The sequence below is a fragment of the Glycine soja genome, chromosome 7, assembly GCF_004193775.1.
Source record: "Glycine soja cultivar W05 chromosome 7, ASM419377v2, whole genome shotgun sequence".
NCBI lineage: Eukaryota > Viridiplantae > Streptophyta > Magnoliopsida > Fabales > Fabaceae > Glycine > Glycine soja.
In genome coordinates this window covers 4,898,592-5,042,770 of record NC_041008.1, presented here as the reverse complement: position 1 = coordinate 5,042,770, position 144,179 = coordinate 4,898,592, and the positions used below count along the sequence as shown (strand labels likewise).

General features: G+C 31.6%; 11 protein-coding genes, 2 long non-coding RNA genes, 1 other non-coding gene and 1 pseudogene across 23 annotated transcripts; 7 read left to right on the top strand and 8 right to left on the bottom strand.

Annotated features, from left to right (window-relative positions):
- Nucleotides 1-6,800: 6,800 nt before the first annotated feature.
- On the top strand, nucleotides 6,801-12,883 carry LOC114418316 (cyclic nucleotide-gated ion channel 1-like). 4 transcript variants are annotated; one of them, XM_028383602.1, is made up of 9 exons: nucleotides 6,801-6,882; nucleotides 7,824-7,933; nucleotides 8,502-8,994; nucleotides 9,496-9,708; nucleotides 9,804-10,102; nucleotides 10,324-10,435; nucleotides 10,746-10,982; nucleotides 11,336-11,733; nucleotides 12,274-12,883. In XM_028383602.1, the coding sequence occupies exons 2-9, from the start codon at nucleotides 7,905-7,907 to the stop codon at nucleotides 12,560-12,562; spliced, it is 2,070 nt and encodes a 689-aa protein (XP_028239403.1). In that variant the 5' UTR covers nucleotides 6,801-6,882; nucleotides 7,824-7,904; the 3' UTR covers nucleotides 12,563-12,883. The 4 variants fall into 4 exon arrangements, with proteins under 4 accessions (XP_028239403.1, XP_028239402.1, XP_028239404.1 ...); XM_028383601.1 differs by having other exon boundaries at nucleotides 6,863-6,972; XM_028383603.1 differs by lacking the exon at nucleotides 6,801-6,882 and adding an exon at nucleotides 7,019-7,212.
- A 2,413-nt stretch (nucleotides 12,884-15,296) lies between these two features.
- Nucleotides 15,297-20,412, top strand: LOC114418315 (GDP-Man:Man(3)GlcNAc(2)-PP-Dol alpha-1,2-mannosyltransferase-like). Its single transcript, XM_028383600.1, has 7 exons — nucleotides 15,297-15,953; nucleotides 16,437-16,723; nucleotides 17,087-17,273; nucleotides 17,575-17,643; nucleotides 17,757-17,950; nucleotides 19,832-19,941; nucleotides 20,047-20,412. Exons 1-7 carry the CDS (start codon nucleotides 15,666-15,668, stop codon nucleotides 20,289-20,291), a joined length of 1,380 nt encoding a protein of 459 aa, XP_028239401.1. The 5' UTR covers nucleotides 15,297-15,665; the 3' UTR covers nucleotides 20,292-20,412.
- A 1,402-nt stretch (nucleotides 20,413-21,814) lies between these two features.
- LOC114418310 (putative RING-H2 finger protein ATL21A) lies at nucleotides 21,815-24,812 on the bottom strand. The gene is made up of 2 exons (XM_028383596.1): nucleotides 23,828-24,812; nucleotides 21,815-22,434 (listed from the first exon to the last, which is right to left on the bottom strand). Exons 1-2 carry the CDS (start codon nucleotides 24,510-24,512, stop codon nucleotides 22,001-22,003), a joined length of 1,119 nt encoding a protein of 372 aa, XP_028239397.1. The 5' UTR covers nucleotides 24,513-24,812; the 3' UTR covers nucleotides 21,815-22,000.
- LOC114419366 lies at nucleotides 23,871-28,516 on the bottom strand (annotated as a pseudogene).
- Nucleotides 28,517-29,200: 684 nt separating this feature from the next.
- On the bottom strand, nucleotides 29,201-37,540 carry LOC114418307 (histone-lysine N-methyltransferase ATX3-like). The gene is made up of 23 exons (XM_028383591.1): nucleotides 36,318-37,540; nucleotides 36,161-36,216; nucleotides 35,875-36,073; nucleotides 35,005-35,112; nucleotides 34,847-34,915; nucleotides 34,673-34,741; nucleotides 34,476-34,567; nucleotides 34,291-34,383; nucleotides 33,705-33,840; nucleotides 33,364-33,436; nucleotides 33,116-33,215; nucleotides 32,857-32,981; nucleotides 32,491-32,636; nucleotides 31,949-32,053; nucleotides 31,688-31,752; nucleotides 31,389-31,602; nucleotides 30,991-31,074; nucleotides 30,804-30,860; nucleotides 30,610-30,699; nucleotides 30,423-30,509; nucleotides 30,167-30,241; nucleotides 29,819-29,919; nucleotides 29,201-29,688 (listed from the first exon to the last, which is right to left on the bottom strand). Exons 1-23 carry the CDS (start codon nucleotides 37,050-37,052, stop codon nucleotides 29,598-29,600), a joined length of 2,970 nt encoding a protein of 989 aa, XP_028239392.1. The 5' UTR covers nucleotides 37,053-37,540; the 3' UTR covers nucleotides 29,201-29,597.
- A 5,674-nt stretch (nucleotides 37,541-43,214) lies between these two features.
- On the top strand, nucleotides 43,215-45,021 carry LOC114418313. The gene is made up of 2 exons (XR_003668001.1): nucleotides 43,215-44,546; nucleotides 44,673-45,021. It is a non-coding gene; the product is annotated as an uncharacterized LOC114418313 (long non-coding RNA).
- Nucleotides 45,022-56,334: 11,313 nt separating this feature from the next.
- On the top strand, nucleotides 56,335-72,648 carry LOC114418306 (protein TSS-like). Of its 5 annotated transcripts, none has more exons than XM_028383587.1 (26): nucleotides 56,335-56,629; nucleotides 56,799-56,897; nucleotides 57,513-57,571; nucleotides 58,320-58,412; nucleotides 59,409-59,481; nucleotides 59,647-59,910; nucleotides 60,023-60,090; nucleotides 60,183-60,314; nucleotides 62,388-62,429; nucleotides 62,573-63,097; nucleotides 63,197-63,357; nucleotides 63,898-64,414; nucleotides 64,500-64,562; nucleotides 64,656-64,757; nucleotides 65,138-65,452; nucleotides 65,793-65,885; nucleotides 65,982-66,083; nucleotides 66,204-66,308; nucleotides 66,730-66,863; nucleotides 67,174-67,357; nucleotides 67,805-67,936; nucleotides 68,221-68,333; nucleotides 68,929-69,010; nucleotides 69,803-72,078; nucleotides 72,227-72,280; nucleotides 72,452-72,648. In XM_028383587.1, the coding sequence occupies exons 2-24, from the start codon at nucleotides 56,837-56,839 to the stop codon at nucleotides 71,900-71,902; spliced, it is 5,520 nt and encodes a 1,839-aa protein (XP_028239388.1). In that variant the 5' UTR covers nucleotides 56,335-56,629; nucleotides 56,799-56,836; the 3' UTR covers nucleotides 71,903-72,078; nucleotides 72,227-72,280; nucleotides 72,452-72,648. The 5 variants fall into 5 exon arrangements, with proteins under 5 accessions (XP_028239388.1, XP_028239386.1, XP_028239390.1 ...); XM_028383585.1 differs by having other exon boundaries at nucleotides 72,445-72,648; XM_028383589.1 differs by having other exon boundaries at nucleotides 72,421-72,648.
- Nucleotides 72,649-73,249: 601 nt separating this feature from the next.
- On the bottom strand, nucleotides 73,250-76,670 carry LOC114418309 (cytochrome b561 and DOMON domain-containing protein At3g61750-like). 2 transcript variants are annotated; one of them, XM_028383594.1, is made up of 5 exons: nucleotides 76,101-76,670; nucleotides 75,281-75,674; nucleotides 74,583-74,869; nucleotides 73,902-74,193; nucleotides 73,250-73,773 (listed from the first exon to the last, which is right to left on the bottom strand). In XM_028383594.1, the coding sequence occupies exons 1-5, from the start codon at nucleotides 76,332-76,334 to the stop codon at nucleotides 73,760-73,762; spliced, it is 1,221 nt and encodes a 406-aa protein (XP_028239395.1). In that variant the 5' UTR covers nucleotides 76,335-76,670; the 3' UTR covers nucleotides 73,250-73,759. The 2 variants fall into 2 exon arrangements, with proteins under 2 accessions (XP_028239395.1, XP_028239396.1); XM_028383595.1 differs by having other exon boundaries at nucleotides 73,250-73,770; nucleotides 76,101-76,665.
- Nucleotides 76,671-78,997: 2,327 nt separating this feature from the next.
- LOC114418311 lies at nucleotides 78,998-80,806 on the bottom strand. Its single transcript, XM_028383598.1, has 2 exons — nucleotides 80,659-80,806; nucleotides 78,998-79,869 (listed from the first exon to the last, which is right to left on the bottom strand). The coding sequence occupies exons 1-2, from the start codon at nucleotides 80,710-80,712 to the stop codon at nucleotides 79,207-79,209; spliced, it is 717 nt and encodes a 238-aa protein (XP_028239399.1). The 5' UTR covers nucleotides 80,713-80,806; the 3' UTR covers nucleotides 78,998-79,206.
- Nucleotides 80,807-81,677: 871 nt separating this feature from the next.
- On the top strand, nucleotides 81,678-81,750 carry TRNAA-CGC. Its single transcript has one exon. It is a non-coding gene; the product is annotated as a tRNA-Ala (tRNA).
- A 444-nt stretch (nucleotides 81,751-82,194) lies between these two features.
- On the bottom strand, nucleotides 82,195-89,117 carry LOC114418312 (dynamin-related protein 5A-like). The gene is made up of 16 exons (XM_028383599.1): nucleotides 88,915-89,117; nucleotides 87,911-87,974; nucleotides 87,704-87,808; nucleotides 87,300-87,401; nucleotides 86,673-86,723; nucleotides 86,496-86,557; nucleotides 86,069-86,159; nucleotides 85,328-85,392; nucleotides 84,677-84,871; nucleotides 84,402-84,521; nucleotides 84,157-84,227; nucleotides 83,833-84,058; nucleotides 83,486-83,536; nucleotides 83,096-83,324; nucleotides 82,671-82,810; nucleotides 82,195-82,566 (listed from the first exon to the last, which is right to left on the bottom strand). The coding sequence occupies exons 1-16, from the start codon at nucleotides 89,041-89,043 to the stop codon at nucleotides 82,438-82,440; spliced, it is 1,830 nt and encodes a 609-aa protein (XP_028239400.1). The 5' UTR covers nucleotides 89,044-89,117; the 3' UTR covers nucleotides 82,195-82,437.
- A 4,957-nt stretch (nucleotides 89,118-94,074) lies between these two features.
- LOC114418308 (phosphatidylinositol 4-kinase gamma 4-like) lies at nucleotides 94,075-97,360 on the top strand. 2 transcript variants are annotated; one of them, XM_028383593.1, is made up of 3 exons: nucleotides 94,075-94,346; nucleotides 94,452-96,130; nucleotides 96,734-97,360. In XM_028383593.1, exons 2-3 carry the CDS (start codon nucleotides 94,733-94,735, stop codon nucleotides 97,118-97,120), a joined length of 1,785 nt encoding a protein of 594 aa, XP_028239394.1. In that variant the 5' UTR covers nucleotides 94,075-94,346; nucleotides 94,452-94,732; the 3' UTR covers nucleotides 97,121-97,360. The 2 variants fall into 2 exon arrangements, with proteins under 2 accessions (XP_028239394.1, XP_028239393.1); XM_028383592.1 differs by having other exon boundaries at nucleotides 94,075-96,130.
- Nucleotides 97,361-100,710: 3,350 nt separating this feature from the next.
- LOC114418314 lies at nucleotides 100,711-101,476 on the top strand. The gene is made up of 2 exons (XR_003668002.1): nucleotides 100,711-100,823; nucleotides 101,019-101,476. It is a non-coding gene; the product is annotated as an uncharacterized LOC114418314 (long non-coding RNA).
- A 5,386-nt stretch (nucleotides 101,477-106,862) lies between these two features.
- On the bottom strand, nucleotides 106,863-108,605 carry LOC114418305 (aspartyl protease family protein 2-like). The gene has a single exon (XM_028383584.1). It carries the CDS (start codon nucleotides 108,552-108,554, stop codon nucleotides 107,133-107,135), a length of 1,422 nt encoding a protein of 473 aa, XP_028239385.1. The 5' UTR covers nucleotides 108,555-108,605; the 3' UTR covers nucleotides 106,863-107,132.
- A 10,193-nt stretch (nucleotides 108,606-118,798) lies between these two features.
- LOC114418304 (transcription factor bHLH13-like) lies at nucleotides 118,799-121,718 on the bottom strand. Its single transcript, XM_028383583.1, has one exon. It carries the CDS (start codon nucleotides 121,187-121,189, stop codon nucleotides 119,309-119,311), a length of 1,881 nt encoding a protein of 626 aa, XP_028239384.1. The 5' UTR covers nucleotides 121,190-121,718; the 3' UTR covers nucleotides 118,799-119,308.
- Between the last annotated feature and the right edge of the window lie 22,461 nt (nucleotides 121,719-144,179).

Below are 144,179 nucleotides of genomic sequence, written 5' to 3'. Positions count from 1 at the left end.
ACTTCCAAAGATGAGAAAACTTCCAAGTTCCAAGTCAGATGTTTTTGGATATTCAACAAGTTTTGCTATCTTTACATGTCTATGTGTTGTTTCTTCTTATTTATCATTGGTTTCATGTTAGCCTTTTAGTTACTCTATATTCTTATTATTTATTTTTTATGACTTAATTATATTTTTCATAATATATGTAATATAAGTCATTTTCAGATTACTATCCAACATTTATTTTTTTTAAACAAAGTATTAGAAAAAAATTTCAATTTCATTTTACTACTTACTGTTAGTTACCTTCCGTTAAATGATGACATGACGGACGAAATGTCATGTCATCACACTTTATCACGAACACCTCATTGCCACACCAACACCTTCAATGATGTGGTAATGACGAAGTGACAAGATATGATGACATGACACTCTTTTTGTTATGCTATCACTTAATGGAAAATAATTAAAGTAGGTAGTAAAACGAAACTAAATTTTTTTAGGTAAGTATTTAACAAAATGAATTTTTAGATAATAATTTGAAAACAATCTATTTTTAAAGTATGACAAACTTATTTAATATATGACATGAAAAACTTATTTAAACCATTGATATTTTGCGGTCTATAATCAATGTACATATGTAACCTGTTATGTCTTTCAACACCCTTCTTTCACTATTTCCTGTATTATCTTTTAACTTTGTTCAAATATTAAATATATGCATCTTAATTCTTTAATTTCACCTTTAATACTATCTTTTTAATCTAGTTCAGTTGATTAAACATGATAAATTGATAGGTGAGTTATTATAAATTTTAAATAATATTTTTTTATTTTTACCAATAAAAAATATCTTATTAATTTAATGTATATTCTTATTTTGAACGAAAAATTATCTTTAAAAAAATAGGATAAAGAAAATTACAATATGTTGATCAAGTTATTTTAATTAATTTTTAATTTTTTTACAAGTTTATAAATATTTCATCAAATAAAAGTGTTTGAGAAACAATTTTTTTTTATTGACTTATAAGATTTGCTTTTAAACATAACTTAAATTTACAATTATCATTTTTATTTTTATTTTCAATAAAATAATAAAATTTATCATTTTATTTGAAATTAAATTATTTATTTTGATAAAACTTCTCCTTATCATTTGTTAACTAAAAAATTATTTTTCATATTGACTTAATTAAGTTTTTCATACTTGGAAAATAGACCATTTTCCGATTACTACCTAAAAATTTATTTTTTGTTGAATAATTATATGAAAAAAAATTTAGTTTCATTTTATTATTTGTCATTAGTCGCCTTCCATTAAGTGATGATGTGACAAACAGAGTGTTACGTTATCACTTAACGGAAGACGAATAATGATAAATAGTAAAATGAAATTGATTTTTTTCCAGGTATTTGAGTGAAAAAAAAATAAATGTTAGATAATAATCTTAATTTTAAGAAAAATGCTATTTGGTACGAATCTTATTTTGTCAAATATGCATGAACTGTGTTTTATTTTAAAACTTACTTTATATATTTAAAAAAAGTTGAACTGTTGACCTAGTTCATGGTTCAACATTTCACTTGATCAAGATTACTTAATTATTTTGTACCGTTCAATATTTTTTTTTAACTATATATCAAATTAGATGGTTTCAAAATGGATTGTAATTATAATTAATATACAAAAATGAATTTTTACAACAATTGTAATTATAACTGATATAAAAATTTATTTTTTTATTTTTATATCGGTTATAATTACAATTGATATTGAAAATCAAAATCATTCACCTTTGGTGAATTTTGAAACCACCTAGTTACCTAATTTTGTAAAAAAATATAGAATTTGCTTAAAGATATTGTTTCTTCATCTTTTTTTTTTTTACAAGATATTGCCTCCATCCTATTCTTTAGTTGTTTTGCCTTTTATTTTATTTTTTCCAAAACAATTGTTGTTGATTTAAAATTTGAAATTCTAATTAATACTTTTCTCCCTCAAATTTACCCTCATTTAATACCACTATTATTATGCAAGCATCAAAGGCCAAGGCATTAATTAAGTAATAATATTTTAGTCCAAATATAAGAATAGTATACTTCCATTAAATATTTTTAAATCTATCATTAACTTCAAACAACTAAATAAATGGGATAAAGGGAGTAAATTTCAACAAATAATAGTGTGTTGCTAGAATTTCTCAATATGTATTCGTAGTGCATACACAATAAGTTTTGTGATTTTTTAAATTTAAAAGAATAAATAATGTCAATTAAAAACTATTATTATTCATAAATGAGAAACCTTCCATATTCACAACCCAACGACATCAAACTCAGTTGGACAAAAATAACTATATCCATACATTTTAAAAAAAATAAAAGATTTGATTGAAGTTTTCAAAGAGAGGGATCTAATTAAATATTTTAAATAAACAAAGGGACCAAATTAATAATTTAGCCAAAAGTAAAAACAGAAGAATAAATAAGAAATATTTTTTTTATGGAAAATATAAGAAATAGTAAAATCATGTTATTCTTATCGATAATACAAAATTATACTGATTCATTCATGCATCGTAAAATTTAAAGTTATTTGAGATTATTTTACAATAAGAATTAATACATTTTCTTTTGGTAGAGATGATGATATGTATTTTTTCACTCGCTAAAGATCATCTTATTGAAGTTAGATAAAGTTATTGTAAGAGTAAAACTTTACATTCAATTAAATATCTAATGTAACTATCTACCAAAAACTCAAATTTCATGTAATGGTGGTTAAACTTACATCAGTTTTATCCACACCCTTGGTGATATACAAAATTAGTCAATAGGTAGCCGAGTTGCTTTCAATTATATTACGTAGTGTAGAGAAACTAACATTACGTATAATCAAAGTGATTGAGGAGAATCTTTCAAGTTTCAATCCGTTTATATATAAACAGAAAAGGGTTTCACGGGAAACACGTTGGAAGCGCATAATGGTGAACTTTATTGTTTTTCCATCTTTCTTTCTGTGCATCTTTTTCCATTTTTCTTTTCCTGTCTTCTCCTTTTTCATGTTCAATATTGTTATATCATAACACCTCACCCGGTCCATAGAGTGAGAAAAAGTTCGTAAGCAGACAAATATTAATGTTATATGCTGAAGCCCTTGATCGGGACTGCTATATATAATGCATAAGAATGATTGATGAAAATCAATGCTAATAAATATAAGTTACTCTATTCTATCCATTAAGACACAAAAGCTGTAGAAGTAGAAGATATTTTTATATGGTGGGATGATAACTTAAGGTTTTTATTGCACGCACGAATATTTAATTTAATAAAGATATGTACACAGTTTTGTCAAATGCCACTAGGTTCTTGACAAAGGCATATCAAAAGAATACTCTGATTTTTCTTGACAAAGGCATATCAAAAGCAATCATCTGATTCTTCTTTCATAGATTGTATAGTGATTTACAATTCTATTCGGGGAGAAAATTTATAGACTATAATTAATATGCACTTAAAATGTGAATGCTTTTTTTTTTTACACTATTATTTAATTTATTAATTATAAATGGTCACATATAATGAAACTACCTTTTGTAATATTTATTGATAGTATAATTTTTTTATACATAATATACCGTGATAAAAAAATTTAATTGTGTTTTAGTATGTCAACCTCTATAATTTTGATTTCACACAAATTAAAAACAATGGACAAAATATTGGCGGCCGAAATGGAGAAGTGCTTTTCTTTTACTTTTTGCATGGTTCGAGATTTTTCTTCAACTTTGGTAAGTAATATTACTTTATGTATAGTTTGTTTGGTTTGCTGAAAAAATCATGTTTCTAGCAATAAATTTCAGTTTGAAAAATACTTCAGGTTTGATTAGTAAAATAGATCAATTTAAGACAAGTAGAAAAAAGCTTTCAAATAAATAGAATGATTTTAGAATTAAATCTCACCAAATGTTAAAAAGTAATCAAATATTTTTTTATTATCTCTAAACCTTTATTTTATATTCAAACAAAATCCTTTTAAATTCAATTTTAAATATTATTTCAAAGAAAAATGTTAAACTGTGCGAAGACGAATTTTACAAAATTAATGCCACGAGAGTGACAAATACATTTGATTGGTCAATATTTTATGCTTAGTTTTTTTTAAATAATTACACATATTTTTTTATAAAAGACATGCAATTTCATTTTAGTTGGACAAAATTAATGTAATTATAATTAATGTAGTTGTCATTATATATTAAAATTTGAACTGAAATAACTTTATGTTAATTGATTTACACGTTTAGTGGTATATATATATATTTTTTGTCTAGTAACCTTGTTTTATGCCAAACACAAATTACAACTCACTACTTCTCTTAAAATTTTACAGGTGTTTCGTAAATAAAATAAAAAAAGTTTATACGTGTATTGGTATGGTTTGTGGAACTTAGGTTTTTTTTTTTTAAATGTGGAATTCAGGTTTCGTAACAAAAATAAGTTCTCTATGTCAAAACAAATTAATTTTTAACATTGATTGTTTTAACGTCAACTTTTTAAAATCAATTTTAGCATAAACGTACATAGCCTTAACTACCAAGGAATGCAGATATTGGTATGTGTGTGTGGAGAATATATATGTTCCACCACAAAAGTGTTGAAGCACAGGAGAAGATAACCAAGCTTAAATATAGCCGACAATTATTGATGCCTCAACATGATTTTTTTTAAGAGTGCATGGAAAACAGCTCGAGAAGGAGACGTACGTACGTGGTGCTTCTCTTCTCTCAACTTTGTGTCTATGATGTGCCATCATCACAAGACACAATGATCATGACTCAAGGTAAAATGATTAATCACACAATGATCATGGCTCAAGATCAATATTACTTTTGATTGACAAGGAAGGAATAATGTGTTAACAAAAGTCATTTAAATTATGATCACTTAAGGATGTGTTGAAAGTTTTATATCATAAATAATTATGAGCAAAACAAAATTGAATATATTGAATTATTTTATTGACTAAAAGATAGTACTGAAATAAAATTATATAAGTAAAAAATAATTCTTATTTTATAAACTAATAATTTTATAGGGTTGGATTAGATTTATTTTGATATGATATAAAAATTTATTTTGGATTCATTAATGAGTCTTCTTTGTTTATCACTCTACTAGTAAATAATCTTGAATGTGATAGAAAGTATTAAAAAAACCAAGTAAATTATGGTTACCCCTTAAATAGAATGATGTGTTAAAAATTTCACTTGCCTAACTTAGACAAAAGAAGGAAATGTTGAAATCCAACTTTAACTAAAGATAATGTGGATTCTCACATGTCCTATGCTAATTATTGACTCTTGTGTCTTTTAATGGTGGCTAATAAATAAATTTAAAATCCTTGCACATAGTCAAATACCTAATTAACTAAACGTGGTCTCCAATATTGTTGACGGATCGATATAACCTTATTATTTAAGAATGAGGTTAAATATCTGATTTTGTCGTGTCTGTCTATATAAAAAAATTCTGTTAAGAGAAATTATTCTTTTAAATTAATTTCAATACATTTGAAAATTAGTCATTAATTTTTTTTATTGAACAATACCTGCATTTCCATTATGAGAAAAGTAAGAATGAATAAGGACCTTGTTGTAAATGTAAGAAAGTTTGAAGGACTAAATATGGTAAAATTGAAACCTAAATACGATATTTAAGAGACTACAAATTTAATTAATCTTTTTTTATATAACATCCAAACTTATTTTCGTGAGAGAAAAAAAATAAAAAAGAAAAAAACTATATTATGCTTTAAGTTAAAATTAATTTCATATCTTAAAATTTATAAATATATTAAAATTGAGAATAATTTAAAACTAAAGTTTACAGTGATGTATTTATTTATATTTAAATTTAAATTTAATATATTTTAATAAATTAATTTAAATTCATATTTGATGTGTTTTGACAAATTAAATTTTTAAATATGCTGATAAATTCGATGAATTTATATATTAAAATTTTTAAACAATAGAACAATTCAATCTAATATGATTTAAATCAATTTATATTTACTTTTAATTTAGAGTAACTAATTAAATAATATTATAAAAATCAATTACATTTCCCTCCAATTCAATTCATTCCAAATTCACGTAAAAATACCTTTTATCTTACAATGTATCAATGTTGATTTTTTATTGTATTCCTTCTCATATTTATTAATTATTTATTTTTCTTTTTATTTCTTAAGGTGTATATACTTTTCATTAATATAATGTAAACTGATGATGGAACACAAATCATGGTTTATGATATGATCGAGAGAAGGGAGGAGATACGTACACAAGTCATTTAAATACACAGGTAAATGCTTATACAGTTAGAATGTAATTAAAAATTATTTATATTATTATTCCATCACAATAATAATTTGTTGTCTTTTTTTCTTTCTTCTTCTTTTTTTAGATAAGCATGAGTTTGTTGTCTTTTACATTAATTGTTAAGTCATATACTTAACATCGATCGTTTCTGATTCCTTCAACAGCAAAAGAAACACCATTTCTGATTTTTATTTCCTAGCTGTCCCAAAATTAAATTTTTTATACTGTTTTTCATCTTTGTTTATTGTAAAAGCGTTGTGGAAATAAAATTTCTGGAAATATAAATTATACCATTTCGTAGGTTTGTATTTAGTATATACTGTATATATCTGCATGTACTTGATTCTATGAGTCTTTTTTTAGTCTTCTTTTCGTACATCTTCAGTCATATCACTGCTTCTTCCGCTTTATTTCACTCTTTCTTTTTCTTTCTCCATCACTACCAAACACGTAAGTGCGTGACCAATGACCATGAAAATTCTTTCTCAGAAGGCTTATTAATGTAACATTTTTTTTGCTTTTAGTTTTGAATTCCTCTGCTTCCTGCTTTGGTTCTGTACACTTATCAAGCAACCTTAACATAGCTAATAAGGTTGATGTTTCTTTAACCTTCTACTCTTGCCAGTTTCCACTATTACCTTTCTGAACCACAACACACCAAGCCCAACTAACCACTTTACAGCTTTTTAACTTTGTTAGAAACAAAACACAGCCATTTTTGTTTAGCCTTGCCCTTTGAAAGTTTTGTTTTTTGTTTTTATCTTCAGAAGAGACTTTCGTAGTTTGGCTCATAGTTTCTTCCTCGGACTTCCAAAGATGAGAAAACTTTGAAGTCAGATGTTTTTGGATTGAACAAGTTTTGCTATCTTTATATGTCCATGTGTTGCTGTTATTCATTTGTTTCATATTAGCCTTATGTTACATTTTCATTGATCCAATATTCCTATAATTCATTCTTTCATTGTATATTTTTTTTAATACTAGTCAATTGTTTCACTTGGTTCCTATGGTTCAAGTCAACCCTCTTCTCCTCTTCTCTCTCTCTCTCTCTTTCTCATTACGTGTGGTGTTTTCCAAATTCATTTGACTCTGATTGTGGTAGGTTGGGGTGTTGAGTACTTCACTTTATTGTTTGGAAATTCACTTAATTGACTTGATGAATTTAAATAAATAATTGAGTCGTTGATGGTTTCTTGTTAGTGTTGTAATTTTGAATCTGTAAATTATAGAAAGTTAACAACAAAAAGAAAAGGCAAATGATTTTGTTGTAGCCTAGCAGAAAGTACTGAATCTTGGGGAGGCATTCTGAGTCTAGAATTCAAATAATTGTGGCTTGATAACAAAATAAAGTCATATATTGTTGACCTTTTCCCCCCTAGTTACATGTGTACTAATTTAGAGTTTTCGAAGTACAAGTTTTTAATTTGAAGTTGGATTTTTCAGGCCCGAATCTTCTATGGTACAAGTAAAGTTTTTTTTCTATGAAGCATTAATATTCTCACTGCATGCGGAAGTAGCTTAGTTATGGCTGCAAAGGGACAGAAATTTGTGAGGTTTGTTTGCTGAAGCCTGGTTTTGTATATTTCTACTATTTTATTTATTTAATTACTTTTGGTACATCCTTCTGTTTTAACTTTAATTTAACACTCTCTTTGCCCACTTTTAGAATAATATATTCTGCCTCGGTTATTCATTTTCCTTTTGTACCAAAAAATAAATAAAAAGTTATTCATTTTCCTCAGAAAATAATACATTTTATGGATTTTCTCAAAAAAATAAATTGTGGTATTTACCTACATTAAAAGATGTTATTCGAATGTATGACAAATTGACACTGTACTGAGCAACCAATAATTCGAATATGATCATGTCACCAAGATTATTATACTATTACAAACACTATGCTATATTCCTAATTTCCTATTCCTACCTCTGACTGCAAGTAATGGAATTTGATAGTTATTATATTACTTTTGGGGGTACTCAGTACTCAACCATTTTAGTGACCTTTTAGGAGATTTGATCTTATGATTTTTTTTAATGTTGGAAACTTTTGATGCTAACATCTACCTGATTCTTATTATTTCAAGATACCTAACTAAATATTATATTTCTATCCAGGTTTAAGGATTGGAAGTCACTTTCTTCTTCAAGCTTTGAACACAATGATTCTTCTAATGGTGGATTTCTCAAAAGAAAAGTTCAACCAAGCCTAAGTTCTGTCAGTGATGGATCAATAACAAATTTGTCTTGTCGGAACCATGTTCTTGATCCACAGGGGGCAACACTTCAGAAGTGGAACAAAATTTTTGTAATCACAAGTGTGATGGCAATCTCTGTGGACCCTCTTTTCTTTTACATCCCAATGATTGATGACAAGAAACAATGCCTTGCTTTAGATGGAACACTGAAGATTACTGCCAGTGTTCTCCGCACATTCTTTGATCTTTTCTACATTCTTCACATCATCTTTCAGTTTCGAACCGGGTTTATTGCACCTTCCTCTCGTGTGTTTGGAAGGGGTGAGCTAGTTAATGATCCTTGGGCCATCGTAATGAGATACTTAAGCTCTTACTTCATCATTGACATTCTATCAATTATTCCACTTCCTCAGGTATTTCCCTCTTCCATACTAACTCTCAACTCAGAAGACAAAAAGTGCTTTTTAATATATCATCATTAACTGTCATTGAAGTGTTAATTGCCCCATAACCATATTTTGTAGAGAACAACTAGACATATCACTTTGAACCTTCAAGTGCTGTAACCTCAAAAGTCTAAATATATAAGACTTTATTTAAAATACAATGACGTTGCAAACTTTTTTTAACAGTATCTCATCCTCTAACAGATTGAATGTATGATGAGTATGTTGACTTTGATCATAACAACTTTAAAAGTCACCATAAGGATAATTTCTGATTAGTTGACAGTGACAGTGTATGACAATTGTTAAGTCCTTGGAAATGGAATGATTTTAGTCCTTTTGGTATTTTCGTATGACAGTTCCATGGTATCCAAAATGAAGGCAACATTAATAATAATTTTAATCAAGTTCAGTTTGATGTGAAAGACATAATTTGATGTTGTTTTAACACCTGTAATGTGTTCTTAGTTGGTCATTTTAGCTATGATCCCATTCCCAAAATGCTCAGTTCCTTATGTGGGAAAGGATTTGTTGAAGTATACCATAATAGCACAGTACGTGCCAAGAATTCTGCGGATCTACCCGTTATTCAAAGAAGTAACAAGCACTTCTGGCATATTGACTGAGACAGCATGGGCTGGAGCTGCTTACAATCTTTTTCTCTATATGCTAGCAAGTCATGTGAGTTGATTTTGTCACTTTCATCATAACATCTTACCTATGTTCCTAGTTATCATGCTAAGTTTTATGACCACCAAGTACATGTGACATACTAGGTTGTTGGAGCATTCTGGTATCTGTTTTCGGTAGAATCAAGGCTGCGGTGCTGGCGCAGGCGGTTGAAGAATACTACGTTCTTGCATGAATCCTACCTTAGCTGTGGAAGTGGCAATTCTACTGTTCAATCACTTCTCAAATCTTCTTGCCCGTTAACTGATCCACAACAAATTCAACACCTGGAAACTTTCAATTTTGGAATTTTTATAGAAGCTCTAAAGGCTCGCGTTGTAGAATCAAATACAGATTTTCCTCACAAGTTCTTCTACTGCTTTTGGTGGGGTTTGCGCAGTGTAAGGTTGCCAAATAATCTTCTCTACTCTTGACTCCGTATGCAACATTCACATTTTACAAACTTTGGAACTTCTATATCCTTGTGTTCTTTTGTTCCCAACGTTTCTATGGACTTATTGCTAGTTAGTTAGTGTTTATAACATCTTATCAAGGAAAGCATAATACAACCTAAAGATGGGGGGGTAAAAGCATACCAAAAGTGATTCTTTTGTCCTTTTTTTTCAGTTCTGTTGGGCAAGGTCTCGAGACAAGTACTTATGCTGGGGAGATAATCTTTGCTATCTTCATTGCTGTCTTTGGATTGATTCTATTTGCATCACTTATTGGAAACATGCAGGTAATTCTTGGGCAGGATATGTGATGAGATCATAGACCAGGCAGTGAATTAGTGATTTTGCATATGTTAGTGTTATTAATTACACATCTCTAGTCATAGATACAGTGTAATTCACGAGTTTTTCTTCTTATTTTGCAAATCAATGGTTTTTTGATGGAGTAAAGACCAAAGAGGCAAAGGAACATATTTTAAACTTTAAATGAGAAACCAAATTTTCATCAATTGAGTGTTAAAAGTGTTAGCTTCATCCTCCCACCCCTCTCATTTGTTGAATTCATGGGTTGTGTACATGTGTTGATTATTCTTGCAGAAATATCTACAATCTACCACTGTCAGAGTTGAAGAGATGAGAATCAAAAGGAGGGATGCAGAACTGTGGATGTCCCACCGTATGCTACCTGATTTCCTGAAAGAAAGAATTAGACGTTATGAACAATACAAATGGCAAGAAAATAGGGGTGTTGAGGAGGAGACATTAATTCGCAACCTCCCTAAAGATCTCAGGAGGGACATAAAGCGTCATCTTTGCATAGACCTCCTTAAAAAAGTGTGTATCACCCATAACCATCTTTCCATTCACTTGGTTTTTTTTCTTTTGGACAAAACTTAGTAACGGTTTTTACGTGTTTTTGGTGTTATTTTTCAATCAGAATTGGAGTTCCTTAAATACATTTTTATGCATATCTTCCATCAGAATTGGAGTTTCAGTTCGATAAACTATGCTACCTTTAGCAAGTTCTTAATTATGTGAATTATCTCTGAAATTCCAATTCTAATTAGAGATATACATAAGAATTACTTAAGTAACTGTATCTAAGTTTTGTTATTTTCTTTTTCCTTCTACCTATACATACTTCTATGTGTATGTGTAATGAGAATTTTACCTTCTTCTTGCTCTAGGTGCCAATGTTTGAGAACATGGATAATCAGTTGTTGGATGCACTGTGTGATAAACTGAAGCCAGTCCTTTACACGGAGAAAAGTTACATAGTTCGTGAAGGGGATCCAGTTGATGAAATGCTGTTCATAATGCGTGGAAAACTTGCTACTGCCACAACAAATGGTGGAAGAACTGGTTTCTTCAACTCCTTTGAGATCAAGGCTGGTGACTTCTGTGGAGAAGAGCTTCTAACATGGGCCTTGGACCCCAACTCCTCCTCAAATCTACCCATTTCAACTAGAACAGTAGAAACTATATCAGAAGTTGAAGCCTTTGCTCTCATGCCTGATGACTTGAAGTGTGTTGCTTCCCAATTTAGACGTCTTATAAACAGCAAACAACTTCAACACACTTTCAGGCAAGACTTGACATGTGTTTCACTCTTTTTCTCCTTGATAATGCATCACTATATTTCAAGAAATGTCATATCCTCTATTTGTTCTCCTAATAGTCTAATACTTTGAAAGCATTACACAAAAAATATATGAATAAATAATACATGTAATAATAATGTAAAAGTCTAGACTATTAATTATCCTAAATAATACATATACCAATCATAACTTGTTATGTTTGATAAATTTACTGACTTTCATAATAATTATCTTAAAAATCACTCAAAGATGATTTTTTGTTAGCAGACAATTCAACCAATTAGAAATCTTTTGTTGATATGACTTATAAAATAATTATTACATTGTTATAAAAGTTAATAAACTTATCATATACATATCAGTTTTTGATTAAATTACAGTATAAAAACTCTTTTACATTTAATACTCTTCATATTTCATAAACATAAAGAAGTAATTTTAATACTTTCTTCCTTAGTAAGTAAGAAGATGAGTAAAAGTATATTACACAAGAATTTAGGATTATTCTACACTTTTTTGTTCAGGTTCTATTCCTTGCAATGGAAGACATGGGGTGCATGTTTCATACAAGCAGCTTGGCGCAGATACAAAAAAAAGAAGGCTGAGAGGTTGTTACGTGAAGCAGAAGAAAGGATACAAGCTTTGGAAAATGAGGAAGGGTCCTCACCTAGCTTTGCTGCTACAATATATGCATCAAGGTTTGCATCAAGTGGATTGCGCCACTTGCGAAGTGGTAAACGCACCAGAGTGCCACAGCCACAGAGATCCCTGATGCCTCAGAAGCCAGATGATTTCACTGCTCAGAAAAACTAGTTTTAAAAAAAATTATTGCAACTTTAATTTTTTATAAGACTGTGCCTGAGGATTAATTCTGCATATTTTACATATCCTTAACAATTGTGCTTGCATAAGTTACTAGTAAGTGGTGTTTTCCTACAACAACAAACTAAGCATATGTAGACACAGCAGTGTGTAAAAATATTGGTTGTGTTTGGATGAACCGTTTCAAAACAAACTTTTACGAGAAGAGCTTCTCATAGTCATATATCAGACTGATTCTACTCCACTGTGACTTGTTATCAAAGATAATATGTATTAATTAACTATTAAGCAGTTTATCTGTATTTACAAATAGATTAAAGGAGACTTTTAAATTTATAAAGAAATTATAAGTATATTATGTGGATACATTCATAATGTCATATCGGATATGCTAAGTACTCTAGTTTATCATATCTGTCATAATTTTATTGATTTTTTTTACAGGCTTTTTGAGATTCGAATTGCATATTATGCATGGAGGGGAGCCAAAGGATACCGCTTTATAAGTCACTTGACTATCGAATTTATAAGTGTCACGTCTTCTGCTATGTTTTCCCCCCTCCAACTACAGGATTTGGATTTGAAACAATTCCCAATCATGAGTTAAAAATGAGAATTTCAACAATTTCTTTATATAAAATAATAGTTTAGTAAAATGAGTAGAATAACAAAACATTCATTCTTTTGATTACTATGTTCTTTTAGTAAATTAGAGTAAAAAGGGAGGGGGAACCAAAAAAAGAAGAGAAAAGAAAGGGAAGTTAAATCCATTTTCCTTAAGAACTTTTTAAATAGATTAGTAGCACTCTAGCATCCCTAAAGAGGCGTTATTTAATTCAAGGTGTTCTAATTAAAAAAAATGATAGGAAAAATATATAGTAAAACATGATACATTTCATTTTATAATTCTATTAAGCATACAAGAGCATCTCCAAACTTGTTGTTTAATGAGTTATTTATTTTTAGACATCATTGTTTATTTTTATTTTTATTTTTATTTTTACATTTGAGAAGATTTACATGTATTTATAGATTACTTATTCAAGTTTGTTGCCCCTAACTTAGTCTCCAATGAATAATATGTGAAGTAAAAAAATGTTTCCCATCAATGTGTCCAACTAACTGCTTCCTACATGATCAACAAATTGTTGTACAACTGAAGGGGTAAACATCACGAAGATTTACATCGATGGATTATTAAGGAAACTACATAAGTGAATTTTGACACCACATTTTAACCTAAAACCTTAATGCTAAATTTTATGGATCTTCTTCTTAGTTACATGGTATTCAACTTTCCCATTCCTACTCAATGTAAAATTTCACCTAATATTCCAACAATCTCCTTCTCAAGTGTGAGTCTCTTTCACATAATAGTTTTCCCCTTAAGCTCAAGCCATTTTCAATCCTCGAGTATCCAATTGTGGCCCTTAGAGCTTGACCATGGTTGTCCTGGCTCTACCTAGCCATTACCAATTAACGACTCTGATATCAATTATTAGTCAATTGATGGGGATAGACATCCAAGATATTTACACTAATGGGTTACCGAGCAAATCACATAAGTAAACTTTGACATCACATATTAACCCAAAATCTCAAGCCTCGGGTTTTTTGGTCTTCTTTTCATTTATATGGTGCTTAAACTTTTTACTCCTACTCGGTGTGAAACTTTACCTCATACTTGTATTTCAACACAAATAAAACCCATTCTAGTTTCGAAAGCCTTTGTGTATGGCGGGAAAAAAGAATTTACTGTATTTATTGTGTCTTTTGTGTGTAAAATATATTTTCTTTTTCTTTTTTCACTCGGTATGATTAAAAAAATATTTTTTGCCTTTTGTGGGGAGTCATTTGAAAGGATTGCCTTTTGTATGAGTTGCATTTTGTGAGGGCCAACTAATCAGAGATAAAGAACTCAAAATAGATTGTTTAAATTGTACCTATAGAAGGTACTCTAAGTTTTAAACTCCAAAAAATTCTTTTTTTTTGTCATAATATTAGGATTAATTGCAATTTTTGTGATTCTCATTAAAAAAATCTTATGGTTTGAGTATTATTATTAGGATAAAATATGTTTGGGGTCCCTTTAAAATTTAAAAAATATTAATTTCATTTTCATATAATTTTTTGTATTAATTTGGTCCATGTAAAAATAAAATATTTTTATTGGTTCTCAATGATAATTCCGTTAGATGATAATTTGATGTGACTAACAAACTTACAATATAATTTGATTAAAAATAAATTAAATAATTTGTGACAGTTAAAATCTCTCAAAATGAATTAAATAATTTTTAACACTAAATACCCCCCAAAATTATAATTTTTCATCACTTCCTAAACAATTTTCTCGTACTTTATAATGAAATTAGGAGAAAAATGAATTAACAATTGATTATGGTATTTTTTGACGATACTTGAAGAGATAAAGAGAAAAAATAATTAAATTTATTAATCACATTAAAAAGTGTCTAACAGAAATACCATTAAAGATAGACCAAAAACATATTATTTTTACATAGACGAAGTTAATACAAATTTTTTTATAAAAACAAAATAAAGTACCCTTCAAAATTTACAAGAACCCAAACATCCATAAAGATTTAGCGTATATTTGGATATGCATTACAAACAAACATTGATGACAAAATAAAGTTTATAAAAGCATCCATATCCTTTCTTTTGGATGTTTAGTGTGCGGTGGACTGTTATTGATTGTAAAGTGGTTTAAAACTAGTTTTAGAAGCAAACCAGATTTAAAATCAGTTTTGAACCAGAAACTGGATCCAAAAAATCATTTTTTTTGCAAGATATGGATCTGGATTTAAATGGATCCGGATTGGATTTTCCATGTCCGCCCTTAAAAATAACCTGTAATTGGAGGTTTTTAAGCGGAAAAAGTTAAAATAACAGATAAAAAAATATCTTACATTACCGAGTGATTGACGTCAACCGCAAACCATCTCCACTTCTTATCTCCGGTCTCCGACGAACTCTCCTTGGAATTTGTACTGCAGAGGTGCTGCCTTTTACACCACCAGATTTTGCAGATTTTAGTTTTTAAGGTTATGCTTTTTGGGTTCTGCGACTAATGTTGACGATGATCATCACTGCGCTCATCACTGCCATACTTGCGGGACTTTGCATTGGCCCAATCAACGGCAGGCGGCGGAGGAAGAGGGCCGTGGCGTTCTTCCATCCGTACACCAACGACGGTGGCGGCGGGGAGAGGGTGCTGTGGTGCGCCGTCAGAGGTATCCAGGAGGAGAGCCCCGACCTTGATTGCTACGTGTACACCGGAGATCATGACGCCACCCCTCAATCGCTCATGGCTCGTGCCCTCGATCGCTTTGGGGTCGCTCTCCTCTCTCCTCCAAAGGTACCTTCTTTTCTCTTATTGGAATTGTTGGTATCCCGGCAAATTGCGGATTAATGCGGTCCCAATTGTGGTTGCAGACCCAAATCACGGTCGCGGACCATTTTTTAAAACCTTGGAGCCTAGAATACTTGTCTAGATTCATTGACGGATTTAGTTTTAGTGCATGTTAGAATACTAGTCTACCTTGATTGTTATTTTAGCTGTTAATTAGTCCCTGGCCGTTGGTTCGGTACTCAATGCACTCATAATTTCAGGAATAAAATGAGCTGTGGCTTTTGTGTTTTGTTAAAGAAAGAGTGGATTAGGACTAAAGTATTGAGTTGAGGGGATTGTATATGAATGATTATTGGCTTATATAAAGTAAACAAATAATTGTTGCAATGGTAAGTAGCAATTTGGCACCTATTGTGCTAGAATCTACTTGATTTGTTTCAAAGCTTAATAACCTGTGTGTATATATATATTGTCCTTAATAATTCTCAGGTGGTTCATTTGTACAAGAGAAAGTGGATAGAAGAAACTACTTATCCGCACTTTACAATGATTGGTCAAAGTCTGGGTTCTGTGTATCTTGCATGGGAGGCTTTGTGCAAGTTTACCCCAATATATTACTTTGACACAAGTGGATATGCTTTTACATATCCACTTGCTCGGTTGTTTGGATGCAAAGTTATTTGCTATACTCATTATCCTACTATCAGCTCAGACATGCTAGCTCGCGTTCGTCAGCGCAGCTTCATGTATAATAACGATGCCTTAATTACAAAAAGGTTTCATTTCTAACTTTTGGATTTTGTATGTTTTTGTCACTTCTAGTTTAGTCATACTTCACAAGTATTCCTCACTTGTTAATGATGTTATTGGTTCTTTCTTTTCAGTATTTCATTGATTTGAATATTATAGCCTATCCAAATTGTTTTGAGGGTGAGGGTATAGAAGGGAATTGATTTTTTAAATAGTATTTTGGTATGGAATTTGGTAAAGTTGAAGTCTTTATATATGAAAATTCACCTTCTCCATACTTCCCCTTCCCCTTCACTGCATACACGCTTCTATGCTATAATATACACTAAATTCACACTTTATTTTACCTCTTTCATATTTTAAGGAGTCTAACAGTTATTTTCTTGCAGTGTTTGGCTTTCAAGGTGCAAAATAGTCTATTATACAGTATTCAGCTGCTTGTATGGATTTGTAGGATCTTGTGCACACCTAGCTATGGTCAATTCATCTTGGACTAAATCCCATATTGAAAATCTTTGGAGATTTCCTGACCGTATTAAGCGAGTTTATCCTCCTTGTGATACTTCAGGACTCCAGGTTTGCAATTGGTTCTTTGTTGTCCTACAATCGTTGTTATGTTGTCAAGTTCCTCTTTTCCATATTTGTTTTAGTTAGAGGGATAACTTTCCTGTATTGCATGTTACTTTGTGTCATTGAATCTCTTACAGTCTGTTTCTTCTATGTTTCCTCCCGGTGTAGTATGTTTATTTACCAAATGTTTAAAACTTGAATTTAGTGTCCGCAAGTAATATGAGGGTGATACTGTGTGTGTGTGTGTGATTGTTTTACCTAGTTTGGTAATCACCAATGGATTCTAACAAGTAAGCAATATGGGCAGGTACTTCCCTTGGAACGATCAGCAGAAATTCCAGTATTAATATCTGTTGCACAATTTCGACCGGAGAAGGTGGGCATACTCTTTTCAACTCTTGTGAACAAGAGGTACAACCTTTTTATTTGGCTCATTTGAGCCTGTGTTTTGTTGATTAAACCAGTTTGATATTTTTTATTCAAATGTAGGCACACACTCTCCAACTTGAGGCTTTTTCAGCTGCCATTAAGAGATTAGATCCTAGCTTGCCAAAACCTAAGTTCCAAATTGTGGGTAGCTGTAGAAATAAATCAGATGAAGACAGACTTCAAATGTTAAAAGAGAAAGCAATCGAGCTGAATGTGAATGAACACATGGAATTTCATAAGAATGTAACATACAGGTTAGCACCAGTGGATTTCCAGACTCTTCCCCCCTCCTTCTAATGATCATAAAAAACACTTTATCTGCAGAATAAAATATTTTAAAAAGTTATATTCTGTAGAATGCATACCTTTTATTTCTTAGTTAATGGTATATGGTATTTGTCAGTCCAGCTAGCAATTAGCATTGAGTGCTAACTCAACATTGATTATTTGTTCTTATTTATTATTATACTTTTGATAATCAATTGGATTATGTACCAATCAATTAAAGAAACTTCAGTGAAACTTCAAAGTGTTTCAAATTTCTAGTCATAAATGTCTTGTGTCACTCTCAAGTTCATGTACATTAGGCTACTATTGATTAGTTTAGGTATAAGCATGTACTTCGCATTGATAGTTCAGGTATGTTAAAAACCTGAACGGATATTTTTCCTCACTCAAACTCCTAAATCTCGTAAATCTCACTGCTTAGAAAGAATATTTGTCTTTAACCGGATTATCCACCTTATTTGTTCATCTACTTCTTAGATGTATAATAACCAGCATTACTGGCATTATAATGTGTATGATTGGATTACTTTTATACAACTATTGTTTATGTAATTAGTTATGCTGGATAGACATATGGATGTGATCAATATTTTAATTTCTAAAAGCAAGTTAGAATCCTTAATCTAAATTTTTGAAGTAGGAAGGTTAAGTCTGTATAGAACGAATTCAAGTTGATGGATCCCCCTCCAGTTGGTATCCTACACTATTGCACCCTAATCTGAAATACTTCCACTCATTGTCATTTTCTCATTCAAATTATTTTATTCTCCTTGATTCTCTTGACTTTTCTCATTACTTCTTGTTACAGCATTTTTATATCTGTTAGAACTGTAACTTAGAGGAGCTTATTATTTTAACTTCTATTTGAAACTACCCCTCCCTTTAAGTGTATTTCTTCTTTCTCTAATATTACATTTCCTCACCTATTAAGCATCTTAGCATTTTCGGTTCCATCGCACCAATTTGTTGGAACTTGAAGTTGGAATCCTTAGTATTTTGACAAGTAGACTGGCATACAAAAATTATGCATAAGGGTTACTCCTTAGTCTGTTATAACTTTGAAGGGTATTTGACAATTTCAAAGAACTAATTATGTCTCTTAGACTAGATTATTCTTGTGAGATAAACTTGTCAATTTTCTTTTGTTGAACTAGCATGGCTTGCAAAGTGTAAGTGTGGTAACCTTCTCTTGCAAAGTATAAACTATAGTTTATTTGGATCTTAATTAACATTATGCTTCAGATTGTAGAATTTGTGGAAAATTTCAAACTTGGAACTATAATTGGTTTATTCATATCAATTAATCTAATATCATCTGTCAAAGTCAAACGCCGCTTACATTGTTTGGGAAATTTATTAGCAATTAACTGAGGCCTTACAATTGCTATACGGTTCATTCATCTTTTTGGTACTTTTCCTGAACTTTTAATGGTTGGGCATGGCTCATTGGCTCCTCTAAAGTGCATTAAAATTTTCAATCATAAAGATCTATAGCCAAGTTGATAGGGCTGGAAGGACTCTGCTTGTAAATCCTTTATACATGGTGTCAATTAGCCTTTGACTGGACTGAGAGTATGGGTGTTACTTGCAATGGACATTATGTAGCTCGGAGACCACCTGACCTAATAAAAAAAAGAAGTCAGTTGCATGTATTGTTAATTGGGATTTGAATTAATTACGTCTGGATAAACGACTAATAAGTCTTTCACTAAAAATATTTAATCACTTTTATCACATGAATTCCTTTTTGAATTTGTCAATCAAATAGGTTATCTTGTACTTTTAGAACCTTAATTTTAAATGCTGTTCTACTAATCATATATTTGATGATTGCATTAAACCTACAGAGATTTGGTGGGACTTTTAGGGGGTGCTGTTGCTGGCATTCATTCAATGACAGATGAGCATTTTGGCATTAGTGTGGTAGAATACATGGCTGCTGGTGCCATTCCAATTGGTGGGTTTGCTTTGCAATTTCACCCTTTAGTAATTATGCCTTTTTTTTTCCCTCTACCGTGACTGCTTTTACACATTAATTATTCTAGTAATGTTTGTTTTTCAGCTCATAATTCTGCTGGCCCAAAAATGGACATTGTATTAGATGAAGAAGGACAGCAGACAGGATTTCTTGCCTGCAGTGTTGAAGAATATGCAGATGCCATGGTGAGAATTGTATCGATGCCGGAGATGGAGAGACTTAAGATGGCTGCAGCTGCAAGGAGACGGGCAGGGAGGTTTTCCGAGCAGAGGTTTTATGATGACTTCAAAGCTGCAGTGCATCCTATCCTGTGTCATATTTCTAGGTGATGGTCTATAGGATCTAATTAGCATGATTGTAACTTCAGAATATAGATGAAGAATTTTGTTACAGAAATAGCTATACGTGTTTCATAATTGATTATTTAATTATCACCAACTACTAACTAAACTGTAAACAGCAAAGTTGACCCACATCCCACAAAAACAAAGCACCAACTTATTTACCTCACAACGGGCAGGCGGACCTGATATTTCATGGGTCCATGCCGAAAAATTAATTTGGACCATTTTATATTTAAGTAGTCAAAAATATAAATATATATTATATATAAAAAAAAGTAGACTCACAATTTTATAAAAATTACATATTTTCTTACATTAAATGAATAAGATCATTTTAATAAATCTCAAAATGATGTCACATTTTTTATTCAATTTATTCTTATATTATCATTTTTCATTCAATTTATTTTTTAAAAATTACATAACATAAATATTTATATATAAGATAGACATGATAACGAGATGAGTTGGTGTGATAAATTTGACTTTATTCTCACCTTCCAAAATACCGAATTCTCATTTAAAAAGATAGACATTTTTTAAATCTATATTTTTTCTAGTAAGTTTTAGTGTTTTACAAGTTTGTGTAAAGACCTGAGAAATTTATCACATTTAGCTTATATATTTATAAATTAATTAAATTTTATATTTTATTTCTTGGAGAAAATGGTTTATTTTGATCGTTATTGTTTTAATTTGAGTTTTTGGTTGTTTCTTATTTTATTAACAAGAAATATTTAAAGTTTATTATCATAGATCAAATATATGTTGACATGTCACACAAAACTAAATCTTGTTTGGTAATAAAAATAAACTAAATCTTGGTATGAACTTATAAAGGTAATATCCAAAAAAAAATAATTAACAATCAATATAAAAATATTTTTGAATTAGATGTCACATCTTAATTTGAAAAAAAAAGACATAAAATAAAATAATAATTATAAACATAACCTAAATAATATAAAAAAAAATATTACATGACTATAATTTTTTTAAAAAAACTTTGGATCCCTTTTAGTCGTGAATCCTGTGTTATCACACCTCCAAATAGGGTTCAGGGCTGGTCCTACAAAGGGGTAAAATCAGAAAGAAAAAAAATATTTTTAGTCTTTATATATTTAGTTAAACATGATTAAGATATCTACATTTTTATAAAAATAATTGTAAAAATAAAAATATATACACGTGTGTACATGTGTGTATATAACCCTCAATTTTTTTTTACAACTTTTAATCATGCATTAATTTTTGTCAGCGTTCTTAATTAGTTCCTTTTAAAAAAATTGTTCATTTTTTGTCTTTTGTTTATTTCTATTATTTAAAATTAGTTTCAAATATAAAATAAATAATGAACTAAAAATTAGCAAAATAAAGATTAATCTTAAACAATAAAAGTAAATGAGAAACTAAAAATAAAAAAACTAAAAATGTTGACTAGAAAGTCAATAGAAGATTAAAAATTATCAAAATAAATTTGAAGAACTAAAAATTAGAATATAAAAAAGTTAAATAACTAAACTTAATTAGTCCTTAAAATCTGAAACAAGTTCCCTTGTAATCATAATTAACCGACACATTTTTCGTTTGAAGTCTCACACATTGAATGTATATACATGTGTATATATATACAATAGTTGTTAATGCATGTTTACTTAGAATATGATTCGGCAAAGGAAATTATCCTTGATGACTTAGGGGTCAATGGACGTAACATGAAGAGGAGAAGGGGAGGGAGAGTTGCGGCAAACTGGGCATGTGGTGTTTATTCGAAGCCACTCGTCTATGCAGTCTGCATGGAAGCAGTGTTTGCATTCAGGAATCAATCTTATTGTCTCTTTGCTGTTGTACTCCGACAAGCATATCCAACAGCATCCATTGTTGTTGGGTCCAGGAACTCGTCGACTCTCTCCGACCACCATCTTCTCGTAGGACTCGATCGTGGACTCGTCGAGACCCGTGGTTGCGATTTGTGGCACCGGCGATATTGTAGCTGCAAGTGCAGACCTGTTGGTTAGTCTGTCCTTGTAGCACACACAGCATGCCATCACTATTGCAATGACTGCTGCTGGTCCAGCAATGCAAAATGTGATGATTCTGAAAACTTGGGCTCCACGTCTTGAAGTAACTGAGAATATTGAAGCTAGTATAGGTCAGATTTGAGCTAACACGGTTCACGTTAATCTATAATAATGTTGATAGAAAGAACAAGGATGCAAATTCTTAAGAAAAAGATTGGTGGGCATGCACTAAAAAACTAATTAACACTAAATAGAGATATAATAGGCAATAAAAGGTGATAAAAAAGTATAAAAGAAAAATAATAGTTAACAGAGTAGAGAAAATAGAGTTTTAATAAGAAATATAACGTGTTAAAAAAAAAGGTAAAAGAGAAATAATAAATAGTAACATAGTGTTTGATATGTATATATATATATGATCACTCAAATTCTTAAGTCACCCATCCAGCCAGCATATGTCAAAATATAAAGCTAATTTGACAGTATCTTAAGTGAAGGTTGTTCGATCAGTTTAAGAATTTTTTTATTTCTTTTTTTATAAAAAATATTAGTTTATTTTGACTTTATATTTTTTTTTATATATTGTAACTTTTAAGGTATTTTTTATACAAAACTTTGAAAATTAAAAATAAAAATAAAAATTGATCACATTATTGTGATTATTTAGATGAATACGAAATAAAAAAAATTCTCAAATTAAATAAATCCTTAAAGAGTTTTTGGTTTTTCCTACTAGTAATAAAGGGCAAAACAAATTTCCAACTAGCTAGCGCCCTCTATTGCACGTCACCTGCAATTCATGTCAACTTAAATCGGTAGCTAACTTATTAATGAATTGAGTCTTAAGAATTCATGGTTAATGTGGAAAATATTTTTTTAGGAACGGAAACTAATGTTTAGTTATATATATAAAAAAAAAAACTAAGGTTTTTGGTACTTGGTGTACGGTTTTAAAAAATTCAGGAAGTAACGTGAAATAACTAAAATAAAGTCCTCACCAAAAAAAAAAAAAAAAGTTGTTTTAATTTACTCTAAAATCTAACGAGTACCGAGTAATTGAATAAAAAGGATTGACATACCAGACATCTGCCTTATAAGTGAAGATAACTAGACCTTTGAATTAGTATGCACAAATTACAGTTCTCTACTGCCTCGCGTTGTTTTGTACTAATTTTTAATTTAATGACAACAAGCAAATCAAATCATGAAGTCAACTGGTATAAACTATAAAGTATATAAACAAACAAAATATTTTATAATGTTACTAATAATACCGACGTAAAACCATTGACCAAAATATTTCTAATAATACCCAGTAAATTCATGTGGCCACCTATGATAAACAGCTCGTGTGATAATATATCACTTGAGTTATTATAAATTTTTCTTTATTTTTTTTTGAAGTTTTTTATAATGTTAGGTCATCTAGAGTTTCTAAATACATGCCGTGGTGTATGAAGTTTATGGAAATGCATATTGAAGATGGTAGAACATATTTACCTGTTTGGTAACCAGGAAAACAGAAGAGTTGACCGTTGTTATCTGGATCAAATCCACACAATTGCTGTCCCGATTCACAATATCTGCAGTCAGGTCTATCCCAAGTTAATCGAAGATCTTCACTAAGCTCATCTCTGTGATTCTCCTCATATTGTTGCTCTGGCCCTGAAACTGGGACTGAAACCCTTGTAATAACATTGCAAGACTCAGGCAATGGATTGGTCAAGTTTAGAGTAGGGACAGCTGATACAAAATTTGTGGAATTACTGAGGCAGTCTATGGGAATGAATTGTGACCCTGCGTTCTGAAATGGGCAGCTTAAGAAGGTGTAGTCACGAGTAAAAGTGGGAATGAAAGGAGAACCTGAGACATTGAGGGTCAAAAGACGTTTGGGGAGGCAATCATCAGGGTCGTAGACTTGTATCTTTTGTGTGAGGTAGTTGATGCTGCGCACATAGAATGCACCAGAGTATGGAAGTTTTAGCACTGTTTTGCTATTATTCGTACAAGTTAAGTTGAAACCAGGATAGCCACAATAAGGATTTCGATCACCATCTAGTTGAAAGGGGAAACGAATAAGGACACTATTGTTGCCACATACGGAAAATTGACAATCATTTGAGGTAGCAACAGCATATATGACAGGAAAGACGAAGAAGGGAAAAAGGACTTCCAAGATGCCCATTGTTTTTCAGATGAACAAGTCTGAGGTAGTAAGGGATCGGACCAGGTTATAAGAAGAAACCGCATTTTAATCTCAAAGTCTATCCAATTTTAAAAGCAATTTTGAAAGTCATATTGTATTATTTATTGGTATAGTGCAATTAACTAATAGAGATATATAGAAGGTATGACTTAAAGAACATTATAATATAATTCTTGTTCTTGTCATATCAGCCTTTGAGGGGGAGAATATTCAAAACCCAAAGTTCCTCACCAGATCATTTAAGTACTATTTGGCTTTCATTAGTTTGTTTCCAGCACACTGCACAAATCATTCAATTTCACGGAAGCAGATGCATCAAGATCTATAGAATACTTTCTATACTTGCATAGAAAAAAAAATGCTTGGTCATCACCAATTTGCAACTTTTCATTCGGAAACACTACTATTATTTGTCATCGGCTTTCAATGTTTAAACTACATATAGGAAATTAATGGATTATAGAATAATTGTTTTCGAGTCCAAGAGTGTACTCTTGTATAATAATGCCAAGAAGACATTTCAAAAGTTAGGAAAGAACTACCCAACCCCTGCCCCTCTCAAAGAAAGGTTAGTAGAGTTGAATCACAGGAGCTGTTGAGTGATTCTAATAGAAACAATTTCTCCATTGGTTCCTGCCCTCATAGCCTGGTATTTCACATGGAGACCTTCATGAATCGAAGAACAAGAAGGGAAAAGCTTGGAAAAAAAATTGTATAAGAAAAATCAATTGGGACTGAACTAAAGAACTTCAATATTGAAGCATAGGCAAAGCAAAGATGTAAAAATGAGTTACTACTAAACAGGCCAGTGAAATTTCTAAGGACAAAATAAGAAGTCTGGGATTCAAGGTTGCCGAGATTCTTTCAAGTAATTGATACAGAATGCAAAAGCTGTAAAGAAGAAAGCTTCTTACCTTCATTTTCTTGTAAATTAGTGTTCACAGCTACGACATGGAAATCAATCATTGCCTTGGGTTGCCAGTCATTTGCTCTCCCAATCCATGACTTGTAATCAAATACAGCCGCCATTGAATTTAGAAATCAAAACAGATTGTTTCATGTGTTAAGGCCATGACTTAACTGTCTTCTATAAAATAGTAGGCAATAAAAAAGACTAGAACATGAAGTAATTTCCTGAAATACTCAAAACCTAGACCAATAATCATTCTGAGACATAATATTCTTATTGAAATTCATTTTTGAAATATCTATGAATTCACTCTTCGCTGGAGTTAAATCACCTATCTGTAATTGAAACTATACACAAAACACAATTTTCAAATATTTCTGATTCCATAGTGCTAAACAGAAGGTGATCTCTTTATGCACCGACACTAGACCAGTGGTTTATTCTCAAGAACACATTTGCCTGAGTTACCAAGTAAGTTGACTGGAAGTATCAAGATTTACCCGAAGTTGAAGAATCCTCTAGGTGTTTCATGTCAAAAATGGCGCCAGCAGCCCCATCTGCTCGTTTTTTTATATCATGAGATCCTACAAGCTGGTAATCCCAGTTCCCATTTTGGAAGCCTTCACAGGGGAATAGCTCTATGTGCCTTGTATCTAAAGTCTGCATTGTTCCTATATAATTAGGAGAAACCTGTCAATTTCGGTTTAATATAGCCTCACTATAAAAGGCAAATCCTTGCTGTACAACACAGTGATCAGTGATGTATATTCACGGAAGTGTTATTTGTCTTGGCCAAAATAGAAGGCAATCGCAGTACAAAGGGATTGGGGATATGCAGGGCTCTTCGGATTGTATTCAAATTACCATCGCAAGTATTGAGGTCACAAACCGGGAATCTTACAAACAAATGAGCTAATAAGTTGACATAACTCATTTCAAGGATAATCCTAGTGCAAAATACTAAAAGTTAACTTGGGAATTACCAGCTATCCAGATTCCAGTTTTAACATTGTCTAGCACGCAACAACCTTGAGACCGAAACATCTTTTTCATGGTGTCTCCATTCTGCATCTTCCCCGTAAGAGTCAGTCTCTCTGCCAGGACGGCTACAGAAGAATCAAATGAAAAGGCACCAATACGCATCCAATCTGATGGTACATAATATAAAAAAGGATACAACATTAATAACTTTCTAAATCTACGACGTTGAAGTTGGAAATTGCCTGTAACGCATTTTTATTTGAGTAGACTATGTTTTAGTTCAATAATAATATATAATGCATAATAAGAATGACTCAATCAGTGGTTGGATAAATTCTAAAAGATCTACAATTACAAAACGAATTTACATCATAGCTAAACAATCGGAAACACGGGAGAAAGAATGGGCTAGAAGTGGTTAGTGGTCACTGAACACTTCTAAGTGTCAAAAGGAGAAGTTATGCAAGGATGATGGTTCAGAACAAGTGGAAGAAGCACTCTATAGAAGTTTAATTGGTTGCTTAATGTTTCTCTCAACAACAAGACCAGATATACCAGATATCTTGTATGTTGTAAATATACTTTCAAAATTCATGAATTGTGCAAGACAATCCCATTTGAAAGCAGCAAAATGGGTGCTGAGGTATATCCCGGAGACCTTAAATTATGGCATGAAATTCAGTCAATCACAAAATTTCAAGTTGTAAGACTATTCTGATAGTGATTGGACAGGTTCTTTAGATGACATGAAAAGCACCTCAGGCTACTGTTTTAGTTTGGATCAAGGATGTTCTCTTGGTGTTCCAAAAAACAAGAAATTGTCGCACAATCAACCACTAAAACAGAATTTATAGCAGTCACAGCAGCTGTTAATCAAGTCTTATGGCTAAGGAAAATACTAACTGATTTGCACTTGGAGCAAGATACAACTACTGAAGTAATGGTGGACAATCAAGCAGCCATAGCCATCTCTAAAAATCCAGTGTTTCATGAAACATTTCAGCATCAAATTATTCTTCTTTAGAGATGTATTGAGGGATGGTGTAGTGTGCTTGAAGTACTACAAGACTGAAGACCAGCTATCATATATATTCACCAAAGCTCTTCCAGAGAGCAGGTTTGAGCTATTGACAGAAACTTGGACTTGTCAACCATTGATACAAGACAGAGTGTTGAACTTCAATTATCTGTTAATTTGTTATTTTTTACTAATTGATTGACCAAGTCTTTAGAATGAGTTGTTTTCAGCTGTTATGTTAGTGATTGGTTGGTTATTATTTAAGTCAGTTATTAGTGCTTCCCTCTGTTACAACACATATGCATTCATTAGTATCATACAATTTACTAATGTATCTCTTATTTATTAAATTTTCTTTCATGTATATTTCTTTTTTTTAGTTTTTTCACTCCACAAAAAATAATTAAGAATATAATAGAAAAAAATATTTAATACTTCATATTATAAAATAACAATCAAAATAAATAAAAAAGTCAAACGAAATAAGAATAAAAAAATAAATAATAGTCACACTCATTGTATCTTTTTTTCTTCTTTCTAATTGTTTCTTTTCCATTACATCACATTACTAACATATTAGTCACTTATTTCTTTTCTCCTATCATTTATCTTTGGTATCTCTCAAAGAAATGACTAACAATCTTTTTTCTTAGTTAGAATATGAGAGTTTAGCATCCAGTTAAGAAAATTCAAAACATGCGTGGGTAACAAAAGAACCAACTAACCAATGTGTTTCTGTTGTTGAGGGAACATGTAGGAGTGACTTCCATCTGAAATTTCATTTGAATTTCAAAAATCGAAGATAATCGGTAGCACTTGATTGATTGAACAACATTGAAAAAGGGTGAGGTCTTACCAAAGCTTGACGTGTAGAGCTTGCACCACCTGAATGCCACGCGTTCCGGGGGTGGGACCTGAAGATCACGCAGACACTAACTTCCATATGCCGTCATCCATAATAGCACAGCGGAACCATCGGCTTGTGGCTGCCACCATCACCAGAGATTTTCCATCCAGAAACTTAGCAATCTCTGTCCAAATGTCTTCTTCGAACCTTCTCGTTAAGCATTCACAATTACACGTTGTACAGACAAAATTAGAAATAATAATAATTCACCAAAGCACTAGAAATGGAAAAATAAATAAACTATTATGAATTAATATAATACATTTAGTCATTGATTTATCCAGTACATATTAATTTAATAAACTTATATAATAATATATCTATTACTTTTTACATTTAATCATTATTTTAAATAAATTATTATGAATTTTTTAATTTAAATATATATATTAAAATTATTAATTAATTATTTGTAAAAATGTTTTAAAGTAATAAAATTTAAATGCATATTAATATAATTTTAAAGTTTTCTAATACATTTCTTATTTTGTTTTTTGAATGCACGTTTTTTTTATTCATCATAGTTTAGTTTAAACATTTAATTATAATATTCTAAATTGATATACAACAAATAAATAAAAATAAATAAAACCATAACATTTTTTACAAGAACTAAAACCATACATATTATAACTTATAGGGTCTTATATATTCAATAAGTCCCAGTATTTTTTATACAATAAATAAAACAATATGATAAAAATTAACAGCATGTTTGATTGGGATTTTGTATTACAATTTGTAAAAAAAAAATAGTACGAAGTAAAAAATTTGTTACTTCGATCGAACAGCCAATTAGGCCACACAGTTAACTCAATAAAACCATAACACATTGCTTTGAGAGGAAAAAATGGTCCTGACCAATGAACACCAATCCGATTTTGGTTTAATTTTGCAAAGGCCAATTCAAATACAGCATTTGACCCGGAAAAAAAAATACAGCAGATATGGCTAAGGGTTCACATGAAAAGCCTAAAATGTATTATGTAACATGTGTGCTTCTCTATACACCTTTTGCCTTCAAGTAAATTGCCTCTAAATGTCATAATGTGAAGAACATCCTTGCAAGTTACAAAAATGCCTCCAGCTCATTTGCTCAGAAGTTTTCTATTTTATTTTATAATAATATAATGCTATACAAATTATACTAAACTATTTTTAAAAAATTTAAAAAATGGCTCAATTGACAAATGTTCACGGGTTTGGCAACTGCAATTGCTCAAAAGGAGAGAAAAAAAATGCCTAAGCCTAATTCATAAATCTCCTACAATTAGGGGCTTTGCAAAGGCAAGGAACTTTCAATTCATCCCGCTCATCTGGATCAAACAAGTAATCATACCTGTTGCAAAATGAGAGAAAAAAAAGTTCATGTCAGGCTAATCAAATTTTTCATCCCTATTGCAAGATATATCCCACTTGCATATGTGAGCATGCATTAAAAAAAATAAGCATACACAAACAAACCGTACGTTAGTTCTTCACCAGCAGAAACATTGGTCTTGGCAATAAGAACAATTCGGCTCCCCTGATCACCCAGACTCATAATCCTTGCATAGCAGTTTGGCATGCACTGAAGCAAGTCAGGGATGAACATCAGTCTCTTTTTTCATTTTTGGCCATTGGCCCATTGCAGTATAATCTTCTTATATAAAACCAAATGGCGCACGATTATGTTTGAATTATATAATGTTCAAACAATATTCATAATCTAACCACTACGTTTAGTATTGGAGCAACTCTGGTACATGTCATAAAATATAAATAAAGAAAACCAGACAAGGTCCATGAAGTTACAGCAAAGTCCACTTATAACTTACAGAATGGTTTATTAAACGTGCTATATTGCCTCTGTTCGTTGCATCAACTACCACTTCCTCACTGATCTTGAACAGCTGCATGATTTATTTTATTTAGTGTTAAGATTAGCAGTAAATGAACTTGAATATTAACAGCATCATAAACCTGCCCTAACAGGCTTTTGAACTATCAAATATGCTTCACCATGTTAACCTAGACAAAAAAAGATTGGAAGTATATACAGATATTAAAAACTATCTTAAACAAGATACTCACATAGCAATCCTTGCCTTCTGAACGGTATTTTTCTTCCCTCAGGTCAGCAACACTACGCCTTACGTGCACACCACGATACTCAACAACCTGCAAACAAACATAACAAGCATGAACTTAATGTCTTCAGAAGAAAGTGCGGTAAGGTATTTACCTTACATTTGAGTGACTCCTAAAGTAATGAAATTACCATCTCTCCTTCTTGTATATCTCTACGAGCAAAGAGACCCCATCCATGAATGCCCGATTTTCCAAAGCAAACTCTAAATTTTTCCGTTTCCTGCAAAACCAAAATATTACAATTGAAGAGAAAAGAGAGAGCGGATTTAAAATTGAAAAGAAAAAAGAAGAATTTAGAGAAGCAAATAGAGAGATATGATTTACCCATAAATGGTGAAGACGTTCCTTGAAAGAAGTGAATACTTTAGATTCATCAGCATCCTATCACAAAGGAGGATTATAAGATAACAAATTATTTTTCCAACATACTATAGTCAAAACTCAGCAAGAATAGGTTGTTCATTTTAAAAGTATAAGGTCTATCATATATCATGTTAGCCTCAGAGATTACCTTAAAAATGTTCAACTGAGTTATTGCACCTAAAGAATGAAGGCTGGGTCCCCCCAGCAAGTGAATTATTGGCACATCAGCTCTCTGGAGACACGGGAGAAAATGTGTTGTAAGAGACCAAATTGAAAATAATAGATAATGCATGTAATTAGCAAGTTTGTATTAACAGTTAGCATTAACAAAGAAATAGCATTGGGTTTTTTATTATATCCACAGGAATCGAAGACAAGTACCAGGGGGTTTACAACAAATCACTCTACTGAACCAACTGAGTTAAACCGCCTTGGTTGACTAAAAATACCAGAAATGGTTGATAAAAATAAAATGAAGCATAATAGACTAAAAGACAAGAGAGATAATATACTAGTATGCTCATGAAAGTATTTTACAATCATTACCTTATTAGGAGACCTTCGGTACACACGACACCTGGCCGCAGACAGCGGCTCTACTAAGTCATTTTCAGTGGTTGAAGATTCATTAAGCTCTATATTCTTTGATAAAATTAGCCTTGATCCCCTGAAGCATCCCTTCTGATTTTGAAGTGAAGTTCTGGGAGAGAAAATCCCCAGGGGTGTGTGTACCACCAGTACAGAATCTGGATTTGGAACCCTGAGATGGAATTAACTTATAAAACCAATTTATTAAAAAAATGTGAAATTAGCATTAGATATAATCACAACACTAGAGCTCAAACCTGTGAATTGCACAATATATTAGCTTCCTTGTTACTTGAGTCCCATTCTTCTCCATGGAATGTAACTGTAAATTTAAGCAATATCAACATAAAATTAAATTCAAACAGCCATAGAAATTATTTATTTGGGATGAAACTATAAAGAATGTCTCTGCCCTCGACAAGAAAGGCAGAAAACTAGGATCATGAAAAAAGAAATCTACAAAAAATAACAATTTCAGATCCACATATTTACACTTAAAAGACAGACGAAACTTATACCTCCATTGTATATCCTGCCCTTGATGCACACATCACATGAAAATAAGTAGAACACTTGCAACAACTTATGCAGGAACCATGGCTCTGTTTACAGATCACACAAGTCTGCAGTCATAGAACAAGAACCATACACAAGTTCATGAGTACAGCCCAGCAAAATATAGAAGTAAAACAAAAAAAGGAGAGCCAAGTGATTACATAACAACCACACCACTATCTTAGTGAACAATTAGGAAAAAAAATCAAAATTGAAGATGGAAGATTATATAGTGCATGTTTGGATTATTAGCATGGGCTTTAGTTTTTTGGAAAAAGTAATTTGGAAGAATGAAATTTCTATTTTGAGAACAGTCATCCAAAAGTAATTTGAGCATAAATATAGAGTTTAATAAAATAATCACTAGATTACACCAAAAATGAATTCAGGTTCATCTTGGTTTCCCAGTCATAAAAGTTTTAATCAATCAGGATTCATTTGAGGCAATATTATAGCTGAAACCAACTGTTTGAAAAACAAGATCACCATTTGGCCATATTTTTACCTTCACAAAGGAATTAGGAGGAATTTTAAGGATTCCCATGGCAGGTTCCATGGCCTCATGGTTTTGGAAAACAACTTGAGGTCGAAACCAAGCACATGTTACATGAACCCACAACATTTCAACATCCGTTGGCTTTAGAGCACCACCTGAAAATGGACAAACATGATAGCATTAGAGATTGATGATCTGCAAAAGCAAAACAACTCTTTTTAATATTAGAAAGCAGGTTAATTCAATATATGAATGAAAAAGGCCTCCTTTAAGAGTGCTGATTTCACCATTTACTGCTTTCCAAAAGAATTTAACATCATACGATATAGACATAAAAATAGAGTTCAGAGTTACAAAATACTAAATGTGACATGCCTTTTACTGGGCAGAGGCAACACTCTCTCTCAACATCAGGAGTTTCACATACTCTACAAACCCAAGAAGTAAAATCCTGAACATTCTTTGCCCCATAGCATTCTTGGTGGACTGCTATTTGGCATCTGCACAGTGAACAGGTGGGCATATATTAATCTATGTTACTACCTTTAAAGCCTCATAAAATTTGAAATAAAATACTAACAACTCCAAAATTCTACAACATAAGGGAAAAGACCATGAAAAAGAACGAAAAGACCTGTTACAAATAATAATTTTGTTATCTTCCCAATCTTCAACCCATCTGCAAACAGCACATCTTTCTGTTGTCCATTTTACATTAACAGGCTCATACTTCTCTGTGGCAATAAGGTAAAAGTACAATAAATTTGCTTTTAAGGATATATTCAAAAGAAAGCATGTATCTGCTATGTGCCATAAGACCTGGTCAATTAGAACTAATGGAAGGCTTCAGTATGTAAAAGTTTACATGGAATGCACATTTACCTTGCAAAAAGGCCAGCACCTGCTGTTGATCTAACTGCTCAGGTATTCCATCAAGTGGAATGTTTTCTTCCATCTGAGATAATTTATGTTAAGTAAAAAATGAGAAATAAGTACAACATAGTAACAAAATAAAAGGGGCACAATAATAGGCACACTCAAAAACACAACTTGTGTATTCAAACTCAGAATGGGGAGACGTTTGGAAATAAATTTGATGTAGGCAGTAATGAAGAAATCCATGTGATAGAACTCATACTATGACTGTTAATTCAAAACCACCCAACAGAGTTCACCAGAAATACTTGGTATAAACCTCTAATAAAGCAAGAAATATTACATACCCATTTTTCCAGTGGTAGCATTGTACTCTTCACTTTCACACTATGTTTCCATTTTTTCGATCTGCAACCTGTATGTTTTTCCCATTCACTAAGTGTCTGCTTTCTTGAACCACAAGAGCCACACTTGCACATGACCCTGCAAGAAAAGGCAATCACAAGCTGCTCAATGAAATTCTTCTGGGAAGAAATCAAGTGCATTCACCTAAGGTTCTTTTATTTTTCTCAAACCATTTTCTTTGTATAGAACTTAGTCAGGGTGATAAACAAAACTATTAGAGTATTAGGTAATTTCTTTTCTGGGATAATACTCTTTAAATGGTAACATAACCTACAAAGTCATAAATAAAATACATGCATATGCATTAGCTAGAGGGAAAAAAAGAATATACAAAAACCAACTTCCTTCGGAAATCCCTGGAGGCAAAAGAAAAGACAAAAGTAGAGAAATGGAGAGAGATCATCTCCAGGAACATGAAATAAGGACCCTATGGGGGGAGTATAAAAAAATTTCCTTCCATCATATATAGAAAGCCAAAATAATTAAATAAGATTACTCCCATAATATCCAAAAGTGCTGAAGGCTTACAGATGAAGCTTTGGGATGTAAAAGCCTTCCATGCCATTGCACACCACCAATACTTTCTCGGGTATCATAGATTTTTGGCTATTCTCTATTAATCTGTTTCAAAAAATATCACATAATAAGACTTGGAATAAAATTAAATTCTGTAAAATAGAAGAAAAAGGAAGCAACAAACTAATACTACATACTCGATATTTGACTTGTATGTTTGTGATGCTGGTAATTTACAATTGAATTTTCCCTTGCAATCTGGACAATAGTAATCTGTATTTTCCAGATCCTGTAACCACGAGTCTGACCTTTATCATAATCCACTTCATGAAAGAGAGAAATTTAAAAAATAAATAAATAAAAAGTGTCATCATGTTTAAGCATGATACAGCACCTTGAAAACTTTGCTGGATATTTTATCGCACTCAGCATGCACCCACACATTACAACCATCACAACACACCTGATACAAAGAGTTCAGTCCCAAAATATGTCAAAATTCAGTCAAATGAAACAAATTAAATTTAAAAAAAAAAAAAAACTACATTGATGAAACAGACAATCTCACCCAATTTCCACCATCTGAGTGATGCCAAATCCTTTTGCAAATGCCACAATATTGTTTTGATTTTCGTAACTGTAAAAACATTAAGAAAATTAAAATCAAATGTCTGCTATAAAATTTAGCGAAAAATTTTAAAGCATTATAAATGACCCATTCATAACCTTAGAACAATATTTGCAACAAAATTGGGGTGCACCATTTGAATCCTTAATTTTCTTCATGGTTTTGCATGGAAACATCAGACCACAGCCAGCACAACACCTTGTATCCTGCACAATATATCCACTGAATAAAAATATACTAATAACATAAATATATAAGAAACATTTTTCTCCTGTTAACTCTTATCCAAATCTGCTTTTCAGAGTAACTATCATTACAGGACAAAACATCATAGTAGCATATCTAACAAGATGAAAGCATAAGGTTCATGATCAGCAATTCACCACAGATTATTTTCATCTCTGATACAGAAGTATTAGAAAGACATTCCCAGAAAGAATTGTAAAATGTTTATTCTGAATATGAATTGAGTCAGCAATTCACCCCACTTGATTCAAACATGATTTCCTACTTGAATACAAGAGGACAGTAATGATACAAGGCTACAGCCTACAGACAGGAGCAGTGCCTCCTTGTAGTTGAGGGGGCTTTTTTGGATTCACTCAATTCTTCTTTTGAAAAACAGTAGCTTTATAATGTAGTTATAAGAAATTTAATAAATAATTTTACTAAAGCTTTTCTCAAGGCCTGAATCTTAGTTTTCTTTGTTGACCATCCTAGAATCCTTCCATTTTTTCTAGTTCCTACACTTGCTGAAGAGAATATATCATAGGCACCCTGTCCTTCCTCCACAAATAAGCAGTCATATCATAGGAACTCTTCCGCACTTCCTCCACAAATAAATGGTGACCACCGCAACCTTTGTCAATCATAACTCAACATGACTAAAACCTCTTTCCTATGTATAAAAACGTTTATAAAAGCTCTCATCCAGTCACAAAACATAAAATATAAAAAACTAATCTCACCTGATCCTGGCCGTAGCATTCCCCATCAACATAAGAAACAGTGGCCTCCATAAGTCCATCAGGATGAGCATCTACACCAGTTAATTCTTCTCTTCCCAAATGTGATTCCAGAACACCATCTTCTGCCAGCATTGCCTCCTCCAGTGCCATGCGGAAGTCACTCGGTTTGCTCTTGTACAACCGGGTCTGTCCCTGAAACCTGAACAAAGATAATCTTTCATCAATTAAACATCCAACATTCTTACAGAAACAACACAGCACACCCAAAACTCATTCAACCACACACCTGTCCATGAACTCCGAGAAGGGGAAGACCGTTCCCTGCTTCACCCAAGCGTAGTCCTGCACATATAATTCTCTCAGACCTCAACACTAAAACCCAGAACCAAAATCTCATTAAATCCATGACACCATAAACAACACTTGCAGACAACCTCACTCACCCTTTGAGTTCCATTCTTTGAATAACCGAAAAACATCACACAAAGCGCGCCCGGAACACAACAGCTGAGCACAGACTCTGGAGCCTCCAAGACAGGATCAATCACCACAGCAGGCCAAGCCGGGTACCTCTTCCCACACTTAGCCCAAACGATATCTCCCAAAGCAAAATCCTCTGGCTTGTAAACCTCTCTCCTCTTCTCACCAACGGGCTTTTGGTCCACACCCTCAAAACTAATCCCAGAAGTATTACTCTCGGCCTTAACAACAGTCCTTTTACCCACACTCGACGAATAACACACACTATCACTCTTCTCCTCTTTCACACCAATACCACCCTTTCCATCCTCCACAAAACTCTTATCATTATCTTCAAAGCTCAAGTCTCCATCCGCGGCGTCAAGGACCGAGTCATTGAACCTCGACGGAAGCTTCTGAGCGCGGCCACGCGAGGACCGCAGTAATGGCGGCAGACACGCCTCCTTCGCCGTTTTCCGATTAAACAGAACGGAATTCGAATTGGACTGAACCTCACCACCACCACCGCCACCACCCCAATACGACCCTTCGCTGCTCCATGAGCCAGAACAACTGCTGAAATATTCAGCCTCCCCTGGCACTCCCAGCGAGTAAAAACCGGTCACCCTACGCTTCTTCTGAATCGCATTCTCGGAATCCTCAATCTTACATCGTTTCAGGTTCGGCGTTTCGGTTTTCATCGTCCGCTTCACTATCATGATGCTTCAACCATCCACATCGACGATTTCGCGAACCACGAAACCCTAATTCTAAACCCGTGATAACGCCGTTGCCAAAAATCGCGCAATTCGAACCCAAACCTCACGAGGCTAAGGAAAATTCGCAATATATGAGGTTGCTGTCACATGTGTTGAATCTTGCAACGCACAAGAACGGCAGAAGGAGGTTTTGAAACCCTAAATTGAACAATGAAGTCGTAAGGGAATGAGAGAACGAAGGTATACTAGTGGGGTTGTTATTTTTTGTGTTTCCCCTTTGAGAACTCGCGGGGAAACGGAAAGGAGAGGGAATTGAACGGAGATTGAAACGCTGGTTTCGATCTCTGAAACGATTAGCGGGAACGGGGGAACGAGAAATCCCGGGAAAACGCAGCGTGAAGATTTTCCCGAGAAAGGAGGAATTTGAATTGGCAGAGAAAAAACACGAAAGAAGTTTGTGTTTTGTGACACAGGGAAGGCCCCGTCCAAGACACATAAACAAAAGGAGATGTGCTGCGGTATTTTCAATTTATATTTTTGAAGAAGACAAAATACAACAAGAAATTATTAATTATTTTATTTATATAGATATACATATACATGATAATAAATCATTTTTTTAAATAAGGTTTTTAGTAATTAATTTTATGCTTGAAATTTTTTTAGAAATAATTCAATTTTAAATCAGGTTTATTTATTTTATTTTTATGTTTTAAATTTTTATAGAAATTGTTCTGAAAGTACTAATGGTTTCAACTTGCATTTTCGGATATCAAAAGTTTTTTATCAATAAAAATAAATAAAATATATATATGTGTGTGAAATTTATTTATTTTTAGATGAAAAAAAACTAAAATTTATTAATATGAAAAATGTTAAAAATACATTATTTAACAAAATCATTCAACCGCACTCTAATTATTTAAAATTTATTAAAAATCACAAATATAAAATAAAAAGAGAATATTTGAATATAATATGGACACCACCAAAATTTATCATTTTCGATGACTTCCAACAAATTAGAGAGAATGTATTAAAAAGTGTTTTATAGAATATGTTCTTAGAGCTTCTGGTGGGCCATAAATTGTTGATTTTCTATAAATCTTATAATTGAAAATTTAGTTTTTTATGTTTGATACCTACTTTGAAAAATAACATTCTTGGGAAAAAGGTTTCTTGAAAATAAAAAACTAATTTCTCACAAAAATAACTTTTTCATTTAATGAGGTGGGAATTTAACTTTTTTAAATTAAATATTTTTTTAATTGTAGTAAAAATATCTTATTATATTATTTAATGTCATAAATAATTTAAGTAACTAGTAAAAATATCACATATCTCTTGAATTCCTAAGAAACTTACATAAATATTCTAAAAAATATTTACGACCAACCAAACGGATTTTATTTATTGATAGAAATCATAATTTTTAGACATGAAAAACTTTTAATCTATTAAACTTCTTATAATTTAATAGTTATACAATAATAATATAAAATATTTTGTATTATTTTCTAATGTAAAATCATTGTTTTATATGACTTTTAATGTAGTTATGATAAAAATCAATAAATTTAACATACATAATGATTTATTACATTTGATGCATGGTCTTTTTTTCCTTTTTTTTATTACTCTTAGTTATGTACATAATTAAATAAATTATTTACAAGAAAATTAGTTAAATATCAAGGTTTCTCATTTGGTTCAGCAGAATTCTTTAATTACCATAAATCATGTAATACATGTCTTTAATTTATACGAATAAAATAAAATCGGATACCTTGAGCTTTACGCGCGAGTATTGAATTTACAATTACAAATTATAAATTTATTTATTTATTATATTTAAGTTTAACCAAAAAATACACCGATAGTGTGAAAACTTTCCACACAGTTAATCAATTATGAATCAGTTTAGGTGTAAATTTAAAGCAACTATTATAAAAGTTAAATAGTTAATAATCGTGACAATCCAAAATTGAATGAAAATGTGAAAACATTAAATTTTATATAAATGATTAATGTATCTAATTAAGCAGGCATGTCATAACATTATATACATAAAAATTAGGGTATAAATGATTTTAATTATGTGAAAAATAATAGTTTTCATTAATATTGTATTAAACTTTTGTGCATATATATAGAGAGAGACTTTTATGTATCTAATGTGACAAATATTTTTTCAATAAATAGTTGTATGTTTAAAATTAGTTATAAAAACCAATATTAATAAACTTTAAAAAATATTCGAACTAAAAGAGTCTCAAATAAATAAATAAATAAAAAATAAAGCAATTGCAATCTCGATTGTGCATAAAATAGTTTAAAAAGCAATCTCATATTGAAAAGAAATAAAAAAAGGACACGTTCAGCCAATGAGCAATCAGTAATGGGTGTGGTATTTTTAATTTATTTTATTTTTGTTCCAGAAAATATGGAATGCGTGGGATTTGGGCGTTTGGCACTGGAATTTGGAAAAGAAGGATATGCCGATATTTTATTGTGGCTTTTGTTGAGGAATGCGTGCCAATCATTCTTTTAGGTAGCATGAATTATTTGTGCAACTATGACGTGTAAGACAATAGAGTGCCACCAGATAAGTTTTTAGGCCAAGTCTCATTTTTATCCTTTACATTTTACTGTTTTTCTATTTTTGTTCATTAAGATTATTCGGTAAGGTATTTTAATTAGATTTTAATTTTTTATTAACTAAATATTTTATTTGATTAATTAATTTTTTAAAAGTAATTTCTGATTTTTTTAAATATTCCTTCAAGGTTGTGTTTTGAAAAATTAACTAAAAGTTACAAATCTAATTTATTAAATTATAAATATTTGATAAAATTAACTATTAAAATAACTGAAAAAATAAAAGGATAAAAAATAATAAAATCATAATATTTTAAAAGGATTAAAAAAAATTGATAAATAGATAAAAAAATATAAAATAAACTTAAACTATATTTCAACTTTTTATATTTTTTAATTATTTCAATACTTAATTTTATCGAATATTTATAATTTAATAAGTTAATTTTATCGAATATTTATAATTTAATAAGTTAATTCTACTGAATATAATTTATGTTTAAAAAAATTCTATTTTGATGATTTATATATTTTAATGTTGTATGATCATTTCTTTAATTTTTCATGAACAACAGTGTTTTTAAGTTAAAAAACATCATCGTGTATAATAACATTTTGAAAATTATGAATCAATATAAAAACAATCTCAATAATGAAGAACAACTGCCAGATCAAATCACAAAACGAAAAAAAAATAAAACACATTTTACAATTTTAAATTCAAATCAAAATCTTAAACTGGATATAAGGTGCAAATCAAAATTTAATAATCAATCAAAACCCCCCAAAATTACAATCCTAATTAAGGAAGCCAAGTGCTTCGGATCTGCAGAAAGAGAAAGACAAAATGTTTAGCTGATTGAATTTTGAAGAGTAAAGATTAAGAATGCAAACTAGGATTAACAAGCTATTGATGTTAGAATGCAACGAAGAGTTACGATGAGGGACTAGTAGTAGGTTTCGTTTGTTTTGAAACTATGAGCGTGTTTGGAAGCTTTCTCGATCACCACTTGTTTGTGCGATGAAGATAGCCATGTTGAAGGTGTGTGTTTGTAACGTCCAAACGCGGTTTTGACACTGGGGCAAAAACTTCAACTGGCTCTGCTAGAATGGTGCCCAATGATTGCAGAAACTTCAACCTTTAAATTGCCAAGCAGATCGCAATGGTTGCACTGATGTTTGCGCTGATGGTTATGGGTTTGGGTTATGGTGGTGGTGATTTTTGAGAGATTAAGGTAGGGGAAGGCATTAACACCTAGATTTGCTTAGATCTAGAAGGGATGATTTATTTTTTAAAAAATAAAATGAAGATAACAATGGTTTTTAGTTTTCATTATATTGAATTAATTATTTTAAAATTAAAACGTATGAACCACGTTAAATAAAATGTTGTTAATGAAAAATCAAAGAAAAAACTCAAATGAAACATTTGAAAATCTAAAAGGCCAAAATAAAAATTTTAAAACTTAACCTTAAAAAAAAATAAAAATGACAGCACACGAAGAACCAAAAGTAAAATTTAACCAAATTTTAACAATTATGCAATATTAATCCTAATCTAACATATATTCACATAATGTAACCAAGGTTGTTATAAACTGGACCAAGGAAAGAGTTTGGGTTAGGCTATGTTTGGATTTTCAAAATGTGGTGCATGAATTTTAAGAAAAATCTAATGGTTCACAAACTAAATTTTGCAGAAGAAGTCTAGATGTTTTTACAAATCTCATTTTGTTCCAAAAGAAAGCCTGTTTTGCAACAACAAAGCAAATATACCCTTTAATATGTTATTGGGCTTTTACTTCCTTTGCTTCTTGCACCCCCAAATTTATAATATCCCTATGCTACCCTTCTCTTATTATAAGTGGGTGGGTGTAATGTCACTGTGACTTTTTGGTGACTCTCACACTGTGATATTTTATACAGTGATACATTACTTAACATCCTTATTGGTTAGAACCCTTCACCAGTTAAAATCCCCCATAAATAATTATTTTTAAGGCCTTGACAATCAACTTTGACACTGTTTAATTACTCTCAAGATCATTGATCGTCCCCACAAACCAACATGATATTTTTTTTATTGTTATGTTCTCACTTGCACACTTTATGAAAAACTTTTGAAAATGTCACTCATCTCATAACTGCTCCAAGTCAAGCACACTTAATTATGGAGTTCTTAAGTGATAGACTATCAAAAAATAGATGCATTTTGTTAATATAGGTAGTATCAGTTAATTTATTTAAGTCATTTTCAACAATACAATCTCATACATGTACATCTTCTAGATCCTTCTCATTTCGGTGTGATTCATTTGGGGTGTTACAGTGGAAAGTGATGGGTGATGTCTGTGGTGCGGTGGTTTTGGCCGCTGGGTGGGGTGGGGTGTAGTAGTGGTTGGTGGCTTGATGGCTAGGGTTGTGCACCGAGGGAAGGGGGTGCTGACCATGAAGAAGGACAATTTTGTCCTTTACTTGTTATTATGGAGGTGAGGAAGCAAAAAAAGGGAGCACAGGAAGTAATTCTATGTAATGCTGAAAATTTCGGCCCAAAACAAAAGCATGCCCTAACTTGTGTTTCGGGTCGAAAGTAACCCGAGTGCGCTGCTCCCACTTCCTTCTCTATATCAATGCGCTTTTCTTCTTCTTCTTCCTGCAATTCCTTTCTTCACAACTCCACAATTCATTCATTCATTCTTCTTCTGTCTCTAACGGCGTGGAAATGATGGGAATAGTAAAAGGTTTGAGCAGGAACAACGCACATTGGTATGGCGGCGGCGGCGGCGACAGTGGGTGGAGTCTAGGGCAAAAAAAGCGAAGAAGGCCCCTGTCCCTTGCGGAGCAATTGCACGGCGACACTCGCAACTTCTTCTACAACAAAGAGAAAGGGGTTGTATGAAAAGGCGTGGGTTGCATTCTAGTATGGAATCACAACCTAGACTTCTCCCCACATTCTGTTCTGCTTCAATCCACACTGTCTGTTCCGCCGCCACCAATGTTGTTCCTGCTTTGATTACATCCTTCACACTGATCCACGCCCCCTATTATTTCCACTTTACTTGATATTCACTAACCTATCATACATATTTATATTCACTTTGGTTTTATTGTTGATAGTTCTTGTGTGTTTGATGTTTAGACGTTGGTGCCTTGGTGGGCATTAATTAGGGTAGTAATAAGATACTTATCTATCTATTTTGATTTGTCTGCAAAAAATAAATGCTTTTGTTGTCAAATTTGTTGCTGGATGGTGTTTTTACCTCAATTTCATACAAGACCAGAGTGAGGTGCTTGCAAAATAACCTTGCTCAAGGCCCCTTTTGATAGAATATTTGTGCTAAGTAAGTAGAGATCTGATAAGTTTTTCTTAGTTGTATTAGAGCATCTTTAGTTGAAGATCTTTAGGTGAAGATCCGGTCTTGTCCACATATATTATACAGAGGCAGGAATTATAATCCGAAAAAGAGGCCTGTAATACCTGTCATGTTGTGGAAGCCCCATGAACCTGTATATCCCCGACTGATTAAGACAACAATTAATGGCTTAAGTATTAAGGAAACGAAAGAAATTTGGAAGAGAGGACTAGCTGTTCCTGCTTTAACAAAATTTGGTATGTGCATGCATCGTATTGTCTTATTTCGGTTGCCAGTATGCTTTTTGTAAACATTATTGACTCTGAAGTGAATTGCAGCAATAAACGGTTATTATGCTTTTTTGGTACCCATGGTCAGAGATGTTTGCCATGTAATTTTCTTTTGTTGCATAACTATAATGAAGAATGCCTTTTCAGCTTGCATGATTAGGTGCCTCTATAGAGGTTTTAAAATTAAGTCTGTTTGGGTATTATAAATTAGAATCACTTTTCAAATGGGATTTTACAAAGATTCTTTTTTATGGAAATTGTCTGGGTCCTACTTGTTAAAAAAATTGATTTTGAAGTGTTGATTGTAGGGATTTTTTTATATTCCTGTTGGGCCAATTAGTTTAATTTTCTAGAAAAGCGTGGAAATCCTACTACCCTCAATCAATCTTATGATATATAGATATTACAAATTTACTTTGAAAAACTACTGAAACAGATTGGATTGTTTTTCATAATCTATTCTTTTTTATGGAAATTGTCTGGGTCCTACTTGTTAAAAAAATTGATTTTGAAGTGTTGATTGTAGGGATTTTTTTTATATTCCTGTTGGGCCAATTAGTTTAATTTTCTAGAAAAGCGTGGAAATCCTACTACCCTCAGTCAATCTTATGATATATAGATATTACAAATTTACTTTGAAAAACTACTGAAACAGATTGGATTGTTTTTCATAATCTATTCTTGAGGACCAAATGTGATTGTGGACTCTTCAGAATGTAAAAGAAACTAATCCAAAATTAAAGAATGTAAAAGAAAGTGGCTAGTGCCTAAAAATGCTTGATTTGATGACTTGATGAGTCTGTAGGTTTGGCTAGACTATTTTTATTTGATTGGAAATGTGTTACTTGGTGATAATGGTTATCTATCAGTTTTTAAGTGAAATCAATGGGGTAAAGTGTAATTTTTCTTTATAATTAAATAACAATAATAGTGGTAATGGTAATACAATATTGATGGCACTCTGCTCTACCTTCCAAACATTTTATAGAGAAGACATGGTTTCTGATTTTCAAGTTTTGTTCCCCTGGGTTTTGTGATTTAAGTTGCTCCTTATTAAATTATCTCGTGTGTTAATGCAGGACATGGTGCCCTGTATTCTGGTGACTTTTGAGAATGAACAAATTGTGGTTTGGAGGGGAAAGGATTATGAGCCCCGGAAGGATGGATACTTTCTTAAAGATCGAGAATCAGTTGACGACATTGGTGGCTTGTGTGTGGGAAAAGAGCAACAGGCTATGTAACACCACAATCAGGTGTGATAATTAAATGAAATCTTTGTGCAAATTGCCGCCATGAATAAGAAGTTCCCTTGAGATTGGATTGTTGTGTTATTTGTACATTGGAGGTGTTAATTTATTGTTTTTGTCACAAATTCACAGCACAGCTAATTAGGAATCAATTCATGGTTTTGCTGACAGCCAAGCTTGGAAGAGACTTTGGTAATTCATGATGTCAGAGAATAATGGAGGAAACTCAGTTCAATAGTTCAGTACGCAAGTTTGTCACCATTACAAAATTGCCAGTTTGATATGAAGAGCTAAATGTACAAATCAGTGTTTTTTTACTGTTCATGTTTGGGTTAGTTTAGTTTTAGAATTACTTATTTGAAAACCTATTTTGTAAGGTTTTGTTAACACAATGAGTGAAGGTTACTGCTGAATCATATGAAACGAAAATGGACAAAAACAACTTAAAAGTAAAAGGCAAAATTGTACTTTTGGTCCCTCACTTTACCTCCAATTTCGCAATTGGTCTTCTAGTAATTTAATTCATAAATTTGGTTTTCCTGTTTTATAAAATCCAGCAATGTTGGTCCCGAACGTCTCAATTGGACGTTGACCGTTAAGTAGTGATGTCGACTGTCATGTTTCAGAGAGAACCTTGAATTGTGTTTTTTAACTCATCTATGGTAAAAAAAAAATTACCCTAAAATCAAGGTGCTTCTGTCATGTAAAATTAAGAAAAATGTCTCCTTTGGATACCCTTTCCACACTAACCTGCGCTTCCTCAACCTCCACAAAAATCGCTTCAACGACACCATTTCACCTCTCTTAAATTGCACAAGCCTGGAACTACTGTACCTCTCCCGCAACGATTTCAACGTCGAGATTTTGACGAAGATATCCTCGCTATGCCTTCTCCTTCGCCTTGACATCTATGACAACAACATCCGCGGCCCAATCCCCACACAACGAACGAAACAAACCCACCTCCTCACATTGAGGTTACAGAACAACGCCCTCTCTGGCCACGTCCCCGACCTTTCAGCTTCCCTCCTTAATCTCACTGTACAAAACGTCACCAACAACGAACTCCGTAGCCATGTTCCTGATTCCATGCTCACCGTACTCTTTGGAAACCACGCCCTCTCCTCTGTGGGTCCACCTTGCTACCCAAATGCTCTGAAACAGAGCCAAACACAGAGACTACCATGATAATCGTTCCTGCAAAACAGAGCTCGTTCCCACAAACCAGTAGCGTAACCGTTCCTAACAATTCGAGAAAGAAAGGGTTGAGAGTCGGTGTCATTGTGGCGATCGTTGTGGTGGCTTGCGTGGCGGTGCTGGTGGCGATGTCGTTCGCGATGGCGCATTGTTGTACCAGAGGATCCACCTCTGGTTCAGTAGTGGGGAGCGAGACTGCGAAGAGAAAAAATGGGAATAGTATTAGGAGCGAGAAGATGGTGTACGGGAACGGTGGAAACTTGGATAGAGATAGTGATGGGACGAACACTGAGATGGAACGAAGCAAGCTTGTGTTTTTCGATAGGAGGAACCAGTTTGAGTTAGAGGATCTGCTTCGAGCTTTGACGGAAATGCTCGAAAAAGGAAGCTTGGGAACGGTTTACAGAGTGGTGCTTGACGATGGTTGCACTGTGGCTGTGAAGAGACTCAAAGACGCTAACCTTTGCGAGAGGAACGAGTTTGAACAATACGTGGATGGTTGCATTGTGGATGTTGTAAGAAAAATGCCTCCTTTGCATGGATTAAAAAATGCAATTCAAGGTGTTCTAAGACGTTGACGCATGACAGGCAACGTCACTGCGCTTAACAATTAAGGCATCCGGGATCAATATTACAGGATTTTATGAAATAGAAAGACTAAATTTGTGAATTAAATTATCAAGGGACCAAATGCAAAATTGGAGCTAAAGTGAGAGACCAAAAATGTAATTTTGTCAAAGTAAAATCATAGCGATAAATAATAGTACTCTTGTATTGAGAACAAAATGTCGTATTAATTTTAAAAGGAGTTTTACATTTGTTACTTGGATGCAAGTTCCTTATAAGGTTCTATTTTTTTTATCATGTGGTTCAACTAGTAATTTATTTATTTTTCCCTGATATTGAATCCATAATTAAAACATCCACAACTAAACAAGATGTGGAATTAGATTTTGTTTTACTCCATAACTTCAGTAGTAATTACTATGTTAATTTGATTACCTAACTCATTTGCAGGTGAAGATAAATTAGGCTAAAAATTTATTGTACGGAATAGTTATGAAACTCGGCCCGAGTGGATTGCGGGCCATTGGACCATTTTGTTGGCACGTACTTCCAATTTTTGAGGAAAAAAATATTATCAATTTTAATTTCAATTCAATGTTTAAAAGATAAAACACAATTATAAGTAATATTTTCATTCCATTACATTTCTTTTCTTTTTATTGATCCAAACATTAAGATTTCTTATAACTAACTTTGAAGGTTAAAACATTCAAAGCAAAGCTGGAGAATATAAGAAGACAAAAAGAGAAAAATTTATTTCATATGATTAATAGTTATATGAAAAAAAAAATGCCAACAAGGGTTAAGTGTTTTTAGCACCAAACACCAGGAATCAAATACGAAAGGAACCGTAATTACATGTTTTCTTGCTATTTTTTTTTTGGTAATAAACTCATCCATTTACTGTTTTTTAAATAAACTTTTTCAAACATAAAGCAATATAAAGTTGTTTCACTAGTTCCTATGCAAAGTTTTGAAAATAAGACACAAGGTGGAACTAAAATTAACGTTTTGTAATTAAAAATGAAAATAAAAAAAGTTTTGTTAAACAAAGTACTCCTTAATTTGTTTAAGTTCTTTTTTGGTTCAAATATTCAATTCTTACGAGAGGCAGTGTTGCATTGATTTGATTGATAAAATTGAGAATTGTATGAGGAGTTGGGGCTTTGGACTTTGGATGTTTCATATGGTACATCATCATAATATTAGTCTTCCACTAAAATTATCCTTGGTTTTGGGTCAGATGGGAATTACTGTCCACAATATTGAAGGTGACTCGTAGAGAGACATGATATGATTGGTGTCATGGGGTGTTACACCTTGTTGGTTCACTGCATTCTGCAACCATGTTATGCTTATCTTTACCTGGGATGTATTTTGCATGACGTTAGGTTTCTGCCCTTGGTACTTTAGTTGACTGATCAATATGCATGCCAGAATGCTCTTAGTGCCCGACATGAGTGGAGACTAACAATCCAATTCATTGTAAAAATAGCCTTTGAATGAGCTAGATTTCCTTAAAGTAGGTGATGATGAAGGATATCTTTTTTACAAGAATTAAAGATAAATATTAAAAAATTTATAATAATTCATACATGTTATTCAATCAATTGAGTTAGACTCCTTTAAATTAAGTGATAAAAAATATATTATAATATAACAAATTACAAGATATTGTATAGACCTTAAAGTACTAAACAACAAATTAAAAGATTATTATAATGAGAATTCATATTTGTCGATACATAGACTCCCTTTTGTAACACACTTATGATAAACATTAGAAAAGTCCTACTAGCATTAGAAATATAATCATTTAAATGTTTTTTTTAATTGTTTAGTGATAATATAAGTCTCACCTTTTGTTAACACAAGTCCCGTATATAATTTTAAATTTATTAATAAATTTCAATATATAATAGTATGTTGAAAATAATGTATTCTTAGATGAGTTAAGTCTGAAAAACTATTTGGATTAAGATAAGTCTTACAATTCAATACAAACATATACATAAATTATCTATTAATAAAATTCTCACATCAATATTAAGATTCAAGCCTCCATTATCTATTAATAAAATTTTCACATCAATATTAAGATTCAAGCCTACGTTTTTATGCAATGAGTTTTATTCATATTAATTGAATCAACTTTTATTTTTTTGTTAACCTGATACTAGGCCGAAAGTGTCCATGTATTTCAAAATAGTGTGCTAAATGGGGCTTCCACCTTGGAAGGAATCAGCAAAAGAGTAGTGAGAAAGAGCCTGCCTGACATATAAGGAGTGGGTTTGGTTGATCATGAAAGGCTACATCCATTATTTTGCATGTTGGAGAGCAGGGGTTAGCCAATCGTTTAGGACTCTTCAAACTCATAGATTCCTCCGAAAAAAAACATTGATTTGATTGGCTTGGTTTGGCCAATCTCTACTTTGCATTCCCAAATGTTTGATACACTTTGCACCAATAGCACAACATGATTAACTACCCAAGGGCACGTGGAAGACACTTAAAAAGGTACCAACTAATAACTAGATAGTGTGAAGTAGCTTCAAAAAGAGCCATATTCTAATCTGTAATACTCTTTTTTTTTTGTGTGCAATGAAAGAAAAATTATTATCCCATAATGTTATGCCGCCCCAAACAATTAGCCTAGTGGAGTTTATAGGAATGTCTACCCTGTAGTGGCCATTGTCCTATAGTTGGCTATTTGAACCTATAGGTGTCTCTTGCCAAAAGGGCATTAAAATAGCTCAGAAGAAGGTGCAAATTTGCTGTCCAGATGTTAAAATTTTATAAGTTGCAGGTTAAAAAACAAAAATTGTCCCAAGAAGTAGGAGTACCTTGATGTTAATTTAAGCACATTATTTATTAGTTGACGGATCGTGGGTTTATATGCATTTAATTAATTAAGCTGATGACGCATTCAATGGCTTCGTTGTTTTTTACATTGCAAATTGGCAGATGACAAGATTATATTATATTATGTCTAATAAGTATCATCAAGGATACTTTAGTTGTGTAATTTAACAAAAGATTTAGTGTTTTTGTTGCAGAAGTATATTTCATGCAAATTCAATCGGATTTTAATCCATCGTTTTTTTATAGGCATATACCATCGTGATTTAAGGATAATATAAATTTATATATTGGATTGTGTTAATTCTTCTTGATTTTCGTGCTTTATACTTGTTTTGTTATAATCATACATTTTAAAAAGGTTTGAGTAGTCAAAAAGTATTGTTCAATTCACAATATATGTTAATTTAAGATGAGAGGAAGTGATTTGATTGAAGAAAAATAAAATAAAATAGAGAAGAAATATTAAAATTAAAATTAGTTGGTAGGGGAAAAAGTAAAAAAAAAAAAGAAAAATTAATATTAGACAATAAAAATTATTATTATTATTATTATTGTTATTATATTCATAAAAATTATTATTATTAATTATTTTTATTATTATGGTTTTTTATTAATAAAATTAAAAGTACTAAACATTCAAAAATAAAGAAAACTTGTATAGCCAAAACAGAAGAAAAACACGCAAGTTGTCAGTATTCTCGCTTTAGGCAAATTTACTGTAGAGGGACACATTTATAAACAATTTACGCATCAGGGTTCCTTTTGAAAGAAATTGCAGTGGGGGTCTATTTCTTATTTGATGCCACCAATTGCATGAGCGACTCCAGGGATGCCGCCAGCAGGAAAAGCGATTCCCCTTGTGAAGCCGCCAACAGGAGCAACGAGAAAGCAGTCCCGCCAGCAGCACGAGCGAGATGCTCCACGTAGGACTCATGCCGTCATTCTTCTTGGCGATACTTGCTGAGTAGGCACTGATGCCGCCAGCAACAATAGCGACATACACCTAGGGCAATCTCGTCAGTGCTAACGGCGAGATGCTCCACGTAGGAAGTTGATCCCTGTTCATGATGAGACTAAACATAAGGTCTGAAAGCAGGTTAGGTTAGGGTTCAAAGCTGTAGATGTTCACAGGTTAGGGTTCAGAGGCTACACCTTGTTCACATGCATTGCAGGTTAAGAGGAGACTATACATGTTCACATGCATACAGTTTAATGGCGTGTAAATTGACAGATAGCTTCAGCTTTGTTCTTGTAAATTTTGTTTAAATAGAGCACTTGCAAATACTCAATACTTGCAAAATTTCATACTGAAAGAGAGTAAGAAACTGAAGAGAGGAAGAAAGACTTTCGTTTGAAGTTTGAAATTTGTTGATTCTATAGTAAGTATTTTGTATTTATTTAAAGAAAGTCTTACCAGTATTTATTTAAGAAAGTCATAATATATAAATGTTATTTAAGAAAATTACTTACCAGGAATTATGGAATTATGAAAGAGAAAAACTGAGCAAAAGCAAAGGAATCAGCACCAGCACGACAGACACTCAATGAAACTAGCAAAAGCAAAGGAATTATGGAATTACGGAATTAAGTTTAAAATGCTTAAATTTCTACGCTTAGCAAATATTACAAAAACACAAAATTTACCTCTGTCCTAAAATTTACAAATATATAATTAAACCTTAAATTAACTTGTGCCTAATATTTCCTACAACTAGCTAATATTACGTATATTATGTGTGCCTAGTATTTCTAAAGCTAATAATAAGTGTGGCTGAATAAAAATATTTCTACAACTACTTAATATTACATGTGCCCGCCTAATATTAGGTATATTACCCGTGCCTAATATTTCTAAAACTAATAATATTATATCACATATATAATATCTAAAAATATATACAACAAACCAAACTAACTAACCTAACCTTCAAATATCTATTAAGAATAACCTAACCTTCAAATATCTATTAATACATAAAAATTAAAAACAACATAGTAACTAACCTAACCTTACAATATATATTAATCCTAATTAACCTAAATTTATAATACCTATTAATACTAACTAACCTATTATTTTTATAATATTAACAACAGAAATATATAAATCTTATTTTAAAAAAACACTTACCAGGAATGAATTATGGAAGACACACAGCAAAGCAAAACAATGGAAGTGCAGCGTACACACTCTCACTCACTCACAGAAACTCAATAAAGGAGAAAGAAGAAAGCTTGGAGAAGAGAAGAGTTTGCGTAAAAAATTTATGATGTTGGAGGTTAATTTTATAAAAGAAAATGTAAAGAAGCAACGGTAAAAAACCTAAGCCTACTCTACTCTGCGTTTTCACCATGCATGCAACCCTATAAAGCTGTACTGGCATCTGCAACCTGCACTGGCATCTGCAACCTGCAAAAGCAATACGATGCACCTGTATCGCCAGTAGAGGAAGCGGATCCAACGTGGAGGTGTCTCGCCAGCCTCACGGGCGGCACCTTCCACGTAGGCTGCTGTCTCGCCAGCAGCACTGGCGGTACCAGACTGTCTCGCCAGCAGAAAAAGCGGCACCAGGCTTGTCGCCATTTTCAATGGCGATACCCCTCTAAAAACAGACCCTCAGTGCAAATTCTTTTAAAAGAGACCCCATTCGATAATTAGTTTTTAAAACTAACCCAGTTTGGTAAATTTGCCTCTCGCTTTAATCTTCCACTTTTGAGAAGAAATGAACAGTGCCCCTATTCCAGCGCAACTAAATTGCACACGTTTCCCAACATCTGCTCCAATTTGTGATCTTCCACACTCTTCCCTCCAACTTAGTCCTGATCAAACACACACTAATTGGGATTGAGACCTGAATTCAAGATTAATCACATAATTCATCTAAAGAGAATGAAAGTTTGTGAAAATATCTCAAGATTTTATTAATGTCAAAAGTCTTAATTATAGTAGTTAAAAAAATTGAGTAAAATCTTTTAAGAATTTTTTTCACTATTATAAATGTATAACACAATGTTATAGAATCATAAAAATATATATATTTAATTTTTGCTAAAGAATTTAAAGTTTAAACCGTGAATTATATGAGATAGTTATTTTAGACTAGGAGAAAGATTTGTATTGGTCACTCACTACAGAGAATCCAGTCATATAACTTAATTTTATCTCTTTTTATTTAAAAATGATATTAAAGTCCAAAAAAGGTTTACGTGACGCTTGATTTGAGTGTTTATTTTTATTTTAAAAAATTTAAGATTTAAAATATATATATCAAGAATAAAATATTTTAATGTGTCACTATGTTTTCATTTTTTTAAAAAAAAAAAGATTGAAAATGTTGATGTGTTATTTTTAATTTTAGACATGTTTTGAGAATTTGTTTAGAGAAAATAAATTTTAAATAAAAAAACTCAAATCAAGCACCATCTTAGTTTGGATGATCTTTTGAGAGTTAAATCTCGACAGTTAAAAAAATTATATTTAATGATTGCTCAAAATTTTAAGTCTAAATACTACATTTTATTGGGTGAGTTCAAGTTGAGATGGTTGTGAGCTTGATACACGCAACATGTTTTTAATTTGAGCTTCTAAAATGAGACTTCAGTTAGCTCGATTTATATAGATTTTTCAGAAGTTAAGCTTAAATCAAACAATATCAAATTGGACTAAAAAGACTCAAGTTTATTTCGTTTTCCAAATTTAAAGCTTAATGACATTTTATCGAAGTTCAACTTAGGTCAGTTGTAAGCTTAATGTGAATTACAAACTATAATGAATTAGATTAAAGGATCCAAATTCAATTTGAACTTCTAAAATAAAGTTCAAACTTTGAAAGTCTAATTTATAAGTTTTTTTTGGGCTAAGCCCATATAAGAGCCTAGTCTAATTTTTATTCTTTATATAATTAGAACATACTTGTTCCTTCTTCTTTTTTTATGTTCTAATAGACGTGATAGAAAATATAAGACAGAGACTGAAAACGCAGAAAATGTAAACCAATGGAAAAATATGTATTTCTCTTTTGTAACTACCGAAAAATGCCAAAATGGACAGAAAAACACTTATACAACTAATGCAAGCAACATTATCGTGGAAGAAAGCAACACTCATAAAAACACACGATATACACACAACAAACATATGGCATATCAACTTCATTTGCATATTTATCATTTTTTTATTTTAAACAAATTAGGTGAATTGGTATTTGAGAACTTACCAACTAACTTCACAGTTTGAAAAACGTTTACAGATTACATAATAACCAAGTCTTTTTGACAACAGAATTCAAACTCACCTTATATGAAATTTATCCATAACAACTAAATCAATAATCTTTGCTAGCATTTAAATATATAATAATTGCATGAATAAATGGTATATGACGTATCCCGAAAACCCCATGAGACTTATCAACTGTGTTTTACAAAACTCCAGATAGAAACAAAAGGATCAGACTGGAAAATTTGGTTTTCTTAATTTTTAGGATCAATATATATCGATTAATTATTGCGAAAACTATGCACCAAGTAAATTATGAAAATAAAAATGATTTCGAAAATAGAAAAAAAAGACAGCGAAAGCTTGCCATTAAATTTCTTCATCCATAAAATTCTGAAGTTTATAATACTAATTTAATTGATTTGTTTTTCCTAATCAATTACATCCAAAATATACTTCTTTCCCCCCCTTTTAAAGGGAGTTGAAATTGACGAAGTTGGCCTCTTAATAATTAAAACTATTTATTTATTTTTCTTAAAAAATCTCGTTTTTTTATTTATATTCTTGATTTCGAAAATGATATATAATGTATATATGGTTAATCAAAATAGGTAAGAAAGATAATTATGCCTTGCAATTTTTTTTTGGTCATTATCTTAAACGAGAATATATACATTGGTGTGACATGATTATAAATATATTTATTTCTTAAGCATATGATTATGAATTTGATTTTTCGGACTTATGTATAAAAAAATATTTATTAAGAGAAATCAATCAGTTAAACCTTTTAAATAAATCTTAATACCTCAGTTTTCAAAAAATTATTCCTTGATTTTCAATTGAGGGATACCCGGATAAAAAAAATGTTCTCATATATTTTTAAGTATGAACTTAATTCATCTTTTAAAACTTGGTGAACAGTAGAAAATTTGAAAGAGAGTTGAAGTATCAATTAATTAAACTCTTCGCAAAATTCCCGATACTGTTATCGTTGGATTTTGCCATTTATATATATATATATATATATAGATCATAAGAAGAAATAATTAATCTTACTAAAATATGGTAGGACTACAGGATTTTGTCAAATATGTTGGCTGAATTTAGTACCTCCGAAAACTTAGGGGTGTTTAGTTTGGTTGTTTTCTGTTTTCTAAAAATATTCCTGAAAACATTTTCGATGAAAATGAAAATGTGTTTGATTGAATTTTTGAAAACATTTTCAATGAAAATGAAAACAATATAAATTCTCGTTTTTAGTGAGTGTTTCCCATTGAGAATAAAAATTTTATTTTGAGTAAAATGAAATTGAGGTAACAATGAATATAATTTTAAGCAAATCTAAAAATACAAAAGACAAGAAATCAATATATTATAAATTTTCAGTATTTTTATTTCATGAAAACAGAAAACAAGAAGTCAAATCAAACATATTTTCAGAATTCTAATATTTTGAAAATAAAAATAATTTTCAGAAAATGAAAACATGAAATGAAAAAAGAAAATGAAAATACAAACAAAACACACCCTTATTTATTTAATATATTCAAATTTAAATAATTCATATAAAGTATTAACATATTATACCAAAATAAGTATTAACATGCAAAATTAGATTGATAGTAAAAAAAAGTGGAAGAGGATTAACCTTTTCTATTTATGTATAATTATATGATTATAATTTATTATCATATTCTAAATATGTAAATATTTTTTACTTGAGATGTCTCACACATATGTGTCTATCACTCTCTCTACGTATACGTAGGCATAAATTGAACATTTTAATCATTATAAAAAAAATGAACATTTTAATAAACTAGACCAAATCACATTACAATATCATAAACTAGACCAAATCATATATAAAAAATCAAACCATATGGTTATAAAAAATATCAAACCATAACAATATAATCGTTTCCTTTTATCTTTATTTTTTTTACATATTTAACACTCTAATTGCACTTAACAACTTACCTATTGTCATTACTTGGGATTGCAAATTTAAACTGTTCACAACGATTCTTTCCTTTACTAAACTTCTATTGCATTCAGAAGAATTTGAAACAACCAAGATATTGTGGTTGTCCATGCTAGTACATTCTATCTCTAGAATGGGTGGACTTTGATAAAAATAAAAAATAAAAAATGCGGCATATTTTCAATCTAAGCCTATGCACTAAGAGCAAAAATCCTCCAGTTTCACTACAGATTTTAATGCAAAAATGAATAAAATCTCTATTTCTGATGCAAATTTCATTTTATATACTAATATTACATATTGATAATAGGGTCTACTTCAATTAATTAAACAAAATATATAAGCTAGAGTAAATCTTGCGATCAAAAATTTCGTTTCATACTTTATAAAGTAATTTCTTACTTTCTCAAATACCAAATGTGACTTCCGTTGAACAAAACGTAACATTTTTTCAAACAAAACCAATGTTATCTTATAGAAATCAATCGTCGTAAAAAAATAGAAAACACTTTGTGTAAAAAAATCTATCTCGTGTTACCAAAAATATCTTTGGTTATCCAAGTTCTGAATTGAAATTTACAAGGCAAATTAGGTTTGCCTGTGTAGACTGTGGACCCTATCCATGCTGTGGTCCCCTCTTCACCTCCACCAAACGCCGCAGCTACTGGATTCCAAAATCCAAAATAAAACCCTTCACTAGATTATTCATGAAATTCACCTAAAAGGAAACAAAAAAAAAAAGAGAGAGATTATTATTCACTGAATAATCTTTTTAAAAAAACTTCACAGAATAAATAATTTTAAAAAAAATACCCAGACACAGAGCAAATTGATGATTAACCTGTATAAGCAAGCTGCCATAAAATGCCAATTTATCATTCTGACCGTTGAATCTCAGCCCTTCCTTTCTTATCGTACAAAACCTCCCATCTTATATCTCTGCTTTCCCTCTGCCATTATTTTTCCTCTATCAAAATTTTCCTCCTTCTAGTGGATGAAACCTACCCTCTCCCTCTCATGCTTCTTCTTTCTTATTACTACTATTATGCACACTTCACTTCATTCTCCTTCCTCTGAACTCTGAACACTCTTTCTCTGCCTCATTTTTTTTTTTCAGTTTCTACTTTAGACCTATCCATTTCATAATACTACTTTGGGTTATATATATAAACCCATTAAGGACCTTTTTCTTTTCCCTCTTATCCAATCATCCAAGTACTATAAAAACACCTATTTATATATATATATATTGCTTTGGTAATTCTCTTCCTGCTCTTGCTGAGTAGAATTGTATTGAATTGACACCTATATAGATAATGAATAATTTTGATGCATGTATTGCTGCCTTGTTTACAATTTTTTCTTTTTAATAATCTATTGTATGAGTAGCCTAACTTGTGCTTCTTCTGTGTGTACTTGGTGCCAGAAACTTTGATTGTTTTTTCAATTCCAAAGGAGTGGAAAATGGCACCAAGAAACAGTCGCGGAAAGGCCAAGGGAGAGAAGAAAAAGAAGGAAGAGAAGGGTAACGAAATTCTCCGTTTTTTAGTGTTTCTTATCGTTTTTACTGAAACTCTCTCGTTCGCCTTATCCGAAAGCTGAAGTGCATAAAATCATTTTGGTTTTATAAAAAAAACACTCAATTTGTTTTACTTTCTTATCTTCTTATCTGATAAGTGTTCATAAAAAAGTTTATCCTGTAAGTTGATTTTAGCTTATAGGATAAACTCAATGTATTTTATATCTTCTTAATTTTTTCTCCTTCTATAAGTGGCTATAGAAAAATGTTTATTCTTATACAAGAACAGGGTTAACAAAATTGTATGTCTGAATGATTCTTATAATTTTTATAGAAACTCTCTTTCTTAACTTATCCAAAAGCTGAATAGCATAAATTGATTTTAATTTATATTAGAGAAATTCAATTCAGTTTATCTTCGTATATTCTAAGTATAAGTGGAGAAGTTTATTCGGTAAGTTGATTTAAATTTATGGGATAAACTTAATTCATTTTATTTTCTTAATTTCTTTTTCTTCTGTAAGTACTTAAAGAAACTTTATCCAAACATTTTCTTAGAGCATGTTCAAATAGGACAAGTTTAGTTAACTTGATTGTTTTTCTCTTCTTCTGATTTTGCAGTTCTTCCGGTTGTCATAGACATCACTGTGAAGCTTCTCGATGAAACTCATGTTCTCAAGGTTTGTTTTGTTTATTTTGGGGGAGGGATTGAAAAAAAAAAGGCGTAATTTACTAACCATATCTCATGGCTGCTTACATTTTTTTTGCATTAACTAGTTATTGGCAACAAACTTGTCTGCATTTTGTTATTATTCTCATAAGTATCTTTTACTAGATTGTACTACTACCACCTGTTAGTGCTAAACTTTGTACCTTGTAGATTATTATTATTATTATAATTATAAGAATAAATATAATTGCCCACCATTAGCCACTTTTCCATTTAAAAATTCTTATTAGCTGTATTTAACTATTGTTTCAACTTACCATTAATTACTCTGTTGTGGGGACATAACCACAACTACCAGAAGTCCTGTTTCTAAACATGTGCTGCACGTTCATTCTCTGCCATATTTTTTCTTTTGTGTATCACATGGATGTGTGTACTTGTTGCCATAATATCCATAAATAGTAGTGTTTGGCTTCGAAATATCATTATTGCAGTATCTTTGACAAAGTATAATCGGGTCGAGCAATTTTCCTGATAACAACAAATCCAGCTTGAAAATCTAATCCTCTCACGTGTAGTTTGTATTTAAGAAAGCTTTTTTTTTTAAAATATACTTTTAAGTTGTATTTTATTTATTTATTTATTTCCATTTCTAAGTTCTAGCTCTCACGATTTTATTATTGTTTTTTATTCACATAAATTGATGTAAAATGCAAATTAAAATGGTTTATTTATTTATATTTTAAATTTTGAAGCAGGGAATATCAACGGACAGAATTATAGATGTTCGTCGGCTTTTATCGGTGAATACGGAGACGTGTTATATCACAAATTTTTCCCTGTCGCATGAGGTAAATTGCATACCATTAATTAATTAATTAATTAATAATTAATAAATTAACAACTCAAATTATTTTAATTTAAAGTCTTCAACTATTTGAATAGAGTTGCGTGGTTTCTTTACACACTTTGAATATACTAAGGAAGTTTGGGTAACAGTGCCGTATGAATGGCAAGATGTTTGATTTCTCTTTGACAAGCTTGGACATAGGTACCCAATAGAAACCAAAACATCCGTCATCTCAATAAACATGCAAACAAAAATGAAATTGGTACATTTGGTATTTGCTATTTGGTAATATTAGCTGACAAACTCAATCCAGAAATCAACAAATGAATGTACACCTCATAAAAGTATGAATAACAACTTTTTTTCCTCCTAAATTATATAACAAATAAATAATTATGCATAGATAATTTTTTCTTGAAGGAATGCATAGATGATTTTAGACAATTTCCAAAAGTTTGAATTTCAATTTTATTATAGATCGATTAAAATACAACGCGTAGTTTTTGCTTTGTAAATACTGTTGAAATTGAATCGATACTTGAATTATATACTTTTTTTTTTATAACTTAGTCGGTTTAATTATGTAACGGTTCCACAGAATTGAATGGCAACACAAGACAAGACAAACAACAATTATGTAAAATAACACAAAAATGTTAAATTATAATTTCATAATTTAATTAATATTTGACTAATCCAAGTAATTTACCTCTCAATTCAATTTTTAAAACAAACCATGGTTAAATATAATTAAAATTCAATTAAAATATAATAATATCTAATTACAAATTATCATATAGTTAAAAATTATTAATTTTATAATAATTAGTTAAAAAATTATATTTAAAATAATTTTTAAATAAAATGCAATTCTAAAATTATATGTCCAAATCATTTATTTCAATTATATTTAAACATTTAATGTGATCTAACAAAACAACAAGAATTATGTTTTAAATTTATATTTTCATAACCAAACCCTTTTTCTACCATACAGGTGAGAGGGCCACGTCTGAAGGATACGGTGGACGTGTCCGCACTGAAGCCCTGCATCCTCGATTTAGTTGAAGGTACTAGTATATTATCAATAGAATTAATATTTAATATATATATTGTTATAATTATTCTCGTTCATTTTTTATTTGTTTCAACGAAGAAGAAAAAAAACTTTTCATTACGACGTCGTTGCGTTCATCTTGTTCCTCAACTTCGTTTTCTAAATTTTTCACGCGCAGAGGATTACGATGAAGACCGAGCAGTGGCGCACGTGCGAAGACTCCTCGATATCGTCGCCTGCACCACGAGCTTCGGTCCGCCGTCGCCGAAGAACGACTCCGGTACCGTCCAGAAATCCGGCAAGTCCGAGGCGCCGCCGTCGAAGCAATCGGCGAAAGATGCGGCGGCGGCCGACCTGGACGGCGAGATAAGCCACTCGTGCCCTAAGCTGGAGAACTTCTACGAGTTTTTCTCTCTCTCACACCTCACTGCACCAATCCAATGTATACTACTACTCAGTACTTACTCGCTCTCTTTCACACTTTTCTCCGTTTAATTAATTGCATTTGTGTGTGTGGAGTGTTAATGACGGAGTGTGTGAATCGATGCATGCAGATGTGAAGAGAGGTTCGAGGCGGCACGTGGAGGAGATATCGGAGGAGGATTATCTGTTCTCGCTGGATGTGAGGATTTTCGTTTTTTTGCGTTTGGATTTTGTGGCATGGCGCGTGTGGGGAACGTAAATTGATGAGCGCGTGTGTGTGTTGTGGCGCAGGTGAAGGTGTGTAACGGGAAAGTGGTGCACGTCGAGGCTTGCAGAAAGGGGTTTTACAGCGTTGGGAAGCAGCGGATACTGTGCCATAATCTGGTTGATCTGTTGAGACAGCTTAGCAGAGCTTTTGATAATGTAAGCTCTCCTTTTCCTTCTATTTTTCTTTTCTTGTTTGAACGAGTAATTAGTAAACCACACTTTTATGGTGGGTATGCTATGCATGTAATTAGGAATAAATATTTTAATTAAAATAAGAAAAAAAGGGATCAGATTTACACATAATTAAAAAAATTTCTCTCATATTTATCTACAATCAAACGCACATTTAGTCATTTAACGATATACTAAGTCCTTATATTTAATCATTTATTATCATTTTGGTTGTTAAATGTATTTTAATATATCATTAAAGTTAGGTTTAAGTGTTAAGGGAGAAAGGGAAGCGGGGAAGAAAAGATGGTGGGTCAGATCTTCCATTAATATTTTAATAAAAATTAACAATTAACATGGACTGATTAAGTAATGTATTTTTTCTTTAATTTAAAAAAAGCTTAAGATAAAATTTGAGGTGAAGGTCTTACGTAAAAGAAAAATAATGAAAAGATCAAAATTGCTTAATTTTAAAAATAATGAGACTTAATTGACCAAAAAGTTAAAAAATCAAATTCATACATGGTCAACTTTAAAAGTATAATTAAGCTTAAAAAAATTATTTGTGTTGCTTTTATCTCTCAGTATTTTCATTTGTACAAAAGGAAATTTGTCAGTTCTCTGTAAAGCAATAAGGTAGCGTGAATGGTATTTTTTTTCCCTAATTTAAAATTTTCTAAAACAAAAATATGAAAAAACTGTTAAATCAAACATGACAGCACTTCACAGTTGCTTAATGAAGTTTTGAAAAAAGCTCTGTTTAAAGATAATATATTTATGTACATTTTTTATTTTGATTTATTTTGATTTTTTTTAGGATGGAGGAAGGAGTTTAACGTAGGAAAATGGTGAACATACCCCATTTTGGGGTGGTTGAGTGTGGAACGAAAACAGAGATAAAAAGAAGAAAATAAAGGAAGAGAGAAAAAGTGAATGCGAGAAAAATAATGTCATGAGAAATGAAAAGAGGGATAGAAACAAAAAAAAAGGTGAAATTAATTGTATAGCAAGACGATATGAAAATAATAAGTGTTAACAACATACTCTTTATTATTGGTTAAAATTTATTGGAAACTATAAAATCATGAGGGATGCTCATTAAACATGTATTTAAGTAGTGAGACCTATGAACCTTTGTGATTTCCAATAAATTTCAATCAATAAAGAAATTGTGTTCAAACAATCATATTGTTAGCATTTCTATAATAATAATCTTTTAATATATGCAGTGTCTGAAATTCTGACTGAATCTGATTGGATAATTTTGCAGCAGCTATAAGTCACCATTAGCTTATTAATATTATGTTAATATAATTAAACGATAAATAATTTCGTCTGATTTGTTAAATAGTTTATAATTTTAGTATGGTTTTTCTTAGCTGGATCTATTATTTTTACCCTGGTACATGAGCATAATATGCTACTTATAAGGGAGAGAAAATTATGCACCGACAATGTCATCCAATCACAAACCATCATGTATGATAAGTTTATTGACTTTTACAATAATTGTCTTAAAAGTCATACCAACTGTGTGAACTGTGAATTGCGATTCAATGACAATGTAAAATTATTTTACAATGTCAATGCATGACCATTAAACTCTACTTCTAATTCCTTGTCACATTACCAATTTAGAGAGAAATTTTTGGTCTATATAGGAAACTCAGTATTAGTTTAAGATGACTGTTAACAACTCATTCTTTCAAATACCCATTTTGTTATTGGTTAAGATTTATTGAAAATCATAAAATCATGAGTAGAGTTCATTAGATAAGGAATGAGGCTCACAATGTTGTGATTCTAGCTAATGATAAAAACTGTTTAAACGAATGTGTAAGAGACTATGTTACTAAAATTTCTGTTAGTTTATTATATGTTTAGAATTTGATATTCAATAAAGTATGGGAGACCAAGAAAAGGTATAGATGTGCAATAAGATGAAATTTCAAGTTTCTAGTTTCAACATTCCCATTGATGGTACTATATGTTTAATGTGCTTTACGTTAGTCATAACTTAAACTTATTAAAATTTGCAATTTTACTCTTTAATTTCAGGCTTTCGATGATCTCTTGAAGGCATTTTCAGAACGTAACAAGGTATTGGAAACTTTTAAGGCACAAAATTTGGTATAACAAAAAGAACCATAGAACATCTTTGACTTCTATTGTTCCATGTACATCTTGTTCACTGTCGTCAACATTGTATTTATTTGTGCTCTGTCCCATTTTCTTGTCTTCAGTTTGGGAATCTCCCATATGGCTTCAGAGCCAACACGTGGCTTGTTCCTCCTGTTGCTGCACAATCACCCTCATCTTTTCCTCCTCTTCCTGTGGAGGATGAAACGTGGGGAGGAAATGGGGGTGGTCTTGGAAGAGACGGAAAGTATGATTTGGTTCCTTGGGCTAATGAGTTTTCATTTATTGCATCCATGCCTTGCAATACAGCAGAAGAAAGACAAGTTCGTGATAGAAAAGCATTTCTTCTGCACAGCCTGTTTGTTGATGTTGCCATTTTCAGAGCAATAAAGGCCATCAAATATGTTATGGAAGAGCCCAAGTTTAGCTGCTCAATTGTAGAAAATAATATTATTTACACTGAGAGAGTAGGTGACTTGAATATCAACGTCTTGAAAGATGTTTCTGTTGCAAGCTATAAGATTGATACTAAAATTGACAGAGTTGAAGCTACTGGAGTAAATCAAAAGGATCTACTAGAGCGAAATATACTGAAAGGAATCACTGCTGATGAAAATACTGCTGCCCATGTATGACATTTTTATATAGATAAGATTGATTTAATAGGTCACTTAGGGCTGCTTCTTTCCTTTCATGGAAATGACAAATTCTTCACATTTTATGTGCAGGATATTACCACTTTAGGTGTAATTAATGTAAGATATTGTGGTTATGTGGTCACAGTGAAAGTTGAGCGAGGAGTTAATGAAAATGTTGACTCTCCATCTCAACAAAATATTGAATTGTTTGATCAGCCAGAGGGTGGTGCCAACGCGCTCAATATTAACAGGTTCCTGAATCCTTCCACATTACACACTTTCATTAATTTACAACTTTGCATATTATTCATATCAGCTTGTTGTGCTCTCTCCTGTGGTCCCGCCCTCTCTCACATTTTATGTAAGATTTCATTCAAAAACATTATTCTCACTCTGTCTTTTATAGTATTGCAATTTTTATTAACTTGGTCTATGACATGAGTGAGTGAGTGAGAATAATGTTTTTGAATGAAATCTTGCATAGTTTTGACATTTTTTCTTAACAAGAATTTATGCTGGAAGTTTCTTTGTTTCTTTTGATGAAGTTTTGATCTTGCATTATTTTAGATATATATTAATTGCTTTTTTCATTTTGTCAGTGTGAGTTGTACTCCTAGAAGATTTTGATCACTTATGTATTGGTTTTAGCTTTTATGGCTTTCTTTCCTAGTTATTTTTTAATTTTGAATCTGTTTCTAGATGCTCTTTCTTACTTTATAGCTGCAGTTTCAACTTCTTGTGGTTGATCAAATTCTTATTCGTCACATGACGTTGTGTCTTGTGCCTTGTAGTCTGAGATTACTTCTTCACAATACAACTCCACCAGAAAACAATAAACCAATGTCTCAGATACAAACATTTGAGAGTGAAGAGTTTGGTGCTTCCCATGCTTTTCTGGAGAAGCTGATTAAAGAAAGTCTTGCTAAGCTTGAGGAAGAAGAACCAGGTATTGACTATTTTGTAAGATGGGAACTTGGAGCTTGCTGGATACAACATTTGCAAGACCAAAATAATACAGAAAAAGATAAGAAACTATCTTTGGAGAAGGCTAAGAATGAAATGAAGGTTGAGGGTCTTGGGAAACCCCTTAAAGCCCTAAAGAATTATAAAAAGAAATCTGATTCTAGCAATACTAATTCTGCAACTGAATATTCAAAGTTTAATCGGGAGGCTGAAAGCCCTCCATTTCCCTCAATTGAATCCCAACTTGAAACTACAGAAGCTGAGAATGAGCTTGTTCTGAAAAGGATATTATCTGAGGAAGCTTTTACCCGATTAAAAGAATCGGGAACTGGACTTCACTGCAAGGTAAGCCTTCTCAGTGTAATGAAGTACTTTCAAGTTTTATAACAATTGAAAGTGTCTGAACCAAATCATCTCTTGTGATTAACAGTCTATGCATGATTTGATTAACTTATCTCGAAAATATTACACAGACGTTGCTCTCCCAAAATTGGTAAGGATAGAATTTATTTGGTTGATTGATTGCACGGCTTTTGGTTAATATGACTCTGGTGATCTTTATTGTAGTCTTAATTGTGGAATACAGGTAGCCGATTTCGGCTCATTGGAACTCTCACCAGTTGATGGACGCACTCTAACTGATTTTATGCATACTCGGGGTCTACGAATGCGTTCTCTTGGACATGTTGTCAGTGCTCTAAACTTATTCACTTTATTCAGCTGTAAACATCTTTAATAGGAACCCGTTTTTTCTGTCCTAACTGTCCTCTTTGTTGACTTTTTTGTTCCTTTCCCAAACTTCTTCCACAGTCTGAATTCATGAAATTCAATTGTTAGCGTTTCATCAATAATTCAATTGTTAGTGTTTCATCAATATATCATAGTTTTACTAGTTCTGGAATTATGATTCTTTCTAATTTGCATTGAAGTTTCTGCTTTTACACTTCAAGTCTGCCACACATCTTATGAGAAGGTTGTGAGAGGGACTTTGTGTCTTAGGTTTAGAATCATTTATTAATATTTTTCATGACGTCTGATATTTGCCTTTTACTTTTCTTGATATGATAGGTCAAGCTTTCAGAAAAGCTTTCACATGTCCAATCACTTTGTATTCATGAGATGATAGTTCGAGCTTTTAAGCACATCCTGCGGGCAGTAATTTCTGCTGTTGACAAGGAGAAAATGGCTTCATCAATTGCTGGTGCATTGAATTTGCTGCTTGGTGTTCCTGAAAATAGAGAATTAGATAAATCACGTGAAGTTCACCCATTGGTGTGGAAATGGCTAGAGTTGTTTTTGAAGAAGCGATTTGATTGGGATCCTAACAAGTTGAATTACAAGGATGTGAGGAAATTTGCAATTTTACGTGGCTTGTGTCACAAGGTAATGGAGTCATGCATTTGTATATTTTCTAATTCCTATTTTCTAGGAATTTACTTGACTAAATTTTATGAACTGGGTTTTCTGCTTGAATATTTTCACTGTTCACATCCATGGAAGTATGGGTTTCAGTTTAACCTTCTCTGTGAAGTTGAAGTAGGCTCAAGTAGCTATATGGTGCTTGAGAATTTTACATACTCATATGCTACCTAGGTGACCTTATCAACATAACTGGATTCATCTTCTCATGTGAAGTGGTTCATAAGACTCTTATGTTAAATCAGCAAACTCTTTCCTTCTCTCTCATTGACAGTTTGTTGCTTATCATCACTTTCTGTGCTAGGTGGGAATTGAGCTTGTTCCAAGGGATTTTGATATGGATTCCCCAATTCCCTTTCAAAAATCTGATATTGTCAGCTTGGTCCCTGTTCACAAGGTAACAAACAAGACATGTTGATTATAGGTTTTCTTGCATATTTTTTGAGGTTGATATCCAAACTTTATACTTAATGCTCGTGCTGATACTTTGCAGCAAGCAGCATGCTCATCTGCAGATGGAAGGCAGCTCCTAGAGTCATCCAAAACTGCTTTAGACAAGGGAAAGCTTGAGGATGCAGTTACCTATGGCACAAAGGTATCTACATCCAGAACCCTTTGTTTGGAAATCTTCAAATTGTGGACAAGGTTTTTCAACAGTCAACACATTTCATTTCAGAATTGTTGTGTGATATCTGCTATAATTCGTTGGTGACAGGCTCTTGCTAAGCTGGTAGCAGTTTGTGGTCCCTATCATCGGATGACAGCGGGAGCCTACAGCCTCCTTGCTGTAGTTTTATATCATACTGGAGATTTCAATCAGGTCTTATTTGTCTCATTTATGTTTTGGTATTGGTGGACATTGTTTCATCAGAAACCATTATTTACATAATTATATTCACCAAAAAAAAAAATTCACATTCTGTTGAAATCTTATCAAATGGAAAATAATTCAATTAAAAGTAGAGGAAGGGTATAGTCCAGAGCAAACTACCGGTAAAACCTTTAAAAAGGACCTGGCTCCATGTAATTTGGTTTTTAATAGGGCCCAATGGTCAATGACATTCTTTGGTCCATGTTATTGACACCATCCAGTGGGATAGGCTTGTTTGTTTGCTTTATGCAATAGGCATTTTAATTAAATATTTCAGCCATTGTTTATGCCAAAATATCTATTCTCTTTTTGATTTAGTAGAGTTTCAGGATTTGATTTCAATTCATCAAGTTTTTTACTTAAATCGCAGGCTACAATTTATCAACAAAAAGCTTTGGATATCAACGAGAGAGAGTTAGGTCTGGATCATCCTGATACCATGAAGAGCTATGGGGATCTTGCTGTTTTCTATTACAGACTTCAACACACCGAGCTGGCTCTGAAGTATGTTTTGCTCTTGTGCAATATAGTGATGTCTAACTTTTCATGAGTTTTTAAAGTTTAATTTAGTTTTTGAATTAATACAATACTTGCTTAATTTTTAATTTGAAAATGAAGAATTTATCCAGAGAGAAAATAAAGTTTACAAATCTGTGTTCTATGTGATGGGATAATCTAGGTTTTCTTTTTCCTCCTTAACAGAAATTTATGTATTGATGAACACAGATAGTGTAAAGATAGGTTTTGAAATATTGATTACTTCATTTTAATTTTTCTTCTGATTTAGCCTTTTATTACTTGGATCTACAATCAGGTATGTGAAGCGTGCTTTATATCTTCTGCATCTAACATGTGGCCCATCTCATCCAAACACTGCTGCTACTTACATTAATGTGGCTATGATGGAAGAAGGTCTGGGAAATGTACATGTTGCTCTCCGATATCTTCACAAAGCTTTAAAGTGCAACCAAAGATTACTTGGTGCAGATCATATTCAGGTTTTATTTTATTCATTTTTCTGATTTTGACAAATTATGAAGTTTGTTTTATATGATTCTTTATGCAAAATGTTGTATATAAATTTTCTTTTGAACATTTCTTAACAAGGAATTGTCGACAGTGGGATCTGTATGAATTAGCGTGCTATACCCCTGGCATAATAAATAAATAGTGAGGTTAAATGGTAGATAATTTTTAAAATTTGTTAGCTAGTTGGATAAAAAATGTTGATTTTGCTTTAATATTAAACGATGATATTTCCAGTACTTGTTATAATCCAGTACTTGTTATAATTATTTTATTGATTTAAATTCATAAAAAAACTGAATCAGATCATAAAGAAGTTACTAAAATAATAGGAACCTAAGGGATTGTATTGTTTGTTTAATGAAACTTCTCATCTGTGTTATAACACTTACATCTTCTTGGATGTTTTTCCTCTGCAGACAGCTGCAAGTTATCATGCAATAGCAATAGCACTTTCATTGATGGAAGCATATCCATTGAGTGTCCAGCATGAGCAAACAACTTTGCAAATTCTGCGGGCAAAACTTGGCCCTGATGACTTGCGCACACAGGTATACTGTTCTGTCACAATAGTATGTTCTTTGTGCTGAAAACACTCATTGGTTTTGAATATAAGGCTTAGACAATGACAAACACAACTTTGTAATTATAAGTAATATAGTTGGTAGTTTGAAGTCTCACATGATGTTGTAAAATAGTGTTTAAATGATTTGTATCATTGTTATGGTTATATATATTGGTGCTCCAGTCTCAATTTGTCTTTTTCTTTAAAAAAAATGAATGAGGAATTATAACTGTTTGCATAATCTATAGTTTTTTTTTTATAATTTGACAGGATGCTGCGGCTTGGCTTGAGTATTTTGAGTCCAAGGCTTTTGAACAGCAAGAAGCTGCTCGAAATGGTACTCGAAAACCTGATGCATCAATAGCTAGCAAAGGCCATCTTAGGTATGATAAAATTAACCTTGGCAATGTGGATCTGATACTTCATTGGCTAATTGTTGCATCAGGAAGTACTTCTCTCATGCATATTTTATTTGATGTCTTTTATGGAGCAACTCTCTTAAGTTATCATATTAGAAGTTGTATCATGTAATTTTTGTATGAAAGGTTGTGGTTGTTACATCCTTTGAGGTCTGCTGTTGATGTCAGTTTTCGATACAGTTGCCTGGGTGTTCTTATGGCTTGTATGAACTGCTCAATTTTGTTGACTTATAAAGAATGTTTTTCTGTACTTTTTATGCAATCATGCACATTTCATATTTCAAAGTGACAATGCTAATATGCATAAGACAAAAGACATGGACACTGTACAGACATAGAAACTGCTACAGAGCAAAATTTAATTTGTATGTGGCCCATAGAGTCATGTGCCTGAAACAGACAACTATTTTATGTGTCTGTCCATGGTTCATAGAGTGATATATTATCCTATTGACTTGTCAATGTTGATATGTTTGTTTGTACATATTGAGATATTCATATGATACAGTTACAGATACCTTTTGTAATGATTTATTTTTATCTTTATTGAATTTGCCAGTGTGTCAGATTTGCTTGACTACATTAATCCTAATACTAAAGGGAGAGATGCAGCAGCAAAGAGAAGAAGCCAGATAACAAAGGTATGCTGCTGATTTACTGGTCTTGATAAGTTCAACTCATCAGTTTGAGTCTTCAAACAGTTATAAAAAGAGTGTCTGATTATTGATTACCATTGCCAACAGTCGGTTATATTTGTCTTTTGATATAGCTACAAGGGTTTGACTAAGGCATTTTCAGGATTTTATTATGGAACTGTTGGTTGCCTTTGTTTAACTTGAACCCCTCTATAGGGTATTTTATTATGGCTTGACTATTGAGAAATATTCTTAAGCTGAAGATAAAGTGAACCTGAGAATTTGTCATCTGGGTCATAAGATCTCTTTCTCTGCTCTAAGCATTGCTTTTTTACTTTACTCTGTGAGATACTGAGATGCAGGCATCAATAATCTTTAATTGTAAATCTGGTCAGCTACCCAGTTTTTGAAAAATAAACAATGTACAGAAAAATGACATATTTCTGAGTTGACAAAGGCAAATAGTGTAGTAAAAGAATAAAGGGTGACATCGTAATTTGTAAGGTCCAACTAAATCATCTTCTCTATTTTCATATTTTCTTTGTACTCTTATAAAATGTAATTTTCAATAAATATGGAATGATCTTCAAGATTAATCCAGTCTGTTATAAGAAGGATAAGAAGTAATTGGGGGATCATATACCTAATGGAACAATTATTTCTTGTCGTGGAACTGTTAGTCTTGATATTATTGTGAGAACTGGCTACTCGTGCCACCTTTTGCCTACATTCGCATCTCCTGTAGTATAAATATACATACACACATGCATACATAATTAATATTTTAATATTGGGCAGGTGAGAGCAACGTCTTACCCAAACGTTGGGATGTCAAGTTCTGATGAATCTTCAAAAGAAATTCCAAAAGAGGCTTCAGATGAAGAGGTACAAATACCCATACTAGTAGGTAGTGCAGATTCTGAGCAGGAAAACAACTCTGGACCTGATTTGGAACAAGCTATTTTGAAACAAATATCGGACGAAAAGCCACAAATTTATGATGAAATCTTGTCTGAAGCACATGCTGAAGGAGAGGATGGATGGCAACCAGTTCAAAGACCAAGATCAGCTGGCTCATATGGCCGGAGACTGAAGCAGAGACGGGCAACACTTGGCAAAGTTTATAGTTATCAAAAGAATGTGGAAGTTGGCTCAGAATCTCCTTTTGTAAGGAGTCCTAATCCGAGTAGTAGGTATTATTTCTTGAAGAAGCGGACAATTTCACATGGGAGTTATACAGATGATCATACCGTAAACATCACCCAAGGTACTAAATTTGGAAGGAAAGTAGTCAAAGCTGTTACATACAGGGTCAAGTCTGTGCCCTCAACTTCCAAGCCTTGTGTAAATGAGAAATTAGAAAATGGGGATAAGCTGCTCAGTTCTCTTCCAGAACCTGATCCAACTGATGCTAATCCAGTTAAGAAGTCTATTGTTAGTCTTGGAAAGTCTCCTTCATACAAGGAAGTGGCCTTAGCTCCTCCAGGGACAATCTCTAAGTTTCAGGTCTATAATCCTCAAAGTGAGATTTCTGTTAGCAGTGAGCATGATGGTGGAAAACATGAAGAGGAAGATATTGAAGCTGATAGAAATGTTAATGTTGATCCAACCCCGACAGAGGTAAATGATATGGTTAAAGAGAAGAATGATGATTCTTTATCAGATTCTGTAGATGACTCACAGGATGATACTGGAGTTGCTATTGAGGGGAAAGAAGAAACTCAGTTGATTGTTGCTGTGCAAGATAATTGTATGAGTGCTGAGGGGCAATCAGGAGATGTTGAAGCTCAAGGAGCAGTTGATAACAGCATATTGATTCATGCAGTAGATGATCATGTGGATTCTTCCAAGCAAGAACTTGATGCAAGTAATTCATCTGCCAGTTTAGAACCTAGTGATAATACAAATCCCACTTCTCAGGGTGGTGAGGATTTAAAGGTCAATGTATCACCATCAAGTCAGAGTCATACTGGGGGCATCCCATATAAGAAATTGTCTGCATCTGCAGCTCCATTCAACCCATCACCTGCCATTGCACGTGCTGCACCAATTGCCATGAATATGACTCTTCCTTCTGGTCCTAGTGCAGTTCCTGCAATTGGCCCCTGGCCAGTAAACATGAATGTTCATCCTGGACCTACTACTGTGCTACCCACAGTTGCCCCAATGTGCTCCTCTCCGCACCATGCATATCCATCACCTCCAGCGACACCAAACATGATGCAACCGCTGCCATTTGTGTATCCTCCTTTTACTCAGCCTCAATCAGTAGCACCTAGCAACTATCCTGTCACTAGCAGTGCCTTTCATGCCAATCATTTTACATATTTGAACCCAACAATATCTAAGTTTGGTCCCAGTGCTGTTTGGCCTGGTTGTCATCCTGTAGAATTTCCTCTTCCAGTACCTATTGTTGAACCAATCCGTGATCCCATTTCAGAGTCACAAGTTCTGTGTCATGGCTCTGAAAGTCCAAGTTCAGCTTCAGTTCTTCCTGAGGACATTGACAGTATTGGGGATTCCAATCAAGGGGTAAAAACTTTATCATCAGAGATAAGTGAAGATGAAGCAGTGAGAGCTGGTTCAGAAAATATAAAAGAAAATGGTAATATGAATTTTCACGGGTCTGAAAATGCTGGGAACAAGCAAAATCAAAACTTTGGTTCAAATGGCAGCTCTAGCAGTAGTGAAACTAACATGGATGGTGAGAAAACCTTTAGCATTTTGATTCGGGGAAGAAGAAATCGAAAGCAGACTCTGAGAATGCCAATAAGTTTGCTTACTCGACCTAATGGCTCACAGTCATTTAAGGTTATTTATAACCGTGTGGTTAGAGGAAGTCATGCTACCAAGTCTATGAATTTGTCTTCTAGTAAAGATTGTACAGCTACTGCATAGTCCACAGTTCTTTGTTGTTACTAATGAAATGTTGCAGAATAATTGTGGGTAAAGAAGTTCTCATAATTTTGCACAACAGAGACCTGGTATTTCCATCATTTCTGGAATTGAATTACAAAGTGCCCTGTTGTATCAGCTCAAGTTTCATAGCTGCACTATCTTTTGGGAGGTTTCCGGTAGGTCTTCCACTTCCATATCTTTATATCTGCTGAAAGTTAACTTTATATATTTGAAATTTGAAGAGAAACTAGGAATCAATGGATCTTTTTGACAATGCAAATCAGATTTGACTGTCTAATCATTCAATTTCATGAAATATTCCAGATATCTGTGTCTATTTAAGATGGAGGATTGTAGGCTTTTCTTCATTAATATAAGGTATTATTTCACTGGCAAAAATTAGAGCTGTTTTATTGGTTCCTTTTCCGCAGAAATCACAGTTTTATGTTTCTGCAATGCACTGAAACCCACTTTTTTTTTTTATTATTTGCTTAAATACGAAGTTTCCTGTGCAGCAGCATTCATGCTAATCTCTTGCTCAGTCTACAGGTTCATCGCAGTCAGTTTCGGGGTTTCTGAGGTGCCTTCAAGGTGAAAATTTTGGTTCCCAATGTAGTTAGACAATTTTGATATAATGAATTACGGGACTGATGGATCGTTCTAATTATTATTTTTTTGTAACAACATTATCAATGACTTTGATAATAATTTTGTTCAATTGCATAAACTTTCTTAATTTCTTAATATGTTGTTATGTGGTAGTAGTAGTTCTTTTTTGTTGATTGAGTTAATATTTAGTTGTTACAATTGAAATGATGTGAAGGAACGTCATATTAATGAAAATCATTATTTGTTTAAATACATAAAGCCAAAATTTTAGCTCTATTCTTGAATTTAATATGCCTATCACTCAGTATCTTAATTCTCAAGGACAGTCAAGGTAACTCGTAACTTCCTAATATTATTTGAGGTGTGTCTATATGCTTCATTGTGAATATATATGTACGTGTGGGTACGTAGTGTGTACACGTCAAATTGCTTCATACTGCTGATATGTACGATAAAATTTAGAAGTATGAAATATTAAGGTTTGTTTCAAGAATCAAAGGAAAATTCGGTTCATAATTTTTTTTATAATGACATTAAATTACTTTTAATTATAAGTTTGTTTTGATTTATAATAGCTGTCAATCTTTAAACCAGGTATTTTAAACTTATTTTAGGTTTGATCTTTGTAAGTGGCTCCGACTAATTAAGCGCACAAGTTTATATCAGATTATTGATTGATTTTAAAGGTTTCACTGAATCACATTGAAAATCTTTAGCAAATTGTAAAACAGCTGGTAATGCTACGAACTTTGTATGTTCCTGTCAAATTATAGAGAGGGCTAACCGTCTTGAAGAAGGTGGTGAATGAATGTAATCTTGTCACTCAACAAAGAGAAAAGTATGATTCTTAAATTCCAATACATACATCTCCAGAAAAAAGAAAAAAGAGCTACGAATCACAAAAAATGTAGCGGTAAATGGAAGCTCATATGAATAGTAATTTACATTCTTGACCAAGCAACAGAAATCCGATGAAGAAAAAGCAAGCCAAAAGAATTCAATCTCGTGAAGTTGAGTGAGAAGGCCAAGCATGGATTGTCCAACTTGGCAAACTTCTAGCTGGCTATATACGCATTTTGCACCTATATGTACACCAGGAAAGCACACCCAGAAATGTCATCAAGGAACAATTCCAAAAAGAATTCAAATGATATGCCCACACACAGACTTGAACCAGTATGTGATTTAACATGGGCAGGTTTAATGGAACAAATGACAACGCTTGTGGAAGTGCAAAACTAGCAGCAATCACATTCCCCCTGCTTCATCAAAGTGGTATAAGATAGTTTATATCAGATAAAACTAAAGCATTTTCTTCTCAGCACCATTTTCACTAAACAGATGATATAAAGTCAGGGAATGAAAAAAAGAAAATAAAGTGCTTGATTACTTGGAAATGTAGCTCCTCCAACAGGGTCCAATTGGAAGTTAGGAGGTAGAGAACGCATCTCTGATTTTTTCAAATAAGCCAATACTTCAAGAACAATAGCTACAACAACCATAATACCAAAAACGAATCCGTAGCCTATCTTCCAATCACTGCCTGCCCCCGCAGCTTGCATCCCCAACACTATGTTAATGGCTGCAAATATAAGTGCCATCCTTCCAAACCAACTGTGGTACCAATTCCAAATTTTTCGGATCTTGGAATCCTTGTTTGGTCTCAAGAAGAGTGCCAATACCTGAATTTAGCACAAAATCAGTTCATATAGTACTCATCCGACATGGGTAAAATATATTTTTGACCCCTCAAAATATTTCGAAATATCAGTTTTGTCTCCATTAAAATTCAATACATTTTTAATCTTTACATTTACTCAGAAATACATTTTTTAATCAGCCAAAGATATAATGTATATGTAAAAGGGTACCAGAGGTACCAATACGAGATAGTATCAGTTACATGGCAGCTAACATGTATATCGCACCCTGCATGATCCCCCTACTCAGAAATACATGTTTTTAGTCCACGACCAAATACTAAAATTACATCACTTTTGGTAAATATGACGACTAAAATCGTAGTAAATTTTTACGCGGAACATATTATACATATGGGTCAGTGACAAACCTGAAGAATACTTAGTACCAGAGCAAAGATGCCTATGCCTCTGTGAGCTGGTATATGGACATGCATTTTGGAATAGAGTTGTAATCCAAGAACTACTGTACCAAGCCCAAATGTGAATCCTACAAACTGAATGATTGCATGGAGATAGAACCATAAGGGATCCTTGTGCCTGAAATATCTAGCAATAATAGCCCCTACAGGCAGGATTAGACCCCACCCTATTATAGCCAAAATTCCATGGTTCGTCCTCATCTGAATCAATTCACTGGATACAGGACCCGTAGAACCTGTCAAAGCATAGTTGATCAAGTTTCTGCACTCAAAAAGCTATACATCATAAAATGCCATGTTTCATCATGCAGTTATATATGAATAAGACGTGTGTAAATTTTATTGGATAAAAACAAGGATCAATTCTAGTTTAGACCCTTCAAACAAAAATCATTTTCTGCTTTAATTGCTAAGTAATTTTGAGTTGGAACATGGTTGTTTAAATTAATATATGATTCTATAGTAGTATAGTACCATCATGTGTTTCACTAAAGTGAAATTATGCTAAAAGGAGCCGAAGAGAATTCTGTTTCTTAAAAAGTTTGCTTGGATTTTGGAATTGAAAACAGCTTTCACTATGTGCAACAAATTATAAAATGACATATATGCTGAACTTCTGTTAGAGTCATAGAGAAATGGCATTAGACCTGCAGAAAAATCAAACACGATAGCTGTTTTGTCTTCATGCTTGGAGAGGTGGTGGTTCTGTGGATATTTGCTACCAAAAGCCAACAGAATTGGTTGTTTCTGAAATGGGGTTGTCATCTGCAACTGAAATGCTATATGAATTTCAGCTCCATTAGTCGCCACAGCCGCAGGGATATTATTGAGGAGGAGTTCACCTTTGTCTATTATGACTTCTGATTGCTTCCTACCCCTTAGGTAAAATTGCTTGATTTTTGCATGACCATGTTTACTAATCCATCCCACCATTGCACTGGAACCAACCATCATACCATCCCTAGAAAACCCAATTCCTACCCACCCTATTGTGTAGGGAGCAGATAATATGATAGTTGTGGTATCACCATTCTGGAAGTACTGCAATAAAAAATCACTAATAAGCTAATTATATTGTAAAGGGACAACCTAATCATTCACAAATTAAAAACTAATGTACTCCAATGCCAAAGGCTCTTCGCTCTGTAAAGGTACGGGAGCGAGTAATTGTAAGCAGCCTTCCCCTTCATATGTGGATTCAAGCTGACCAACCGGTCACTGACATAACTTATTGCGCCAGAGCTCACACTCCATTCACAAAACTAAAAATTTCTTGCTAGAATTTAGATTTGGTTTGGTTATCTGAGAAACAACAGTTAATGACGTACAAAAAAATTGTACTTGCATAACAAATGAGACCAACCTGAACTAGATCAAAGTGAACTAAACTAGACAATCAAGAGAGAAAAAGAATAGTTAAATGGGTATAACTAGAACCCCCACAAGACCACAACAAAATGAACTTACCCTCAATTCATAGGTGTGCCATACAGGTGTGCATATCATTTGAGATATATTCTGGTACGGTGGAGGGAGGAAGCTTTGATAATTTGTGTTCTTGCAAGTGTTTTCTGCTGTAACAGTAGGACCACTTCCACTGCCATCCCCCAATGCCGTGATTTTGAAAACCAAGACAAAATTCAGAACACATAGCTTGACAAAACATGGCCATATCTGAGTCCAAGATCTACTATTTGCCATTCATAGACACTTGGTTAAGTGAGATACAAGAATAGTAACAAATGTGGCTACAAAATTCACTAACAAGAGAAGGAAATGTGAATAGGGAATGCCTAGCAAGGAAGCAGACTTGAGAGATAATTAAATCTCTTGCATTTGAAGATTAAAGTTTGGTGGTTGTTGTGGGGTTTAGTGGTTGGTACAAATAGGTAATCATCACTCTCATATTCTTGAGAACTCAAATATCAAGCATCATTTATTTCTCTACCTCAAAACATTATTTTTTCTTCCTGTTAATACATCATTTTCCATATTTATTCATTCTCCAATGTTATACGTTCAAGTGTTAAATACTTTCAATCACGAGAATGGTAGTAATGGAACATAAAGCTGCAATAATTTGGCTTCTAAAGGAACGGGATTGCTTGTTCTGCCCAAATGATAGTCTTCTAGCAACTTGAACTGGACAAGTACGGCATAATATAAAAGTGGCCTTACCCATCAAAGTAAAAAATAAAATAAAAATGTTATTGACTTAAATGCTTATGTTTTTAATTGAAATTTCTGTTTATTAAATTAATTTTGGGGCATATGATGATTTTATTTGCAGCCAGACAAGATGAGTGGTCAATATTCAATAATGTTATTCTTACCCATCAATATTCTTCAATTATTTTTGTCTTTTTGGTTTTTTTTTATAACAACGAATTATGATATGTTTATATAAAAAAAATTGATTCAATTATTAAGAAATGAATTCATATCACAAAATAATATAAGTTTAATTTTTATTGTTAATATGAAAATTTTATTGATGAATAATTTATAAATATATTTGTAAATACTCATTGAGTCTTAAGACTTACTTTGATTTTTTAGTGATTTATTGAAATTTATCTCACGTAAATTTTTCATTATATATAAAAAAAACTTATGATATTTTTACGAGTATCCCACAAAAATGAACCCACGTGCAGTAGGTAGTTCATTTCATTCATTTTTTATTGGAGGAAGGCAAACGGTGAACATTATGAAACAGTTTTTTTTGGTGCATTATTTTCTTTGGTACATCAAGCAGTTTAAATAAACAATAAAATATTTATCTGAGAAGGAAATAAATGAATTAAATTTCGTGTATTAGTTAAAATATTTTAAAAGCTTAGTTGTCTAACTTTTCTATGACCACCTATAAGAGCTCATCATGCTTGTCTTAAAAATATATTAAGAATAACAATTGGTTCTATATTTGAAAAGTTCTAATGAGCTAGAGACTAATCTAAATTTTTTTGTTTAACTAGAGATATTTGTGATTTATATGATATTTAACTAATTCTTTTTAATTAGATCAATCTATTTTGAGATAAAATGATATTTTCAGTTATAATATTCAAGTCCGATTAACAAACCAAGTTGTTTGCTTTTTAAGATTTCTTTCTTTCTAATAAAGAGAATACAACAAGAATTTGTGTTTTGAAATACCTCTTCTTTCTTAGGACAGAAAAAGAAAGGAAAACAGAGGCTTTATACAAAAAGCAAATGTTTCTCCATGTGTTTCCTTTTACTTACATAATTTTTTTTCTTAAATATGAATTTGATTTTTGATATATATCCAAATTCTGTATTTGATTCGTCATAAATTTTTTCTTTAAGATAGGTTTCTCATAAAACTTAATATATACTTGATGTGATCATTAACTTGACATATCGACAAATTATCTGTGATACCATATTGAATTAAATGTGACATGAAAGTTGACCACGTATTGTCATGACATCATATTTTAATTGAATTAAAATTAAATTTAAATAAAAAAAGGTGAGCTTATGAAATAGTCTCAATCTCTCTCTCTATCTCTCTAGTGTAGCTTGGGTTTAGCGGTGAAAATGATTGATCTTTCTAACGACAGAAACTTCGTATAAATTTTTTAAAATATTAGGGATTCATATCAAAGAAATTTTTTTATTAGAGATTAAATGTAAAATTCAGATATATATTAGGGATAAAAAAATAATTATTTTTTCTCATTTTTCTGCTCTCCCACCTCAAATCCTTTACATCTATGAGAAGCAAATTAATTTTGAGATAAATTTTCGCTACACAAAACTTAAAGCTAAAATATTATTTTCTCTAGGAGTGCAACTTAGCTAATATTTTTTAGTAATTATTTCCATTTCATACCCATGCGTGTATAAGATTTTATGAATATTCACAGTTATCGACTAATATATATCTATAGATATATGTTAAATATAAAGAATTTAACAAGTATAAATAATAAATTTTAAAACATATATTTGTACTAAAATAAATTTAGAGACAAAATAGAAGAAAGAACAAAGACAAAAACAAAATTAGGATAACTTAATTTTTATATAATTAGATATATTTAAGTAATTTCAAATTGTATGAATTCATGGACACATGTGTCCCTTATTACACACCCCACCTAATAGGTAAAGAAAAAAAATATTTTATCCAGTTTATAACGAGTTTTACCCAAATATATTTTCGGATACAGGTTTTTTTTTTACCATTCCTAATTTGATGCATGTGAATAAATATATGGGAAACAGTTGGAAGGAAAATGGATAAATCTTGGAATGCAACACACAAACTAACCAGATTATCATCATTTAAGTATAGATGTTTAGAAATGATTATTGATTTAGATTTTAGATACACAATAATTTGCCATCCATCCTATATTTTTCAGCTATACAGGGACATGCTCTATATAGTTCCTGACTAAGGCTAATGCACTTCTTAGGCTCCGTATATTATTTCCTAGCAGCGTCTCAAATACACATGACATGAGTCATACTCATGACAGCAAATACACAAGTTTTTTTTCCTTCTTTTTTTCAATAATTGGAATCTGCTATGTTACTTAACTCAGAACCAATCAACCTGAGGCACCCTGTATATATGTTCCTCACCACTCTCCTCATCAAATTTGGCAATCCATGAGCTCTTTCTCCTTTTCTTGCTATAATCTCCTTTAACCTCAAATCTCATATTAGTGTCATCACTCTTGCTAATCCTAGTAACTTTCATGCCATTCCCTAAAGGGTGCTTTAGAGATCTTACTTCCAATTTCTCATCTTTTCCTCTTAGGCACCATCTTATTCCTTTTTTGTCACCATCACCAACCATGTTCTTTGCCACCACTATTGATCTTGTGAGGTTGACATCTACCAAGTTGAGCAACTTTGCATAGTTTTCATCCTTGTTGCAATCAACAAGAAAGAAATCGATGTTCTCATAGAAGGGTAGTAGCTTGGAGGGGTCTTCAGTTCTAAATTCAACTTGGTCTTTAAGCCCTGAGTTGTTGATAACTTCTTGTGAATCATTAAGGATTGACTCAGGTAGAATACACACCATTCTGACTCCATTTTGTCTTGCAGCAGCTGCAAGGGCTAATGTGGTTAGGGATACGTGAGATGTCACTTCCACTATGAGTTTTGCTTTCATTCCTGCTGCTAATGCTGATACAAATTCATTGCTTCCCGGATTTTGAACTCTCCAAGTGCCATATTGTCTTTTGTGATTGTTGCACTGTAAAGAAAAATGAAACATAATACTTGTAAAAAGCTTGGACTACATGCCACAAACTAGGGAATGTTATGGACATTGTACAAAATTTCACATGGCTCTTAATTATGTGAAGGTGTGAGATGTCAATAAAGTTCTTTTTGCAGCTTGATTACAAGAATTTGCTGATTGAAATTTAAAGGTTTCGTAGATCAAACTATGCAAGGCCAAAGAATAATGAAGGTCAATCCATTCCACAAAACTAAGGATTTTTAGATTAAATTCCTTAATATATGATTTAAGAAAAAAAGACAAATCATTGATCAGTTCATGCTTAGTGTAAGTTAATTTTACCACAAATTATGGATTGATATAACATCCATTTGAGTGCAATTGTTAAGACTAAATATTAGGTTGTCACAAAAATTGTGGAAGTCCTCTTCTATTCTGTGAGATCTATGATGTTTGGCCACATCAAATGAGTGATACTATACATTTCTTCTCACTTTTTCTGATAACATTATAATTTTTATTAACAGTAACAATAAAAGCAAATAATCCATGACCCCTGATAGATATATAATTGACTCGAGCCCTATCAGATACTAAAAAAAAAAAAGCTATAGAACAACATACAAGTAAAAGATGTGGAATACCATTATAATTAAGGGGCTGTTTTACACATTTTTGTGATAGAAAAATAAGGAAAAAATGTGAAGCATATACAACAGAATTTTATATCATCCTTGAATTGATTCATTAGTTAAATACCCAGATAGATAAAATGAAAGAGAGAAAGGTGAATAGATATACCAGTTGAAGGGTGTCAAAGTATGCTTTTGTGGCAGATTTTGAAGACCATTCCATCACGAAAACAAACCAAGATTATACTAATTAGCACAAAACCCAGAAAAATTATTTGTGTGCAGAAATTTATTCCACAAGTCCAAGTTGTGAATTGTGATTATTTCTTAATTGTTTTATTTTTACTAGTTGTGGAACTTATTTATATGGCAAGAGAAAACAAATGTCGTGTGTGCGCGCTGTAATGGGGCTACGCAATAAGCGTGGTCAAAGCGTGGCGGTTGGACCCGTGGCCATACAACGTAAGAGGCTGGCTAGGTTTCTGTTACGACTTCCATGCATATATTATGCTATATTTGTTAATATTCATCGTTCTCTCCTAACCAATGGATTTACACTGCTATGCATATGTCACCAACTCATCATCATCAAGTGCAAGATTGACGTTTGACTGGTTGAGTTGGTTGATTCATCGTTATGGTGCATATGCTCTAATCACATGATCACAAATGATACAAGTCTTATCACTCATGTTAACCATAATTGATCCTATATATTAATATTAATTAATGCATCAAAGAAATATTAATATAATGAATCTCTCAAAAATGTTGTTTTTTTAGACACTCTCAATATACTATTATGACATGTGTGTTTGGAATAATTTATTTTAGAGAAATAGCTTGTCTTTTTGTTAGATTTTACGAAGATTTTTTGAAAAAAATATTAAATTAAACGAATTCCAACTAAATATATAGTGTGATCCTTTTAATATATTATATATACCCATGGAGTCTTATTTTATCATTCACAATGCCTTGCTCTCATGCATGTAGGATGAAATCTTTGTGTGAAATCTTTATGTTGAGAAAATAAAAGGAAAGTACTAAAAAATATTAATATATAGATCTTTTAACCAAATTAATCATTGTAAAAAGAAAAAAGAAAAAAAACTAACCATTAGGTTAATTGATATTGTAAATATATTGTGTGAATACTAATTTAAGTCCACCAACATGATACTAGGTGGGGGTGTAGCTCATATGGTAGAGCGCTCGCTTCGCATGCGAGAGGCACGGGGTTCGATTCCCCGCACCTCCATTATGATTTTTAATATATTATTTATTAATTTTCTTTTCATACAGATCAATTCTGCGTGACGAAAAACCTTCTTTCTTTGCAAGAAAATCATTGCTAAACAACTTCTATAAGTGATCCAAAATTATACAACTTTGGTTTGAAGTAATTGCTTTGAAATTAGTACATCTATTTAATCATTCACACGAGAACAGAACACCTAAACAAATGTAGGGCTTGTTCTCATCCCCTTAATTCATCCCAGCTTTTGTTAGAGAACTTAGACCAAAACAAATTTTCAAAGAATAACACTATTAAAGTCTTAAAGATGCTAAACGATACAGTGGTGTTCCTATTTGATACTAGTTATTGAGATTGTTAACTGTCTATCTAACTATTGCTAACTGACTAATATTATTAGTATATGTTACCCAACAAATTGTTATATCCTTTTAACTCTATTCTATATCCAATTCCATCTTCTTCTTCCTTCCGAGAAAAGAATAAGCACTGATTCGTGTATTAATTCAATAACTAGGTCGAAATAAATGGATACAAGTGAATTAATTCAACAAAAACAACGAAGCTCAGTAGCATAAGCCTATCACAGAAAAGGTGAGAATGACTTCATTGATCCGTGTCAAAAAAAAAAAAAAAACTATACTCTTCATCAATGATAATTCAAATTTCCGGAACTAGCACTGGTGCTTTCTACCTTTCCCATGCAACTGCCTCAATTTCTGATTGTGCATTTCTGTATAGCTCTAGCCTCTTTGCAAGGGATGTGCGGCGCTGCATGATTGCAGGGTCCTCATTCAGCAGTGAAGCTAGTTGTTTTCCCTGCAAAAACAAAACATAGATTATGAAAAAGTAAGTTCAGAGCATTTTCATCAGACATGCCTATTAGCATTGTATTCTTCAAGGAAGACAATAACCAAGCTCACCTCCTTTTTTCCCAATTCTGTAAAGAAATGATCCAGTAAGCTGCGCTTAGCCTCACGCACTTGACAGTAAACCACGGACTTGGGAATGGTATGCCTCAGGGTCCCACATACCATGTTCACATAGGACAAGACAGTGGTAGCTGTTCATATTCAAGGAATCTCAGTAAAGGAAAAATGAAAACAATGCCTCTTGTTTCGTGAACATATGTTGGTTTATGCACTCATGCAATATATGTCTGATACAAGTACAATACGCGGCTAATGGAATGCTTTAGTTATTTTTATGGTAAAGACAACTGGTATTTTCATATAGACAATTTTGTTCGGATAATCTTTTAGTTCTATTATTTGAATTACTAGCTAGGAATAAAATATCAAAAGAAAATTGAATATCACATGTTCTTACTTAAATTCCAGTCGCTTACCAATTCGACGAAGATAAGAATCATTATATCTGTCGAAAAGTGAATGAGTTGGATTTCCACCCTTCTCTGCGTCTTGGGGAAGTTTGCGGAAAAAATCAACAGTCAAATAGCCATACTCCATGTCCACCAAAAGCAAAGTTGATTTCTTACTTTCTTCTCTCATCCTCTCCAATGAATCAACAGCTGCACTTCCGAGTTCTACCCTCAAGGTGGGATACTGCTTTAATTCCTACAATCAACAGAAAACTGCAACCGTTGAGATTTGAGACGCTACTATAAAAAATATACTAACTTTGATATTGCACTAAATTAATAAAAGTCATCTGCATGCAGGCTTAACATGTTGAGAACTATATGCGTAAAAGATAAAATAAGCAATCTGCTACTTGCCATTGTCTCACTCATAGATTTCTGAATCAAATCCTTCAAAATTCCATGAACCTGAAAACATTATAATAGTAGGCATTAAATGCATAATTCAACATAAAAAGAAATGCTTTTAATTTTCCAAAAAAGGTAACTTTCAACTTTGCCTTATGTCCAGCGGAGATTATTAACTGTGCCAAGGAAAGAAATGCAAACGTTCCTTAGGCCTAGGTAATGCCAGTAGTGTCAATCTGTTTTTTTTTTGGGGGGTTACTAGTGTCAAAATAAACATGGAAAAAGAAGTCAACTACAATTTTCTGATATAACACCTCATAGCAGCGTATTTATTATATTTGTATTAAAATATATACCGCATCAACAGCTGCTTCAGCAGGGCCCCTAATTGATACTAAGCATGATTCAATAAGACGGCGGTATCCTTGCTCAGGAGCGATGAGATGAGGTTGATACCCATCTGCTTCAGTTATTAGTTTCCGCACCTTGTCGATTGATAAATGTTTGTCAAACTGCAGCCGTTTTATAGATGCTGGAAATTGGTTATCAAATACTTGGTAAATTTTCTCACCACCTGGCCGTCTGTAGACATTCAATCATTTCCAAGGTCAAATTGGATCTGTCGGATATCAGATTTATATGTAATTATGTACCAAATAACATGGAAAAAAAGGACATACATGCCATCAAGATGATCTTTAAATATCTGATCAAAAGTTCGACAGATTTCCATTATCATGTACAACTTCCCCTGCAAATGGAAAAACAAAATTAGTTATTCATCCACTAATAAATGCAAATGGGAGAAGAGGAGAGGGAAACAAAAATAAGGATAACCTAATCATGAAGAGTAGTACTTATGAGAAGATTACAAGTTAAAAAAATTATATCAGTTGTTAGGAGTGGGGTGAACGATGTGGCTTACTCCAGTATCAGCGGCAATAGGTTTCCCAATACGGTTCAATTCTGTCTCTAGTTCAATGATAGTCTTGTTAATGAGTGATTGTAGGCCTGGGATCCGAGACTTGATGACAGATTCCAAATGCTGAAAATTTAAACATATATTTAACAAAACATAAAACAAATAAGGACAATAATCAACTCAGCAATTTGGAAACAATCAGTTGCATCCCCAGAGTCAATGCATCCATTGAATTTCAATTTTCAAGTAACACCTACTAGGATCACAATTCTGCGTACCTTAGATAGCACCTTTCCTAGATGCACGGAGCCCATTCTGGAAGCAAGATGTCTATATTCGGGGGTATTAGCAAAATACTCCATCTCTCTTTTCCGAGCAGCAATCATATCAACTTGTTTATTGATATCAGCTTGGGAGCGGTTCACAACACCAATCCAAGGGAAATTTAGCTTATATGATTTTCCTTCAAGGATCTAGAAAAGGGAAAAAGAGACAAAGGAAGCCATGTCATGAGCTTCCCAAATATGATTCCAGTAATTTAAGCTTAGGAGAAAGTTTAAAAGGAAATCTCAACTCAACTTGTGTGATTCTTAAGTTTTATACAATAGTTGAGACATGTAAAGTTAAATATAAGCAAAGCATAACAACGACACCAAATATATGCAGATTATATTCCTCTCCTCCATTCCCCTGGGTAGATATCCAGGTATGCAACATAAAGGAAACAATATCAGAATGCCTTTTTAATCACCAAGTGACGACTACTTATGTCACACTTTTCTACTACATAATTGTAATCCTACTTTTATACTGTAAACTTAGTTTTCTGAAACTACAAAATAACTCTTCCCGTGCTAAGTTCTTGGTCAAAGGACAGCATGAAGGAAAGACTTTTCCCAAGGAAAACCTTGCGGCAAGAGAATGCTTACCTCAGCTGCATCAGTACCCTTGTCCATAAGATCAATCTTTGTCAAAACTCCAAATGTCCTTTCCCCTGAAAATTAAAACAAGTTTCATAAACAAGCAACCTTCAGTCACATAGTAATCTAATCATCGAGGTTGTTGCTTGTAAAAATATTGGGTTGTCTACTTATGTAGAGGTGAAATAACATTGAGTAATTGACAAATCAAGAAGCATGAAAGAGAGAACCAAAAAGTTGAAAATTCTGATGCTCAAAGAAGTCAATGGTAGAAACTTAAAGAAACCAAGATACTATATCTCTCAAAACACATTAACCAGTCTAACCATCTGCTCAAAGTTATCGATCCAAACCATGACAAAAAATTGTGCACGCATGCATTTCAATACTTGATATATTTCTGAACAAAAAACTGCATAGAACTCAGTCACATAATTTAGTATTCAAAGAAGTTGAATTTTCCTATTCTAATGACAACCATTGCATGCCAAGGAAATTTGAAACTGACATTCTGTACAAATATGAGAATTTATTGATCTAAGAAGCCCAACACTAGAGACAAATCAGTCTACTACATACTGTGATTTGCAGCAGATGTCATGATACAAACCTTCTAGGTTCTGTATTTTCAACATCTTCCTTACTTTCAGCTTCACCTATATTTTATTAAATTACTTAATACGGCTAACTTCAAATAACGCATTCCTACCGAAAGTATTTTGTCACAAGAAACTATGTTCAGCACCTTACCTTTAGGATCTACTTCTCGGGAAATCTTAATTGCATCTGAGGTAGCAAGGTCTTGATTGGCAGGAGATATTGCCAAAATGATGCAATTAGGCTGTAACAGGTGATAAGTTTCAGTATTACATTCAATGACATGCTCAGGAAGTTTAGCTTCCACCACTGGAGCTCATACATCTAAATAAGTAAATTATGAAGAAGCATTTAACTATTATTAGAGTAAGAGAGCTCAATACAGACACTGGATCAGGAAGGATAGCTTAAATGAAATTGAGTTTATGAGTATTAATATTTAAATTGAAGTTTCAATACACACCATTAAAGATTGCATTTAAATTCTCTCACCTCAGCAAATAAATGTTCCCATAAGCATTAAAACCTTTTATGTATGCATGCACGTATTCATCATTTTATTCTATACAAAAATAATTACCTTCTCAATAAAGGCCCGAACCATATTTTCAATGTCTTGCACAATGCTATCTGGTTGACCATCTGCAATATCCCGGGCAACATTATCACATTACACTCCAGATTTATAATGTAATAGTGCTCGGAAATTTAATTTTAACTTTGATTGACAGGCAAAAAATCAATATTAGAAACTCACCAACAGCTACTTTAGTAAGCCCCGGAAGATCAACCAGAGTCAGATTGACAACTGCAAAGTCAACAAATTCAATGCATGAAATGGGTGCCTAAATAGTAATATTGAATTAAAAAAAAAAAAAAGTAACGAGACACGAGCACAAACAAGCTGTATGTAGCCAAGGCAAGTAAAATAAGCTTCTGCTCTCATAATATTGACAATTTGAAAAGTAACTCATATGAGACAGGCTGAGACTGTGAAGTAAAAGATAGTAGTTGCTATTCAACTCCAGATTTAAAAAAGAGTGGTAGTTACTAGTTAGTAGTTGCACCATCAAACTTAAGTTATTTGATAAGAAAACCAAATTGCCCAATACTTTGGGTTTGGGTCCAAAACAAAGCAAAGATAAAAATGATGCACATTAATGAAGTGCTAAAGTACAACATAACTGTCATTGTATGGTTTGTATTCTGCAAGCAAATAATCATCGATAAAAATATAGCAACAACAGCCAACAAGATGGTAATAGGAAACAGACAATCAACTGATTAGTTTAAACTTCAAAATAATTGAATTATGGATGTTCTTCATTCTGACAACCTTGATAATAAATAAAATAATATTTTATTGCTAATATTTATATCTCACCATGAGGGGAGTAGATACTCAGATGGATGGGTACAGATGAAATACCCTTGTTGCGACCTGTTTCTCTATCAGTCTCATCAGCGATCTCCTGCCTAACAGCAGCTACAGAACAGGACAAAATTAGTAACTACAAAACAGAAACATAAAGATCACAACATAACAACATAAAATAAGAAAACTAGTTAATGCAGAAGTCATCAAATGCAACATTTGAATATTTGATAACCTCCCCCCTCCCCATGAAAGAGAACAATAATTAACACCCGCTTCTGCAAATCATCATAAGCAGCATTTACTTTTAAAATATTAAGATAAGTTACATGCTAATTGCTACCACACACTGATGTTAAGTGCAATATACATTAAACCATATGTCTGTGAAAATGTTTTATGTAACAGAATACCAAAATCAGTAAATTTCTTCCTTGGAAGGTGCATAAATTCAGCGTATTCTCTCCCTTCATCAATCTTATGAAGCTGCAAAACAAGAGGACGCCGAGTAACAATCCCTGCATAAAACAGTGGTTCAATCATCCAGAAACTCATCAAAGGGAGAGAGCAAGAGAAATAATCATAAGTCTAAGTACATATACTATAACAGACTCAATTACCAGAGCCACGAGGTAAAAAGTCCTTTCCGACAACACTCTCTAACACTGAAGATTTTCCAGAGCTCTGCAAATTAAAAATAACGGATAAATTTAAATTGTATATGTTTATGACTACAAGAAATATAAAATGGAAACATTAAAATTGATCCAAAAAAAAAAAATGGTTAGCCATTATCTGTAAAGAAACATGCAATAAATGACAGAGAAAAGAACCTCGAATCTAACATTAACAAATTGAAAAATATGCTTTTAAAATAAATTTAATCCACTGCTTATTCGTGCTATTAAAATTATACCTTAAAAGATCAATCATAGAAAAATTGGTTACAGATAAAATCCAAATGTAAGTCAAGGATAAGGTTTCACTCATGATTTGTACAAACAGTCTTTTTTTTTTTTGTGTGTGTGTGTGTAAATATTTTACAAATAGTCTGCGACGTGATTTCGACAGTAGTGTCAAGGTTTTTGAACTTTCTGTGACTGCATTGCAACCACAGTTGCTGTGGTGGCATCAACTGCATTTGTCAGTAATTTCCCACAACATCAAGGATTGTGATGAAACTGCGATCACAATTTAAAGCCTTGGTTTCACTTAAACTAAAGCATCAGAATCACTACATAATCTCTATATTCACTAGTTTTTTTTTTCTTTCTTATTAAAATACATTTTCATAATAAATTAGAAATCACCAATGAGATGAGATTATCAGGTTGATACACCAAGTACAAACTCAACTGAACAAAATATGAAAAGTGGAAACAAAGATAAAAACATTTAATGAAGAGAGAACACTGAATTACACGAACAAATGTGGAGTTAAACGAATCACGAAGGAACTGAAAACGGCGGAAATTCAATCTCAATTTCTAAAACGGACAAAGTTAAACAAAAAAATTGCAGTAGAAGAACGATCGCGTAAAGTAAAAAAAAAAATCATAACAGATTAAATTAAAAAGAAAAATGATGATGAATGCGATATAGATCGCTGAGCTTTTGGAATGACCTGCCCTCCGACGACGGCGATGGAAGGAAGGGCGTCCCAGAGAGTAGGCATTGCGCCTTCCTCACCGTGATCGCCGAGGGCGGTGCATGCTTGCTGGATTTTGTTCACCAACTGTATCAGATTCTCCATTGTAGGAGAAGACTGAGTTAACTCGGAGCTTCTGAGTCAGAGAAAGATTATGATCGAAGCGCCAAAAACGAAGCAGAAACAAACTGTTGAAGAAGCAACTTTCCAAATGTTCGTTTTGAAATATTCCTCAACCGATTTCTGTTATGTGTCTATTCCCCATTTTGCCCCTGCCTTTCGTTCTACTAACAACTGGATTTCATTTCAATTAACAAAACTAACTTAGCTTCTTTTTGCTTCTTCTTCGTTTAATTTTTTTCACTATTCAACTTTGAATTTTTAAAGAGTCTTAATATATAAAGTAATAATTTCTTACATGATAATCATAATTTCTCGTGTAAAGTACGGGCAATATTGACCAATTCAAATAAACATAATTAAAAAAAGTAACTTTGCATATTATTTATTTTTTACACGTGAATAAATTAATTTTAGAAGAAATAATCAAATCGCACATTATTATATTTTAAACTGCAATAATGGTATAATTGTATTATTAAATTATTTGTTTAAAAAAAAATTACAATATTATACAACATTATCTTATAAAAAAATATCGCACGATCAATAAATTAAATGCATTATTTATTTAGAAAACAAATAACTCAAATATTTTCTAAAGTAAATTTTTTATATTAAAAAGTAGTAAAATTGAATATATTAAATTAAATATATACTAACACAATTCAAATATCAAGGATTATTCAAGATAAACAATTGATAAAAAATTAAATAAAGTACTATGCTTTGTTCATTACTACTCACTCCTCTTAAGGTAACAATCATAGGGTTAGATAACATAGAACCTATATTTAATTAAAACTAAGTTTAATTGGCAAGGTACATTCATATAATTTAGCTGGGAGAGATGGGCTTCTGGAATCATGATATTTAGTCATGGGAGTGTAAGTGGCTTAGTCATGATATCCAGTTCCAGATCAATTTAAAAAAGAAAAAAAGATGTCTGAATACTACACCGATACGACATGATGATCAAATTTAAAATACATCATTTTTTTTTAACTGGTAACACTAAAAGAAAGATAGAACCAGATTTTTATATATTTGATAAGATTATCATATAATCTTTCCTATTTCTAGCTAGACAATAAGAAGTTATTTATAATTTTTATTTATTTTTAGTGATGTTATATTCCATTAGTTTGTATATTTTTGGATCATACTTATTTGCCATTTCTATCTTATTTTTATTAATTTTTTAATAAATATATTGTTGATTTTAATTTTTTTTAAAAGGTATTTTAAACATATCATATTTTGTATTTTTGAAGAAGAGAAATGAATTAAGCAACATTAAATATGATATGTTTAGGATACCTTTTAAAAAAATTAAACACAAACACATGCTTCCACTTCTTTTTTTCCTCCATCATTCCAAGTAACATGGTTGTTTCTAAATCACTTGTTGATGTTAATTTCAGAGGCATAACTCCTAGCATTTCCCAGTTTTGTGCTGAATACAGAAATAGAAGAATCCCACTTTTTTACACCATAGCATAAGAAAGATAGTCCATTGAATCACCAAACGTTAAGTTTTGAAGACTTATATGAGTTTCCTTTTTGTTAACCTCAAATGTATAATACTTCGTTAACATGACACACATATATATATCATGTGAGGGTATTCCATGTTTCTTATCTAAATTATGTTTTATCAATGGATGCTAAATTGGGTGGATGCATTGCAATATAAACTGAGAAATTAATGAAATATATACAAATTCTTACAGTTAAACAAAATGGTAATAAAATGTAGAATTTCAAGAATATAATCAAGTCAAAATGGCATGTTTAGTATACAGATCAAGCTGAGGCTTTTAGAGAATATTATTTCACATGATTTAATTTACTTCTATTTATAACAGTGTTTGTTTTAAAAACTTGATTTTTTTTACATTATAATTGTTACACTCAATATAGTTTTTTCTTCTTCTATATTTCTCGTCCTTTCTCATTGTTTTATTCATTGCATTTATTATTTTCTTTCTATTTGCCCATGATGTATACACCTCTCAGGATGCGAAACAAAAACCTTTTTTTTATCTATTTTATTGCGCATCACAGAGTTGATAGAGTAATGTAGTAGTTTTTTTTTTCTTTTTGGTAAATAAAGGATATTATTAAGTACGTTGGAATTATATACATATTTTTAATATAAATGAAATGAAAAATATTTAAATTAGAAAGTACATATGCATAAATGTTTATCTTTATATGCATGTATATAATTGAGTATATAAACATAAGGATGATGTCTTAGTTTTTCTTTTTCTTTGTTTTCGTTCAACACAAAAAAAGGATATTTCTAACTAGTATTTCATCCCTCATACAGAATAAATTTTTATTTGTATAATTAAAATCTATAGTAAACAAATATTTTTAAATATAAGTTACACTACAATTATAATTTATAATAAATAAATATTTTTAACATATAAATTATATTTTAGATTTATGATTGATAAATTATGATACAATGTTATTTTTAATTATTGATAATTTCTTTTAAAAAATTTATAATTAAGTTAGAATATAGATGTTGAAAATGATAGATTGAAAGAGATAAAAGATTAAGAAAAATTCTTAAAAATGTACTCATTGGAAGAAAAAAAACAACTATTTAATTATATAACTAATATATTTTAATTGACAGCACATAATAGATTTGTAAAGAAGAACCATGATTTGAATTTCATAAAATATTCTCCTTGAAGAAAAACGATGAATTTTAAGTGTGATTATACTTCAAATAGAGGATTAGTCTCATAATTAATCTAAAAGAGATAAAAGCTTGTGGAAATAAGGTCTCATGAAGAAGTCAAGATGTCATAATTACATTGATTAGAAAGATGATCTCATTAATGATAACTACAAATGATTTCATTCAAGACAACTATTCTGATTTATATTGATGGAGGATGGATGGATTTTAATACAAAAAGAGTGGGATAGTTATAGATTTAAAAATGCTTTCAAGATAAAAGATAAATTTGAAAACAAGTAATTTAAAAACATAATCAATTTATATTTGGAAAGGAAAAGAAAATTTTGTACTAAACAAAATTGAAAATAATTGTCTTGAGAATATGATAAGCTGAAATTTAAAATATAAAAAATATAGATTTTTTTAAAAGTAATTAATAATTTGGTTTTAAAATATAAAAATTAATAACTAATAAAGTTAACTTTCTTAAGAAATAAAATAGGCAAAATTGTATTTTTGGTCCCCCAGTTTATCTCCAGTTTCGGATTTGGTCCCTCAGTAATTTAATTCACGAATTGAGTCCTCTTATTTTGTAAAATTGTGCAATGTTGATCTCCCATGATACAATTGAGTCTTCATATTCTGATTGGATGTTAACTTCATGAAAGATAAAATGTATTGTTGTTTTCATTGACCAACCACAACAGTTATCATCTAATAAGACACGTGACAGCCAACATTCCTTTATAACAGTGAACGTAGCTTGAGACCAACATTGCATAATTTTATAAAATAGGAGGACTCAATCTATGAATTAAATTATTGAGGGATCAAATCCAAAACTGAAAATAAATTAAGGGATCAAATTTATAATTTTGTCAAATAAAATATTAACAGGAATGATCATGATTTTCATATAAAAAGATTTTAGTATTGTGTTGATGTTTTTTTAGATGATTCTAGTATTCCAAAAAATATAGAATACCTTTACACAGTTTTAAAGTGTTGTTTTATCTCGGCAATGATGAGGTTGTTAAAGATTAAAAAAAGGATTAATTTTATTCAAGTCACCTTAAAAAAAATATTTAATCCTTCCCCTCTTACACAAAGACTACAAAATATTTTTATAAATTATAATTAATATTGGGTATATAACCAGTAATTTACTACTACATAATTAAGGCGGAGTCGTAAAATATGTTAAAAAGAGGGACCTAGTCTTTGTGTCAACCTTAATTTATCATTTGTGTCTGATGTTTTTTTTTTTTTCCCAACCTTTGTAACCCCGGCGTTTGTTTGAAAAACACGAAAGGTAGGGAAAAGAAAAAGGATTGGACGAAAAGCACTCAACATATCCTTCCTTTCCTAATTTGCCTGTGTGTTGGTAGACGTGAAATGGTGATGAATGAAAATAATAAAAATAAAAAGCTGAATTTTTGAATTAAAATAAAATACAAAGATGTGAAATTCATATTAATTTTTGGATTTTTTCACTCAAATTTATCTCAAGAGAAAATGAACCAGATCAAGAAAGATTTACCTGTATTTTTAATCTCTCTAAAATGAATGAAAATATGTGAAAAATATGACTTTTTATAAGTAAAAGATAAAACATTTATTTTTTTATCTACTTTACTTTTTTATTAAAATATTTATATTTATGTTATTTTATAAAAATAATTTCTTTTTTCCATTAAAGAACATGCAAAATAATTTCAATTTCTTTATTTTTTTTCTTTCTTTTACTTTCTTCTCTAAATCATAATATCACTACTATGGTTTCTATTTTTTTTATCTTCATATATTTTATCATTTTTTAATATGTATTATCAATGTAAAAAATTAAAAATTGATATAATCTTAATCAAATTAAATTGAATTGAGTCATCAAATTTATATAAAAAAAATAAATTCAAAATCAAATAAAATAACAAAACTACAATAATTAAATTAGATTATTTTTGTTCCTCCATAGAACAAGAACACCTCTAGCTTCATGTACTCTTGACGGTTAACGACAGAGGCGTAGTGACATGACACACGTAACATGATGAACAGTAGGAAAGTCATCATGTCACTGTCATTTGCATCATTACTAACGTGCTTTTATATTATTATCGTTGTTCAATGTTCAATAGTGGGAGAGAGAGATCACAAAAGACAAGGTCAAGGACAAAAAGCCCCCCCAAACAATAAAAAACAATTAACTCTGTACCTAGAGATACGTATACGTATACTATATACTGTATAAAGCTTTATAGTACATACTTTGTTGTTTTGTACGTCAAAAGCTTTATACAGTATTGCTACACCAGGCGGCTACGCGTCTATGGTCTGTCTTGTTGTCCAATCCATTCTTTTTCTCTCTTTCTCTCTCTCCTTCCTATTTGTGTTTCTTCCTTTCGGTCAGAGTCAACAACAGCATAACAATCCTTCCCTACTTTCCCGAGTATATTGAATTGAAAACTCTTCCCGCAACTCAAATTGAAAAAGAAAAAGGAAAAAACATAACCCCATTGCTTTGTTTTCCATTATTGGTGCCAAAGTTTCAAGCTTTTTGTGCTTCCTCTGCTTCCCCAGGGTAAGAATCTGCTTTCCCTTTCGAGTTTACAGCGATTTGATTCTGGCCCCTTTGTGATTTTATCCTAATCAGAGAACTTTTCTCTACTGGGTGGTTTGATTATAGGTTTTGGTGGGGGAAATGATGGGAAGTTAGGGCCTGGATCTGGAATTTTTCATCATTTCTATCGAAAAATTGTTCCTTTATTATGCATATTTGGTTAAAAGTTTCGTTTGAGCTTGTTTGGTCATCTGGGTAGGTGTCTGTGTGTCGTCTCACACCCAGGCAGCCGTAATTGTACAAATCCCATGGCTGTCTTGTGAAAAATTGTAGAAATTAGGGTTCTGGCTTAGGTCAAAGCCTCAAGCTTTTCTTTGTTTGTTACATTCCCTCAATCAACATTGAAAATGTCATCTGCTGGTGTCACCACTCTTAGCCCTGTTCCCAGGGAGCTATTGTTGTCCCCAGATGGATACTATACCCCATTGCACTTGTCATTGGATCGAGAGTTTATTTTCATATATCTGTCCTATTTTGGATCTTTGACTCCAATGCGAGTTCTTCCCTGCGATACCATTGAGTCCGTGAAACTCAAAATCCAGAAGTCTGAGGGGCTTCCTTCATTGACAAACAAACAAAAGTTGGTCTGTGATGGGCGGGAACTAGCACGGAGCAATTCCCTGCTGAAAGAATATGGGGTTACGGAAGGAAATGTTTTGCATTTGGTGATTAGGCTGTCGGATCTCCAGACCATCAGTGTGAGAACTTCTTCCGGGAAGGACTTTACTTTTCAGGTGGAGAGATGCAGAGATGTCGGGTACATTAAGCAACAGATTGGGAAAAAGGAGAAGTGCTTTGCTGATCCTGAACAGCAGGAAGTTATGTGTAATGGCAAGCTGCTTGAGGATCAGATGCTTATTGATGATATCTGCAGTAAATATAACGATGCAGTGATTCATCTTTTTGTTAGAGTGAAATATGCAGAAGTTAGGACGGGACAAGATGAGTTGTCCGTCGTGGCAAAGGAGTTGAATGATACAAAAGATTATGAAACTAATTGTAGGAGAAAATATGATATTAGTAAAGAAGATACAAGAAGGGAGTATGGAGTCGTTGAGCCAATTATGCCAAGGAAGGCTCTTGATAGGGATCTTCTTTTGGAGCCGGTTATTGTTAACAAAAAAATTGAATTAGCTTCTGAGATTTGGAATATGATAAACTCTACATATGAAGGGCTAGACATTGGAAATTATCCAATCAGATCTGCAGAGGGTACAGGGGGTGCTTACTTTATGCTTGATTCAACCGGGCAAAAGTATATATCTGTTTTTAAGCCCATTGATGAAGAGCCAATGGCTGTGAATAACCCTAGGGGTTTACCTTTCTCAGAAGACGGTGAAGGCTTAAAGAAGGGAACAACAGTTGGTCAGGGAGCATTCAGGGAAGTTGCAGCTTATATTTTGGATCACCCAATGAGTGGTCGCCGATCATTATTTGGTGATGAGAAGGGTTTTGCCGGGGTTCCCCCGACAGTTATGGTTAAGTGCTTGCATAAAGGATTTAACCATCCCGGGGAGTTGACTACTAAGATTGGCTCCTTGCAAATGTTCATAGAGAATAATGGAAGCTGCGAGGATATGGGCCCTGGGGCTTTCCCAGTGAAGGAAGTGCATAAAATTTCAGTAGTGGACATGCGACTCGCAAACGCAGATAGACATGCTGGGAATATTTTGATCGGCAAAGTGGAGGAAAATGGCCAGGCTGTTTTGATTCCAATTGATCATGGATACTGCTTGCCCAAAAGTGTAAGCACCTTATTTTTGTTGTTCAGTTCTCTTTGTTTTTATTGATAAATTTTTCTTTTAATGCATGTGATGATGCTTTATTGTTCTCTTGGTTGAAATGTTTAAATTTTGGTTTTCTCCTGCTTGGTTTGGGGTGGTAAATGTTCTATTTACAGATAGTAGAATTCTGCAGCTCCTGATGATAGATATTCAATCGAGTTTCATTTATAACTTACACAAAGTTTATTGGCCGGGGCACCTTTTAGAATGCTCTTGATGTTTTTCTTTTTCTTTTCTGTGGTGAAACTATGAATTGTGCTACTGTAGTTTTTTTCTAGTATGACTAAATCTCAACGAGGACATGTCTTTTCAGGTGTTACTCTTCTCGCTATTATGTTCACACAATTTATTTTGGATAGACTGCTGATATTTTGAGAAGTGGCAAACCTGATTATCCTTGAACATTATTTTCTTGGTGCAAATACCTGTTTTGAAAGACGTTATAGACAATTTTTCTTGCTTGGTTGGAGGGGAAGGGGTTTAGTGACATTTTGTATAGCTTTTCCCTTGAAACTTGTTTAAACTTCAAACCAGTCATTTGATGCGTTTTTTCTGTTCCAACAGTTTGAGGATTGTACCTTCGAATGGCTTTATTGGCCTCAAGCTCGCCAGCCATACTCTCCAGAGATCATTGACTATATAAAGTCACTGGATGCTGATGAAGATATTGCCCTTTTGAAGTTTCATGGATGGGATCTGCCAGTTGAATGCGCGCGCACTCTTCAAATCTCAACCATGCTTCTGAAGAAAGGAGTGAAGAGAGGGATGACCCCCTTTGCCATTGGAAGCCTTATGTGCAGGGAATCCTTGAACAAGGAGTCTGTGATTGAGGGAATTGTAAAGGCAGCTCTGGATTCTGTTCTTCCTTGCACAAGTGAAGCCACATTTCTGGATACTGTTTCCGAAATCATGGACCAGCACCTTGATGAGATCACGGGTTCCATTTCTTAATTTATGTCATAGAAGATGGTATATAAATGTCTGTATAATCGTGTTCCCAGTACATATTTATAGCTCAAATGGTTGTTTTTACATTATTTCACAGTAATGACTTCCTAGGTCTTGACTCTAGTGTTTTCTAGCATTTCACAAATTCTTTCATTAAGTTACCTTTACCTTTAACTCTGTAATTGAAGACAAAAACCTTTTATACCTTTTGAATTATAGCTTGATGTTTCAAGTGTTTAATTACTAATGAGTTACGCCATGTAGAAGTGAAATGAGGCACATGTGGGAAGTTGAAAAGAAATTATTACATGATCTAAGATTACTATGGTTTTAGATATTTTTACATGACACATAATTGAATTTTATTATATAAATTGAAAATTTTAGTTATGTTTTACAGAGATTAACTGGAATCATAGATATGGATATTTTGAATCATATAATTTCTAGATATTTTTACATCACACATAATTGAATTTTATTATATAAATTGAAAATTTTAGTTATGTTTTATAGAGATTAACCAGAAGTATGGGAATCATAAATATTGATGATTTTGAATCATATAATAATTTCTAGAAATTGAGAGGTGGTTATTGTGTTTGGATCCAACAAAAGAATCATCTTCTATCCTTTTACTGTTTTACCTCAAAATCCCAAAGGTTGCTTAGGATAAAAAATTCACTTTCATGGGAATGTAACAAATTATGCAAAACTTGTACAAAGCATCAATAGTTAATTTCTGTTGGGATGCTTTAACGTGTTCAATCAAGTCAAGGATAACTGATAATATAATATAAATATAGGGTAGGGTTGGTGGTGGCGTCGTGGCAGTGACAATGCAACCGGTTAGATGTGAGGAAATTGCGTGCCCCTGTGCAATTTGACTTTCCATTCAAGGAAGACAAACGAAATCTTCAAACTATGCAAAGTCCAGCTTTCAAGTTACAGCACGTGATTGGAAGATAAAATTCCACCTACACAACCAAATTTCTATGCATGTACATTGTACAGCAATGAAATATACAGTTTCTAGAAAATGATTGATCTTGACCATAGCTATTACAGTTGCTACAATCACCCAATTATTTGCTAATTTTAGGTAAGTAAATTGATGTCTTTCTTTAATACTCCTTTTAATATCAAAGCATTTAACTGAAAAAAACAATTAAATTTTTTAATTTCTATGCATTAAAAATTTATTGAACTAATAAAAAATTATTATAAATACGAAATGATTTGTAAGTAGTTTCTGTAACAGTTAACAAATTTATCATTTAAGATCATTTTTAATTAGATGATGGTGTAAGAGCTGTGACATAGACTATTTTATCTAAAAGTAAACATTTAATATTATTTTCGTTTAATTCGGATTAAATAGGACATTTATTATTTGAATAAATTAGATTCAATCTAGTTAGAGATAATGCATAACTGTGAATCGTGTGGCTTTCAAAAGAGGAATGCTATTCTACGCGAATCTGAACCGCACAAAATGCACTAATACATACGCGGATCAAAACCATTTTTTAAAAGAAGTATGAATTAAAAATTGAATAATGTAAAATACGCTTTTGACAGAAAACATCGTTGTGCAAATTTGACGGAGTCATTTGAGGCTAATTAGCACTTCTGCATTTTAAAAAAAATCTGCAGTCAGACTGATATAATTAAAAGAGTTTTATTACAAATAATAAATAATTCATGCACTAAATAGTGTATAGAATTTTTATATAGTAGTCATTCAATCATAATTGGATATATATAATAAAAATTGCTAACTTTTATAAAACAAACAACTACTTAAAAGTTATACAAAAGATAATTTCTAATTGCACACCTATTAAACTCTTATTGTAGAAAGGCTTTCCCTATTACATATCAATATGGAACCGTAACTGATTAAAAATCAAAATCCCCACTTCTTACTTTTTCTATACGTGAAGAAAAATTCACTCTCAGTAGTTACCTACGTGCTCGAATAGAAAAGGTTGATAACTATATGTTCCTCAATTATATACAAACAAATCGAGTAAGAAAAACAAAGTACAAAAATTAGAAGTTTGAAGGATGATACCGTATGCTACCATGCAGACATGACATCATTTTCTTCAACTTTACAAACTTCTGAAGACATGCTCTCTCCATGTCCTCCTGAGTCTAGGAAAATCTGGTCAAGAAGATATGTTCTGGAAGCAAGAATAAATGAATAATCCATTGCTTTGTGAAAAGTTTTATGCGCTCGTGTTCGATGTTCGGGGTAGAGGACTTTTCACTGTCTTCAACTGGTCACTTTGTTGAAAGTTTGAAAACCATCATCCCTTTCTGGGTTTCTTCAACTTCCTCTTTAACCTTAAGAAAAAAATGAAATCAGTAAATATAGTATACACAATGATGAAAGACTAACAATTGTCTAAACTTCTGTATTCCATACCACTGTTGAATTATGAAACTACAATGCAAATTATTACCTCTTGATGTTGCGGTCACTAATACCAAATACACCTTTCATTAATGTGTTTATATCGACAGACCGTTCCTTGATCATCATATCATGATACATTTTGCTGCCAATCTCTGCAATTTGTTCCTCCACTTCTTCTAGCGGATGGCATGCAAAAGTTCAGAAAACATTCATATAATCACCCCTAAAAAGGAATAAAAAAGTGTTTAATCTCTGTGTACTATCAATATAAAAAGTTTTACATTGTCAAGTGTCAACCTATAAAAGGTATGATTTTTTAGATAATTATTTTGAAAGTCAACAAATTTATCATACATGATAATTTGTGATTAGAAAAAATTCTTGTGTACAATTCAATGCACTAACAGAAAAGAAACAAATTAACTCCGTATCAATGGGCAGAAAAACAAAGCAAATCAATAATAACAATCAGAGAGGGAAATCCGAAAAGCAGAGAGAGGGTAAGTAGCTTTGATCCAGAAGAATTATCATTAACACTGATATTTCATCTGTAATTTCATGTGTGCCAGTGAACTAGTCGAAACTGGAAGCCAAGAACAATATATATAACATACCAGTATGTGTGAAAGATCTAACCACCATAAGTAATCTTCCTCTTCGTCGACTGCATATTCACGATATTTGCTAACCACTGCTTGTGGTCCAAACAACTCCATCTCTCTTTTAATCTTGTTGAGTTTCTTTTCCATGAAACTCCTATTCCTATCAGGTAGTTTTTCCATTAGTTCAGCTGCTTCCTCTATTTCTTTTTCAGTGATCCATCGATCCAAACCCTTCGCCATATCCTTCATTATGGACTTTACTTCTGGGTCTGTCTCATCATTGTAACAGTCCAAAAAACCTTGGGACCATTTCTTTGTGTGTTGCCAATATTCCTTCCCTGATTTTTTGCCAACTTTAACTGAACCATCACTTCCTTCAATAATAGTCTTTGGATTTTTCAACTTCTTAATAGGTACTGTAGGGCCATCAACCTTTTCCTGTAAAGAGGACTCAGCTGATGTTATAGCAAAGCCACTCTCATCTTTCTTCACTGGGTTCATATTTCCAGTGAAACTTGTCATTCTTCATCATTCATCAAATAAAATGGGTCCCGTCCAGACAGCTCAATCTCACGGACTCGAAAGACAATATCTCTAAGATGATCATCCTGCATCCAGTCAAGTTCTCCACCATCTTCAACACCTCCAAGTGATTCCATCTCAGTGGGTATATCTTAAGGTTTATTGACTCTCTCTTTTGCAGCCATGTAGTTATTTCTAAATCCTGCTCTAATTTGCTTAACTATAGGCTCAACTTCATGGAAAATTTTCTCCAGCCAGTTTTCTATCTTTCCAGACGCCCTTGTCTCTGTACTAATGCCATTAACTTCACTGTCTAAAGTGGTGCCTGACTTTTGATGGTTTCTTATTCCAGGTTCAACCCAAGAATCTTTGAGGTAGTCATCCTTTGTTGTGCCAAATTCCTTATTCTTCTGATCGGAATCTTCACTGGGATTTGTGGCAGACTTAGAATCTGATAATCCATTTAAAGCATCACTCTTGCTATGCTCAACTTCAATGAGGTTTTTGTCCGGCCAATTTTCTGGCTTTACAGGTAGCCTTGTCTCTGTACTAATGCCACAGACTTCATGGTCTAAAGTGGTCTCATCCTTTTGAAGCTCTTCCAATCCAGGTTCAATACCAGAATCTTTGATGTATTCATTCTTTCTTGGGCTAACATCCTTATCCTTCCGATCAGAATCATCGCTAGAATTTATGAGAGGCTTAGAATCCGTTATTCCATTTAATGTGCCACTTTTAGACACTTGTATTCTTCTCAAATTCTGGTACTTCTAGTCATTTAAATCAATAACACTTGAAGACTTCAAATCAGCAATATTTTCTTTCACAAGTTCAATTTTAGATTTTGTGCTAGTGCCAGGATCTTGTTTGTCATGTTTTTTCGAAAGATAATCCCTAGCTTCCTTAACAGACTGTATGATCCTAGGTTTCTTCTTCACAGAATTTTCATTTGTCATAGATGAGCTATTTATTAATAGGAGTATCCGAGGGCTTGTCATTTTCACAGTACGTCAGCTGCACATCATTTTCAGCAAATTCTATTTCCTGTTTCTTGATTTCCCTATCACCAGGAACTATGGCATCCAAAGAATATAAATTGCCTTTATCTGCAGAAACTTCCTCATGCAGGACCGAATTATCAATGCTCTCTGGAACATCAACAGAAACTGATTGCATAATGGTATTACTATCTGTCGTTTCCTTTGAAACTTCATTTTGATGATTACTCAAACCATTATCTTGTTCACTATCATTGGATGATATCTCAATCACAGGGTCATCCATTTCTATATCCTTGTTAACTACAACACTATCACTTCCCTCAATTTTCCGTGCCCATCTAGCCATTTCTCTTATTTATTGAACTTTATAATCCATCTCCGTGAATCTAGTTTTCACTTTATCAGACGAATCATGTACTACCGATTTATAAACAGAACCCTTAACTTTCAGAATACTATTCATAAGTTGTTCTTTATCTAACTTAGGCTTCTTAATGTCCACCGCCGGTGTCTCCCAAGGTTCAACAACAACTTCAACAGTGCCCTTCGCCAACTTCTCTTTCTCCTCTCTTGCTTTCATTTTCCTCCTCATCATTTCCTTCTCCATTGCTGTATACTCCACCTCCTTATCTCCTTCTCCAAAAGCAACAAATAACTTCTTCACCATCCACACAACAACCAACACGTACAACACTTTCCTCCCAAGCCCCGAAAGCCAGGGAAGCAATCTCGGCTTCGCAACAAAACCTTGGACAGCCTTAACAAAACCACCCTCCTCCTTACCTTCAACCATAAACTTAGCCACAGAACTATTCCTTACAATCACATTATTCCCACTCTCCATCTCCCTAGCCATGTTTACCTTGCTTCTTTTCAGAATCTGGTCTTCATCAACAACCACCCTCTTGACACCTCCAATGGAATCTTCATAAACAGTGAATATAGGACCAGATCCTACACCCCAATACTCAACATCCCTCTTGTACTGGTCAGCCCAATTCTCCAACTTATTCCACAAAACAGAGTCACGCAAAAGCTTAGACTTTGGTTTTTCAACTTCAACCACATTGTCAACCCCCTGATCACCAACACCACTCTCTTCAACGCCATTGCCCGAAACAGAGAAAGGGTCGTTGGGAATCTGATTAGGGTTTACCTTGCGATCACGGAGGAGCTTCTTGCTCAAGGAGTTGCGGCGGTTGCTGGGTCGCCCGGAATGCGCCCAAGTTTGAAACTTTATGACGGCGAAGCGTGATAGGTAGAGTGAAAATGGAGTTCTGAGAAATGGGGATGTGGGTTTGGAGTGGTTTGGTGGGAATTTTAAAGTGAGGGTTTGGGGGAGGCAAAGAGTGGGGTTTGAAATGCTGAGAATTTCCATGAATGAAAAAACAAAGCTACACAGAATGAAGTGGTGATGGCATGGTTGAATTTAATGAAGCTTTTTTGCCGAACTGTGTGTTGTGAGCAATGGAAATTTGTTTTTCGCTGAAACCTGTCTTGTTTAGCTGAGATTGCTGCAGTTAAACCCCCAAACCCCAAGCAAGACGATAACGTCCTGCACCGATCCAGCACACGTCGTCGTTTTTGGTGTCAGTGGCACAGGCTAAGTACAAAGCAATTTGCCGATTTTAAAATGCATTCATTTTTTAAATGATTTAGTGCAACTTTAAATATATTTTTTAATTGGTTTTATTCTTAGAATATTTTATTTTTTATTTTTAATAATTTCTGTGAAACTAAGTAATGGCATGCCAATATGCCATGTATTTTAATGTGACATATTTTAAAGCTATTTACTACTCTGCCTTAGTGATTTTGTCATAAACTTTTAAAGGATAAAACCTATTTAAAAAATAAAGTTTACATATTTTTCTATAAAAAAATAAAAAATTCTGACACGAAGTGGCTCGAAAGTGTATGTGTTTGCAATAATTGCGAGTAAAACTATTTTGTTAATCACTTATGTTTATTATTTTTATAATTAACTATATTAAATAAATTTTTGTTTGAATATGTTAGGTAAAAGGAAATTTTTAAGATAACTTTTCATTAGAAATGCTTTATAAAAAATAATTTCTATAAAAATCATAAAAAAAATGTATGAGGTTAATTATTTATAAATACAGTTTGTGTATAAAATATTCAAAAAGGTTAATAAAAGAATACATTAGTAGCATTTAATTTTTGTAGAGTAGGCTAAATCGCTATTTAAATATGCTGATTTGGCTTGAAATCTAGTCATATATATGAAAAAAGCTCAATTTAGAGAGAAAATTTAATTCGTATAGTATAATGTATTTTAATTATAAATAAATTCAAAATAAAATAAAGTTAAATGTTACGTAAGGAACTCAAATATAAATTTTATATTCCTGCTTTCAAATTTTTTGATTTTACAAAAGACCTTCAGTCCTTCATTCACAGTCTAACGTCTATTGTTATTTATATAAAATTTAACCTTTATTATAATATTATTTTTCTCTATCTTAAATTATTATATAATTTATTTTCTTTATATAAAAATATCGTACCAAATTAATGTTCAACTAATATTTGTCTTTTGTTTTCAACTGTTACTACATGTTATTTTACCACTAAAATTGTACTCTGACCAGCTCTACTAAAATTGAATTCCGTTTTGCACCATATTGTATACAATTTAATAAATTTCTCACTTCTTGCAAGGTGATATAGTAGGAAAAGAAGTTGCTTGCACAATGTAATTTTGAGGTTATTTAGCACTAAGTATGCGGCAATATAGGGATTTGTTTTGAATTACATTATAATATTTGTTAATTGTTTTGTTCTCTTGCACATAGAGTCAAAAGAATTAAATTAGGAAGAATAGCAATATTTTGGACGAAAGAGAGAATGAAGGTCCTGGCCCATTGTTCTTCAATACAGAGCATGTATATTTTATTGAGAATCCAAGACTTTTGTCTTGCATGCTCCATAATTGAAGTCTAAAGTCTATATTCACATGCATGGTGAAATTGCGGTGACATTTCTTCTCCAAACATTCAAAATTAAGAATGTTCATCCTTGTCTCCTATGCGTCCAATCATTCAATAAGATTATTAACGTGTGTTAGTAACACATTTTCATCTCCAAGACGTGGATCAAAAAGAAGCTACAAGTAGCTTCTTCGTCCTTTAATCCTTTTTTACTCAAAAAAGTTATTAAACGTGGATTGACGCGCCAGCCCAAACAAGCACTATGTTGGTGTGTATTTTAACTCAAGTCCTATTATGAAATATTTAAGTATGAGTTTTCAATAACTCTAGTTCCATTATAGTACATTGTTTGGGTTTTTTTAATACTAGTGTAGAGTATGTAGTAAGACCAATCACGGACATTGACCAACCTTTTACTGTCATGTTCCCGTACGTACAATTCACCAAAAGTTGGACGCGTTTTTTTTTTTTAAATGAAAGTTGTGATTTCATTCAGAAGCAATAAGAAACAAAATTGTTCCCAAGTTTGACGCGTTTTTAAAATCCTTGCTTTGGTGTTTTTTCTTATAATAAGAATAATTTCTATTTCTATTTCTATTTTTTATTTCTATATAGTACATAGTAAACGCATGCATATAGATGAGCAACACAATGACATTTATCACAATATATTGATGATTACAATTTCTAATCGTTATTGTATTCTTTTAAAAGAAACTAGTAAAATTCCAAGCTAGTTGCCAAGGCAAGACAGAGACATTAGCACGAAATTTGTATAAAAACTGAAGAAAAAAAAAAGAGAAAAAGAAAGAAGAAAACTCACTAGCTAGTCACTGCATATTGGTCAGTGTTCGTTGTTGTGCTTTTAGAAAAGTTATCTATAGACACTCCTGCAGTGTTTTGGTGCTTTCTCCACTATAATAAAAGTCTCTTTCACAGCTAGAAATAGAATCCAAAGACATGGAAAAGAGAATCGATTTGCTCTTTCCTGAGCTATCTCCTACTAACCATTTGACAACTTAATTAATTTCTCTATTAGTATGTACCTGTTAGTTAGTCTGCTATGCTATGCATGTGCTGATTGGAGCTCGCATTTTGTTACTGGTGGTCAATAACTTTTCCATGTTTGATTGAGATTATTTATATGGAAATAATTACTTTTTTAGTTAACAAATTATATAAAAAAAAGCTATAAAAAATCTTCAAATTAAATTAATTAATATAAAACTCGTATTCATTGACAGAGGGAGCCAAAAAGTAAGAGACCATGGAGTTCTTCCTTTAGCCCATATATATACGAGTGACACTACAATGTCTCTATGACTCTTTGTTTCTGGTTTGAACAAGAGACGTGAGCTTTTTGGAAACAACTAAAGCATCCAAATGAGTCTTGATAATTGCACATCCAAATATTTTAAACATTTCATTGACACGGTTGATATGTGTGTTTTTTTCTTATTCATATCAGATATTTATTACATTTATCTTTTTCATTATTTTGTTAACTTTTGAGTGTATAAATGTATATTAGCATACAAAGTGTTTATTTAATATTTTGAGCAAATTAGATTCATTTTTCTTGAACTTAGGACTTATTACCCTCACACTTATTCATGGTTTGGGTCGTAGGTGGTTGGTGGTGATTTGGTTGGTCACGATGGTGATAGAGTCTAATAAGTCTTAAATTCAGAAAAAAGTAGTCTAACTTACTCTAACATTTTCCTTCTCAAAATATAGAATTCATTCCAAAAAAATTAATAAAAATAACCTCAGTGATTGGGGATCCACGTGTCCACCTTGACATTGACATCATTCATTTCTTAAATATTCTATCAATTATTTTTTACACTTCTCCCCCACTACATTAATAAGATCTCAGATCCTAATGCCCTCTCAGACCCTTTCTACATTAGTAAGATGGTGACATAATTTAAGGTTTCATAAGAATTTGATTAAAACATAATCCCAGTGTAAAATCTTTTGACACATTCAATCAAATTCAGATAATAACATTATTAATAGTTAACTTTATGTTACCTGTGGAGTAATATTTTTTGCAAAAAAAAATAAAATAAACAAATTTGCTCAGAGCAATTGGTTCCCATTCATTCACAATGGTATGTACAACACAATGGAGCACACAAAGCATATATACTCATACAGGTGAATCATGAATGCACGCATTGCTGAAGCATAACAAAAACAAAACAAAAACATAAAGCTTAATTTATAATTCATGGATTGATATTTACTCAAACAACAATGTTTTCTCATTAATCCCTCCATTTTAAATAGCAATTTTAGAGTACATATATAAAAATAACATCAGTACATAGAAATTTGTAGCATTTTAACGAGCTAACTATTTCTTACTGTACCACTAGTAACTTGTAAGTAGCATTTCACTAGATAATACGATAAAAACATCAAGAGTAAGATACATAAATTAAAAAAAAAAGGAATAATTAAAATAAGGGGAAAGGAAAAAAGATGTGTTAAACATTTTTTCAATCACGCGCATCCTCTTGGGGCAAACCCGACCCGAGAACCCGCCAAGTCAAACACGACCCGAAACCCTTGCTGCTGAATGTTCCCGATAATAGACAACCCACTCATCGTTCCGGCGAACGCAAAGCAAAAGCTCCCGCTATTATCCACCGGAACGAGATAATTCGCCGCCGGCAACGACACGTCAGCGCCCCGAAAATGCAGAACCACGGTCGGAACCTTAACCTCCGACAGCCCCGAAAGATCATAGCACGTGTCAAAAAGCGAGAACTCAGGCGCGCGCTTCAAATGCGAAGCCCCGACCCGAAAAGCGTCTCTTAATGACACGTAAGCAGGGCGCGTGAGGCGCGTGACGGAAGTCCCCGAGTCAATAATCACCCCACCGTTCCCGGTAGAGTCGAGCCGAAAGAACGAAGCCGAAATTCCCCGAACCGGCGCGCCGCCAACGCTGATCCCAAGAAGCTCAACATAATAAAATGTATCAAGCTTAGGGTTTTTAACTAAAGGAGTGAACCGGGCGGTTCGAGAAACAGCGGAGTCACCGAACACAATGGAAGACGGTTTAGCGGAAGCGGTTCGGTCGGTTAGGCAATAAGAGAATTTGTTATTGAACCGGGTTCCGGTCTGGGTAGGAAAAGACAAGCCGCCGCGACCGAGGCCCAATAAACCTGCGGCGCCCACGAAGAGTCCCTCGTTGTCGTGGCCGCAGCCGATGGCCACGCGCGGGACTGCAGCGCGTCGGAACGTGAGAGTTTCCGTTGAGAAATCTCCGAATGTGAAGGAGCCGTCACCGTAAGAAACCTGGTACTGGCAAAGGTTGTTTTTTAGGCTGCAGCCGGGGGAGTCGAGGCGGCGGCAGAGAGGGGAGTAGCAGGGGATTCCGGCGAAGGATTTGGATTTTGATGGGTCGAAGATTTGGTCGGTTTGGGAGTAGCATTTGGTGCAGGGCTTGCATTGGAGCCAAACGACGTCGCTTCCGGTGTCGAGGACCATGTAGAGGTACTTCGGAGGAGTTCCCACGCCCAGGCGCGTAAAGTACTCGCCGCTGCCTTGGGAGAGACCCGATACCACGGAGCTGCTGAAACCCGACCCGGGGTTGGCGGGTCGGGTTTTGTTTGTGGCTGCGGCTAAGTGGGTGAGGGTTTTGACCCTTGCGGCATCGCGTTCGAGTCTCAGGTGGAAGAGTTGGGAAGGGGTTTTGTTGAAGGAGAGTGCGTCTATGTGGTGAAGGGAGAGGGATGTGGTGGGTTCCGGGTCGGGTTCTGCGGTGGCGGATTCGGGCCATGAGAGTGTGGGTGGGTCAGGGAGGGTATGGAGGAGAAGGGTTTGGGTTTGGGAGTTGTGTGGGTTAGTGGAAGTGGCGGAGATGCAGAGGAAGAGGGTTAACAAGGAAGAGAGACAGGGGTACTTTAGTTTCTCTTTCATTTTGGAGGGAAGGAAAAATGGGAATGGGATAAGAGTTCTTGGAAGGTGACAGGGAATTATATAATGAACTGTGAGGTTTTTGGAAAGGGTTCCCAGTTGCTGATTTTTTTTTTTGGGATTAACTTGGTACTTTGGTTGATAAATAGTTTTGTCTTTTAAATATTTTAAATACTGGTACTGTGTTGTTAGAGATTTAATTTACATTGTACAAAAAATTTAGTATTTATTAAGGAAAACTAATTCAATAAATGCATCTTAATTCTTTAAAGAAATTAATCTTTTAACTTCTGATTAAAGATATTCTATGTTAAAGTAAAAGTTGACTATTTTTTAGTCATCCTGAATGAATTAAATGTTGATATCTTGAAGTACTCAAATTTATTTAAAGCATTTCCATCCTACATTCTCACATATGTTTGTACCTCAAAGTAAAAGTTATTGTTTACATTTTATATTTTGGTGAAAAGCAACAAATTTTTATCATAATTTGTGAAACTATTATTATTTTCCTTGCAGCTTCTCATGTTCATGTAAAACAGGCACATTCCAAGATTCAAAAGGCAGCACAAACAGTCACATTTGGTATTTTTTTACTTCCTTTTACGGTTTCTGTTAATTTAGGTGTTGTAGTGTATAGAAAATTATTAAATTACCTGTGTAAGGAAGAAAAATTCAGAAATTGTCATGCAAGACTAATTATGGTAGTTACACCACTTTGCTTTAATGCTTGGTTGGGTGAAACTTCTTTGGCTTGTTCTGCTGAAAAGTCCCGTTAGTAAGACTGAAGAACTTTTTCTGAACGTTGAGTGGATACTAGATTTGTTTATTTTAGATAATTAAAACTAGTAACTTTTATCATGTAAAACTTAAAAAGAAAAAGTCTTAATATGTGCTAAATTCTCCATTTTAAAATAAATTAATCCACCTCAACACTCAATTCTTAACTGGGCGCAGTAATTGCCGTGGGCCACTATTGTTTCCAATTGGATTATCTTCTTGTTCTTAAAAGACGTACCGATGTGAATGTTTTGAACATTTGCATATTAATGTAAGGCTGATGATGCGGTGCAGAAAAGGAAGACATCGCGTCAACTAGGGCATGTGGAATATGCAATATATAGGAATATCTTAAGACCCTTGTGAATCCTAGGAGAAAAATTGCCTTCTGCATAAAGTGAAATGTTCCTTCGTCATAATTAATGTCATCGTTTTATTTTTTTTTATATAGTGAAGTTACTTCCTTTCCATGTAAGAAAAAAAGAAAACCCATAAACTTTCTGTAATTCTTGGTATGTTATAGAGGAAGAAGCGCTCTCAAAGTTCAATGTTGAGGAGTATTTATAAGATAATGCAATTTCAGTATTTAAAAAAAATACAGAATATTAGTACTTAACACTTTAATTATTTAAATTTGTTTCAAACGATTTTAAAGTAACATTCTTGAGCAATATTTCTAATCTTCTTTTTGCTTGTTAGATTTTGAAGAAGTTGATATTGCGTATCAATAATTAATTATTGGAATCAAATGATCTTTAACTTAGAAGTCACGGTGGCTGGAGTAATAACATATCGGCATTTGATTATGTTTTTAGTCATTGTTATGAATGATAATGTTAAATTGATATATATTTGTAAATAACTATAATGTTGTAGATTAGCTCTTTAAAAGAATCTCGGTAACTCTGAAAGATTATAGTTACTCACTTTCAGTTGGAGATATTTCAAGTTCATCCAAAAGTTTAGGTATTTTTTGGGAGAGAACTAAAAGATTGATTTGTTTAAGGAATGACTTTTCTCAACAACTATTTATTCATATACACAAATTTGATAATTGAACACTACATACTTGAGAGAAGATTATATGATATCCCTAGCATGTTTGATAAAGCATTCCCTTCTCACATTTTTGCATCAGATTCCACGTCAAAGCAAAAGCTATATATCTCTTGTGATTTCTTAATTTTTGTTGATCGAGTATAACCAAGCCAACAAATTTTGAACCTATTGAAATTTGTTATTCTTACAGCTTCTCAAATTCATGTAAAATACGCACGTTCTAAGATTAAAATGCAGACACAAACTCAATTTGATAAATTTTAGTTCCATTTTACGGTTTTTGTTAATTTAATTGCTGTAGGAAACTATGAATTTACCGGGTATAAGGGAGAAAATTTGAGAAATTGGCAAGACTAATTAATTATAATATTTACACGAGTTTGCTTTAATGTTTGGTTTAGTGACATTTTGGCTTTTACTCCTGAAAAGTGTGGATAATGAGTAGGGGAGAACTTTGTGAACGTGAGTGTGAATTTGTTTATTTAAAATAATTATAATTTTTGTCGGCAAAACTTTAAATGAAGACGACGGGCTAAAATATAGATTAAAAATAAATCATTTCCATTTTCCACACCCAATTCTTAATCTCACTGCACTAATTGGCGTTGGCCACATTCGCTTCCATATGAATTATTTTCTTGTCCTTTTTATTAATGTAAAGAGAGAATGTAAATTTTTTAACAATTAGATTTTTTTTTTAACCAGAGGTATCTCCAGAGTTTCTTATATACAGTTTTTTTTTTTTAATTTGACATTTAACTAATTCTTTTTAACTGGGTCAGTTTTAATTCTTTTTTACTTAATTAATTTTTTCTAAAACAAAGTGATACGTTTAATTGTAACTTTATATCTAAGTTAAAGATTAAATTTAAATTTTATTTAAGAAATCTAAATTTAAAGTGATATATGTGGTACACAAAAGGGAGATATTGCTTCAGTCATGGCATGTGAAGTATGGGGTATAGCATCTTTAGATTTTTGTGAATCCTAGGAGAAAACTTGGCTTATGCAAAACTTGTTAAAGTGAACACTGAAATGTTATTTCGTCATAATTAATATCATGATGATTTTTTTAAAGCGAAGTCACTTCCTTTGTGTCTAAGCAAAAAACTCATGTTAAACTTTTTGTAATACTCATTTGCCTCATTTTCTCCTCATATCAACCCTGGGTTGTTATTTTGCCTAGAAAACGAAATAACAAGATTTAGTATTGATTGAGAATATGCACCCTTTCATTTGTGACATGTGATTTTGAACTATTATACGATGTTATAGTTTCATTCCATTATATAAGAACTGAACTACGTAGCTAGGAAAGATCCTTCAAAAAAAAAACCTAGGTAGGAAAAAAGCAGAAAAAGAAAAAAAAAACAAGAAAGATAAAATTAAAAGTGGATTTTAAATGAAATTGTTTCACGGTTACTCGAAAACCAATATGACACCAGGAAGCCAACTGAAAAGCATATCTATGACTTATAACATGTCGAGATGACCCAGCTACGGTGGGAAAGTGAATTTTTGTGTATATAATGCACAAAAAATAATGACATTTAGATTGATATAATTCATAGAATGATGGTACACTCTACACACCTTATTATCACACCTTACCATAATTTTTTCAAAGCAACAAAAATTGATTTTGATTCACCTCATTGTGACTCCAATCATGCTATAAATAATAATATTTGATCTTGTAGCTACTGGCTACATATAGTAATAGTAGTTTTAACTTTTAAGCATTTTAGGGAAAGCACGCACAAGCCGCCAAAAGGTGATTCTCACTATACGAATTTATTTTGGTCATGCGCTTGCACTCAGCAGAAAGATGCGTTAAAATTAGAAAAAAGAATAAAATAAAGGTTCGACCATCATACTTCTTTTCTTTTTTTAAAATAAAATTGGCACCGCTTAATCTTTCATGATTCACCATTTCAATTTTCAGAGCATGGGTTGTGTGCTTCACAACTTTTGCAGCATGGGACTCCAAGGCTGTGCTATGAGAAAAGGATATTTAATAAAAATTACAGCATTATATATATACTGATTCACCCAATTATTATCCCATTTGGAATATACATTAATTATGAAATTACACTTAATTAAACTGTACGTATAATTAATTAAGTGCAATTTCAATCTCATGTAAAGTAATTTATTTAGGAAGTGTTCAAATATGTTAAACCTGAAATGAACACACATGAGACAGATTCGATCACCTTGGACATGCCAGGAAAAGTAATAAGATAATAAATTAAATAAAGACTGCATATAACGAAACCAAAGAGGCAAGTAATAAGATAATCTGACAGTGTCCTGACAAAAATGTGAAGCTGTGGATAAACTTAATTATTTGGTGTGTGTGAAGAAAGAGATAGTATAATGCATGAGCATGGATTTGGTGCCGCTGGTTGCAACCAATGATGATATGATCAAAGACTCTTCACCAGTTCACCTATAATGCACACATGCATTAATTATTTCAATTCAAGCAAAAATATCATATTCCTCATCACTTGTAGTTGTAGATGAGTGGAGGCAAATTAATATTTCTGCAATTGAAGAGATAGTGAAGCACTTTTTACAGAGGTTGAAGTATTGAAATTAATCATATTCCTCGTCAGAAAGGGGCAAGCCCTTCTTAATTTGGTGGGTATTTATAGCACATCAGACACCTTAGTACGGCCTAAAAGTAAAAGCAAAGGTAAAAGAAAATTACAAATCAATTATCAGTACAATTTTATTAGAGAAACTGATCTGTATCATTTTTTTCATCCTTATCAGTATTTATTACCACTAGAGATGTTGGTCTTTCGATTTGATGCGATTTTTTTGTAAAATTAATTAGAATCAAACAAAAAAAATTAAGTATTGTGAGATTTAGTTTGATTTAAATTAATTATGAAATTCAAATTAAAGTGAATCAATATTTTATAATTTAATTTAGTTTAGTTTTTGTGATTTTAAAATTATACTAGTAAATTTAAAAAAAAACAAAAATACTTAAATGATAATCATTCAAAACAATAAAACTTAAAAAAATAAAAAGTAAAACAACATATATAATAATTATGGTTATATTTGATTTTGTTTTGTTTTAGTGTGACAAACCACAAATCAAATTGCACAAATTAGAAAATAAAATAAAAAATCAATTAGGTCTGATGACAATAAATTTTTATGTAGTTTTAATTTTGATCAGTTTTTTTTTTTAATTTTATGTTCAGTTTGATTCGATTCTAAGCACCCATAATTACCATCATACCAAGCTTCTTTAAAAGTAATAAATAATTTCATATCCTATTCTACTAACTAAATAGAAAATGAAAAATCTTTTGACATATAATGTGAAGGATACTATATATAATTATTATAATATATATATATATATAAATAAAAGAAGTGATTAATTTATTCAAGAATAATTATTTAAAAATTATTCATCATAGGATTCATTTTCTTGAAATTTAATCATTATAATAAATCGTTAATATTAATTATTAGATTTCAAGATAATAAATTATTAAAATAAATAATAACTTTTAAAAGTTACTCTTCAAATAACTTTATATATATATATATATATATATATATATATATATATATATATATATATATATATATATATATTCAAGCATAATATAGTTGATAGTTAAGTTATAAGATAAATTCTTGACGTGCACAATCTATATACTCATTTAAAATTGCATTTTCAACTATTAAATAAAGTTTCGTGATACAAGTGTTTACATATAAATTTGTCTAAAATCATAGATCACGAAATTAAGTTGGCATCAACAATCAGTAATATTTTTAATATTTTATGTGATGGTTGATATCAAATTTGATTCTTTATCATGCCATTTTTCCCGTATTATATATTTTTAAAGGTACTTTTACACCTCAGCTAATGTAATCAAATTTAGATCACTCCACTCTTTCAATCTGTCTATCATTATATAAAATAAGGTACATACAAATAGAGTTAATGTTGTATGTCATTTACATTTTTACCCTCCAAATTCATACACCCTTGTTACAATTTGTTAGGAAATAAGCTAAAAGGTAATTGCTGGTGTACTAACGAAGTACCATTGGATCAAAAGCTAAAGAGAAGACAAAATACTACTCATGTATTTTTTTCATGTTCATTTTTTTTCGGTGAATTCCTTTTCATCTTCATTATGCAATACAGAACCCTACACTAAATAGCTGTCTACAAGAATAACAATCTAACATCATCTTATCTTAGGAAATTAAAAGAAAAACAAAATAATAATCTTTTGTAAAAATTCTAAGCCCATTCAATAAAAACCTTTAACTCTTGGCTATTACATCCTCCATCTCCCATTGGATTCTGAAAGTCTATTCCAAAATGCATTTAGAATGCAATGGGAGGTGAATGACACAATAGTGGGGGTGCAAGATGCAATATTAACTCTTTTCGTTTTAAAACATTTTGGACCTCATTGAGCCCACCTAATTCCGTCACATGTGCACCCATTTGCAATATGCGTTCACTATGCTCAACCAGGGAGAAACAAAAATGGCTTACGAGTCTGTATAAAATCATTAAACTTATGGATATCAGCTTATGAAGAGTTAATTTTAATTTATGAAAAAAGTTTAATTTATTCTCTTTTTTTTCTCCTATAAATATTTATAGAGAAACTTTATCCCAATGGAATTTTAGTAAGAGATCCTTTGCTTTAAGGCTGTCTTGGACTTGTGGGCTAATTCCACTTGACAAATCAAGGTTTAAATTTTTCCCAAGAAAAGTGCCTCAAGCACTGTTGTTTCCAAAGAAGATACCTGTGAAAAATAAAAATAAAAACAAACTACTACTTCATTTACTGTTAGTATATAAGAGACACAGCTCAGCTACTCTGTTGAAATCAGTTTTGTTAATACACAATTTTCTATTTAATGAATCACGAGAGTGCACAATGCATCTCTAATATTCTCTTTCGGCTTACCCAGTGAATTTTGGATTACCCTTTTCCTTGTTTATTATTACAAATAAATAAATAAAGTTGGGAATTCTTAATTTTCTCATTGATTTAGTAGAATAAAATTTTAAAGCATATTATTGATCTAGAGTTGTCAGTGAAGCTCTATCTTGTTCTTCTTCTCTATTCAGAGAAAACTAAAGTTGGGGATTGAAAGTTAGGAGGGTCAAAAAATAGACAAAGAATTAATAGAAAGAGTTCATCAGATGTTCATTTGCCACGAAGAAACCATGAAACATACCCAATAGAAGTTAAGCAGAGAAACGAAAACAAATTATTATCAAAGTTTTTTCTGCTTAACTTTGATATTAAGCAAATAAACGTTTTTGGTAGCATCATGAAAACCATCGTGAAGACTGAAGACCATCAATGCCTCCAACAAAATTAAATGTTGATAATTGCTATACAATATTGTTCAACTAACTTTTCAGGCTTGACTTGTGAAATTTCCCTTTTTATAATCTAATAAGTGTAACTCTCTTTTTATATGAGCAACAAATTTAGCTTCCTAGCGCTTTATATTTTGCTTGAATATAAATGGGCAGTGACTACATCAGATTCTTAAGGCTCTGAGAAAATTTAAATCAACTAAAAACACTAAATGGTCATAATCTATGACGGGTCTAAAAAATTCATGTTAAGGGAACAATATAATAAGCACACGCAAGCACACATGTAGATTTTTAAATTTTAGCCCCAAAATGTGTGTGTTAAATCAAATATTTTTAAAAACCTCTAAATTAAAATGCATGTAGTCTGCTCTAGTAAGACTGGATCGGCCTCTAACATATCGTATTCCACTGCCTTACAAGTTGGCCATAGACATTCTCACACTTCATACTGGTGACACATTTAGCCTAAGTCTCGAATGATATCAAATCGAAGCTTTGGTTGACCTTAAAGACCGACATGCATCTACCAAGGAACCAAAGCTACACATTTTGCATGTACCCACCCTAACTACCATGCCACGTGACCCGTAATTTGTACGCAGTAACAATTAATGACATTTCTTGGAAATTCGTCAGGTATATAAGGCATCTTACGCCATTCATATCAATTAGTGGCTATTAGGACTGAATACAAGTCAAATTTTAGAATAATAAATGCCTAAACCAAATAATTAGACACAATTAAAAGGTGATGTGTATGAATAAGGTTAATTATCATCATTAATGGGTAATAGCATGTGTCCATTCCTTCAATCATATCGATTTGGAATATTGGCGCTTGATTTTGCTCATGGATCTCAGAATTTGCAATTTTTGGATTTAAACATATTGTGGATATGCACTTCAACCACACACACACCCCAAAAAGATACAAAGGTCACATCTACAGTTTTGCTTGACCACCACACCACATGGCATTATTCATTCTTGACCCTTGTGTTGCATCAGACGAGCGAGTCCCCACATCTCATCCCCTTGTGATGGACTTTCACTACCACCTAAGGGCAAGTTTCTTTAACCTTTTTTTTATTATTATTTGTATGGAATATCAAAACTATGTGTCTTGATCATCTAGATAGAATAGAATATGGATCTTACACTATGAATAGAGGATTTTCACCAAAGGAAAATACAAGGGTATTTGGGCAGGGAAAGCTGAAAACTTGAAACATGATGTTCTATGTCATGCTTTTTTCGTCACCTAATATTGATCACATTTTATCAGTTTTTGCGGTACATGAAAATTATTTACTTGTTCCCGGGACCAATTTCTAATTCTCTTTTTCTTTTTGGGCCTCTGCCCCTATAATCTCCCAAAAATACTTTAATAAAGCCTAAACTATAACACCACCTAAAAATTGTAATTATAAATCGTAGGAAAATTGCTTTTCTTGACGAAGCAAAATCAACAATCCACTGCGCCATCTCTAGAAATAACCGTTTGCCATGGAGAAAAAAAATAAAAAAATAACTATCTACTACCTTTAAAAACTCTAGCCACAAAGTTGGAGATTATTATTCATACAAAAAACTTTCCTGATTCAAGTTCAAATGTTCAATATGTGATAACATGCATTAAGAATCATATCATTATAATATTATTATTGGGCCTTACATGAATCGTGCTGTTGAACACTAATAATTTTGACAATGATTATTATAGCTTTACAATTTTTTAGAAGTCGCATTCGGGTTAAGACTTTGAAGGTAGCATTATTCCATGTTCAAATTCTACCCAGTAATAATTGTCACCGACCCAAAAAAATGATAAACTATGAAAGTAAAAAAAATACAAATATTGGTGGGCAATCTATATCATTCAACTATAGGCAAAGAATCATACGCAAGAATTTCATGTAAAAATTGACACGACCTTGTTAGGGCTTCTCTCAGCACTATGTCAGATATATATAACTTTAGTCAATAGTCACACACACTTTCTTTCTTTCCCGCATCGTTTTCTTTCCTTTTGCCTTTATTTTTCCCTTTCCAAAGTCCTAACTTTCATTCTCTTCCATAAGCAAACACATGCACCACATGATCCTTGTCATCGCAAAACTCATTGGATGAAAAGAACTTGGGCACGTGAACCATTTTATAATAATTCAATTAATGAAAATATCAAATGGGACACGAGTCACACGATGCTACACAGTGAAGGACAAAGGAAAAGAATGAATATTATATTATTTCATGTGAACTTTGCACAGTGGTACTTATATATGTATTTAATTTTGTTGCATAATGAGACGTGTATTTTCATTTTATTTTATTTGTTGCCTAAGCTATGTTTGGCTTTAGCCTCCTTTTCCAGCTCCGTTTACTTTTCAACCACAGGATCTTTTCTTCTGCATGAGATACCTCAAACTCAAACTTGTTATGGAAATAACAAAGGAACTGACTACAATTTGAGGGCAGTACCCCTTTTCTTCCTTTTCATGCACAACAAGAAGTACCCTAGAATGAGAATCCATTCACACTACCGTGTGGTTGGTCAGATAAAATAAAACCAAGGATCTAACTATGCAAAAGTTTGTTGGCCCCTTTATTTCCATTCATTTTCTAACTTCTTGAAAAGCCAGCCAATGAAATGCACAAAACAAACCATTCCTTTATATGCAAGCAGAAAGAAAAAATAAAGACCAAGTTCAATAAATTCATTCAATTGCCCATGTGTGTATTAAAAATAAGAAACTGATATTCCTATTTAAGGAAACTCTTCATTACACCAGCTGATGCATTTTGACAAGAAACATGCATTTCTAGTAGGAAATTGAAGATGAGTACACTGATTGTCATCTAACCATAGACTGTCATATACAGTAAGATAGTTAACTTTTGTAATAAATACCTTAAAAGCCATGCCTAATTTGATTTTTAATGGATCAACAATATAAAATCTGACAATCCATAAAAATTAAACTCATAAAAGATACTGTTGAGATAGGAAAGAAGTATTCTGACATTAACAAAGAAGGCATCCTATAGAAGAAAGGATTACAAATATGAAATTATCCTATTACTAATAACATAATATTCTAAAGAAGGGAGAGGATATCCCTAGAAATGAGAAAATGATCAAATCAGTAGACAATTAACTAATATTTTGCTGCACAAAACTTAGGTAGAATACAAGAAACAAGCAAAGAAAAGCAAAAGACAGAAATTCTATGAGGCTATGAGCCTATGATCAAGGTAAAATGATAGAATGGTTAAACTAAACAAAATAATTGACATAGCAGGAATAATACTTCTTATGATAAACTGTGTATATTATAGACAAACATAAACTGGCTGCCCTAGAGGGTTAATAGAAGCTATTATTCTACGTCTCTAAATGCCCACTACTTTACTTTTAGATTCTCTATGGTATAACAAAATTTCTGAAGATGAAATAGATATTTGGCTCTTCTATATGTATCATGCTTAAGGGCTGTGTTAATTGCAATTCTCCATATCATAATGTCTTTATGGTGCTGGATTCTTTGGAAAACAACGCAATCAACTTATCCTTTGTCAGCTGATCAGGTCCTTGGGATTTAACTACAAATGTATGGAAAACAGAAACATTTGTAGCAGTAACTTTTGATTCAACAACACCAATTTCTGCATCTTTAAAGGTTTGAATGACTTTTGAAACTGGGTGAACATCAATAGGACAGCTCACCTTTACAATGACCCCATCTTGTGCAACTTGAACATCCACATCAGGAGTTCCATTATGATGATTTTCTACTCTTGCATTGGCCTCCAATTCTGGTCCATCCATAGAGGTGCTTCCAAACCTCTCTCTCTCAGATTCTATGGTCTTGAGTTTTGCTTGAAGTTCATTGATGTAAGCAATAGCATCTCCCAACAGTGATGCCTTGTCCATCTTAGAGATATTTGGAACAACAGCTCGCAATGCATAGAACCGCTGGTTCAGCTTCTCCCGCCTTTGCCTCTCTGCCTCCACATGATTGAGGGGTTCCTCCCTTCCATTAGCCGGCTTCCTCCCCCGCTTCCTCGGCCTCCTGTCATCGGCAACACTAACTCTCTCCTCCTTGCACGTCGCCTCAACATCAGAAATCTCAGACTCGGCAATTATTGATCTCCCAGAAGCTGCCCTCGAAGTGGCTCCTGAGAAATCAATTTGCATCTGTACCGGCCGTTGCTGCTCAAAGTTGTTATGCACAAAGTCATGCCTCGCACCATTGGCCAGCTTTGGCAATGTGCCGGAGCTGGCCAACCTAGGAGCAAGCATTTCAGGAGGACCAAGATGCCTCACAACTTGACCAGCCCCCCAACTAGAACCCTGAACACCGTTCGGAAAGCCAATACTATTCACATTGGGGGGATGGCCTCCCCATGGCCTCGGCCTCTCCTCCATTTTCCTCACAGCAAGTTTCTCCCTAAATTGAGTCACACAATTCAAATCCTGCCCAAAAATCTTCGGAACTCCAATTCCCTCTACTCTACTATTGTTATTAATATTCTTATTCTTATCCCCAATTGCCAAACCAGATAAAAGAGCATTTGCACTCTCACTCCCATCTCTCTTTTCCCTCACCAAATCCAACGGTGCAATTGGCTTAACCATGTGGGGGACTAATAATGATGATGCCTGTGCAGAAAACACAGATTTCACAGCCTGCAACAACTCAAAACTCTCACCAACCATCCTCACAGACCCCATCTCCACCACCCCAAAATCAGTAGGCACTAAAACAACAGTCTGAATCCCAGCAGATTTGGCCAAGAAAGACCTCACACAGTAATCAAAACTAGATTTCAACACATCCGAAACCCACAAATGCTTCCCAGAAGCAAAACACTTACCTGGACCCCCAAGCCCCCGGGGAAAAGAGAAGTACATGGAAGCAAGAAAGAACATCTCTGTGTCGGTCACGCGGTCCAACCCAAAAGCATAATTGTCCTCATCAGAACCCCCAAAAGTCATGTGCAGCTTCTGCAACACCCCCTTCCTCATCCTCTGCACCTTCTCATCATCATCATCAAAAACAACCCTAACCCTTCTCACTTCTCCACCACCCTCTTCTCCCTCTCTTGGCTCCCTACAACACCCATCTCCCCACCCCAAAACCCAATCCCCATACTTGGACTGCGAAATTTGCCAGAAGATGGCGTAGTTCCAACTGAAGTTCGACGAGTTGGGTCGCTCCACGAGATCCGAGAGCTTGTTCTGCATATTCTCGCCACACCCGAACGCCATTAACAGATTCTCGTTCGAAACCGAATTCGCCACCAAGTAATCGAACGCTCCACGTCCCAGAACCTCCATCACCGTCGCTTTCTCTTCCTCATCCCACACCCCTCCCAACCCCACCTCAATCTTCATCCCCAAACCACAGCAAAATCTCAACTTTCGCAACACCCAAATCCAGAAAACCCTCAGATCTCGCGAATTCCAACCTGGGTCTCCGGAAAATCACCGAAACCTAAAAAGGGGCCAAGAGGGTAGCAACTGAACACGAACAAGGAACATTACGAGCAAACCATATGTTCAAGTAATCGAAAGGATGCCTGTGTCTCCGAGGAAAAACACGTTTATGTCTCAGTTTCACCAAATAAATAAAAAAGGTTTTTTTTTTCAGGTTCTTCGTCCCACCAAAGTGGAGGTGTTAGAACGAAACAACAACAAAGAAAAAGGTTTCAGGGTTTGAGAGTTTGCGAGAAAGAGAGAATAGTGTATGTGAATGAACAATGAACAAAGAAGGAACAACGCCGCTTACGTTCTCTCACTCCGAACTTCTTTCTTTCTTTGTTGTAACTTGTAACTGCAAAGTGCGAATGAAAAACTATGGTTTTGTCAAACTATGGTTAAATTTTTACCAGGGTTACTTGGTTGGAAGTTGAGAGGTAGTGCTTTTGGTTGTTTGCTTCTATCCATCTACTAGTCTTGTACTCAAGCCTGCAAAACATTAAAATATAGTTTTTTAAAATAAACTGCTAGTAGTAATTAACTTTTTTCTATATAAGTATAAAATATGAATTTAAATTAGCATATGTGTACAACTTCCTATATATAAAATAAACAAATGGGAACATTTTTTTTCCTAAATTTAAGAAATATATAATCATCTATTTATTGTAAAAATTATTAATGAGATAAGTGACGCTCATTGTTGAAAAAAGTTATCTCTTAAAAAATTATTAATATTATTAAATTTAATTATCACTTAAATCAGTTAATTCAATGAATTTTTTGAAATAAAATGTGGTAATAAATAAGCAAAACAAAGCAGTGGTGTTTGTATTACTTAGTGTGTAAGTAGATAAGGACAAGCTAACCTTCGAGTTTAAGGGATCATTATATGAAATTCGTGATACTCGTGCAGAACAGTGACACGCAATAACTCACATGTGACTCACAGTTATGAATATCTGAGTGGCTGCATTGGTTTGGTTGGTTGTCAATTAGCACCACTTTCTTACCAAAAACATAGCAGGAGTTTATTTCGTTTTGCTAAATGAAAACATCAGAACACTGGGTTTTTAAATACTGGCAAAAAATGCATATCCAACTTCTGCAAAAAAAAATTGTCTTTTATTTACCTTTTTCCAAAGTAAAATTAGTAAGTGTGTCATAAGATTCAGGGAAAATGACTTGACGGCTCTACTAAAGATCTGCGACTGGATTTTGTCTTTGTAAAATGTTGGGAGATTGACATGCAAAGTAAATTTCAAATTTAAATTAAGTTTTCTTTTTTATACTATATATATATATATATAATTAAGTTTTCTTGTGAGTTGTAACATTGTTCTTCTAAATCTCTTGCTAATTGGAAAACATTAAATATATTTTTAAGGAAATAAATACATTTTTATTTAATGATTACTTTATCAAATATTAAGAGAATCAATAAAAAAACATCTTGTAAGGAATTTATTTTTTTTGGTAGGCATCTTGTAAGGAATATATAACATAATATATCCAAGTATTAATAAAACTAGACAATTCAATTTTTATGAATATAAAAATTATATATGGAAAATAAATAAAAAGAATTGAATGCTGTAAAAAAATGTTTAGCTTATAAGAATAGAGGGAGTAACAAGTGACGACTCCTTTATAAAAAAAAAAACAAGTGATGACATGTCAACTTTTTAGCTGTGTCAACATTTAACTTAACGAAATTATAGTCTCAGTAACTAAAATAGGTATATTTCTCAAAAAAGTTTTGTTTTAGATTTGGGAGACCAAAAGCAAGCATTACACCCATTTTAAAGAAATAAAAACATATTTAACTTAAAAATTAATATTTTTCTCATGTCGGAAATAAAACAATAAATAAATTTTAAATGTAATTCTTTACATATTTTTAATATTATTATCTAGTTAAAATTAACATTTCACGTGGTAATCAATGTAAAGTTTTAATGACAACCTTTGTTGTACATGCATTGTGGTCGAAATATATAAAATTCTAAATTTAATTAAAGAACAATATTAAAAATATTTAATGAACATTATCTAATTAATATGTTGTTGGTTGAAGTGATATTAGGTTCAAATTTCTTAAATAAAAATCTTATATTTGATACTTTTGTGAATGAAAATTACATATGAGAAAAAAGACTTCCTTAGAGATAATCAATTAAATTCTTAAATAAAGATTAGTCATTAGTTATAATACTTCACACCAATCTTATGCTATCCAAAATAGCATTACCTAACTTTTTATGAAAAAAGAAACAATAAAAAATATGATCAGAGGATATAAAATGAGAAATCATATCTGTTCAATAAATTTGCATAATTATTTTTTATAATTATGAGAGAAACACACAAAAGGAGAGAGATGTTTAAAATACGATTAATATGATGAAAAGTGATAAAAAAAAAACAAACAAATAATAAAGAGTATTGTAAGAATTTATCTTAGAAGAATATAACTCATTTAAATTTATTGATAAAAAATATAACTCATTAAAATTTGTATACTTTTCCTGTGATATATTTGTTGCGATGTACATTATTTATTTTTGGCTGTTAGTTTTCATGAATGCGTACGTATCTGAAACTAATTTGAGCGGAAGGATCATGTTCCCTCACGCATCCCTCGCATGCTATTACTATTGTACGGCACAATGTCAAGGGTTATCTAACAAGCAAGAAAAGTAAAGGGGAAGAAAAATATCAAAATTAATTAAATCGAAAGATAATGTTGATTTAATTTATTTTTTTTGAAAGCAATGTTGATTTAATTTGGTGTTAGGAGATATAAGACTAATAATACTAATAATTAACATTTGTTTGATAAAAAAAATAGTAGTAAAATTTATATGATAAGTATCATTAGATGAACGATAGGAGATTAGTTAAATTTTTAGAATTGTGGTTTAAATTTATAATATATAAATTGATTGACACAACTAATGAGTTTGTGATTCGATGTTGTTTACCTAACCTTTTTTTAGTGATGTTACATTTTTCTTACAATATTTTTCGCTAATTTTCTAATCTCCATAGAAAAATATTAAATAAAAATTAATTTTCTTGACTATCCAAAAACATAAAAATTATTCAATATTTTACTTCACTTAGTAATTGGAAAGTTCTTATTAATAAAAAAAAATAACTTCGAAAGTTATTAAGAAACTAAAGAAAGATTTGGAATTATATATTCTTTACTATTATTAATTATATATATTTTGTGTAATTTTATATTTTTCTACATTTTTATTAACCGTCATAATAGTTTTAAAAAATATTAAATGGAAGACAAATTTATTTAATGTCTTAGAAAGATTAAAACAAATTACTTAGGTGCTGATATTGTTACTGACCAATTAAAATTAACGTTTCTCCTAGCTAGAGTAACCATCGTCAGCCTTTAATTAATAACGACCTTCACTATACAGGTAACCAAAATAAAACTCAAATTTTAATTGAACAAATATTAAAAACACATAATTAAATAATATTTTTACTATAAAATTTGAAAAGTATTAATTTTGGCTTTATAAATTTTTCATATTAATTTAATTTATGTAAAAATAAAACATGACTGATGAATTTAAATATTTTTTCTCTTTATATCTTTCCATACACACTCCCCGAAGATATATCTTTTTCTCTAATTTTATTGAAAAGTGTAAGAAAATCACATAGGATATGATGAAAATTATAGTTTTTTGAAGATTTTTAGTTGAAAAAAATTATTTAATTTATTTTGGAGTTTTTCAACCGTAATAACTTTTTTAATTTATTTATAATCAAATTACACATGAAAATTTATTACTCGCCTCAGATTACCATCTAATGAAATTATTACGCAAACATATATTTTATTTTTTACCGACCCTAAATTAATACGAAAAAAATTATACCTAAGTTATTTTTTAAAAAGAGTTAATAAAAAAAATGTAAGAACAGGTAAAATGGCAAGTCATATTTCTAGAACAAAATTTAAGTTCTTTTGTTTGTTTGTTTTTTTAAGTTATGGGAGAGAGAAAAGAGAAAGTGAAGTTTGGAGAGAAATTAAAATAAATGATATGATAAAAGATATTTTTTTTAATACTAAAATTTACGTTGTAAGAAAAATATAACTCATAAAATTATACTTTTGATGTGATAAATTTGTTGAAACATTTATTTTTGGTTGGTATATTATATTATGCCTGGAATCGTAAGTATTTGGAGTTAACTTGAGTGGAAGGGATCATTATCCTTCACGCACCCTTCTGTTTACTTCACATGCTTTGTTACTATCGTACGGTACAAAGACAAGGGTTATCTAATCAGCAAGAAAGTTAAAGGGAAGAAAACACAATCAAACTCTCTTAATCATTAATTTGTGGAATCATGACGTTGAAAGTTATTCAAAAAAGGATTCCCATGAACCAAACGCACTTTGGTTTGTTTGAGGTTTGAGGTTTGAGGCTTAATTACTTTGCAAAAGATAAAGCACTTCTCGCCCTCCAGCTTTAGTGCAACACCGTGGTGGACCTAATTGGAGTGTAACATAAGGCAAAAAAAAAAAAAAACGATTCTAATACAAAGTTATTAGCTTTATTTCTCTTTTCCTTTTTCAACTTGTATATCAAACTAATATTAATATGAAGTTTTACGATTCTAATTAATTATTATAAAATATATGAAAAATTATCCGTATTATATAATTAAAATAAATAAATATCAAATATCCTAAATAAAATTAATAAGAAAATAAATTTAAAAATAAAAATGGAAATAAATATATAAGAATGCATTATACATAATAAGCACATAAAAAAATATCATGAAATATAGTATTGCATGAAAAAAAATGCCACAAAATATAATATTGGACAAATTATACAATTAAAGTGGAAAATTAAATTTCACTAGTAAAAAGTAATTAAAGTGAAAATTTTAAAATATATTTATTTTTATTATTAATTTAAACAAATTATATTTTATTTAATTTTAAAATAATGATTGACGTGTTTCTATTTTTATTTTAAATATTTATTCGCTTTAAAAAAACCACAAATGTATTGAACAAAAACAAACAACTATAAATAAATTTTTCTAATCATATATTAATTAACATTTGCGTATATATAAGTTTAGAAGAAATTTTTTTGATAAATATGTCTTAAAAATAAGGAAATAGAATAGAAATATATCCTGTTAGAAACATATAGTCTCAGGATCTATACGACTGCTGTGAACATATATTTGGGTATCAGAAATTGTTAAATTAAAATTTTCTAGATCATCAACCAGGAAAAAGAAAAAAGCAGAAAATTGGGACAAATATGGTTTTATTTAATAAATAAAGGGACCAAACTAAGCATAAAAAATAAATTAAAGATCAAAATAAGAATTAATTAAATGTAAATTTCATTTAATAAGATCCTTATATAATATTTTCACTGATAATGCATTGTTTGATAAAGAAAGATTTCAATTTATTTAAAAATTGGCGTCTTATTTAGTAACATTGAAAGTGTTTCTTTATTTTATTATTTTTTACCCACACACACAAAAAAAAGAAAATAATTCATTGGTTGTTAGTTTTTTTATATGTCATATTCATAAATTGGTGTTAAACCAATTTTATATTTCAACGTGACGTATCACTATACAAACTTAAGACTTATAAGTTGTTTGTTTTTCTAACAAATTAAGAAATACAAATCAAAACTAAAATTATAAAGGAATTAAAACTAAAATAAGTATATTAATAACGATCAAAATATACATGTAAATTTCAATATAGATAATGATATTTTGTTCATGACATACAGTAAATTAATGAAATATGTAATATATTTTTTTAAAAAATATACTAAAATTATTCTGTTTAGTAATAAAACCCATAATTTATAATGAACTCGTTTATTTGAATAAATAATCAATTTAGTTATTTAAATTTGTATCTCAGTATCATTTTAATTCTTAAAATTAAGAAAATTCAAATAAGTTGCTAAAATTTTGTAGAGTTTTATATTAGTCATTAAGAGGAGCTTTTTTCTTCTCATTTGATGCATAATTTGGGGACTTAAGTGACAAAAAAAAGTTAATTTGAGTTTTTATTAATGATAATTAAACGCATATTGTCATGAAAATAGAATATTGATTTAATAATGTCCCCCAATGCGCGTGAAAAGAATACATTGGAGCGGGTGACGGTCACGCGTTTTGTCGATGTGACTCTGTCCGAAAACAAAACAAACACGTTTCCGCGCATCACACGCATTCCACGTTTCGCTTGGGCCCACCAGGGGAGAAGCACGTGATCATCACGTGAATCAGCTTGGACTTCCATGGAACAAGCACGTGAATCTCACTCATCCTTTTTGGCATTTTATGCCTACCATTGTCATTTCACTAATCTAAACAACCTTCATTTTTCTACTTTAATTCAAATATTTTATTTTTATTTTTATTTTTATTTTCTTTTACACAATCAAAACTCACCCTAATCAAAAATTGTAAACTCTACAGTGACTCTGTCTTATTTGTTCAGAGTCCAGAGATACTCATACTGTGTTGCCCATTCAATTGCCCTCAGATAAAAATAAAAATAAAAATAAAAATATTTATTTTTTTCTCGTATTGAAATTTTCAGAGGAAACCATACTCGTCAAATAAATAACATTAAATTTATTTCTCTTAGATCGCGTCAGTTATTTACTTTTTTTTCTGTAATCATAATTAATTATTGAATATTTATATAACATCTTTGTACCGTAATTCCGTAAGATGCTATCGTACCGTGTTCTCTAATTAAATTAATGAAACAATTTGTTTTAATCCATGTCCTAGCTAGATGTGTTTCACCTGTGCAAAAATATTTTATAACTAATAATCCTATGATAGAGATCTCTATCATATTTTTTATAACTAGTCAGACACAATACATATGATATTCAAATATATAATATATAATACTGGAGTTTCTATTTTTTTATATATAAAAAGAAGATGAAGAAGAAGGAAATTAAGAAAGAAACAATGCATGGCATGTTTTTAATTTAGCTTGTGATGCACGAGCTGTCTTTGTGTAGTGTTCTCGTTGCCAAGTTTGGTGCACGTAAATGCATGTTTAGTTCTGCATATTAATTAGTATCACGTCAATACCTGCATTGCATCAAGTAAGTATATTACTTGTCGTATAAGCATGTCAGTCTCATGTTATTTGTTATTATTTGTCAATTGTACAATTTTGATTTATGATGGAACACGTTAACAAAATTAGTTAAAAAAAATTCTTACACACATTGACAGAGGGATCCAACTATCATAGAAAAAAAAAATCCTAAAACCAAATTAGTATAACCAAAAATGGAAGGATTAAAACTGTACAACCATAATATTTTTAAGACAAAAAAGTGAAATTAAGTCTAAAATGTAACTGGTTCATCCCTATCAAATTTTGTCTAGACTAGACTACAATAAAGCGCGTTCATCTTCCAAACTTTTTTTTTTAAAGGCAAATCAACAACTTATTATTATGCATCTTCCAAACTTATCGCTTGAGATTTGGCTAGATACACTTATTGACCTGTAATTTATGATTAGTAAGTCAGTTAGTTTCTTTGGCATATTGCATTATTTTAGAATAACATAAATTGAGAATTTATTTATTATGTGATTCCAAATTTCTAATAACTCCCATTAAGTACTATTAATAATTTTTACTTAGATGATAGGTACCTTATCTTTCGTCAATGACAAAAAAAAAAAGGAATTTAAATAGATCTAAGGTGATAATACCAAACAAGTAACACATTTCTAAATATAGTCTTTACTCTCAACACTTAATTAAAGCCAAAGACCAATTTCAACTTCTACTCCATTTGTTTCTAAATAAACAAATTGATATCCATTTTTATTACATGCCATAAAATTCTCCTTTATTTTTTTGTGACTTTCAAGATTCCCCACTGTAATGAATGGAAATATTAAAAGTGCACCAATTATTGAACGAATAAAGATTTTAGCTCATAGTTCATTAATATATATTTTTAAAATGGCATGGTTCATTAATTTATTTATAGTCGAGTTGGTGATTATATATAAGATGAAATACGTATTTGTGATTAGAAAATATTACCTAATTAAGAAATAAATAATGCTATAAAAAATAATAATATTTTCTATTGATAAATATTAGTTATTAATTTTTTTTAGTAATCTCTATTTTCTTCTAAAAATATCCTTCAATCCAACTTGTTAAACTATTTTATATTTTAAAATACACCAATCAAAAATATCATTTTATCTACACTCACACATATACAATTTTATATTAATATAAAATTATATAATACTTCATTCATATAAATCAATATAAATACAATATATATTTTAAAATATACATTTAATTTTTTTATTTTGACAAAATTTGACCTAATATTTAACACAAATGGCTAGATTAGTTAAAATCACAATATATATAAAATTAATGTGGTAGATAGGTGAATTAGTGTGGTGTCAAGGAGGTGTGGGGTGGTGGGGATAGAGAACGTACCTTTTTTTCATGGCATAGAGAGAATTTATTCACACTGACTCTAATGTACACTTGGTATAGATTTCTGGCCTCTGTTGATTGGGTGTGTATGTTGGGACACCATTCGGTTCACCTCTCTCTAATCTACTTCTTCTTTTACAAGTGGCTAGCTTGATGGAATAGGTCTTTTTGTTATTTTTGCACTTCTGGTGCGTCCTATATATAATATATTTTGCTTACCCAAAAAAAATATATATATATATAAAAATTAATAATGGTGTAATGATTGATATAAGTTAAAATGATGTAATATCTATTATTATATGTGTAACTTATGGTCATTAGAGATTAGTTTACAATTAACCAACATAATTTATATTAACTATTAATTCAAAATATGTTTTTGTATTTCTAGGCTTATTTTTCATTATTCGTGGAAATTAGTTTACAAAAGTACACGTTAAAATCTACACTTATTTGTTATTAGTTTTATTTCATCATGTATCGTTTTGTGAACTATAATCCGGCTTATTAATTTATTTATAGGCTAGCTTTTTGCATATTGAAAAATGCACGTGTATACCTCAAAAATAAATCAATACTTGTAAATTTATTGAGAGAGAGAGAATCCAATTTCCTCGAACCAACATTTGCTGTAAAAAAAGTGATTTTCTTAGTAAAAAAAAAATCCATTTTTTTTTAATATTTTTTCGTGGTCTATAGACTTACTGGAAGTAAACGACTTGCTTGGAATTCATCAAACTAACTTTTGAATTTTGATCATTAGACGTGTAGGGGTGCTACAGAACAGGAAACATTAAAAGATACACTTATTTTTCTTTCTAATGTGAAAGTGGCAATAATTTGTGGGCTTATCAATGTGAAACTTTTACAGTGGTTCTATGAACAAGTCAACATCAACGCGGTTTCGTAGTTGTTGGTTCAAATTTCAACCTCAAACTACATGTTGTGGATCAATATTATTCCGTCACTGTTATTACATGATAACACATAATGAAAACGAAATATTAATTAATTATTTAAAAGCAAATATGATCTCAAACATTCTCAAGAGTCTAGTTCACACTTTTACGGGTTGCAGTTTTTAAGTATATATTCTTTGATATGATGATCTCTTCCTAAATTCTTGTTCATTTATATCTAAGCAACGTCCTTTTCAGCTTGGGGACTAAGATTAGCGTCATTGATGCATAAAACATAAATTATTGAGAGCGTGATACGAATAATCTTTCACTAACTTGTGTTCAAACTAAATCATCAACTTGGTCTTGTTCATATGTCTTTAAAATTAAAAGTCGTAATGAGATTGTGTTCGTTTGGTTTATTCTGCTTTGTTTTATTCATGTATCAATTTCTGGGTCAGGACTTGGGTTTCTTAAAAGTTATTGGGCTCTTGTTGGTTGGTCTTATGAGATAGCACGTTGTCCATTGGACCCAAAAATAACAATTATTACTTCCCGCACTCTCCAGTTATTTCCTGCACTCCTTAATCACCCTTTGGAAATCCAAAATGATTAATCCAAAAGGTTAAAAAAAATCCAAAAAAATACAGGTAATAAATTGGGAAGTGCAGGAAGCAACATACTTCCAGGCACTACTACAAACATGATCTTTAGCAATATTTTTTTTTTTATCTAACATTTAATAAAAATGTTACTAACACTTTTGACGACATTCAAAAAAATGTCACAAAATTATGAATAAATGTTGTTAATATATTTTATAATATTTATCAAATGTTACGTATATTATTAAAGCTTTTTTGTGATATTTTTAAGCTTTAACAACATAAACTATATATAACATTTGATAAAATGTCATAAAAATATATTAGTGATATTTATTCATAATTTGATAATATTTTTTTGAATGTGATCAAAGACTTTTAACAATATTTTTATTAAGTATTAAACAAAAAAATATTAAGTCAGATATGTAATAATGACGTTACAAGCTTTGGTGGTGTTGAACATGGGAAGAAGAAGAAGGAAAAGAAAAATAGTAGAAAGAAGTGGGAGAAAACATATGTAAAAAGTATGCATACTTTTAAGTTATCGGGATGAAGAGAAAAAAAATATTTGTTTAGTTGGATAAAAAAGTAAGAAAAAAGAGAAAATGAACAAGTAATATAATATTTTTTTACCGTTAATGAAATGAAAAGAATCAAGTTAACCATCTTATACAAGATAAGTGAGAGAAAAATATATAGATAAAATTAGAAAGGGTGTTCTTTCTTTTGTTTTTCTTTTTTTATATAGAACTTTGAGTTGTTTTTTTTTTAAAAAAAAAAATAGAAGTGAAAACTTTCATATGGGTTTCATATTCTTTTTCTTTTCCTCCTTTCTTAATTTCTCTGTACCAGCCAAGTGAGCAAAATAATTTTTTTCTATTTACTCAACTTCTCTATTTCCATTTTCTGTTGAAATAAAGAATGTAAAGGTATACTTGGATGAGAATTTTAAGAGGGCTATTTATTGTGAGATTCAAACTATGTTTTGCTGCTTTGTGGAAAACTAATTTATTTTTTAAAGTCAATTCTCGTTGGTACGCGAGTCTTTTGACAAGGAGAATGGAATGGGAATTTTATAAACTCTCCAAAACTCTCAGTCTCTCACGCTTTTATTAATCAAGTTCATTTTGAGGACTTGGAATTTTTGCTATAAAAAAAAGTAGATTGAGGTAATTATTTAATTCTTTTAAAAGGATAAAACCATCAATTCATATTATAATCATTTGAATTTAACAAACTCTCCCCCATGGATAAAGGTCCATCCTTCATTTCTTTTCTTTATGCATCTAATTTTCAAACACATTCTGTGCCAGAAGCTCAAATCCCGTTCACTAAGAAATAAACACAAAATACTAATAAATAATTAAATAAAAACAAAATTAAAATACAATAAAGGGTAAAATATGTTTAGAATTCCTGTAAAATTTTAAAAATATTAATTTCATTCTCCTAAAATTTTCTGTACTAATTTAGTATTATAAAAATAAAACATATTTTTTCATATTAATTTTACCCTACAAAAAAAACGTCAAAAGTCTTCCATCGTTGTGCTTCTGCTACACTAACAACAGTGGCGTCTCTTTGCTGAACTGCCATAATCAACAGCAGCTCTTGGCAGGCCCACAAAAACCACTCTGCGCTTCACTACATCAAGAACTGGCTAGGCACTAGTTTTTTCACGCAAAAGGATGCCTATAAATTGAGAAATTATTAGATGATTCGGAAAGTATATATAATATACATAATCCTAATCAATGTTTATGTAATATGATTGAAATTTTCAATTTTTAAAAACATTACTGTTCAGTTGGAGATTGATGGACATATAATGTGAATTATGTAATAATTTCTCCAATAATTACCACACAAAGAATAAGATTTGAGGGATATGGAAAAAAGGCATTAAAAAAAATCAACGTGAGAAAATCATAAGGAAAAAAAAAACAAGGAACTAAAGTTACAAATGTTCTGAGAGAGGGGGGATTAATAGAGAAAATAAAATAGAGGAATAAGACTCTTTCTTAGTTTATTGCCATTTTATGGCCCATATAAAGAAGGTCATTGCCATTTTATTTATTGGATAAAATATATCTTTTATTCCTATAAATATAGAAATATTTGAAATTTGTCTGTGGAAAATTTTAAATCTTTTTTTGTCCTTGAAAAATTAAAATCTTACTTTTAGTTCAAACATATATGAACCTACACGTCACTCTTTCATTAATTCTCTTGATGGTTATGGAAATGAGTGATTTCTATAGGTTAAAAATCCCCACAAATCATAGAAAAAACTCACAAATTTATAAATTCTTCTTTTTTAACTTTTTTCACCTTCTTCGCCTACCAAACTAATTTGAGAGATAGGTGAATTTGAAAATCAAGTTGTTGAATTTGTCATCAACGTTTGATTATAATAGAATATTATAATTGGTATTCATAACTTGAATTTGAGAGTAAGTGTGTTAGGTTTTTAAGAAAGAATGAGAATTCAAAGAAGAATAAGATGTTAATGTTAATAAAATGGTATTTGTCATTACATTTGAACAAAACATTTAAAAAAGAAAAAGAAAAAAATATATTTATTTAAATTTGAAGAAGATGAACAAAGTTGGAAAGAAGAAAGTTAGAAAAGAGAAATTTACTAATTGGAAGGGAATTTCTGTATTTTGTGGAGATTTTTAATTCCCACAAATCATCTATTTTTATAATCATTAATAGAACCAATGAAAGAGTAACATATAAATTTGATACTTGAACTTGCCTTCGAGTAAAAAAGTAACATTTTTTTATGACAAAAAAGACTCAAAATTTTACATTCATGAATTTTAAACATTTTAATATTGATAGGAATAAAAAAAATTAATGTTGAGTGTTCTTCTTGGACTTTTGGGAAGCCCATTACGTGTTCCGATGTGGGCATGTCCCAATATTCTTGTACTTTAGTTCGGCTTTTACTGCTTACAACTCCTTTTTATTATATATCCCTTTTGTGTTTTCATGATATTCTTTTTCCTGAAAATATTTGTTCAGAAATTAAATTTAAATGTCCAAAATGTATTCAATATATTTATAACTAAATATAGCATTAAAATTTTAATATTTCCAAAATTAATTTTTGAGAATATAAATTTATTTAAATGATTTTTAAGGTATAATGTAACCTTCCAAAATTTTAGCCTAACCAATGGATTTATTTAAATAAAAAATTTATAATAATATTTTTAAGTAATTTAATCTTTTTTGTGATAATAATTTAATAGACCTACACACACATGAATTAATATTTTATCTTGTGCATTAAATGATATATATATATATATATATATATATATGTGATATTATAATTCCTAATAAATAAATACTTTTGAATGTATAAATTATATTGTAATTAAAATTTACAATAAATAAATATCTTTAAATATGAAAATCATATTTAAGTTTTACTATAGATAATTTAAATTGTAATACAAAGTTATTTTTAATTATTGATAATTTCTTAAGAAAATATTGAATTCAATATTGACATGAAAAACCAGACAATATATCGAGAGAGATAGACCATTGAAAAGATCAAGTACACATGTAAAGATAAAAGATATAACTAGACATGTTTGTGAGAATTTTTTTGTTAGTAACCATAATAGGGTGTGAAATGCACATTTAAAAGGGAGAGCAAAGAAAATATTAAATATATTTAATTAAAAAAGTGAAGAAAATGATAATCTTACTTTCTAAGTTGTGTATTCTACTATAGGAGTAGATTTAAACCATATTAATTCCAACAAGTATATTATTTACAGTATTGAGTTAGTGTCTAGAACGCGATAGAGTAATGTTTTGTAGTATGAAAATTTAAAAAGTTAGTATCTCTTAATAGATACTCTTTTATATAGACTTAGAAATCGAACCTTAATAATATGCTTACATTATGTTTGGTGGACGTGATTTGTAAACGGTAAAAGGACGGACAAAAAGAAACTTGTATTTAGAGGTTTGATTGAGGTGACTTAAGAGAAAGATAAGTTGGATAAGGTAAATCCCAGAACAAAAAATTATCTATTCACTAAGTTACGTTAATGTCTCTTTTGCGTTTGTGCCCTCTTTAGATTAACACGTTGGTGTTTGCTCCTTTTTTTTTTTTTTACATACATTAGGTATAAAAGTTTTTCAAAACTATATTAAATTCTCTCTCCCATTTTCATCCTATTTCTCTTCCATCAAACAATCCAACATTCAACATAATGTGTGTCACGAGAATGGGAGAGAGAATTTGTGCCACCCACAATTAATCCTTCCAAATCCTTAGAAGACTGTTGCCTAGTGCCAACAGATTAGGCAACTTGTGGGCTACACTACTGCTGTTTTAATGGCCTTTTTTGTTTGCTTTTATTTGGATGATAATAATTGGCCTGCGAGTAGTTTGACAGGAAAAAAATCATCTCTCTAGTTCATTTTTATTGTTATTCACATTTTTTTATATTTTAAAAGACAATTTTCACTATTTTAATAATAAATCCAAATGACTCAATTTTAGCCAATCGAGTAAGTTCCGTTTAGGTTCATAACCAACAAAAGTGAAAATTTGATCCAATCCAAATTGACTATAATTTTTTGGTTTGGATTTGAATATCCCACAAATCTAAACCAAATTTACTCGTGTCCACTCCTTAAAAACTAAAAATACAATTTAATATTTGGAATACCAAAATAATCTTTAGGTGGATAGCTGATAATTTAACCGTTGAAGGTTTGTTTATTTATTTATGGTGTAATTATTCATTGGTCATTACAGTTACAAAAACTTTTCCATTTAGTCTCCACAATTGAAAACATCCCATTTTATTCCTAAAACATTGTTTCTAATCATTTTAGTCCTGCCCATATCATTATAATTCCTATGGCTAGGACAAAAAAATTAAAAATTATGTGTAGACTAAAAAGAGATATTTTTAAGCATAAAGATTAATTAAAACAGAGAGTTTTTATAACTATAGAAATTAAGAGAATCATTAAATCTTTGTTTATTTATTCTTTGTAAACAATCCCATGTATTTTTCGTAAGAATCAATTTTATTTGAGTCTGATAGAAATGTATGATAATTATGAATAATAAAAAAATTTATCTTAATATATAATTACATGTCTAGAATTCAATTGTTTATTTTAACATCATATTATAAATTTATATATAATTACAATATTGAACCTGATAAAAAAAAATATCATTTTAGTAAATATCACGTGTCATTTAATTTTGTCTTTATATATGTGTGTATATTTAAGACAAGGTCCCTTTTAGCTGGTTATGCCGTAGATTACAAATTGAACAACTAGCAAATAAATCTTGGTAGGGCATCCTTGAGATGTTGTTCAGTGAAAGGACTTGTATACACTTGTGAGCATTTGAATCACAGAATGAGCCTCACATTGCACGCTATGTGCGTAGCCAAACAATTCTTGAGCATCGTATTAAAAGACAGGTTACACATTCAATTGATGTGGAATGATATGGGTGGTTGTTTGTTCTAATGCAGGAAACCTGAAAACCTATTCTGGTACCAATAATTATTAGTATACCAATCGTCAAAGAGTTGTCTCTCCATTAACCATTAGGACCAATGCTTAGTTGGGAATGGTCCATTCCCTTTTCTGCTTTGAAATGCCCAATTTTCAACACCTCTAGAATAATACGGCTTTCTTAATTCTTAGTGTCAAGGAGTGTTAATTCAAATTATACGGTGTGTTAAATGAGTAGGAATGTTAATAATATATTTTTTTTTAATCACAAATATCTTTTATTGAAAATAATATTATTTGAGTTGAACAAGATTTGTATAGATGATAAAATTTTCCTTTCAATAATTTATTTTCTAATACACTCTTTATTATATATTAAAGGTAAAGGAAATCTTTTTCGTGTCATTTCTAGTTCCTTTGTCTACATAATATACATTGATACAAGCTGATCTCAAGACTACAAGCGCTAGAGTTTAGGAGACTTTTTAACTAATTTATAACTTAATATTGCCTAATGTAATATGGAAGATATTCATCAAATATAAAAGATTTTCATTAATTACATATATTCTATCACATCCCTATAGTCAGGAGGTTTTCATAAGTTGAGACTGTCCGTGAAATCCTAAAATAACACCAGGTGAGGAATTTCATTGTCTAACGTGACTGGTATGAGGAATTTCACATTGGTGATTACTAAAGCCAGGTGAAACTTGGGTTGGGCGGCCATTGAGGGTGACGAACAAGGAGGAGGGGAACGCAAGAAAGAAAAGAGAAGTGGTAGGAATGAAGGCTTGGTGGAGGAGAGAAACCTAGGCCAACGCCACAAAGGAAATTTGTTTTGTGTCATTCCTTAATGTCAAGGCTACAAGCTAGGTTAGAGTTGAGAAAAGTCGTTAACTAATTTATAACTCAATATTGTCTAACATAATATGGAAGATATTTATTAAATATAAAAGATTTTCATTAATTACATATGTTCTATCATATATTCTTTATTATTAGTCAAAATTTGTTGAAAGATAAACGTTAATAATATTCTTTAACATAATCTATTGTAAAAATTATAAAATTATGAGAGAAATTAATTAAATAAGAAGTGATCTTAAAAAAATATGTAATTTTTAGTAAATTTTAATTAATAATAGAATAAAAAGTATGTGCAAAAGTGTATGTTGGTCACAAAATATATTAAAAAGTGAGTTGATATTATCTTTCTAAATATATACTCCTATATATATATGGTTTGGATAGACAGTTTTTTTATTGAACTGTGATATAAAATAAAGGGACACTTAAATTGTGTTTAGATTGAAAGCGGAAGATGGAATGAAGGGAGGTAGAATGGGAAGGTTAGGGATACTACTATTGTTTGAATTTTGTAAATTAGGATGTAGCTCATTAAATAAAAAAAATGGAATGAGATTCTTTCTACTACATTATTTAAATCATTTTTTCCCCAATCTGAGAGAAATGTGATGAGGCCAAATATTTTATTATGCATTGACATTTTTAACCTTATTATATTTATTTTATATATGCCGTACAAAAAAATATTTATTTTATTATATTATTTTTTGCTTCCCACATTACTTTGCCTGTTTTGTGTCTCACTTTTTCCTCTTATGCCTCATCCTCTTCTCCCTTTTTTTTTTTTTGCCTTGAGCATAGAATATTTTAAGAATCATAATAACCAACCAAAGTATGCCAAAAAAGAGTCTAATGTATTATGCTACATTTTTTAAAAAAATACTTTAAAATGTAAAAAATAAAATACGACACATGATTTTATGTATTAATTTTTTTTTTACTTTATTTGTTGACTCAATTTTAGGATTATGATAAAATAATGCATAAGAACATAAAACAAATAAAATATGAAGTGTTTTTAAAGTATTGGTAATATAAAATTAAAAATATAACTCACTCTATTCTGTTATTTTTCTAAATAATAGAATTAAGCTTTTGTTCTAAATACTTAATCAATAAAATAATATTTTAATTTATTCTATTCTAATTATATTTCTTTTTATGGTGTCTCCATTCACTATCTTCCATTCTCTATGTCACTCTAGGGTATGTTTGTTTTCAAATTGTCACCAATTTTTACTCTTTCCAATAAATAAAACACTCAGAAGCAACAAACTTGAGTCTTTTGTATTTTTGCCTTGGAATCATGCAAATTTCTTTCGAAACATCAACTCACAAAGATGCACTAAGCTTATAGCTTTTAATATCACCAAAGTGTGTTAGGCCAAAATCAAGTTATATATATTCGTCGTGTGTTTGGATGGACGTCATTAGTTGCTTCAACGTTAATTTGGACAACAATTTACCGGTGGATGAGGATTCGAAATGTTAAACCAAACATACACTTCCACTGTCACATGGGGGTAATTAAGCAATTCTTCGTTCTCATATGATTTTTTGAGTTTGTTTTCATTATTATGATGGTTATGGCATGCCTTGTGAGTTGTTGGCACTCCTGTTAGTATCAACTATAAAATGATGTCCTGGTCCTAGAATCCTAGGCACAGTAGGTCTATATGTTTAGGTGCTGGACCATGTTGTGTTAAGCGTTGGGGAGTTTGTTGAGTCATTCATGAACTGATGAAAGAACTTGTCTTAGAAAGTCAAAATATTCAATAGTTTGATGGCTGTTTGAGAAAATAGATAATTGACTTAGATATGTTTTCCTTTTATTAAATAGAGTAATAATATAGTACTTATTTTTAGTTTTTCAAAATTGAAGTTTTTAACATATATTTCTACCTTTCTTTTTACTGATACTGTGGTACATATATAATTTCTACCTGTGAGTCTGTGACTACTTAATATAAAGATTTTTTTTTTTTTGTATTTGATGATATTTGTTCTGGAATTTATTAAGAATTTTCATGGGAATGAAACTATTAGAAGATTTTTCAAAGTAATTTTCCTCTAAAGTGTAGAGTCTGTTTGCATTTTTTCATTAAGTTATATGGTTGTATATGACTTATATAATATCAATCAATAGTATTATTTTCTTTTTTCTTTTAATTGAACTGTCTCGTTTATGTAAAATAATTTAGTTATGTTTTTAATTTATTTTGAGAATATGAAAACCAGACAAATTTTCTTTTTCAAAATACGTTGTAGAAACAAAACACAAATGATAAGCACAGATTTTCTGTCAGATAAATAAAATTCACAATAAATTAATTATTGAATTGATTTAAGCATATAATTATTTATCGTTTAGTTAAATCAATTATTGCAGGAAATAATATGATTAATAGTTATCTCAACTATTACCATTATATATGTTTTGGCACGTCCCTTCGGGTTGTAGACAGAGTACCGGAGACAGGTTGGAATCCTCGTTCAGAAAATACGGATAGTTACAATCAATTTATGCGAGAAGAGTGGTAATTTAATTTAATTTTTTTTGTATTATAAACTATAATTCATAATTTGGAAAGTGATGCTTTTACTCTTCCCACTTTTCAATATTCTCTCTTTTTATTTTTTAAAGGTATACTATTTTTGGTTAATGGTTCTTGCCTATATGAAGCCTTCTTTTGCCCTGAGTTTTTGTCGACCAACATTTTCACTGGTCCCAATAACTAAATAGATATAAGGTAAAATCGTATTTTTATCCTCCACTCCAATTTCGGATTTGGTTCTCCAATAATTTAATTTATGAATTGAGTTCTTCTATTTTATAAAATCCTGCAATATTAATTTAATATGTTACAGTTGGATGTTGATCGTTAGCAAGTAATGTTGACCGCCATGTGACACGTTTTTATTGTTTTCATAAAAGATGAAATGTATTATTGTTTTCATTAACCAATAAAAATATAACAAGTAACTGGAAAACAAACCTACAAAAATAGGCAAAATTTAGTTTATAGATTTTGGCTCTTTTATCAATTTTCTTTATAATGGAGTAGGTTGGATTAGGGGTGAGTCTGGGAAGGGTTTATTTTTATCCCTATTCGACCTAAATTCATTTTAGGATTATTTGCTTAAATTTGAATTTGATCTAATTAATATCGGATATATTGAGATAAGATTCGGTCAACTTATTTATAGTTGTAATATATCAATTTTAGACTAGGTTGAGTTAGAGGACAATCTTACTCACCCCTAAATTGTAGCCACTGTGTTAGTGAGCAAGACTCATTTTACATTTGCTAATTTTTTTATTTTTTTATTTTACAATTACCAGATTCTTTTACCAAAATCTCCCTTTATTTTTTTTTTATAGATTTTCTAAGAGTAGAATAAATTAATCTACATATATACTTTAACTAATGAGTTAATTAAGACTCATGTGAACGGGAATAGTTATAGTTTTTTTTCTGAGTGACTAGTTATAGTTGTTTTAGAATAATTAATCAGTCTCAAAATATCTCATTAAACATATAACTAAACTCGAATTAGATTGAGTGAGTACTAATATTATCGGTCATAAAAGTGAGTACTAATAATTTAATTAAACAAGATTGAGCTTATTTATTTTTTGCACATGCATATTTTAATTTAATATATAGACATGTACGGGAGATATGTGAGATCTATACGAATACAACAATTGTGTAATTCACATCAAACACACACAAACTTCTCTGGAGGGTTTGATTAAATTATTAATGTTGTATGGTTGTGTTTGAATGAATTAAGAATAACTTTTTAATTTAATTGTAGTCATTTTTAAATTAATGTATTAATTTTTTATTCCCTATGATAATGGCAAGTACATGCATGGCTTTGGTTAAATTACACTGTACGTATAATTTATTTTATCATCTATTTGTATTTTGTTTTGAAAAAAAAACAAAAATAATAAAAAAGTCTGAACTTTTGGTACCTATAGAGTATAGACTAGTGGGCTTGCATTGCATGCGCACATTTGCTTATCTTTCAATATTTTGATTTTTTTTCTGACCAAATCTTTCAATATTCGATTAAAGTACGCAAGATCCGAACTGAAACACTGAAACAGGGGCTTCAGCTGTTTGTGGTTGCTTTTGTTTAGAGCGTCGAGAAACGGAGAAAAGGAAGAAAAGAAAAATCGTATTTAATTTAATTGGAAAGTTTTCTATCCAAAAAAAAATTGAAGTTTTTTTTTTTTTCCATTTGGATCCACTTAATAATAATAATTGAGGTACAGTTGAAGAGACACAGCTAAGTGTGCCCACAATTCCAAACTCAATATACGACGAATTTTGAATGTCTTTTTCCTAAATAGATGCAGATTTTTTTGGGTTGTTTATCTGGCACGCAGGATTAATCCTACCTTCAACTTAATAGATAGTCACAAAAAGAAAAAAGATCACTTCAAAAATCTAATTTCCTTGTTAAATGAATTTGAGTTTGGATGTAAGTAATTATCCATAAAAAAAAAATATGGATGTGAGTGAAGATATATGAGTACTTCATTATTAACCAACTTGTCATGCATTCATATATTCATTTAATATATATTAATTTTACAATATGAAAACTAATACTACTTATAAACACAACTTTGCATGTGTATTACAAATCTTAGTTTTCATGATGTTAAATTGGAAATTCCATTTTTTAGTTATTGTGAAACATCTTAGTCTTAATTATAATTAATTAACTATCAAGTACTAACTTAATTAGTAATCTTAAGTTTGAATTTTAAATATAAAAAATGTTCAATACTTGAAAAAAAAATTATCATGCATATTTCTTATATTAATTAAGTAGAATTATTTTCCAAAAAAAATATTTGTCGTCTAGATATATATATAGAGAATATAACTCTTGTAAGGACATTTTCTTATATAAGAATATCAGAATAATTAGTAACAATTATCAAATAAAAATACTAGATAGTTAAGATTAAAATATCAAAAATAATTAATAACAATTATAAAATCAAGATAATAGATAATTAATAACAATTGAAGTATCAAATATTTTAAAAGATTCACCAAACAAATCATATATTAAAATATATAAACTATCATTGACTCATTATCATTATCACCATCACACATGTTCTTATCGTCATTGTCGTTACCACCATCGCTAACGAAAATTATGATGGTGATGATTGACCATAACAATAGTGACAACAACAATCATAATAATGGTTGTAACGATGGTCACACTGACGACAACAACGATAACAAAGGTTATGCCAATAGAAGTGGTGACGATCATCTATTATTTTTAAATTTGTTTATTGTTTGGTTAATTTTTTTAAATTTTTAATGATATATTAAATTTTAGTTTGAAAATTTAAATATTTTAATTTTCATCCAATAATTATTATGAATTATTAAGATGTTCACACATGATATAAATGTTCTCAAAGGAAACATACTCTCTTTATATACATATCTTCATAATTGTATTGCAATATCTTAATAAAAAAATATTTTTTTAAGTCTAGCTATTGGTTTAGGAGCATGTCTAATATGAGTATTTTTTTATATTAAAAGATACTGATAAAAAACGAGCATTATGCTACCAACCCAAACCTATATTGATACTATCGCTACTGCCGCATCATATTTAAAGTGAAACATATACGTATGCGTGTGTGGCTCAAACAAATTTGGCTGTTGAAAATGTTAGTTGACAGTCTTTTAAATTTTGTATGAACTTATTAAGCTTTTTATAAGTTGAATCTATCATTAAGTTATGAGTCGAATTTGAGACCAGCCAAACTTTCATGGGATTTGACAATTTTCTCTTATAATAATTACGATTTTTCTATCTTATATTTTATAATTAAGTACACAGTTTATATTGAAAATAATTTTTGAATTAAGAGTTTACCATATCAAAACTACAACAATTATTTGTTATACATTGAAAACGTTTTTTTTTTCTTTAACTTATGTAACTAATACATATGATAGAAAAACATAATCTTCACCAAGAGCTACTAGTATGTTGCTATCTACAACTAGATTAAAACATAATGACAAAGTGTTGCTAGCATATTATGTGGGTTTGAAAATTTAAAATAATGATTGGGGAGTGAAAAATATAAATTGAAAGAGATAAGATGGTTCATGGGATCCACAAAATAGCAATCGTTTTCAAATTTTCTATCTCCATGCTCAAAAGCTAATTGGCCAACTAGATGACATTTGGCAACAACAATGACACATGGGCTTTTTGTTTGTCTATATCAAACCCATCATCCCTCACCAACAAAAAGTCCACCCCACCCACCAAAAGCCCATAAAAAAAATTTGAAGCACAAAAAGGGAATATGAACAACAACACAATCACTCTAATCCCGTGCACCTAAGTGAGAAAAGTGACTTCACTAGAGGGCATCTTGGTCATTTCATGCGCAA

Coding starts and splice junctions, on each gene's coding strand:
- LOC114418305 (XM_028383584.1), bottom strand. CDS start 108,554: ATGAAAGAGAAACTAAAGTACCCCTGTCTCTCTTCCTTGTTAACCCTC.
- LOC114418308 (XM_028383593.1), top strand. CDS start 94,733: ATGTCATCTGCTGGTGTCACCACTCTTAGCCCTGTTCCCAGGGAGCTA. Junction 96,131..96,733: donor GATACTGCTTGCCCAAAAGT/GTAAGCACCTTA, acceptor CTGTTCCAACAG/TTTGAGGATTGTACCTTCGA.
- LOC114418306 (XM_028383587.1), top strand. CDS start 56,837: ATGGCACCAAGAAACAGTCGCGGAAAGGCCAAGGGAGAGAAGAAAAAG. Junction 59,911..60,022: donor CCTCACTGCACCAATCCAAT/GTATACTACTAC, acceptor CGATGCATGCAG/ATGTGAAGAGAGGTTCGAGG. Junction 67,937..68,220: donor CTGATGACTTGCGCACACAG/GTATACTGTTCT, acceptor ATAATTTGACAG/GATGCTGCGGCTTGGCTTGA.
- LOC114418309 (XM_028383594.1), bottom strand. CDS start 76,334: ATGGCAAATAGTAGATCTTGGACTCAGATATGGCCATGTTTTGTCAAG. Junction 75,675..76,100: donor GGCACACCTATGAATTGAGG/GTAAGTTCATTT, acceptor TTTTTATTGCAG/TACTTCCAGAATGGTGATAC. Junction 74,870..75,280: donor CGTGTTTGATTTTTCTGCAG/GTCTAATGCCAT, acceptor ATGCTTTGACAG/GTTCTACGGGTCCTGTATCC.
- LOC114418311 (XM_028383598.1), bottom strand. CDS start 80,712: ATGGAATGGTCTTCAAAATCTGCCACAAAAGCATACTTTGACACCCTT. Junction 79,870..80,658: donor ACTTTGACACCCTTCAACTG/GTATATCTATTC, acceptor TTTTCTTTACAG/TGCAACAATCACAAAAGACA.
- LOC114418307 (XM_028383591.1), bottom strand. CDS start 37,052: ATGATAGTGAAGCGGACGATGAAAACCGAAACGCCGAACCTGAAACGA. Junction 33,841..34,290: donor TACATCCCAAAGCTTCATCT/GTAAGCCTTCAG, acceptor CTTTTCTTGCAG/GGTCATGTGCAAGTGTGGCT. Junction 32,054..32,490: donor CTCCTAATTCCTTTGTGAAG/GTAAAAATATGG, acceptor CTATGACTGCAG/ACTTGTGTGATCTGTAAACA.
- LOC114418316 (XM_028383602.1), top strand. CDS start 7,905: ATGGCTGCAAAGGGACAGAAATTTGTGAG. Junction 9,709..9,803: donor TCTATATGCTAGCAAGTCAT/GTGAGTTGATTT, acceptor GTGACATACTAG/GTTGTTGGAGCATTCTGGTA. Junction 11,734..12,273: donor CAACTTCAACACACTTTCAG/GCAAGACTTGAC, acceptor TTTTTTGTTCAG/GTTCTATTCCTTGCAATGGA.
- LOC114418315 (XM_028383600.1), top strand. CDS start 15,666: ATGTTGACGATGATCATCACTGCGCTCATCACTGCCATACTTGCGGGA. Junction 16,724..17,086: donor GATGCCTTAATTACAAAAAG/GTTTCATTTCTA, acceptor ATTTTCTTGCAG/TGTTTGGCTTTCAAGGTGCA. Junction 17,644..17,756: donor CACAATTTCGACCGGAGAAG/GTGGGCATACTC, acceptor ATTCAAATGTAG/GCACACACTCTCCAACTTGA.
- LOC114418304 (XM_028383583.1), bottom strand. CDS start 121,189: ATGAAGATTGAGGTGGGGTTGGGAGGGGTGTGGGATGAGGAAGAGAAA.
- LOC114418312 (XM_028383599.1), bottom strand. CDS start 89,043: ATGGAGAATCTGATACAGTTGGTGAACAAAATCCAGCAAGCATGCACC. Junction 87,402..87,703: donor GAAGAAATTTACTGATTTTG/GTATTCTGTTAC, acceptor CCTGTTCTGTAG/CTGCTGTTAGGCAGGAGATC. Junction 83,325..83,485: donor AATCTATGAGTGAGACAATG/GCAAGTAGCAGA, acceptor TGTTGATTGTAG/GAATTAAAGCAGTATCCCAC.
- LOC114418310 (XM_028383596.1), bottom strand. CDS start 24,512: ATGGGCATCTTGGAAGTCCTTTTTCCCTTCTTCGTCTTTCCTGTCATA. Junction 22,435..23,827: donor TTTTCCTGGTTACCAAACAG/GTAAATATGTTC, acceptor CAATATTCTCAG/TTACTTCAAGACGTGGAGCC.